General features: G+C 39.0%; 2 protein-coding genes across 2 annotated transcripts; one reads left to right on the forward strand and one right to left on the reverse strand.

The window, feature by feature from the left end:
• Positions 1 to 7,956: 7,956 nt before the first annotated feature.
• Positions 7,957 to 95,472, reverse strand: EIF3H (eukaryotic translation initiation factor 3 subunit H). The gene is made up of 8 exons (XM_049824858.1): positions 95,325 to 95,472; positions 74,367 to 74,523; positions 25,128 to 25,295; positions 23,514 to 23,613; positions 21,947 to 22,096; positions 13,376 to 13,496; positions 10,703 to 10,835; positions 7,957 to 8,217 (listed from the first exon to the last, which is right to left on the reverse strand). Exons 1-8 carry the CDS (start codon positions 95,442 to 95,444, stop codon positions 8,120 to 8,122), a joined length of 1,047 nt encoding a protein of 348 aa, XP_049680815.1. The 5' UTR covers positions 95,445 to 95,472; the 3' UTR covers positions 7,957 to 8,119.
• Positions 95,473 to 106,438: 10,966 nt separating this feature from the next.
• Positions 106,439 to 110,052, forward strand: UTP23 (UTP23 small subunit processome component). The gene is made up of 3 exons (XM_049824939.1): positions 106,439 to 106,656; positions 108,478 to 108,652; positions 109,549 to 110,052. Exons 1-3 carry the CDS (start codon positions 106,469 to 106,471, stop codon positions 109,915 to 109,917), a joined length of 732 nt encoding a protein of 243 aa, XP_049680896.1. The 5' UTR covers positions 106,439 to 106,468; the 3' UTR covers positions 109,918 to 110,052.
• The last annotated feature ends 19,886 nt before the right edge of the window (positions 110,053 to 129,938 follow it).

Here is a 129,938-nt window from a genome sequence, read left to right on the forward strand (position 1 = left end):
CTTTGAACAATTCAGGCTAAACATTCCTGATGTTAGCTGTCTGACTAATAGGATCTTTTTTGGGAAGCTTTTGCTCAAGGGATTTAGTTATTTCCAAGACTGAGGTTACAGAAAAGAAAAAAAAAAAAAAAAAAAAAAAGGAAAAAAAGGAGAAAAACTACAGTTTCACATGAAAAGCTCTGGTGCTTCCATAAAGTAAAACAAGAGCTTTGATCATCACCCTGCTGAGAATTCAATGACCAAGGATGAAGGCTGAAAAAAGAGCACAGAGTATGGCTGAAAATATATAACGTGATGAGCTAATTACAGAATTAAGAGACATAAGAAATTAAAAGCAGGTGCTAAGAGGAGGTTAAGCAGAAAAACATTGTCTGGCCGGTAGGGCTACAAGGCTAGGAGGGTTCATCACATCTACGCATTTTGGCCTCAACACCGCTTTGCTGTTTGGCAAGTAGCAAAGCAGCCCATTAACACCTCTCTGCTGTCAGGTACGTATAGCAGGCGATTGCATTGTGCTGCTGCTTTCCACTCTCTTAGCTCTGAGAGAGGATGACTGTGTTGCCAATACAGCCCCAAAATACTGTTGGCATGGCAATCTACACAGATTCACACAATAAAATATGCTTTACTAAACTTTGGAAATCTGAGCTCTCAACAGACAGGAAAAACCTGAATTGTCAGTGCAATCTTCATCCAGTTACTCGGCACACAACCTTTTAATGGCCTAATCATGTACTATTTTCTCCACAAGATGTAATAATCAGGCAATTATACTTAGATTCTCCAAATGATATCAATGACCTGCTGAGCATGGGCTGGATTGAGCACATGAAGCACTTCAAATGCATATGACAGACACGGCATCTGTCTTAAGGAGTTTACACTCTGAAAATACAAGAGAGACAGAATCACTGCTTCGCGCACCGGAGGAGTGAAGCGCTGGGATTCAAGGACCTGCTCAGGGCGTTTATCCAGACCTCCTGTGTCCAGGTTTAGCCACGGGATTCCCACTAGGCTCACCTCTACATTGCCAAGCAGTTGTGAATGACGAAGCAGCTCCTGCGTTTCATATCAGGAGCAGCTGCTCTTTACATAAGGAAATTATTCACCTGTCTACCAACATCACTACTTACACTCCAGTAACAGGAGTGGCGAGTTCACAGCTACTGCCTGGGTGGCAGGCAGAGGTGGTGGCAAGGAGAGCTTGTGGCTAGCGGGCCACAAGACAGGGACAAGCTTCTCTTCAGGCACGGTGGGTTCCTCCTTTGGGACTGCTCAGCCCATAGCCCAGGTCCCTTTTTGCCTCCTTCAGCGAGGAAAGCCCTCCTACAGTTTGTAGGAGAAAAGCAAAGCTTCGGTTGACCCAAGAGAAGTAGCAGCCGCCTGCAAAGGGGATGAGAAATTTCAGACAGACGCCTGATTTGTACCACTTTAGTCATTTATTTTAAGATAGCTGAAAAATACCATAAATATACAAAAGGAGTCTCTCCTAATGATGTGATCTGGTGACAATTCTTATGACTTAAGAAATATTCACACCAGCAAATGCTATAGGATTCGACTTTTATGCCAGTCTGTGTAATTTGCAGACAGCCACAATCCAGTCACTTTGTGACCTCGTAACTGGTTTAGTGCTTGATTCAGAGGCCTCTTTTCTTCTCGTAAATCACCTTATTTCCCTTCTACAGATATATAAAATTTAAATGTCTGGGTATCCTTCCCAAGTAGAAATTTTTCCTTTGAGAGTGGGGATTCATTAAATATTCATTGAAGCCTTATGAAAATCAATTAGTGAATGGGAGAGTTTTTCCTTTCCAAGTAGCTTGTTCAACTGCCATCTATGTTCTCCACCCCAGGACGGATGCTGGTGGTCCGCGTGAACCCAGGTCTGCACGGCTTCCTCTGCACACAACTCCCCCTCCCTGTACTATGCACAGCTGTTGGTATCAGCAGAAATGAAGGGTTACGTTGAGCTTTTCTAAAGAAACGGAGCTTATGCAGTTATGCAGTCTCTTAACTCCGCTCCCATAACTTCTAAACTCATTGGCCAAGTGCAACAAGACGACAGATCGGTGGGCTGAGCGGCCGAGGTCCCAGAGCAGACCCGCAGCCCGAGAGGGGCTGGGAGCGGGCAGCGACGGAGAGCCGCTCGGGTGGGCAGCCGGGCGGCCGAGGTAGAGCGCCGGACCAGCACGTGCTCTAAAGAGGGAGAGTAAGAAACTCCTGGAGGGAGCTGGAAATATAATGTGGCAGCTGTACGTAGGAGTCATTGTGAACAGCTATTTGTGGTTGAACTAAAAAGACCAAAAAGCCACAAGAAACCAAGTCCACGACTGCTTGTGCTCACATACTTAACTACAGAAAGTGCTCTTCTATAAACTGAAAGGGTTTTTTTCCCCCCTAACTGTACTAGAAACCTAGATAGCCTTAGAACATGGCTTCAGGAGTCACGTTAAAAACGATTAAATTGTTTACATGGACTATAAGGTCATATTCAAGTTGTTAACATCGTTGAAACTCGTAATTGCTAATCCTTTTGGAAACTGTTTTTTTCATAGCTAGTAACAACAGATTTGCCTGACTACTGTGTTATGTTAAATGTTATAGGAATGAATATGACCATGCATTTTGCCCCAAAAAAAAAAAAAAAAAAAAAAAAATCAAAAAAAAAATCTGTGTGGAAGTCACACATTGGTCCAAAGCAGAAACTGCTCAAGTGTTACAATCTGTGGTAAGACAGACTAGCCTTGATCATCATATTGCTTGCTTACTTCTCCTAAAATATATAAATTGGTCATTATTAGTTAGACTTCACTTTCAGGCATATTTATTACCACATCTTGAAACAGGCAGGTCTGTTGCAACTGGTGCATTCCAGTTATATAATATGTTTTTCTGCCTTAGATGCAATCTGGAAGCTAATAATTAAATTTGCTAATGTGAGAGAAGCCAAGTGAAAGATTTAGGAACAAAAAAATTTAACCAATTCTGTGGCAGACAAAACCTTTAAATCCCGCTTTAAATCCTTCGATTTGGTTTTCAAACATCAGGATACGCAAGCAAGCAAACACTGCACGTGGGGCGAGATCTCTGAATCTTTCAATCAGCTTTCAACTATCTAACCTGTTGGATATGACTCTATCAGTTTCACTGAGATATAAGAGATGAAATCACACGCTGAATGATGAAAACAGGACACATTTTTGCATATAAATTTGTACTCCTCAAATTCAGAAGAAAAAAGATCAAAAGCTTGATGCATTGTACAACATTTAAGGAACACCACCCTCAGTAATGGTGAGAGATTAATAAATCAATCATTTAAATCAGAATGGAAATCCTTATTGCACACATTCTTTTAATCTTATAAAGCTTTTGAAGTCTTTAGCTGTGTTTCTGCTGGATAAATACATTGCTACCCTTCCTTGTTTATTTTACTGACACTCTAATGCCTTTTAATATCGTTGTAAAATGGATCTGGCCATTTTTCCTCACATATAAATGTTTGCTTTAATTGAAATAAGACCTTAACTTTTCTCTCACTAAGGAGCCTTTTGCCAAAGCTGTTGTTTTTAAAGACATTCTCTACAGCTCTGTGCAATTCGCTACCGTGCAGTATATGATGAGTTGTGTCAACAGCAATCTGTTCTGTCAATTAAAAGATCAAAAAATAAAACACAGGCCCAACTTTGTATAAACCTCCTTCCAGTTGTAAAGTTGGTATGAAAAGCTTCTGAATCACTCCCTCTGGACCAGTCCCAAGGAGCAGCACCACCATCTCCTGAGCACTGCCAGTGCCTTCCGTCCCCTGCGGCTGAAGACCAGGGGCATGAGGAAGTTGAACTCGGGACCATACCCGACACCTGAGAAACTGAAACTTCCACCGTGAATTTGATGTTCAGCTCACAAAATGTAAAGCATCTTTCCAACTGCGGACAAAGCTTTCAAGAAGAATTCATGGAAAAGTAAAGCACATAATGACAGAAGGCATTGGATTCAGACCAGTATGCTCTTTTTGCTTAAAAATCAACAAGCTGTGGGCAAAATCTGAAGAAAATTAAAAGGAAGCATAAAATCCAGGGGAAGAAAACGCACAGGCACGGAAAATCATGAGGGACATATCTCTCACCCCAGGGCTGGCAAACCAGATGAGAAGCAGTTCTACAGAGAGCAATTCAATTCCTCTTACAGCACACACTGCACATATTTCGGCTGGTGATATTATTTGCATCACCAGCTCCTAACGACGACTTAACAGAGCACCAGAAGTCCTTTGACTAGCAAGTGAGAACCATTATATAGCACTTGCTTCTTAAAGATGTCTCAGATTGTCACCAGTAACTTGTCATACCAGATTTATCAGAAGGGAAAAAAACAGGCAATAGTGACCAACAAGATGATTAATGAACGAATCTGTGCTCAGGAATTTGCAAAGCATAAAGAACATAAACACAAGATGTTAGATGTTCTTTACAAGCATTATCGGTTGCCACTGCCAATCCCATCCAATGTCTTTGTTAGCACCAAAAAGGACATCTGCAACCTCACCCAGACCTCCTCCACTCTGTACTCTGTGCAGCTGTTTACATCTGCACAAAGGCTACCCATTCTTACCTGGCAGTACCTTACACTCATGCTGTTCAGCTCTACACAAAGTCCAATCTTTGACAGGATGCAGACAAGTAGAAATTCAGCCTCTAAGGTGTTTAAGTATTTGGGGGAATATCATGTGGAGCCGAGAAGAAAAAGGACATGATAACTTTATGCAGAATAACGGGAAAGCACCCCAGGTTTCCTCCACGTGGGCAGTCAGCGGCAGAATGCTTACAGTTCAGATGGAGCTTGGTCCAACTTCGAAAATGCCAAAAGGAGAAAGGAATATTGGTACGTATCTTGATGTCGAGATAAGGGCACGCCAAGTATGTTTGGATTACAGAAAAGCTCTCTCCCATTTGGTTTAATTTTCCTTAAATATTAATATAAAGGATTAGTCTCTGATAACAACTGTGGCAGTTAACCGTATCTGAGGAATTACACATATTTTCTCAGTTAACCAAGCAGATGGTCCAAAGCGTAGCATCCTTTCCTATTGCCTGTCCTGAAGACGACCTTGGGGCTGTCAGTATAAGAGGACACATTTCAGATTGTTAGAAAGGCTCAGAGATTAACCTGTTCCAGTTCGTGTTGTGGAACGAGCATGTGGAACCCATTACTGTCACTCCTCAGGGAGAGCATTACCTCCAACTATCGGAGCGCTGACTTTCTATTTATGCAACACCAAGTTGCATCCACCCCACCTTACACCAGCAAAGCCCTTATGTTTTGGCTATAGGTGACAAGGCAGTTGAAGCAGAGGAGCACACCCTCCCCTAAACAGGCATTCATGACAGTATGACCAAGCCGGTGCTAGGATTAAGGGAGATGGCACTTCACATCCCACATCGGCTCAAATTATCAGTATAACTAGAGCATTTTACAAGTAGCAGTGGAACAGAGGCAGTAAATGTCACAGCAAAACCGGAGCTATACTGGTGAAGATCCCAAGTATCGACCAACTAGAAATACTGTTTTTCTTCAGCCTCGAAAATAAAATAATAATCTTTTTTCTCCTTTCAAACATCACTTTTGAAAGACTTGCAGACCACCGAGCTTAGAAGACTTCCCTGTAAGACTTATGCTATGAGCTGGATTCCAAGTAACATTTACTCTTACAAGGACTATAGTTCTGCACAAATAAAAAACGATTACAAGTTATCTCAGCACAGACCACCCTTGTTAGAAGCATGACAGGAGAGACAATAGCTAGATGTGGACTACGTGTATAACTAAAGACTGCAGGGAAGGTTTTGCCTTAAGTGCGTATTTTGTCTCCTGTGTGCGTATGCGTTACCTGTGGACACATGATGGAGATGGAACCACGGGGCAGAGGTCTTGCTCGCCTCTGCAATGACAATAGGCTTGCTGACTGAAAAGAAGTTCTAACTTCTTTAGAGGTGATTTTTAAAGACTCTAACGTCACTACATTTTTATTAGTACACAGCAAAGCCTTTCATGGCTAAGGAAGGAGAAAAAATAGGTAGGCTATGATTAATTCAAAATGGAAAGGACGTATCTTATGGTGAACAAGCTGCCAGCTCACTCACATTAGGAAGAGAACGTGTAAAAGCAAAGTTCCAGGAATAAAGAGATAGTGGGAAAAGCTCACAACGAACCCAGCATGGAGACACAGACCATTCCCTTTTAATTCCTAATCTCCACAGCTGTTGATTCTCATTTATAGACCAACCACTTCAACTGACTCCACCTCCCTCGCTCAGAGAAGCTACCTCCAATTATTTCCACCATGACGGAAAACCAAAGTGTGATTCATAACAGAACAGTCAAATCATCTCCAAAGGCTACTTACACCTCACCTACTTTTGTATCTCATTCCCCTGCCTGACTCGGATCCATAGCTTTAGAAGCTGAAAATCTCTACTGTAGTCTTCCATATTTCTTCATGGACTTTAACTGACATTTAGCACACCTAATCTAGCTATATAAAATTCACCCATCTTGTTAAACTCCAGCACAGTAGAATATTACTGCCCTCTTTCTCATATTTACATCCTCAATCTTAAAGAACTAATTCAAAACACACAGCTTGTTTTTAACCTATTCCAGGTATTTATTTTGCTAACACCTCCTTTGCAGACCTTCTAGTATGTATAATGTTGCTGCTGCTTCCTTCTATACACAGCCACTACAGAGTCAGTCTTCTTTTCCCAGTTACCCAGGAGATGGTTTTTTTCCTATCTTAAATGTCTCATCTTAGTCTAATTATCTGCTCCTACTTCTGCTCCCTGGTGGTTATTTTGGTCCTTCAGAAAACTAGAAAATTAACACGGTTTGAGTATTATTTGTATAGGAAATGAAACTCAATCATGTGGCACTGTAGCAGGATACTTAACTAACCTTTGATTTCAGAGAAGTTCACTGTATGAAAGCTAATACAACGGTGCCCAGAGTTTCCAAGGCAAAAGATCAGACTGGCAATGTGCCAGATATGCGAGGGCTGAACAAAATTTGCATCCATATTTACATAAATACTGCAATCACTGTAGTTTAGACTGGAAAAAAGTTCTTAGTCTAACCCCCCAGTTTTTACACACTTCGGACTTTCCAAAACATTCACCTTAGAGGCTGAAATATTCCATGCTAGGTCCATATTTAGAGGATGTTATTTATTTTAAAAGACCAAACCACACTCCTTCAGCCATTTTAGACTCTCAGAACTCACCACACAATGACATGCAAGAAAGAACTTAAGAAAAAAAAATAAATCAATGACAGCAACATGTGTGAGTTGCCACATATTAAACCTTTAAATTAACAATCTTGTTAAAAAGATAAGTAGCCCGAGTTCAGGAATAAAGTCACATCCAGATGGCAAAGTTAATACATAGTAGGTATGGTGTCCATTTACACACCAGCTGCTCCAGGTTAGCTACTTCTACAGTTTCTGTCATGAAGATCTCAGTAGCATCACTGGATTTCAATCCAGTTGGTGGCAGCAACAGAAAATGGGAACACAGCTTTGCATGATATGGTGTGGATCAACCTCCATGTAACGCTAGTTTTCTACGTTCCGAATGAAAAGCCTATGAAATTTTTGTGATATGGAAGGTGCATTGCACCAGTCTGTCCAAACAGATTAAAATAAAAATGAGCAACTGCTCCAAGTGACTAGCACAATATGGTTGTAAGTTCTCAAACAAAACTGGGAAATAAGTGTCTTCTGTGAAGTCAGCTATACTGAACATTTGTAATAATTTGGTTTTATTTCAGATTCCAAGTTAAATAAAACCTGTATTATTTGCTATGACTAAACATGAATAACTGCCAAACATTTAGAAAACCTGAGTGACCACAGAAAATTCCAGCCCAACAGGGCCAACAAATAAGGAAATACTAAAATATCATTAAAATTTGCCTTTATTTTTCTTACAGGAGAATTCTACACAAACCAAGGTGACTGTTTTACAAGACTCTTTTCCCAATATACTAAATTTTCAAGAGGATCATGAACAGTATAAAACTGTAAATAACTTTTCCTGTTGAGGGCTACGGCAAAGTTTCTTCAGTTGTTGTAATCTTGGAGAGCCTGAGCCATGAAAAGCTTGCCCAAGTTCTGTGCATTAAACTCCTTAATATTCTGGCAGTAGGTATTAATTTGACCTGTCAATAGGAAAGAAGAGTAAACCCTTGTCAGTTTTGAAATTCAGGAAGACATCTTAGAACATAATTTTTAAAAAGCCAATGTGCATGAACCATTTAGGATTTAGACAGAAGCAACCAAAACAGCTCAACTACTCTACACTTAGGAATTTTACATTTTCACTATTCCCAAATAGATTTGGGAAAAAACTAAATTAGCATAATAGGTAAAGTAGTATGCTCAAAAACCCCCTTAATTTTCCTACAATTCTACTATGTACAACTTCTGAAAAGACATATGACAATAGAAAGAATAAACAATTCTTGCTGCTGTATTAGAAACTTCATCAAATTCATTGTTCCATTTAGTTGCTCTAAAAATACAAGACTGAATTTCAGTTCTGTTCTTACACATCTGCTGTCCCTATTAAGGTATCTGTAACAAATATTTTTCAGTAGCAGATTGAAAATTGTGGTACTCCTGTTTGACATTTTGCTAGCCTTTTTTTCCACCTAATATTTCACTCCATTAGCTATTTCAGAAATCATCAGGGTACGAAGACTTGTCAGTGCTTTACAAATCAAACATGCCCATCAAAACATTTTTATACACGTACTGCTACAAGTTATTTCCCTTGTTAGCTAGGAATAGCAAAACATGAAGCCAGTTTCATCAAAATTAAGACTGTTTAGAAGGCCTATAAACTCTCAATTTAATGCTCTATTTGAAAAGTTTTTAAATGCCTCAGAGACAAAAAAGCTAAGTTTTATTCTTTATCCACAAACTTCACTTCATCTCAGCTAAAGTGGATGCTTTCAATTCTTCCCCTGACTATGGTAAAAGAACAAAGAGTGCGCTTTGGCTGGAAACTGTTTTTTCCTTTAATAGTTTTCAGTTCCTCCTCTTGTAAGAGATGATTCATCCTAAGCTATCACTTTCAGAAAACACATGTGTACACACATACACACTTCTATTGCATTTTTAAGCTATGCTAAAGCTGAATGTTTAAATACTTTAATGCTGCTAAGATTCATTAAATGGTAAAAACTATCAAAACAATAGGGTTTTTTTTGAAAGGCTCTGGAAGGAATAATAAATCAAGAACGTTATTTCTTCTAAAAGCAGCACTTATTAACAGTCTGAAACAGTATTAATATTAAAATAACAATCTCTTGGTCACCCCAAAATGGGAGAGTGGTAGTTCAAATTCATTTTATTTTTTCTTTTAATGTCAAAGCACTCTTTTCTGTACACTAAATTACCAGGATTTTGGTTTAATTTTCTCTCAGTACAAAACAAGGTGATAGCTAACTGATCTAAAAATGCTGCTATAGTTAAACAATTTGCTTTCTCATGACATTTTCCAAATTTAGATTACTTAGCAGGGCATCTAAGCTTTCTGCTCTCCGTTGCCATTGTGAGGTCCCACGTACTCTTACCCTTCCAGAAGGCACAGGACAGGCGCTGACTTTTGTACCAAACTGTGGCTACATACTGCAGCATACCAGTAAACTGAAGAAAATGTAGGGGGGACACCCCTGTGCCTAAGCTTTGTTCCCATTTACATTTTCATTCACCTTGGGGTGCAGGAAGATGGGAATAGTTTCCCTAAAACTTTGGCCATAGAAATCAAAGAAATTATCCCAATTCTGTGCGAAATCAAAAGTAAAGTCTTCTCAGCTGCTGCAACAGACAGTTCAACACCTAGGGATGTTCTCAGTAACTCAGGGTTGCAGACAACTGCTCTGCGCTGAATCAGTAGTTCCAGCCCAAACACCTTATTCCTGTGTTGTCTGTATAGCCCCTTTACTTCTGAGTTGAGGGACGAACTGGGGTACGAGTGCAAGGAGCAGCTTGTCTGCAGTAGATGCTACACCCATTTCTGCAGAAAGCCTGCTCCATGGGGCGTTTCTCCAGCTCTCCTTTAAAATCCCATTTCGCCCTCTCAGAATGGAGCCAGGAAGAGGCTCTGGCTGCTGCTCCTGCCCTTTCCCATGAACCCAGGCGGCGGAGATGGTCAAGCCGGATGTAGGTACCATGGCAAAATAAGAAATAAAGGGAGAAAGTCTCCATAAATCAAGTTTAAAGCTTTATGCAGCCATTCTGGTTAAACACAGTGGCTTGCTTTCAAAAAATTCCATATGTTCGTATCTGCCTGGGTAACATGACTTTGCTACTTGCCTAGATGGTTTAAAAATTCTTTTATGTGCAGAAGCTTCCTTTCTATCAGAGGCATGGACAGCCTACTAGCAATAAGGTTGTTTTTCTTAGCTACCTTTTTTTTTTTTTAATACTTCAGACACTAGGACTGTAGATCACAGGTTGAAAACACTGCCTTTGACCAAACTAAGGACAGTATTTGGAATACTACCAATGCCAAAATATCACACCATAATGGCAAAGGTAATGAAAAATTAAGACGCTTTGTAAGGTAACAACTGTGCTTTTTCCCAAGCTAACTTTCATGTATGAAAATATGAGTTGAAGGGGCTGCTAGAACATTACCTGCAATAAGGAGCGACTCCATTCTTGGAGGTGGCTGCGGTGGTTTAAAAAGTTTATTGATGTCCTCCTCAGGAAGAGGGGCTTCTCCTCGGCTTTGACGCTGTATATTTTCTTGCTGACGTCTCTGCTGGTACTGAAAATAAACCAACAGAAACAGAATGCAACAAGACTTCCAAAGCAGAAAAAAAGTTTTTCTTTTCAGATGCTCTTTACCTAACCAGCAAGTATGTCTTAAAAATTATACTTATTCTGTGCAATTCAGTTTATTTCAAATAACACAAATGCAATTCACGGTTTATTTCAATTCACTGGTAACAAGTGGTTCACCCCTCCCAAGTTGGCACCTTAAATAGGTGAGGCACTGGAAAATTATGTGGTACTGAGGTGGTGGGGTTAATTTTTAAAATTTTTTCATTAAATACTGTATCTGACGGAAAGAATACAGCCTCCCTCTCCCCACGCAAAAAAGGAAAACAAGGTTGGAATATGTAGGTATAAGCTGCTGTTACCTCAAATAGTTATACAAACCAGAAATACTCAATTTTATGCGAGTTAAAGGTCAAAACAATATTAATGTGAAAGGGGAAGAGAACTTGATTAAACAAGGTATTTTAAGCCAAAAAATATTAACTCTAAACTGAGAACAAAGTGGTGGCTGAAACAAAGCATAATGGTTCATTTCTCCATTCCAGTTATTCAGATATTCTACCACTTTGATGTCATTTCTTTGTGCGTTACCAGAGGACATACTAGAGTAGCAGTTTGTAGAAATTATTCTGCCATTAAAAAAAAAAGTATCAGACTTCTTTTCAGTGCTTCCTTTTCCCATGTAGATTACTCGAACTTTGTAAAAATTAAGGCAGACCATTTCATCAGCTACTGGATAAACATTTGTTTTTGCAGAAGTACATACATTCAAAAACACGTATGTGAGATTTCATACTGTCTGTCACAACCAGGAATTAGTTGTAAGGTTTGTCCATGGAAGCCCTCACATTCAATGCAAAAAAATATTTAAAATAAACAGGCCAAAGAGTACAGGGTGTTTTCTCTCACTTACTTAAATGTATCTGTGCATCAGAGTCTGAAAACAGTTCATACTTGGTGGCATACTCAAATTAAGTAATTTTTTTTCCAGTAGTAGTGACAAATACATGTTTTTGGACAATGTTAAAAATAAAATCTTAAATGCCCATATTTGTATGTGAATTGCATGTAGTTTCTTCTTTCTTTGCATTACTCCATTCACTTCTCAGCAGTCTGCCTATTATTCTCTATTGAAATGGCTTGGTCTTAATCACAATTGCTCCATTTTAAAAATGAAGTTAAGACCACTAACTATGCTGCAATAAGCCACTACTAAAGCAGCTATAGTTAGTAAAGAAATGAAGTGAGACACCATGGAACCTACTTTGCTCTGCTTTTCAAAATAAATAGATCCCCTTGTTATTAACAAAAACCTTTGAAGTGGATGCCATCTTTCTATTCAAATTAGGCAGTAAAGGAAAATAAATGTTCTGAAGATAACACACATGAAGCTTCTACGTCCTCAGGAATTACAAAGCCAGGAGAGACCACTGATCATGTACTGCTTCCCTAAAGTACTTGCTATTAAAGCTACACTTCAGTGAAAAAAGCCAATTTTGATTTTAAAATAGTCAGTGATGAAGCATTTCACATGAACCACAGGTGCTCTTTTTAATAATTAGCTACTTTGTGTGGCAATACCTGCAATATTTTATCTTTAAAGTGGCCTGGCCCATTTTCAGTTGGCCGATATTGAATCTTGTCTGCTAGATTAAAGAGTTCAAATTTATTTTTCATGCAGGTACTTCTTGAGTAAGCAAGTCACTCGTTAACTTAATTTATCATGTGAAGTGAATTGCGTTCACTAAGATCTGCTTTCCAGGCTTTTAAATCACTCATAGTGCTTTTTTCCAATTTACCAGCATTCTTCTATAATTAGACACAGTATTGCTTTATCAAATGCAGCAACAGCAAATAAAGTAATACTGTCTCCAAATCACAGAATGGTTGAGGTTGGAATGGACCTCTGGAGGTCACCTTGTCCAAATCTTCTGCTCAAGCAGGGCCAGCTAGAGCTTGTCTCCATACTCAGTATTCTCTAATCAGACTGTTTTGGATTTTAAAGAGGCCCTTTGGCATCAGGAATTAAAAGTCAGCATCACCTAATCCGTATCATTATCTGCTGATACAAAACATGACTAAAATGTCATTTCCAATCAGATAACAGTCTGCTATCTTTTAAATATGGACTATGTTTCTTTATTTCTAGATGCATGGCTACATGTGATGGTATTAAAACACAGTTTTTTCTGGAAAAATCCACTTGTAGTTTCAGCTCTTTCATTTCGTTTACTAAACCTCTAATCCCTGTGTCCACAGCATATTTATCAATGATTTTGGTTTACCATAAATCACTAACAAACACATAAAATAGCAAAGAAAGACCAATCCACACTACATGTCAGCAGAAGTGAATCCATTTGATAATTCCCCACTGACCATCACATTTCATAAATCTACTTAATGGATATGTTTCTGTAAGAATTTTATCTTGCTTAGATCCAGATTCATCTGTCTTAGATAACACCACCCAAACCATATTTTGTAGAAAAAAATCCTCTCATTCAGGTTTCCCATGTTACCAACCTGGTGTTTCTGCTGCTGCTGTTTGCTTACATTCCTCAGGTAGGTATTGTATTTAACGATGTCCTGGCTCATCTCATCCACTCTGTCCATCAGCAGCTGCAGACTCTTCCCTAGGTGATTACTGAAATACAGGAAACATTCATGAAAGATTGAATTTATTAAAAAAAAAAAAAAAAAATCTATATTTAAGATTTTAAATTCATTTCAAGTCACTTGATCAGCATTTCTGCACTAATGGCACAGTTTTAAGTTCCTGGTTATCTTTGTTCATATTTTTATTTGATGATACTTTACATGGCATCTCCTCCTCTAGCATCTTTGCCACATTGCAAATACCATATTTAAGTGTTCTGGTCCTTGCAGTGAACCTCGTGGTTATGAAAAAACAATGCCTTGCATGAATTTACTGCTATTACAGATGCAGGTCAAACATTTAAAAGAAAAAAGTCTGATGCTTTTGTGACATGCAACCCTGAACAACGTTCCAGGAGATGTGTTGAAAGAGCTTGGTTTCAAGTTACTGCTAGCTTTTTCATGAACATTTAACTATCCCTCTGCAGGGATACTTCAGAACTCCATCTCATTAACCAGCCTATCAAACCATGCCTGGAAGTTCACCAGACATCACTTGATCTTCGCTGTTGAGAGAGAGTGTTGCGTCCAGTCCAGCCAGCCCCACATTCCATACCATAGGCAACATGGAAGCAGCTAGGCTGGGCGCGTCCAGTTCCAGTTATGCGATCTACTGCCTTGGCCAGACAAATGCAGTCTGTTAAACAACTCTTATTGTAACCATTTTTAGCAATGGATTCAGTATTTTGCAGGAATGTTCAACTTAAGGTATAGCTTCCAAGTTAAAGTTTTGGAAGTTTTTAGGTTGCTGCCCATGGAGACAGTATTCATCCTAAATTGTGTTTATAGGCTAGTGCAGTAAAAGAAGGATACTTACTGCTCGCTATTGATCCCTTTGATCAGAAGCTAGTTTGTTGGCTCTGATCTAAGCCTTACCCAGTCCTACTTGGCGGAAGACCAATGACTCAAAAAGCTAAACTCCATCCTTCTCCTCCTCAACTGAAACCCACTACTATGCATGAGAGTTTCCTTCAGATAAAAAGCTTGGTGCACTTCTATGTCGGAATCATATCCTTCAGTCACTGCTTCTCCGTGTTATCTGAGATTCTTTCTGCCTTTTACAATGCATTCCCACTATCCTACAGCCTATGGCCTGGGGAAACTAACTGGAACAGACAGGCATAAAGTGAAAAGGGTAATACTATGCACATCCCTTTTTAAGTGTAAATTATTCCCCAAATCCATAGAACTCACAGCTGGAGACAGAAGCTGGTAATATACTGAGGCACTAGAGGATACCTACTGAGAATGTAGCTAAAGACACCCTTATCTCTGAGTACTAGGAAAGCTATTTCACTAGCTGAGCTGCCTGCTCACTGAACAAAAGGCTGTATCAGTAACTTCAGACCACAATTTATTTACAAGCCAGAGTTTTAAATCTCCGTTGCATACAGGGGCAGATGGTGAGGAGGACTTCAGCTACACAGCAGCAAGAAAGGCGCCACTATAATAATTATTTTTAAACTTCTTGGGGTTTTTTTGGTTGAACATTTCAAGCACATGATTTTTAGAACTGTGGAATATTGCCATGGCTAGGGGTGTGCATATTTTCAGGTTTTTATAGAGTTTATATTATACAGAGTTAGTGTTAGAACTGGATATTATCAGAAATGCCTATGTAGGTACACACTAATAGCCTTGTAGCGTATGTGGACATCGGGAATACATAATTATTTTACAGATAGTGTCCATATGAAATATAGCTGGTTACAAAGAATGATTTTATGTGAATCTCTTTGGGACCAGCTTAGTAGAGCAGAATACAGAAACAGAGAGTTATTGTTAGAAGTTGCAGTAATATAGTGTTTTCTCTCATTGCCAGGGAAACAAAAAGCTAAAAACAGATAACTTAAACAGATGTGAACTGAGACATGAAGTGATAAGTATGCTGCAAATATAGGACCAGCTTTTCCCTCAGTTCTCATGTGGCTGATACCCTTTTTTGCTCCTTCTCTTACAAAAAAAAAAACCAGAAAGACCAATGGGAAGTAATTTGTAAAAATGTATATATACAATGTTTAAGCAAGTTTTATTCAGCTTGAAATTTATTCTGATGAGATTTAGGAAGTTAAACCACATTGCTCCAGCCCGTAAGACTCATCATAGTTACTTACCGCAAAGGCTCTTTTAGGCACCTCCTTACCTTGTGCACTCCCCTACAGCAGATCTCAAAGATCAAACTGCTAGGTACACCTAAATGTCCCCTATGTGACAATGCAACTAAAAAAATTAAAAATAAAAAAAATATTTAGAAAAAGGGAAGGGGGGAGGTGCCAGTAAATGCTGCTCACATCCCCATCAAGACTCACTTTCCTACAAGGCTCTATGATAGTCAAATGTAGACAACATGGAGCTCAACACTTGCACTTGGTCCGAGGGCATCAGTAATAAAGAAACTACATTTTCAATGTCAGCTGATTCAGTGAAAGAGTCAATTAAGAGTTTACATTTAGATTAGCGAGTAGTGTAGACCAACAAGGAAGAGATCTATAAAGCAAAAAACTGGTGCTGAGAAACTAATGTCCACACTACATGGGTTTCAGGGGGGTTTCTTGTCACTAGTTCTGACATGGTCCAGTGATCTGAAAGCCCATTAGTGGCTGAAGCACAGTAGGTATCCTCCTAAAGCCTATTTTCAGTTTAGTTTCATCTGAAACAAGTCAGGTCTGAGACCACCCGGTGGTAATGATCTGAGCACACTCTTGAACTGAACTAAAAGACATAGCTCCACCTTAAGATGGCACCAGGAGACCACCACACCTCAGGTATCAGTGAATCTAACGTGGGAGAAAAATATCAGCTGCAGAACTGCTATCATACTAAGCATCAGAAAGTCCACACATGGGGACTGTGCTCTTTTTTGGGGAGATATATAGATAATAAGAGGGGAAAAAACAGAATGGAGTTTCTCCTGCAGTTAAGACAGCCAAAAAACCATGTCATGTGGATTCTTACACATCTAATGAAGAAATAATCTAATGTGAGAGCACTCCACCAGAATTGTTTAGAATCACTCACCTGTAGTGAGTGACCTGTAAAACTTCCAGAAACGTATCATTTGAGACTTATCTGGGTAGCTTGGATGACAATCAAAAATGCCAAAAAAATGGACAAACACATGCAAACTGTCAAAGGGAAACTGTCAAAGTCTGTTTAGAAAAAAAACAAACTAGAAAGCATAGCCTGCAAAGCAGTTTCTCGTGCTGTGCATTTTTGCTGTAACAGCCTTATACTTGATGGGGTATGGGGTATAATCCTTCACCCAAAAGGGCAGATACTTCCAATTCCTTGTTTAACAGTTATCAGATACAAAGGTCAAATAATTCTGAGGGTGAGAAGTAGAAACCTGTGAACAGAGCAGTCTAATCTGCAGATAACAGTCATGGTCCTTTCTGTCTTGTTCTTGCCACTGGTGAGCCTTGCATTTGGCAGTGTCATGGTCTAGCATCCACAAAAGAAAGCAACAACTATACATTAACTAAACTCACGGATCACTCACTACATGAAGGCAACCTGTTAGGGTACAGATCTGGCTAAGAGACCTGAATGCAAGCCTCTCTCTTCCTGAGGGAATGCTCATACCACTAGAGCCTCCCTTTAAGGAGAGCAAAGGTGCAGCTTGCTGTTGCCAGCAAAGCCAGTTTAAGAGGTTCCAGCATCAGCACCTTCCTGCCACTCCCCCCCTTTGCCCTGGGATTACAGCACGCTCAGCTGTACCGTTTCAGCTGTTTGTGTGGGCACACTTCAAACTCTTTCAGTGAAATAGTCGACTATAAATGCAAAAACATCCTCAGATGGGTTTTTTGGGGGTTTTTTTTGGTGGGGTTTTTTTGGGGTGTTTTTTTTTTTAGGGAGACTGAGGGAAAGGCTGGAAGGGAAGAGTGAGAGCCTGACTTTTTCCACCAGACTATTCCACAAAGCTATTTGTACAGCCATATTCTGAAACAGATGAGGGAATAAAAATCTTTGAGGGTGGGAGGGGTGTAGAGATGAAATGGGGGTAGTGGGGAGGAATGATGCAAGCAGCTGGGGCTGGAACCTCAAACTGGCTCCACTTCTGTAGGATTCATAATGGGGAACTACACATGAAGCCCACATTTACTTCAGCATCTTTAATCAGGAAAGGACTCCAGACACACACTCACTAAAGGTCTGAAACACCCAAAATACAGCCTCGAGTCAGACACCAAAGCTTCAAAGACAGGCAGCAATTCACATCGTTCTTAGTTTCCTGTGTCCTGCTCAGTAGTTTTAACTGTCTCTACACACAGCTCACGGGCCTCAGCTTGCACTTTTGGAGAAGCCCACCTACCTGCGCTGGCCCAGGAGGGAGCAGAAATGCCCAGCCTCCAAGATCTAAATCACCGTGCTGTATCCAGGCACCTAATTTGGGGGTATAACAATTCTGAAGCTGGAGGTGTCCAAAAAAGATGGTCCCCTAAACTTGCCTACATTTGCCATGAATGGACACGCTCATTTATTTCATTTTATTTTTTATTTTGCTTGCACCCTGGCTTGATGAAGATGAGAACAGGGAGCAGCAGGAGAAGTATAAGAAAATGCTGTATCTGCTGCTTGGTTTTTCCACTTCCCATCAGCTCCACTGAGGCCCCTCTCAGAGTCAGTGTTTTTCAGGAAAGGTGCATTTCTCCTCCTGGTGGGAACAGCTTTGAGTGGATTAGAGATATACTGCTGGGCAAAGCACACCTTCTTGATTAAATATTTCTAAGGAACGTTCCCACTGCTTAGCAGAACTTGTTTACATCTCAGTATTTCAGCCCAAGTTTAACCTGTGCTCTTTTTAAGAGGATTTTGTTTGAATGAGATATGTAAGTCAGGAGTCTTCAGCTCCATTCCCTTTTCTACTCTGACTTTGATGTGTGCCTTTGGGCAACACATTTACCCTCTCTGTGTCAGCTTCCCCCAACTGCAAATTAGAGATTTTCATAATTATCTTAATAATCCGTTAAGCACATTGAGATTTCTGAATAAGCAGTACAGTGTATAAAGGTTAATATTGTTTTCAAAAGCCAAAGTAACCCTCCTTATGTCACTTCTGCAAAAATACTGCATCTGATGTTTGAAAAATATATCTGCCAAGTAGATGTTACTGCAGTAAATGTTCAGCACATGTTTGCTTGTACTGACGCACACTATTAGAAAAATTGCTTGAGACAAATTGAGATATTATAGAACAACCCTATTATGAAGCTAGACCACAAAAAAGCTTTTTTTAATTTAAACTAGATCATCAATAGAATAGGGAAGAGATGGATGAGAATGGGAAAGTTGGTTGTAATTATTTCTCTGAAGATCTGGAACATTATCTGACAGGATTTTACTTCTTGAGTCTCTATCAAAAGACTGGCAGTACTCCAAGGTCTTCAAGACATTTTGGTCCTTAAGGGTAGCAGGAGGATAACAGTTTGAGCAAAAGGCCTTTACTTGCTATTACTTGCTAGACTTGTGCTATTCTGCCTTCAACTTCTTTCCCTAGAATATTCCAGTCAATTCAGATTTCACAAGAGAAACACAAATATATGCCCCAAAAAGTAAACTACTCTATACAATTATCACAAATGTACTTCAAAAGGAGAAAGATATTAAGGTGCAAAGTACCTCGAATAGGTACAGCTTCAAACTCAGACAAGGTGGGTGGCTGAACATGTTGAGAATCTTGATGAAACAAACTCTCCAGAGGAGAGCAACTACGGGTAAATAATTTCATTGCCAAAACCATTGCTTCAGAAGATTAAAAAAGGTTCGGGGATGCTCCCAGAGGACCAAAAAAAACCCCCCCAAAAGCCCACCCCCACCCGCCCAAAAAAGTAGCCTTAAAGTTACTGCCAACTAGTTCTACAACAGTAAAGTTAAGTGAGGAGGATATGCACCAAAAATAAAAGTAGATACCTTAAATGTTTTAGCCACGACTATTCAAAGACAAAAATAAGGAAATGCAAAGTAAAAATAAAACTCCGGAACAGTGGGGGTTTGAACTCCCCTACTTCAGGCAATATATTCTTTTGACAGAGAAATCTTCATAGTTGAATTCAAGTAAAAACTAGTTAAATATTTCAGCAGGCAGTATAAGTCACCCTACCTTGAATAAGCAAGCATTAAAATGTTTTAATTTGCCAGCTGCTGAGTTATACCAATGTAAGATATCACTGAATGTAACCTTCCTGGTAACTAAAAGCAGCTACCAAATTTAAAAAAACCCACACCAAACAACAAAAAAAAAAAACCCAAAAACAAACCACATACAAAAACCTCCAAATAAACCCATTGGGGTAATTTCCAAAACTTTGTCTCCTTCAAACCAAACTAAGCACCTTAAGTTCTTCAAATAGACCAAGTGAGCCAGAAGAATGCTGCCAGGAAGGTCAGTTCAGGAGACATAGTTCAGAAATACCTCTGAAAACTGATGAATCTGTTGAATTAATTCCCCATTAGTGGGAAATTCTAGACTTCAATAAGCTCAAGAAATTGCTGCGAGTATATAGGATAGCAACCAGTTAAGTTTAAAGAAACACCCTTAGTTGAAAAGGTACATTTAACCAGGATTATCAAGAATCCAGTTCCACCTGTGTCATCATCAAGAACAGCAACGCACTGCTCCAAGAAAACACCCATTGAAAAGAAACTTTGATTCACTAAGAAAAAAGTTGCCCCTTTTTTTTTCCTGTTGTGAAGGACTCCCAAACACAAATGATAGTTTCCTTTTTCTTTTGGGCTCATGTCTTTCTTGTTCACTTCTCATCCCGTTTACTGATATGAGGACCAACACAAAAGCCTACCTTGAACCAGGCTAGTAACACCGTCATTCCAGAAAGGAAATTAATTTGTACAGTTCCTATCTTTTACCTTGAGTCAGGGCAGTGGTATGTAACTCTTACTACGCAAGACGTAAAGCTGATGAAAAACTCCAACTGTGGTTTGTGATCTGTTCAAATTAATTTCCATTTCGAGAACTGTATCGCATGACTAAGTGCTGGGCAATCCCAACCCTTTCTACAGGAGCAAACCCACAGAAACAATCAAGGACAATGCTGTCAGGTCACCTGGAAACCTGCTGTATCTTCAGCACAGTTCTCCTTTTCACAGTAAAGTGGTAGAGCTCATGAGGAATCACCGTCACCATCTACATCCAGTGCCCACCCTCTCCTCAGATGGTAAAAGCTTTGTGATCTTTGACCAAGGAAAGAGCCTGACAGAAAGCCTGCAAAGTCAAGCAGACTGAACATCTCGGCAAAAATTCTTCACTTCATTAATTCCAAGGTGCAAAGTCACAACTTTACAGGACAAAATTATTGACTAAGTATCTCTTGTGTCATCTGTAAATTCCCTGGCACAGTTCAACCCTATACCTGTTCTCTCTTGACCGATTTCTCTAACGGTTATCAGATCCTTCAATACTGCCACATAAGCTCAAGTAAAGAAAACAGAGTGGAAAATTTCTGCTAAGTCAGGCAACATATGGACCGTTAGCAATATGGAACCATTAACAATAGCCCTACACCATGGCGGGGCAGGGTGGGGGCAGGGGGAGGAAGCAGGAAAACGGGAAAAGAAACGAGGCCGCTAGTATTCAGCTAACTCAGTTGCCAGAGTCAGAGGGGATCAGAATCTTGGCAGACAATACCTTGACGTAAAAAGAATGTGTTACAGCCCAAAAGCCTATTAGTGAATACAACCCAGTTTCCACAAGCAACAAGATACTGCATCATTTTGTGTATCTGGTTATTTTGGTCAGCCCCGTAATAATCCAATTAACTCTACTGTGTTGTGTAAGATTTTAAGCACCACCAAATTTCTGATCGTACTGCTAGAGGTCATGCCTACTTTGTTAACATAAACGTATTTTCAGGCCAAAGTGCTACAAATCCAAAAAGTTATTCTTAAAGTTATGAGAAGATCATTCTAGAAACTCTTAAACAATTTCTGACATGAATGTTGGCTGTCGTGACAATCAGTCTGAGCATTTTTGCCAGTTTCTCAGATAGAGGCTTTATAATTTTATTTTCAAATGCATCCTGCTACCAAAGTAGAACAAATGCCATTTATTTTTTATTAAAATAATTTATAGAATTACTTAAGGAATATTTAACAAAACCATTTATTATTTCCAGATCTATTTGCCTGAATTTCTGAATGCCAGTATTTTCTTGAAGAAATATACACTGCTGAAAAGATTATACACTTCAAGCAGTACAGGTATATGCAGATTACGGACTGAATTTAGTCCTTGAATCTAATGCTGTAGTTTTACCATGCAGTTTTTCCTTCAGCAAAAGAACATGAAGGGTAAAGTCTTAACCCCATTAAAACTCAAGGCAAAGCTTCCATGGACTATAATGAGACTGGGATTTCACCCAAGGTGTTAAACTGTGGTTTGGGAAAGCGAATAAAAATACATCCATTACTGTAACAAGTACTTACCTGCTAGCCAGACTGAGCAATTCATGTCTATCGGCTACTGCGGATTTCTTTTCCAGTTCCCACAACATCACATTGATCAGGTATGAATTCTTAATTACAATAGGCACTTCTTCAAACATGTTTTCATAAGCAATATTTGCTTTTTTCAAGCTGTGAAAAAGTTTAAAAATACTTATTAATATAACCAGATAGTCTCTTGCTCTTTTTGTTGAATTGTTGCTCCAACAACAATTCGCAATTTTCTAAAAACTCTTGATTTTCATAGTTCCACAATCAAACAAGAGTCAAGTTTTGCTAAGAGAGAATTTGCATGGCAAAACCTCACATTTACAAAGACTAGGAAAAGCTGCTCTAGGAGAAACTCTCAGAAGTCAAGCAGCCGCTTTGCTTGCTAATACATACATTGAAAAAGCTTCCAGCAAAAGACTATACTGACAGGATTAACTCTGCCCCTTCCAAAATATTTTACCGATTTCCCTGCCATCAGGGTTTGTTAGATAGAAGTGAACACTTAGTTACCACATGACACTGAAATACCTTTAAAATCATAACTACTACAATGAAAACTATTCAGTTATTGGGGAAATTGTTTAAAATTTTTACTGACCAAAAATTGGATTGACAAAATAGCATGTGTTTTGAATAATTAAATTCTATGGTGGATATTAAAATATAAATTTCCAGCGTTTTGGGTTGTTTTTTTTTTTTATTTTACAATATACATATAGAAACTATTGTTATTGCTTTATAATAAAGTAGACAGTAATACCTTTCATAAAATCTGGAAATAAAGGCATGATCTATAAGTTTCTACGGAAATATGTCCTTAACGTCTTTGTATGCATATTGGATTTTGGAATAAAAACTTTTGCTTTTTGTCCTCCTCCCCCTACCGCCACCCCCACCCTGTTTTTTTGACTAAGCACAGATTTGTTTTTTCATCATGTATATGTTATGTTTAGAAGCAAGCAATGAAATGATTCAGGTTTTCCCCAACGAAGAAAGTTTAACAAGTGCTTGTGCTTTTGCCGTTGAACACCAAACTATTTGAGCAAAAAGGTGACAGCTAAGGCCTACATCTATTACAAGCAGCTATCTTTTGAAACAGAGTAATTATCCTACTTTACTCCAGAAGATTGTGTCCACATGGGGGAGTTAATTTGGAATAAATACAGAACAGCCACTCCAGAATACCTGTTCAACTTTCCTTCTGGAAAAAAAGAGTTTGAAGACAGACCAACAATTTCCCCTTCTCCATTTCTTTTTTTTATATTTTTGACTCAGCTCCCAGATACAGCTATCTTCACCATGGTCAGCCCACTGACCATCTCCAAAATCTGTTCAAGTTCCACCACTTCAGCCCTCATTTAGATGTCCAAAGACAGACTTCCATGCCTTCTCAGCCCGCTGTATCAGTGCATGTCTATCACTCCCCATATATCCTGTTTCCCCAGAACACACTATTACATGCGATTTTAAAATACAGCATTTCATCATCCTGTGTATCCTTCTGCCTCCCAAATAATCCAGCAAAACCTATGAGAAAACATTCTTTTAAGTTACTTACGCTTCTGGAGAGAAGTCTTTTTCTTTGCAAACTTCCATCAGTTTGGGAGTCAGCCTATATGCCTTCAGTGACAAAGACCCTTGGGCAGTCTTAATGGGATCTATAATTAAAAATGGAGGAAGTGTATTATTACTAACCCCAGATCGCCTTTTTTTAAAAAAAAATAAAAAAATCTGAATGACATAAACAGGCGGAAAATAACTAAGTAGTCCTATTAAAAAAAATTAAGAGAACCAACACAGAAAAGACACTACAGCAGAAGTAAACCTATTGTACTGAAATGTAAAATACATCCAACTATATACAGTGAAGCTAATTAATAAACTTAACTTGGAGAACATGGGGGGGGATCTAGACCTATTCTATTCACAACTTTATTTCCCCGTTAAAGGTCTAATTCACATTTTCTTTTCTTTCACATGAACTATCTACAGAACTTAGGTAAGAGCTATCTCATTTAAATAAAGATTTTTCCCTTCAGTCATTATGCAATAAATTAAAATATTCATTAAACTACATTTTATAAAAAAAAAAATCATAATTTTAGAGTAGCAATACGCTAATTCAGATCAAGTTGCCCTGCTGCTTCATGTATAACAATGTAACTGGTATATAAAAAGATTAGTTTTGCCTTGACATACTCCACTGAATTTAGGGGGAAATTTTCTAAACAAACTGTTACATTCCTAGGACAAAGAAGCTTAACACTTGCAGCATGATAACGGCTGAAGCATGCCAACATGGGAATAAAAGCTGTGTTAACATTCATGTTGTCTGAAACTTAACACAGTAAAACTTTTAGCAATCGGTGATAAAATGAAAACCAAAATAGACTGAAACAAGTGGAAAATTCATCAAGGTCTGATGATGCAATGTTTCCAGCCAATATAAGTATACTTTAACAACTTGTTCTTTACTGTAATCCAATTGTTAACATACTGAAACAATTTTGGGGCAGCTCATAAGATTGATCGTATTCATTAGTATTTTTTCTGACAGATACTCAGGACGTTACATTTACTTCTCAGCTGGAAACTATATGCAAGTCTGCCAGATATGGCAAACTGTGAGTGTTTGGGGAGGGGGAGGCTATAAAGCTGTTAAATTGCCTACGGTTCTGATACAGCACAGAACATCTGGTCTGGAGAGCTTGAGGAAACACCATTAAATAGGCAGAAAAGAAAAAAATCTTTGTGCTAAGAAACAGTCCAGGTTTTGTATGCTTCTGTCAGAGGTATAAAAAAAACTTGGCAATTCGTGCGATGATTGGTCAGTCACGTACAGAGCCAGACACGCTAGCAAGCGGGGTTTGTTAGACATCTGGTCGGGTTCCACCAGCCCCTTCGACGAGGGAGGGGAGATGAAGGAATAAAAATGAAGCAGCTACTCCAGCATTCCAAAACGTACACATCAGGGCTCTGATAGCAAGAAAAATAAACAGAAAGAAGGAAACCCTGTCTAGACTTAGCTGCTGCTGAGGCTGCCGTAGACACAGGGTTGGTATTTACTCGAAAAGGCCTGCCAGGCTACTCTTACAGGCAAAAGACAGAATACAAAAATAGTAGTAATAATATTAAGAGGGGAAAAGAATAATAAAGGAAACCTCATACTAACCGTAAATGAGAACTACAGACTCCTCAATTGCGTGCTGGTAACTGAACTGGGAGTCCAGGAGGGCACGAGTGACAAAAGAGCCATAGTATGTGGACTGGTACCAGCCAACGTGAAGATGATCAATGTTTACGTGGCGAAGGCTTCGCATCATTTCCATCTGGTATTGAACTACGTTTTAAAAAAAAGTACGTTTAAAAAGTAAACTTACACAATCTGTACTATTTCAAGAGAGAGCTTGGTTTTCAATGAGTAAAACTGTGTTTTATTTTATTTTCATTTTTGCAACTGCATAAAAGTTTGTTTATTCACTGCTGGACTGTCTTCATTAAAATCCAGAGCTTCCTCAGAGAATGAGAGTAAGACTAGCCTGAGTAAGCAGACTTTTTCCAGCTGCAATTAATTGCCAAAGTGATCAACAAACTGTTACATGTCATTTACAGTCTGTATTACCTTGCTCATTCATTAAAAAAGAATTCTGATACTGGGTTTCAATTAAGCAATAACATTTTACTATTTACTAACAAAGGAATATTGTGATTTAAGTGAAAATACTGTCAGGAATTAGATAACTTTTGGAATCAAAAGGAGAATTATTTAATGAGTATATGAAAGAGAAAATAACCTATTTATGCCTTTTTCACAACACAGAAATACATTTTCAGTATTAGCATTTGGGGGACCAACTATAGCTGTCAAATAGTTTTGACTGCATGTATCTTTAAATTTTCAACACTGTTTCTTCATTTTAGTTATATATAAATGCATATGTACGTATATATTATACATAATACACACACATTTATATACAGTAAGTTACCTTAGACAGTAGAGAGCGGTTTTTTTCAGGTTTGTTTTTTTTGTGGGTTTTTGTTGTTTGGGGTTTTTTTGTTTTGTTTTTTAACACCAACAGCTGTAATGTTTCATTGCACCAACAAATAAATTCTGTTTCTACTAAATGCCTCATTCAAGCAGATGGAACAGAATTGTATTCAGGAATGCTTAACATAGTCCCATCGAGCAGATCAACACACCTTATCATTTATCAGATCTATTAAACAGACAAGACACTGTGCCTGCTGGTTAAATTTAAGGAAACAGAGATTTCAGTGTGATTATCAGATGAACCAATACTCACAGCCAACTGATAGGAAAACAAATGCAATAATATAACACAATACTGAAGTTTTGTCTATAGCTGCAAAATTTACAAAGATAAAAAACAACCTCCTCCTATGTATTTATTTCTGTTAATTTTTTTCAAGGCTTCTCCTTGCACAGATGAAAATATGATACTTATAAAACAAAGCAACATAAATTAATTAGAGAACAGAATGTGCTATGTTTTCAGATCCCACTTCATATCCTTTCAAGAGAAAAAAAAAAATCTTTAAAGATATTCTTTAAAGATATGAGGAAACATTTTTCAAGATTGGACAAATATTTTTCCAACTTATCACCCTTAGAGCACAAACTTCATGCTGCAGTCTGCTGGCCCTTTTCATTAAACTAACATATCTTGCTAACTGTATTTTTAAAGTAATCTACGTACGCTTATATAAGCCCTTGCAGACTTTTTCCATCAGCATATGTTGGTGCTTGCATTCTATTTCATAATATCTTAGTATAATTTACTTGCAATTTGTGTTTCAGCCAGAAAACCATGATAATACAGCACCCCAAACTAATACAGAAAAACCACCCAGGCTACAGACTGAAATCCCATCATACAGAGCAAGCAAAGAAAAGGCCTGCACCACTTGGCTGCCTCTAAACCAAGACAAATCTAAAGATGCCACTACACGCTCCAGGACAGACAGCTAAGTAGAACTGATCAAATGACTATTTCAAAATAAGTTTGAAAATCTTCCCCCTTGCCAGATCAAAATAAATTTTAATCCCACTTTCATTGCACAATTCCAGAAATACTGGCCAATTTCAAGCATACTCCTTACACAGCAGCCCCAATGCTTTAACCGGTAGCATCTCCAGGTTTCTCACAAAAGCAAAGCCAAGATCTATCTTGTCAAAGAAGCTCAGTCCATAAACTTAAAGGTTTTGTTGTTTGGTTTTTTTTTGGGGGGGGAAAGACATTAACTTTTTAAATTTCATGATTAAAACATAAAGAACACAGATCTCCCCTGGAACCAACTAAAAGACTCCTGCTGTGACCACGATTTTGAATTGAAAAAGCATATGACCCATTTATTAAATGTAGCTAGAATAAACTGTTTTGGTTAAAAGAATCTTTTCAGAGATATATCTGTGTGGAAAGCAAGTACGACTTGCTTTTGACATGATGTGCTACAACATGCTAAGACGTGAAATTATGGTTAGAACCTTTCTAGCCAAATGAAGTCATGAAAAGGAATAACTAGAAAGGGATTTTCAAAAGCAGCTAAAAGAGATAAAACATTTTTTGAGAATGAAGTTAACTGTGGGTTTTTAGATAGCTGAGCTAAACTGCTCCTTGCAGTGGCAATTCTCTTGTAATTGAGGATGCTGTCAAAGTAGAGGTGGTCATGCAATGATGGGAAGATACCTGTATACAGATTCCTATGAAATCATGTGGTTGACCCACTCAGATAATTTCTCCCTTAAAAGGTGTAATGTTAAAGAGAGGGAATACCCTAAGAAAACATCCAGATCTTTTACGAACCTAAAGAAAGGTATATCATCCTCTTAAAAGCATTCATCTGAAAGGCAACTGGTAACCAAGTTCCAGGACAACTTCTTTTCTTAAAGACAGTATAACCAGCAATATGTAACTGAACAGAAGTGTAAGCGATATCGTCTAGAAGAAAAAGGACTCGCTGAAAACCATCCAGATTTCAAGTCAGCAATTCCTCCTCTCATGACTGTTAGCAGTTAGATGATAATGAAGGCAATAGCAGAAAAATCTCAAAGAACCAATAAAGCATCAATAGCTAACATCTCTGCCTTGGGAAAACAACTGCAGAAATTAAAACATGATGCAGTCCCCACCAGGGAGAAATGGAAACTCTTTTAACCAAACATATATATTTTATAACATGTATTAGTAGCTAGATAGCTTCAACAAGCTGCCAACTTGCACAAATGGATAACAGCCCCCAAGTTGCTTTTGTTGATACCGTTACCACTGTTTCTTTACATCTTTTGCCCAATCTACAAAGCATCATCTTTTTACCTAGAAGTTCAGCACAGACTAGGCAAGAGCCCTCTCCTACCCAGTCCTCGGTCTGCTAGGACCTGGGACAGTCATGGACTACTTCTAACAAGGAGTTCACTGTTTCTAGTCACAGTCCTTCCCAAGCCACACTACAAAGGTGCCACTAAAAAATGCCCCTAAGTCTGAGGGGGCCCAGAAGCGAGTTGAGCAAGGAAAAGAGCAGGGGAACAAGCCAGACCAGGGTGCTTGCCCCCACTCCTTGCATTTAAATGCTGTACCTATGTTTTTAAGGAAATTATTTGTTAAGGAGTGTCCTTATGATGCGGAAAGCTAACAGTCATGCTTGCATTTCTCAGTGTGCTGCTTTGCATTGAGAACGCACAGCCTCTGTCTCCTGGGCCATCATGAATCTGCTGAGCACCTCTCTGGGGCGGACTTCTTCAGAACAGAAGATTCTCTTTTTTGTTATTATTTAAAAAAAAACATCCTTCCTCTAAAAGGGCAATTTTTCTGTTAGTTTGCAAACAAATGGGTGGGGATTAATGCAGCTAGAAAGTGTTACTATAATTTGTCTAAAGCAGAAGTGCAAAACCGTACAGTATGGGTGTTTTGCTTGAATATGACTGACTTGTGTGGATTTGTATTAACAAAATCCCTTGACTGAAAACAGTAAACCCTACTAAAGTAGTTTGGTGGGTATTTTTTTCCCCTGAATTCAGCTAAGTTTTAACAAACTAGTTGTAAAAGATTAAAGAAAATACTAAAATAATTTAAACACTTTTTCCTTTTCTAAAAAGTACTAGCAACATTAGAAACTTTATCTGGACTTCAACATATAGGAGGTATATCCTGTACCCTACCAATAAGAAAATAACATACCCCAAATTATATAACAAATCAGAGACAAGGCCAAGAACTGAACACTAATGTGATGACCCATTCAACACTGGGACAACTCAGACATGTTCTCTAAATACCTTAAAATATCCCCAAGTCAATAACTTCACTGTTTGAAAATCTGATTTAAGAACAGGACGAATCAACTAGTGCACTGGAAAAAAAAAAGTCCATGTGAATAATTTTAAAATTCAAAAAATCTAACACACTACAGAGTTTACAAACAACTGGCAAATTCACATCCTTCCTGAAGTAACAGCTTATTTCTAAAACACTTCCAAAACAAGTGTTCTTGTAGCAACCTGATACATGACGCAAGTTTATTTATCACTAAAACTGTATTATTTTCATTTCTTCATAAACGATTCATTAAAATCCAGCTCTCAAGAGGTCACATATCGATGTACGCATTGCCAAAATGTAGTCCTTAAACAGCTATCACTACCATCAGATGAGATGCACTTCAGCCTGGCCATATTCAGACTGCTGGTAAATATTATGACATGTGAAACCTTGATCAAAGATGGCCTGGAGGCAATACATTTGATAACACCTCAGACGCTCGAGGCCTCAATTTCCAAAACACATCTTAAGTTGATATGGCTCAAGAAATATGGTTTTAAGAGCGGCAACCAACACGTCTCCTAAAAAGCCAAGCCCCTCCAAACCAGAAGAACTTCGTACCCAGTATCACATGCTGCAAACTGGTTTTATGTTGTTGGTCACCCAGCTCGCTGCAGTGTACGCTTGACACAGGCAGCACTACCAAGGGAGGTAACATCCAACTCTGTGCTATGAACCACTAACATCTGCATAGCCTTCAGTCTGGATTTCACGATTGTTTGTCTTGACTCACGTTTCACAAATTTGTCCTTAAACAAGGTAGACCTTTACTGCTCCGTCACCTACAACAGCCTCCTCAAAAAGATTCTCTGGAGTATCTGAGGATGTATATTGTTTCCTCGCAGAAATCCTGGGCATCCAGAAGACAGATGAACTAAAACTTAGCGTTGTCACTAACTAAAATTTACTCAAGACTGGGCATGCTTTCCAAGGGACACAAAAGTCCATCAGAAGAAACAGCATCCAGCCTCTGCACTAACACTTCTCTGAATTTAACTGGCAACGTGAACATGGCAAATTTCGGTTATTCTGGTCAAACTATATTGAAAAACAGCTAAAAAATATTCCTTTTATAGCACCACTACTAATGTGGATAGTATTTTTAAGGCAATAATTTGTCTCTTTTGAAGTGCTACCATGTGGTAGCATGCGTACTGAACAAGTGCTATACACTACATGGTACTTTTTAGCAGCACAAAAAAATTCCGGTTTTTTGTATACATATCAAGCTTTGCCAAACCACATGTATGCTTCAGACAGTATCTTCAATGACTAAAACAAGTTAGCAGATGCTAGTTCAAGGAACCAGCGTATGCATTTGAAAAGAAGGAAAATTGATTTATTTAATTTAATTAAGCACAGAGAATTACGGAGACAACAGATTAATTCGTTTCCCTCCACACACACAATCTCAATTATTTGTCTAAAAAACTATGAATCACAATGACTGCATCTATTGATAACAATTCCAGTTGAGAAGATACAAATATAATTAGTACCACAACCAACTTACTCTGGTTAAAAAACGCAAATAAAAATGATGAGCAGAGAGAAAAAGGAATTCACAGTTAATTCCAGCAAAGGCGATGTTTTATCTGAAAAAAGCCTTTAGATACTGCTGAAATATATTTCTTAAGCTTAAGTGTGCAACGCATATGCATGCACCACATATTTGCAGATTTTTATCTATATCCAACCCCCCCACACACTTCTCCCAAGACAAATGCACAAGCTCAGTAACTCAACAATTCTCCTATTCAGGGAGAAAAAAATTAAAAGTAAATATTGCCTTCCTCAATAATATTCATTTCCTCCTCTGAAATATCAAGTCAGGGTTACAAAACAGTACTCTATTTTATGCACTTTTGCTATACCAGGCTGAAAGCACCTGATCTCCTTTAAACTTGGAAGCTAAGCAGACCAGGGCCTGGAAGTAGCTGGATGGGGAAAAAAATCACCTGAAAATAGGCAAAAGTCCAAGAGTCGTAGTCAATCATAAGACCACAAAACCAAAAGTGAATCAAAAGACTTAATTCAACTCCATTTTAATTGCTAAATTCAAGGATCAAAAAAAGGCAGACCATATTTGTGCAAAGTGGATTAAATTTTTCATAAAGAATTGTTCTATTTTAATAAGTTAGCAAAACTGCACACCCTCCGAAAAGCACGCTTTACAAATCTGCATTTTCTTTATAGACTATAGGTTAAATGAAAGCAAATCTGTAGCAATCACCTCCATCTATGCCACGATGCTACTGCTCTAATAAGAGCAAGCCCAACCATCTTTTGCGAGTAGATGCTCATTACAGCAACAGAGGCTTTGCTAGTGTCTTAATGCTTTCTAAAGCAAAAAGTCCTCTCATTTTATGAGAAAGAAGGGGGAAAACTCTAAAGTGACTATTCATTGTGTATGCTCAGTGAACTCATTCATTTTTAACCTTGATCACAATTCAAGGTTAGTTTTACTACAGCACTGTGTGATATTAATTGTGCTCTACAGAAAAAGTATGGGACACCCAAAGGAGGTATCACAATCAGTAGGTGAACCGTGAAAAGTAACAGGAACATAATAAAAATAAAACAACATGTTTGGAGCGCTTCTGTCTGCAGGTGCTTACCCAAGATGTAAGCATGTATCTCCAGACTGTTATTACCAGTTTAGACAGCACTTGCCCAAGCATAGTCTCCACCAGAATTGATGACCAGAGGGTTGGCAGCGTGGGCAGAGGTAACCGTCCCGCAGCGTGGGACACGACGCCAATGCAGGCAGTAACTGCCCATCGCCACCTCGGTTGCTTTGCAGAGGCGGCTCCAAGACAGGGGCCAGCACAAGGACATACCTCCTACCAAAGCAGGGCAAGGTAGGGAAGGGCAGCTCTGTCACTGGCGGGAATAAAGGAGGACGAGGACAAGTCTTCCGAGAAAAGGAGTGAAACAGGGGAATGGGGAGCACGGGGATGTGCGTGACGGGACAACAGGAAAGCAGTAAATGGAAGCACGGCACTTCCTGCACATGTGCTGGCACTCACCCAGTGTTTTCTGACAGCAAGCTCGGGGCTCTGGTCTAAGCACATCACCGCTGAATTCAGAGGCAATCAAACCAATCAAGCTATCGTACCATTTTATTAACACACGAGCAAACACTCAGACAAACCTTTGGACAAACTAAATACATCTCACTGACCACAGAAATCGCTACACAACTCAAGGTAATGGAAACTTGTACTGTTTTTAAACAAACACACCCAAGCCTCAAGAATAGTCTAAAGATGGGCAGGATTATCAAGACGACTTGCAAAATTGTCTTCTAAGGTATGCAACGTTATTCCAAAGGATAAAAGCATTATAATACTATCTTCCAGAAATATTAAAACACTTGAGTCTTCTAAACGCATTTTTTAATTCAGAAATCCATTTTAAACTAGCATCTCGAAATTAAAGTTGAAATCAAGCAATATAATTTCACTATTTTGTTGACAATGATTTTTAAGAAGCAACTGTCAGAAGAAAAGGCAACATATTTTGAAGGCCTTCTCCATATATGTGGAGTAGTTTTCTTGGCATTTATGTAGAAAGCTCCACCTTCACAGTATCGTACAAACACTCACCACTTAATCCTCAATCTCCTCCTATACAGCAGGTAAACATCATCCATATCTAAGCATCCATTTGGCTTACTACACTACTATTTTTACATTGACTGAAGATGGATGTGATACAAGATTAAAATCTTTATCAAGAAAAAAGGTTCAGTCATCCTACATTGTCATGACAGCAGTAAATTATACTACTAAAAATGCCATATGGGCAACTTAATTCTTGCTTCCCTTGTAAAAGGATGAGATGCTATCTCGCTTCCTCATAAACATCAAATACCTAAAGAAAGCATCAAATGTTTTGTATTAGGAATGCATTACCATGAACTTCGGCACCTTGAAGCCTTTACTTATACAATTTTTGTCCTATGAGTATCATTCTAGCTGCTAAAATACAAAGTAGGATTAAAGGCATGAAAAGGAATCAGCATGGTCAAAAACCAACCGGATGTTAAAGTAACCTCATAACTGACTAGGCACGTCCTTTAAAAAAAAATCAAAATAAATTTTTAAAAGTTTAGTAAGATCTCCTCAAGTTTCTTTACTGGCCATTGATTTTTTCTTGTTTACTCTAGTGAGGCTACATTAACAGGTAAAAGCTGTTTCTTTACAAAATATTCTCAACGTATCTACCTTAGTGCTACAAGCTACAAAACAATTAAGTACACAATAACACAAAAATGTGTGGTGAAAATCTGATTCCTTTTCTACATAAATGTCAAACAGATTAATGTATTTTTATGAAATTTTATATTGCATAAATGCTCAGCGAGGTTATTAAATTATCTGGAAAAAAATTGGAAATGTTTAAAGATTAATGAATTACACGGTCATTCTTACTTTGCTAATTTAACACAGATTTTCATATTCAACAATTTGAAAGCAGAATGGGGACAGACATTGAAATGGAAACAACTTAGCAATCACTGCACTTTGAAAATCAGTAACGTCATACAGTATGCATCACAAGAAAGTCAGTCTCATCTTGTTAACTTGTCAGTAAGTGAAAAAAACAATAATAATTTCACATTAGGGGTCTGGGGGCTTTTAAATCTCCCACCTTGTCTTGAAAAGCAGAATAAGATTTTTCTTTTTTGTAAAGCTTCAAAGCTTGGGTATCTTGTACCACTCTTGGCATTTGCATTGCAAAAATTCAGAGGGCACAGGGAACAGGATCTTTAACAGCTTACTTAAAGCCAAAACACCCATCTTGTCTTACCAGATACAACGAAGCAGGTGTTTTTCTCTGATGCCTTGGCATTAAATATCCACACATTTGTTTTGAAGAATCTCTCACCCTGTTCTTAAGTTTCAAACTCACAAAAACTGGTCCGAACACTAAAGCAGACATAGCCCCCAATTTTCCTGAATTGTCATTATAGTAAATCAGGATTCATTAAAAGAAAAATCATTGCTACATGCTGTTTCTTCAGTTGATAGTTATACAAGCTATTTGTTTTTTGTGACCTCCATCAGCCCATTACGTAGGGATAACACTGTTAAACATTTGGGAGGGAGAATCAGTCAAGAAAAGTTCTAATTTGGGGCAAAACAGAAGACCAACATGGTAGCTACCTCCATAAACATATCTTTTGAGTCAAAATTACACAAGTATCTAGCTTTCAAATGTGTTAAGCACGCTTAGGGGAAAAAAAAAACACAAACAAGCATGTCTTCAGCTTCAGGCTTACTTACAGCTTCTTCCATCAGGGGCTTATCTGTGCAGAGCAAAGTCTCCCCACGTGCCAGGAAGGCTTGAAGCAGTTAACATCTACTGTTCCTTTAAGGAAGAAAGGAGGACCCCACACAAATCCCAAAATTCACATCAGTTTTACAAAGTCTACCAGTTTTATCTAGCCCAGGTGCTGTTACTCACTGATCAAACAGCAGTAAAATGCTGTATTAACTTCTTTCTTTTCAGTAAGAATAGCACGTAACTCTCACCCCTCATTTAAAGCAATAACTAGGAGCTTTGTGCAATACCTAGATGAATACAATGTCACAAGGACATTTCAGTACATCTCTTACAATGCTCTTAGAACACCACCTGACACCTCTCATAACACATCCCATTGAGCAGGTAGCCATTTAACTGTCCACGACACAAAGAAAGACCGAGACAGCCCATCTGACTAGCTTAGAGAGCAATGATTAAACCATATGAAAGCCCCAACCAAGGGTAGCTTCATTTGGATCTCTGCTGGATCTCATCTACGTGCACTCCTCATCGCCGTCAGCCAAGTCCTCAAGCCACAAGCAATGTAACTTTAATTCACGCAAGGTATGAGTAAGTCAGAATCCAGGCAAAGTCCTACCCAGTAGGTAGGTAAGAAAACATCTTTCCACTACAAGATCCAGGGTCACCCATTTGTTTTGCCAAGCATTGACTTTCAGATAAAATTAATCAAGTCCTCTTGCTTGCAACCCCTGCCACAATAAAAATCTTTACCCTTCTTTATTTTGCAGACAGAAACATCTGAGAGTAATGGATTCCCTACTTGTTAGTTCTTGAGCTACAGATCCAACTACTACACAGGAGACAAACATATTCAACATCACTTATTATCACTGGGCAGCTCCTTAAAAGAGAGGGGAAAAAAATCACCTTTTCTGTCCTAGTGCTAATGCAAAAAATTCTTAACATGCAGGTTTCTTGAAAGGATAACTAAACCCCTCTACCTAAACATTTCTACAGATGAAGGGAAACGCTCGTGTTGCACATGTGGAGGCTGTGGATCCATACTTAGCTGATGCCTAATGAGAGCCAGAACTGCATATCTAAAATAACTTTTTTTTTTTATGTATTAAAATATTCATAAGGGATGCATGTTACACTAGTATTTTATTGTAGCATGCTGGTTACCAAGAGCTGTTCTCAATTCTTTCTTGGTATAGTTTAGAGTTTGTAAAACAATATGAAGGAAACTGATTGTAGGTGGGCTCAAGAGTAGAAGGTGCTGATTAACATTTCCCAGGGAGCTTGAAGAAAAATATTCAATTTTGGAGGAAAGTAGGACCAGTGGTTCAAACCTTGTGAATGAATTTGCCAAAAAGACTCCTAAATTATTGTAAGTAGATGACAAGACATTTTCCCATCTCATGAAAACCTATTCCTTTTTATTAAGTCCTCCCTGCCAATGGCCTTGGCACAATCATTTTGGAAGCTGCTGGCTGCACCAAGGAACAGCAGGTTAAATCAAATCCTGATAGAGGCAGTCCCTTCCTGCATGTGAGAACCAGCCTCCTTTGACTCCTGAAGCCAAATAATATTACGTAAATGTCAACATGACAGGCAATAGCATTAGCAGGGTATTGGAGATGCAAAAGTTATTTAGTGGCCATGGATGCTAGCAGGCAGCAAGAGCTTACAGTGATGAGACACATGACACTGACCAGGAAATCATCATCCAGAACTGATGGCATCCAAATTTTCAAACACATCTCATCCCATACAGCTCAGGACATAGAGCACACAATCATAGAAGAAAACCAATGTGTTAAGAATTTTGGATCTAATCAATTGAGGAAGTACGTTATGCTTCATTAGGCAAAACCTTGGTTTTATGCCAATTCCAACACAGATGTTCAAGAACATCACTGCTACATCGTTGCACTGTTTCCTTACATGACTGCTGCCACAACAGCTATCAATTAAGCAGCATGTACAACATTTAATTAGTGAAACAGTATTAAGGTACTTAACGTTTTAAAAGCGTACCGTTTCAGGCATAACAGTATAGATTTCTAAATAACTCCAATATGATGTTTTAACACAGGGTCAGCTACTTACAATACAGGTGCCATGGACAGCCAGCAGGTAGAGTTTTGAAAAGCTAACTGGCAGCAACTATACCATTTTGACACAACAAACACGAAAGTAGGTTTTTTTCAGTTCCCACTACCTTTCTACCAGAACTCTCACTCCTTGATTTGGGGAAATAAAATACAATGTAGCGCGCCACATTTGGGGAGGGAGGAAGAATGCCAGTCCTTGTTTTAACACAGAAGAATCTACTGAAGTACTTAAACAAGCATTGTTTAGTCTTCAGAGGCTTTCCACACAGATGTGAAGAACATAAAACCCATGACAACAAAAGGACATTTCAGCTAGCCAAGACAGATCCAGCCCAACTGTGTCAATGCATTAACATTCTCCAAATCTCAAAACTGTTTCTACATCAGACCTCCAACGTTGTCTTGGACAACCTGGATAGTTAGCTATTACAGGTCCCATTTTCTTTCCAAGAAGATCAGATTTCTCATCATCACTTACTGCTTCCTTGTTTTCACTTATGCATGTATGTATACGTACATATACATACACATATACCGGGGGGGAGGGGAGGGGAGACAGAGCAAGAGCGAGACTATACACCATCCCACCCCACCCATATTGAAATATGCATTTAACCAAGAATGAAGGTGGGTACAATGGTAAATGTTAACGTACATGGCCATAATTTTATATACATGGAAAAAGGGTGTTGTAAAGGCAATTCAATGATAAGTAAAGGAAAGGCAACTTCTCAGCAGCAAACAAGACAGAAGCCTGACAGCATGTGTTTGATCGCAGTATTACAAGATTCATCTCTACCTCCACCCCCCTCCCCCCACCCCCCTCCAAAAAAATCCAGCTTATGATTTCACACCACTGCCCATATAATAACCTGACAGTTAGGGAATTCAGACCAAGATAACTCAAAACAGAAATCCCCTGTTTCACTGTGCATTAGCACTGCAGTTAGGAGCTATAACACTGCATGGTATCTACTGAACGGCATTACCATCGGTATTACTCAGTAGAGTTTCTAAAGCCCAGACCAACACTAGCAACGCCTGTTGTTAGTATAACTTCTTCAATGTGTCCTCAAAGAAACAATGAATTCAGGCCAGCTTCAAAAAGTCTTTTCCATAGCACAGCAAGAGGAACAATAAAAACAGGAGTGGTTAGATATTTGAGGTGAAAGACAGTCATGCCTTCTCACAAGCAGCCTCTGGCATCTAACAACTTGAGATCATGCATTATGTTCAAATGCAAAAGATAGCAAATAATTTAAACAAAACCAAAACTCTCAACAGTTTAACGATATTAAATTTCAAAAATAAAGCTCATGGCTTTTACATCAAGCTACAGAAGACAGAGTTAGGGTGAATTTCTCCCCTTTCTAGGGCTTGTAACATCATATGGCAGGATTCTGCAAGCCAAAGCTAATATTTCAGCAACACAGCACTTGCTACTTTTATATCTAAGTGTGGCTTGTTCTTTTAAAGTAGCCAAGAACTAAACTCGCACCCTGTTTAAACAGGCAGAAAAAGTGCTCTGTGGCAAGGAGGAAGCTATAAACTTCAAGTAGGTTTTGTGCATGGTAAACAACTTGGGAAGCAGGGGGACAGATCCACTGCAATCAATTCTCTAATGAGTAAGAAAAAAAGCACAGCGTAATGTGCGGTATATGGGAGATGGAGGCAGGAGGCTGCAGTTCTACTGCTCGCGCAGCTGAAGGACTCCCTGATGGGGGCTGGACAAGTCAATTCTTTCCATTCTTGCTTCTTTTCTGAAGATTATAAACCCTTGGGACAGCATTTACTATTTACTCTGAACACAGCCCCAAAGCAAAACAGCCCCATTTGAGGAAAAGATGAATCACTGAATCACTTGGTAGTACCTATATTTCACTGACTGCCAAAACACCTTCATAACTGAATTATATTTACAAACCTACATTATAGCTGAAGAAATAAAAATTCATCAAGATTAATACTACCCAAACAGACTTCAGATAAAAGACACAGTGATGATGAGGCTTGCAGGATCAGCAGCACAAAGTCCATCTGGAGGGCCAGTGACTAGTGGTGTGCCCCAGGGGTCAATACTGGGTCCAACACTCTTCTGTCATCTTCACTGATGACCTGGATGATGGGACAGAGTGCACCCTCAGGAAGTTTGTAGTGATACATAACTAAGAGGAGTGGTTGATACACTAAAGGTTTGTGCTGACATCCAGAGGGACTTCAAAAGGCTGGAGAAACGGGCTGACAGGAATCTCAAAGTTCAGCAAAGGCAAATGCAAAGTCCTGCCCCTGGGAGGAATAACCCCAGACACCAACACATGCTGGGGCTGACTGGCTGGAAAGAAACTCTGCAGGAAAGACCCTGGGGGTCCTGGTGGACACCAAGTTGACCATCAGCCAGCAATGCACCCCTGCAGCAAAGAAGGCCAACAGCCTCCTGGGCTGCATAAGGCAGAGCATTACCAGTAGGTTGAGGGGTACTGGTGGGACACATCTGAGGTGCTGTGTCCAGTCCTGGGCTCCCCAGTACAAGAGAGACGTGGACTTACTGGAGAGAGTTCAGGGACAGGCCATGAAGATGACTGGGGACTGAGAGCACCGGTCCTATGAGGAGGAGAGGCTGAGGGAGCTGGGGCTGTTCAGCCTGGAGAAGAGAAGCCACAGGGGGACCTCGTCCATGTGCATAAATCCCCAAGCAGGGAGGGGCAGGGACATCAAGAAAAAAGAACTAGACTCTTCTCAGTGGTGCCCAATGGCAGGAAAAGAGGTAATGGACACAGGAAGTTCAATTTAAAAATAAGACAAATACTTTTTTTTAAAAAAAAAAGCTGTGATGGACACACTCCAGATCAGGCTGCCCAGAGAAGCTGTGGAGCCTCCATCCTTGCAGATGGTCAAAACTCAACTGTATAAAGCCCTAAGCAACCTGTTCTAGTTGACCCTGCTTTGAGCAGGGGGATTGGACCAGAGACCTCTAGACATCCCTTCCAACCTCAGCCATTCAGTGATTCTATGACTGGAAAAGATGGCTTAATACGTTAGAACACAGTAAAGAAACAAATAAACAAAACCCCACCAAACCTTAACTCAAGTCACACAAAATATTATTGTTCAATTTTTAATTTTTTTTTTAAAGGGGCCAAGATCCCCAAAGTTCTGCTACACACTAAAGAAAAATAATGGCAATCTAAGTAATCCAAGTTTGGTTTGAGTAAAATACAGGCTTTTAGAAACAAACAACTACAGTGTGAAATTTCATCAAAGGAGACTTTTTGTGTTTCAAAAGCAGTTATTTTCATTCTGCATTCATCTTTTTGTTAGTTATTGAAAACGTTAAAAGCAATAATGCAGAGCACTATATAATTCTCAAAGGATTCAGCCTAAATACTTTTTCAAATGCAAACAAGACACTAGTCACAATAGGTACAAAATCTTCAGTTAACAGCCACAGACTATATTTATTTTAGCCACTCTCATTGAATGTCAAAAATGCAACAGAAATGGTTTCAAAAAATTAACATGGGTAAGCCAGTCTGAAAATATTTTGTTTCACAAACTGTGCTTAGATTTGTGACTGCAGTTCAATATGGTAAGCAAACATGAAAATACAGAACTGTCACAGGACAGAAAGGAAACAAAGCCAAGGACTGAATAACACTGAACTGCAATGTCAAGAGGACTTGAAAAGAGAGGCCTAGAGAATTCATTTTGTTCAACAGATGGGCAAACATGGCAGAAAGAAATACAAATTAAAAAGCATCTTAGTACATTGACCATGATCTCCTCTGTTCAAAACTGCATTTAAATCAAGAAAAATTGATAAATACTCTTGCAGCCCTCAACAGCAAAGTCATTATCTTGAATAATATAACCAGAATAAAATCTAGATGAAATGTTGAAGATCCTTTCTCTGCAAAATATTACAAAGAACGCTATTTTCTGAAGTATTTCACTGAAAAACAAAAATATACATGTGCCACGTATACATTCATATGAGAAAAGAGTTCATAATAATAAAATTTTAGTGAGCTGAACAGTGGCTTTGAGGTTATATGGAAAGGTGATAATTCAATAAGAATAAGCTCAATGTCTGTTTACTTAAAATAATTATTCTAAACTTCCCAATTTATTTTATTTTTATGTATCAAAATCATAGTATCAGGCGCCAGCAGGAAATACTGCAAACTCTGTCAAAAGTTTTCTCTGCTTTAGAAGATGTTTATACTATTCTCAGAGTCTCTAACAACTACTTAAAAACTGCAATTTGTGTTTCCAACACCTCCTTCATATTTTATCATAAGAATATACTCAAGGGGCCTGAAAAATTAAAAAAAAAAAAATAGACCTTTTTTCTGTAGGAAGACTAAGCCACAATGCTACTTATTAGAGACCATTAATGTATCCACACATACACACAGAGCTTGTGGTATGTGCGCACAGAGTCCTTAGCCATAAAAGACCAACTAGATTATGTTGATTGGTAGCATAATAAAAAAATTATTTTTTCTACATAGTAAATTATTTCAGTTACTGTTTATCTTACGAGTCTAACACACTTTTTCTACAAATAATCTTTCTTGAGTTTTTACACTTAGAGTTGAGGGGTCTTGGAAACCATGTCCCACTCCTTCAGTGGGTGGAAGAGAAGATTCCATGTGAAAAATGGCCTCACCAGAGCCCTGTGAGTTACTAACGCTCGACAAACTGACAACTGCACTACCAAAACCTCAGCGGGGAAGAGCTGAATCCACAATGATTTCACAAATCCAGACTTCCACTAGGGACTCCGCACAACCCAGTCCATGGTAAACTACACAATTCCTGCAATGGACAACCCTTCAGTGAGATTTTTAGGCAACTGGCTAAATTCACTACATGATCACTCCAACACCACTGAAATTTTGCCCATTCCACTGTTGCCTTTTAAAAGGAGAAGTGGAGCCCAGGCTGTTCTCCTCTGCTCCTCTATCCCCACAAGGCCATGTGGCAATGAAAGACTATCCTCAAGGCCTCCTTTCTTAGGCGTTACTTTGGAAGCATGAGAAGGAACAGAAATACTACGTTGGACTTAAAGATATGCCAATTAGCTTTTAAAATAGACTTCCAAATTCTGTTTTGGAGAACAATTGCTGATAACATCATGCTGGCTCTAGTAGCCAGCTGTTGTTTTAAACGATAGCTATAAATATATTAAATACTCTCCCGATATTAATTTTCTATGTAAGCAATTGTAGCTGTTACAGGGAGGCTATGTAATTAAGTCCCAAAGGGGAGAGACGTTTGCACAGCCACAAAGGAAAGATCCACAAACAGAAGAGTATGTACACAGAATAGTCTTTGTTACGACCTGGTCCATTTACACAAGAGTTCACAAATTCTTGATCCAAAGTGTTTTTAAAATTATCTCCTTTACTTCTCCTTTCAAGGACAAGAGCAGTAATGAACTTGTTTTCCAATGCTGCATGTCAAGTGCAAGAATTGCACGTGTTCTTTGCTTGATTTTGCAAAGTCTGACAATTTTTCTCCAGAACTCAAGTGTAATGTTTAGATTTACAGAAAAGAGTCAGCTTTAAGTGTTTACTTGTCTCCTACTTACCTTCTAGTTGAAGTTGACTAACAAGTCACTCTGGTTTTTTGGTAAGTTTGCAAACAGGGTATTTCTTTTTCATGGAACCAATACAGTGATAAAAGACAGAAGGCAGAAATGGTGCCTGATGAGCAACACCATTAAATATGCTTGATGAACAAAACAAAAAAAATTAAAAAAAATCACTAAACAGAATTTACAGTCATTTCACTTGCTGTCCCCTACAATTTTCACCAGTAAAACTTTCCAAATTGTGGTTTTGTTATACTCCTGAACAGCACGTCACAAGTACTAATATTTTCATTAACAGACACCAACAACACATCAGCTTTAGGACAATCTTGTAACTCAAACATGGCAAGGATAGCACATGGTTTTAAGCATGTAAGCAGGTGCAGGAACACATAAGCTGAATTTCTGACCTCCTATCCTGCACAGAGGTGATGGCTGCTGTGCAAAGACAAAGACAGTGAGAAACACAAGTATCCCAAAGTTCAATTTCCATCTGCAACTACCCACTGAATCATCCTCTCTAAGGGATCTCTTCTTGAGATTCAGAATTATTACTGAAAATGCTGAGGCTTCTTCAACCAAAAGATTACTTTAAGCTGTAAACAAATTTTAACAGCAAGTATGTTACGATATTAAATTGCATGAACTATAATAAAGAAATGTAAAAGTAGACAATGAGCTTACATAAACAAAACCTGCTCAGTTTAGGGTTACATTATCTTTACAAGCAAGTTTAGTGTAAATCAAATTGGATCAATACATGAAATTATAAAGTATCTTGTTGAATACAGTTTAAAAGAAAAATATATTTAATATGAGACATTACAATGCTTCTTCAGGTTATAAAAGGGTTCCTTTATCTCCAAATACCCATAACATGTTTAAAATACATTCTGAATTTTATTTCTCACAGTGTTTGATATAAAAAACAAACCAGAAGGTTGCCCTAAAGATAAATGAAACATCTGGTGAAACATGTAATAAGCTTCAGGCTCACATCTGCTACTGAAGTTAGTATTCCCGCACCATAGCTACAAGCTCTATGCAAAGCTCTATAAGAATAACTGAGAACAGGGAGGATTATAGGGAACACATTCCTCAATCTAAATTGATATTTCCTCTTCCATCTGAATCAACATTGTGCTTCCATATGTATGCATTAATGTCCAGCGCTAACCCTCAGTGGAAAACAATTTCTAAAAGTAAAGTTCTCTCATTTAAAACTTATCCTATTATTTTATATCATAGGGGGGTTTAGGCAGTTTTCTGCATATGCAACCATTTATCTAGGCATATTTATATGCACATATATATGTACATATATCTAGATAAAACTAGATATATATAGATATATGGTTTTCAATAGTCTTAGACCACATGCAAACTTAAAGCAATTAATTCATCCACACATCATCACATTTGACAAAACTTGTTTGTAAAAAACAAGAGTAGACAGTAAAAGGCATAGTTACTGTAATTATATAAAAGTGAAGCCCCAAGTATTTTCAAGTAGTAACTGATAAAACTGAATATAAGGTATTTCCTAAGGAATAAACTATGTGTAACTCACATTCCTGTTTCTAGAAGAAGGTTGCTCAATATTTATCTTTTTTTACCCATTCACTCCTAAACTTTCAATTTCTTTCATAAACAATGACAGCAAAGTGTTTACATTTAATGCCAACATAAATTGCTTTGTATTTGTGACATTTTAAAAAGACCCTTTTGTGCCACAGAGAGTTTAGAAAAAGGCAGATATCTGCACAGCAGGGAAAAAACCCACTTACATTTTGCAACAGCTGTGAAAGATCAGTCCTCCAGAGTAACTGAAATCAACGGCAAACTGAGAAGTGTTTAGGAAATAAAATGTTTCCATCACCTCATACTATCATTCACTTCCATTAGTACTGATGAAAGAGAGACTGGATTTTACACAGTGTTATAAATGGTAGGAACATTACTGACAGTGGAAACAGAGCTTGGTCACTAAACAATTCTAACATCAAACCTGGGACAAAAATCAGAAGAATAAATACCCTAGTGGGCATTTGGTTAGTCAAACTTAGAAGATGAAGAAGTGATATCCAGACCCAAACTTATTTTTCTTGGATAAAAGTTTCATAGTAGAACTCAAAGCGATTAAGATGTTTAATGCCATCACAGGAACACTGAAACTTTTCCACTGAATAGACCACACGTTAACACAAACAGTGTTGCAGAGAACTCTCTCGGTACAGGGCCCTTTTCTCCCACTTACCTTTGCATAATAGCCTTTATTATAATAATCAAAAGAGTTTTACATGTACTTTATGCAAGACATGAGACAAAAACAGGGAACAGATGAATAATGTGGTGAACTAGGGAAAACAGAGATTAAGAACTGGCCATGGAAAACATGGTTAAGCAAGTAGTGTTGTGATATAAATCATGCACAATACCAAGAATCTATCATGCAGAAATAGAATTGTGATACCAAGCATACCAAATTATTAGGTGTTGATATTAGGCTTGTGTCCTGCTCCTTGACACCTTGCAGAAAAGTGATGAAAGGTTCCAGGAAAAAAAAATGGATAAAGAATGGGACCACCTTTGACACAACGAAAACTGAGAAGCTGAGGGGGCACTTGTGTTTGTTCGGTTTTAAGAAAAAACAAGCAAGCTTCAACTTCTGTTCCAAATAGCTGTTGCAAATAGTCTACCTTGCAATGTAACTTCAAAATACTTTGAAGACAAGCGTGATGCAAATGCTTTTTCTAACTCGATTCAGCTGGAGAAGAAGGAAAGGGGAAACACCAAAAAAACAAACCAGTACAAATGACCAAAATGCTACTCTGACATGGATAGCCCTATGAAATTTGTATGCTAGGTTCTATAAATCACTCTGTTTACACTGCCTTGTCCATACACAGCAGTCTGGAGTAATCTCAAGCAAAGTATCATTTAAAGATAAATACTCAGCTAACCTGTCTTTGTGAGCCCAAATTTAGTTCTTCCCTTAATAAGACACACAACAGTTGCTCGCCTTTTCTACACAATTTGACAAGTAAGTCTACAGCTGTGATACAGATAATATTTTGCTCAGGCTTATTTCAGAATTACTGTATCTGACATGCTATCTAGATATTTAGCTAAGAGTAAAACAAGTCACCCCAATAACATTTACAGCTCTTGATCATTTTATGATAAAATAAACTCTCCGCTGTGTTAACAAAGTAAATAATACAGGAACAAAAATGGTACTGTTTCATGTTACACTCAATCTTTTAGCCCGAATTGCTGCTGAAATGGGTGGTCCCTACACAAAGCTCCTCTGCCTCCAGCTACGTGAGCTGCATCAACTTGTTGGATTCACTCTCCAGTGGATCAATAAACTAATCTGACTGACTTTGTGGCCATCGCTAGATCCCACGCAAGGGAGGAGGGAGGAACATGCAGCCAAGCGCATAGAGGAACAGTCGGGACCCCTCCCATCCCTTGGCTGTTAGATTAGATTACATGTATTATGAAAGTTCACCTGCAGACAACAAATCACTCCTTCTAGAATGAACAGCATCGTAACCAGAAACACCCAATCAATTTTTGTGTTATACATCATTCAAAAAACCTGTCCTACTACAATAACAAAGAAGGGGTAAATTACATGTTAAGGTTAATTTACCATTCTTGAAACCATCCAACTTAATCAATACACTGCTGCTTCCAGGCCACAATATAAATGCCTCTGTTACTTAAGATTTGCTTTGCCAGGGAGTGAGCTCTGAATGACAGATGCTTGAATTACAAAATTTAACAGCCAAGAGACTGCTGTAAGAGCATATTTAAATTAAACAGTACCTACAAAGGTCTCCCTGTAACAACGATCATTTGCTTCGCAAATGGCAGTGCAATGAAATGGTCTGCTCCTAGTAATGCGTTCCCTAACAAGGGCTAACTAATTAGGAGAATCACAAGACAGAAACTTAAACAGCATTAAAATGATTTAAAGTCACCCAGAACTTATAAAATTTATCAAATAATACCTATGTACAACCTTACTTTGTTTTTCACATGAGAAACTGAAAAAAGATTGTAAAACTCAAAGAAAGAGCCCTGTGACAATAACTAGAAACTTTAATTCACTAAAGTTTGGAATGTGAAGGAGGACAAATCCATACTCAGAGTGCCCTACTTACAGAATTTATGCAGCAAATGATTAAAAGGACTGTCAGAATTCCAAAAGAATAAATATTTCTTTAAAAAAAAAAGTCTTCTGTGTAAAAAGCTACGTAAAGGGCAATCATTTCCTTTGTCAACTAAAACAGGTATTTTGGGAGTAGTGTGTATCAATACAAAAAGTGCTCTAATGATAAAGGAAAGCTCCAAACCAGTTTGAAATAGAAATACATGTAATAGAAGACTGCGTTAATATTCAAGGTCTCCTGGATGCTTGGAATTAGAATTACTGATTTGAGTGAGTTTTTATAAAATTAAATTATTAGGAAATAGTCTCTGAAAAGTTATATCACCAAGTAGAGTTACGGGGATTGGAAACGTTGACATACCTTGCTTTAAGTCATTCTGCATTCTTCTCCTCATCCCACAGTGCATGCAAACCACTTCCCCCATACACATAGCTTTGTGGTGCTGTTGGCAGGTTGAGTAAGATCAAATTATGCAGAGGAAATAACGGTACATATCATATTTCACTCTATGACCAATTGACAACTACATGAAATAAGTCAAGACAGGAACCATCAAAGAAAATGTCTATATAGAGTTCTGTAGAGGGGAAGACAAGACGAATCACAAAGAATATTATTCAAACTCCAACTGTGAATTGCATTTCTTGTGAGAAAGAGAGAGAATAGAGATTTCTGTTCTTGGGAGCCTGGTAAAATAGCAGAACAATTAGAAGGACTGAAGCATATGTTTAATTTTCCAGCAAATGCAGCATCAAGTCCCCACATTGAGTTTGATCCTTCAGACTAGACCACAACAGCATGAGTTTACCCATAGCACCAGCTAACACCTCCACGCCCTTTCTAGAGAAGTGATGTTTTTGAGCATTTCCTGTTGCATGAATGCTACTTCACCAGGTCAGGCTTTATACCAACAGCCTGAATCACCTTTTCCCCATTTCTCAAAACCTCTCACTTTCGTCTCTAAATAGGACTGCTGATAAAAACTAGCCCGTATATTTTCTTCTTCTTCCCACTTGGCCTTCTTCCTTAGTTTGACATTCCCTAGTGCTCATTTGCTTGTCAATCCAAGCAAGCTTTACTTTACATGAAAAATCACACCTTGGAATACTTCTGCTTTTATTGATACATTAAAAACTCACTAAATACACTGCTTACAGTCCGCACATGGAGATCCTCTCAAGTTCTGTCCTAGACCCATCCTTAAGAAAAGTGAATCACAACTTAAAACACAGCCATTCCTATGTACAGCAACAACAAATGGACAATAAAATGATCCAGTCTCTTGATATTTTCTTGATTATAAATCTGATATTTTCTTTCCTTTGGCTTTGACCGGTATACTAATAATTTCTTCATATCAATTCACAAAGCTGATGCAGATAGTTCTCCTATACAACCGCTTTAATACACTCCAATACAGTATAAAGAAGACTGAAGCAGAAGGGAAGAGGTGTTATAGTTACAACAAACCTAAGTTGGTCTCCCCACTTTTAAGGCTTTTGTCTGCCTTTCTATTTTTTTCACGTAAATTCTCATTTACTGAGAGAAAGGCTCATTTCCTTTTTGCTGTTCCCACTCCCCCATACTCATCCCCATTTCCTAAGTTTAACTGAAATACTGTGAAAAGGTAGAAAAGCACAAACGCTGCCCTTTTTAGTTATGAAGGGCTGTCCAAAACCAGCTGCAAAACTTTGTCGTTATTCTTTGAGAAACCACTCTTCTGTCAGGATGTTTAAGAAAGCTTGATAGCAGTCTATTAATTTATCAGATCTATTTTAATACCAATGCTCAAATTGCTAACACCTCCAAGCAGGGACACGTGGCAGCTGATGCATCGCACAAATGCAACATGAACACATTTTGGTTTGACAAATATCTTAACGCAAATAAGCAAACGTATAGCAACCCCTTTGGGTTTTTAATATAGTTTTTAACTGCTACACCACCGAATGGATGTTGCAGGGAGGAGAACATTTTCCTATACATTTAGGAACTGAAGGACCCATTTACAACTTCTGAGTCACTTAAACGTAATTTACGGGAAAAAGACTGAATTCTGTGAAAAATTAGCAAGCAGTTTATGAATGACTCTAAAAATCCTCTGAGACACCTAGATTTTAGGCATGTAAGAAACAGCAGAGAGAACATGCTTGTGTTTGAACAGAGACAGTTCATTAAACTGGATACTAGGAAGGCTGAGGTACCATAAGGACACAAATAGTAAAGTATTTTTAAAAAACTGTTTCAGTATATAATTAAAACAACCCCACCACGCTCACAGATACAGTCCCCTCCATCTCACCAGAACATTAAGTGCAATTACAGTTTAAACCGTGCTTCAGCAAAGAACTCATGAGGGTTTTGCAAAAAATCAAAACGTATCAGCTAAAGCACAGGAAAAACTTGATTAAAAGCTAGTACCTTATTTTAAAATAAATGGTGTTACACTGACAGTTTGTTATACCTTGTATTTTACTGCAGTTAGGAATTACTTTTCAAGGTATCTCACCTTATCCTCTCTTTACTTCCATGTTTCTCTGAGGGTGTAACATAGTACTGCCTTGCGATCTTGGAACGTAAAATTGCCATCTTCAGTAAATACTTTCAACATTTAACAGGTTAGTTAGTTATGCAATGCTTTAAATATTATTTTTACTATTTGTTGCTTAATTCCGTTCAGTGATGTGCCTTTATTATTGGCCAGATACAGACATTCACCTTCTCATTCTGGGGCGAAATGTCAGTTGAGAGCTTGCTTCCCTGCCACCAGATTAGCTACTTTCTTTGAGCTTCTCCCTCTCATAAATGAAAAATGAGCCGAGGGAGATCTGTCTTGATAGAATAAATTTGGCCTCTGAGGTACCATCAAGGGACATTCACAAGATACTACCTCATCCTTCCTCCACCTCTGTAAACTGCTCCCTTGGTCAGCAATTGCTCACCACTTCCACAGCAGCTATAGCTACCAAGACACCCAAAAGACTAGAAGTACCAGAAAAACCTACATGTTACTTTCATGTGATTTAAGAAAGTCAAAAAAGGAGTCTGAAAAACTGTAGGATTCCTTCTGTCTACAGTCTTGAGTGTACTCGATTTGTCAGTGTCCCTTCCCTCAATTATCTGAGGCTAGTAAAGTTTTCAGAATTGGGTAGGCAGCTGTCTTATTCTAAAGAAGTGCTTAAAAAATCCTGCTTCAATCTGCCCACTGCAAGGAACAGTGCAGTTACCAGACTTCGTTCATCATCTTTGGTGGAATTTTATACAAAATAACTGAAAATCTGTTGGTTTGGAGGTTTTGTTTTGTTTTCCATTAGTCATAATTGACTTGTACAAATTACATGGAAAAAAACTTAGGAGTCATTAATTAATTATACTTAAAAAAACAACACGTTAAAATATTTCTAAAGATTTTACTTTTCCTCCCCTTCAGTATCACAGTAAGAACCACAAGATTTATTTATTTTGGAATGACTTACAACCCATTTTCCTCTAGCTGGTTATAATATTGTCCACTGTCTTCTAATAGCTGTGAAGTATCCTTTTTTTCAGTTACAAATTATACAATCTATTAGCAAGTCAGCTGTCTTTCTTTTTCAACTTCCATGAAGACCATCCAGCTATAGTAATTTACTGCAATTTATTTTCTTCTTACTGTAAAGAAAAAATATTCCTACAAAAAACAGCAGAGCAAACTTCAAATACTGTGACTCTCATATCTGTTCAGGTCTTGTTCTCCAGTTGGTTTTACAACGACATAGTTAAACATCTCAAACAAAATTTTTAAAAAGCATGTTTCTGTTGGTGAGGAGGGAGAGCACTATTTACATGACCAGTTTTCAGATAAATTATGTTTAAAATAAAAACTGGCCTGAAACATCAGAATACTAGTGAGCATGGTGTGCCAAAAACACATACCACCATCTGATGGCACCTCAAACAGATTCATCTAGTCATTAACTTCATATGTATCCTCAAGTGACAATATTTTGTATAAACAGCTCTCTTGCTTAAGAAAATAATCTGGTTTTGTTGAGTAGGAACAAACATCTTTCTTAGTAAGTAGACAGATCACCTTCCGTAACATCTATACAATACACTAACTTTTTGTAATCTGTACCTTATATTTGATTATCATGAAATACTGTCTACCATGATGGAGCACACAATGATAAAGTATTTTTAGTCATTTTTAAAAAGCATACAAAGCATGTTCCTCTGAAAAAAGGGAGGGGGCTGGTATGCTTTAGCTCTTCACATGAAGAACTACTTAAGGCTCAAGAAATTATACATTTCACAGCTATTTCCTTCATTTTTAGAAAAGGAAAGCCATGGTTTAATATGAAGGCAGAGGATTAGTCCATGAAAGCCTAAGGGAAAAAAAAATGTTAAAAAAAAAATCTTTAACAGAAGACACAAACTGAAAATAAAAATTACTATTAAAAAAGAAATCACCAAATGTTCTAGAACATATGCCCACATTTTGATTTTGTAGAGTTATGTAACTGAAGAATTGAAAATCAGATTAGGTGACACAAGGCAAAAGATTACTATCTTCTCCAAAGCATGGATTATTACCAATTTATGGTGAAATACATTCATTGTTGTCAGATGTTCAGCAATTGTGTTACTGGGAGCCACAGAAAAGCCTACATGAAACACCGTATCTGCATTTCTGGCATAACTAAGGGAACACATATATTATGTTTCCATACAAAAGTTCTCTCTTTACTTAGGTTAGCAGCAGGAGCTATTTTAAAGAACTACACATTTCCCTCAGTGTCAAAAACTTGCAGGTCCTCAGGGTCTCTCATGGAGGTAAAATAATCACTTAGCACACAGTTCATCAATTTCTCCAATACTGTTTTTATGCATTGAATCAAATCCTTAAATTTTTACAATGTAGGAAATAAACATACCCATTCTAGTCTTATCTTCAAGAAAAGAGAGACTATGCTCAAAAAGACCATACTTTGCCTTATAACTTCTACTTCCCATCACCATTTCAGTTCCACTAACACTAAATTACAACTCACACCACAGCAAAGACATTATTTCTTCATGCACAAATTCTCTCTCTCCACTTCTTATTGCTGTGATCTCTCTTAACCAGTTTAATGCCCATACTTCTTTCCCTTGTCCCTGCTGCTTAAGTTTTGCCTGTTTACTTATGCAACTCTCACTGAGCAAATACAAAAGTAGTAAATTACCATCTTGTAAACATAAAAGTAGTAAGCTATCATCTTCTGCATTTCTCTTAAGTATTACTCTCTGACATGCTTTGCCAATCCTTCTTTGCATTCTTCTTTCTATTTAATGCTGGGGACCAGGGCTAATCCATCTAAAATTTTCTCCAAAAGCCTACTAATGACATTCTTTTTCCCAGTATAAATTGTAGGTAAACATTACCTAGTGGCCCACTTACTACTTAAAATTAATAACCTACTTGGCCTGTTGAAGTCCCAGTATGTAACTGTTTGGCATGTCTCTATTCCTCAGCAGAATGGACTTGTAATACTATTTGACTGCTATGATATCAATTAATTACCACATAAAGGCTTTATGATATAGAATCATATAATTTCCATTACTATATGTAAAAATGATTTATTATCAATAAAAATAAGAACATCTACTTCTAACAGCAATGTTTCTTATGTATTTATTTTAAAGTATAAATTAATAAAATGTAACCTGCAAATCAATATTGAGCTGCAGTGAGACTACTACTGCCTTACTCTTCTTGGGAATAAAATCTAATTAACTTACACTAAAAGTAGCCAGTTCAGGTTTGTTTTTTTTTTAAAAAAAAAAAAAACACAAAAAAACCCACTCCTCCAGGGCTGAATCATTAAATACTAAAAACTTAATTTCCAGCCCACTGTGAAGGGAAACAGCAAATATGTGTTTCAAATAGGTCAGCTGGATTATTTTCTGTAAAGACAATAAAACTACCTGCAAAGAGGTACATTTTCTTGGGCATTATTATTTTGTGAACTCTTTTGTAGAAGAGGCAAAGCAAATACATCTGCCCTTCAAATGAGCCATCCAAGCTTTTAAAAGTCGTCTCTTCATATTTCTGGGGTTTTCTGCATCTTTTAAAAATAATTGTGTAAAGCATTTGGGAGGCCCTACTACTTAGCATGATACCAATTTAAGAGAAGGAAACAACATGTTCTTTCACCAGATTCCAAATCAACTTGATGTCCAGGCCAGGAACAAAGAACCACCATGCTCTCAGATAACAATTTAATAAAATTTGTGGCATCTGAAGTAGCAATCTTTACCTCAGCATGATACTCACAGGCATCAAATTTAATAAAATGACCCCAATAAAAGTTAATCAGAAGTGTTTAAATGTATTGGCAATAAAACAAATTTTATGGCCAGCAGAGTCAGTTATCTTCTGTGTGACAAATTAACTGAGCACTGAAAATGGGCAATGCATCAGTACCATTTCTACAATGAAAAACGTATGCAAGTCAGTCGGGAGAGAAACCCCATGCAGAAGCAGCACAGAAATGAATAAAACCTCCACAACACCACACATTTTGTACTACACAGAAGAGAAAAACAACCAAAGGTGTTTGTTTTTCTTCAAGATGACCATAACTTTACTGAGGCTACAGCAACAGCTACTCCAATAATGCCTGTTCTTTAATTACAGCCCAAACACAGAACAAGTACCATTAAACACTTGAAGAAACCAGCTATGGTCAGAAGGTTTGTAACTATCACGACAAGGGATTAATTCTGACCAGCTATCTATCACGCAAGTTTGAATGCTTACCGGTATGAACCTCTCAAATTTGTAACATACCTAATGTGACCCTAATTAACTTTCTTGGAGTTAAGATGATAAGCCAGAGTGAGCTGGTTAATGCTACATGTATGCAATACATTACAAGAGTAAAAGCATTGTTTTTTTAAATCAGCATCAGCAGATGCATCTAGCTCAAAACCACTCGACTTGTTTTTTTTGAACAAAGCTGCTAAATTTTCTCCCTGGAAACAATCCATTACCTTTCCCATGACAACAGTCATCCTTGCGCCATCTAAAAAGCTTCTAAAATTGTCTCCTGTAACAAAGACAAGCTTTGTACACCTCGATCTCTCTTTAAGAAATTAAATTATGTTCAGCTCTCGTTGCTCTTATTTTAAGGCAGAGGTACTGTATAGCTTAGCTAAATGTGATGTAGATCAGAAAAGTGGAACAACTAAACAGTAGGTTTGGGGTTAAAAAAAAGGTAAATAACAAAAAAATTTTGTTTATCTTGAATACTTGACCTTATGATTTTATCTTGCAGCATGAGATGCATTATTGCCTATTAAGGAACAGAAGAAAAAATATTTTATCTTATGAGACAACAGCAGCCGAAATGAAAGATTAAAACCAATCATCAGTCTTGTCAAGTCTGCAGTGTCTTAAGGGAAAGTCCTGTTTACTTTTTTCTTTTTCTTCTCCAAAGCCAAGGTCAAAAAATGTGTTTTGCTTATTGAGCATAAGGCTAATACCAGCTTTCTTTCACCACCTCTCACTGTCCAGCATCTTAAAAAAGAAGAAAGTCACTACTAGTTAGAACTGGTACATGTAATAAGGAAATCACATTTCATGAAGGTAGAGGGGGGTGTATGCAGTGTCCATTTTTATCCATGTGCACTTCAAATCAGAATGAAAACTGTCATCATTCCAAAAAATTTTGAAGTATCTTTCTATCTTAAGAATGACTGTTCTCAGTTGCTTTTGTACAGATAGCTTTTTATATGTACTATTACAAAGGACGTAGCCTGTAGCACTGTTTCCCTAGAAGATAAATTTAATTTTCATGTTCTGACACCTCTTCAACCAAATACCCAGTGTATCCTTTCCCAGCACATATTAACTTCTACTTACTCCTGTCTTTATAACCAGTATAGACAAGCAGGAATTTTATACAGACATGGTTAAAACAATTAAAAAGATGGCTCCAATTATTTTATTCCTAACGTGAAAAAAGGCCAATTGGGAATAAACTAACTGTGAAAGTTTTCTCTGGGCCACCGAGAGGTATGTTCATACGCTAAAAGAGAAATGCAATTTTATTTAATGTTTCTAAGTTCTAACACAGACAAAGCCATGCCTTAACATGAGCATTACTAGTTAGTAGTGTCTAGCTCACCTAGCATTGCTAGACCATCACCAGCAACACACACATTTAGCAAATGAGCATGGCAACTCAGACACTACAGGATTACTGGTTTATGATTTCTCTAAGTGACAAGAACAATAAGAAACATAGGGAGAAGCTTTAAGACAGCTGTATGCTGAGGAGAATGGGAAGAAAGTCAAAAGACTTAAATTCTTTTCACGGTAAAACTCTGCTCCGCAATACCCAGACAAGACGGACAAGTTGCAGTGCTTATAACTCACAGTTGAAAGAGCACCTCGTTTCCCTTTCCAGGAGTTCCCTACAGCTGCCACCTGTAAGACCACAGTTCAGAGGACCACAGGGAAAAAACACCGGAAAGGAACCCACACAACTGAAGAGCTGGAGGAGCAAGAACCACCAAGAATCAGTTACTGCCTTTTGTCTAGGGAAATTAAGTGTTGTGATGTTAGACATTACAAAATTAGCACGAGACAAACTTCACAGGTTTCTCCCACAACTACCCAGGCATCCCAAAGAAGTTACTTAAATCCTTCTATGCATCAGTTTCTTTAACTGTAAACTAGTGATAGTTTACCTCACAGAGAGGTTATGAGGCAATTAACTGATCATAAAGAGTGCCAAGATCCTCAAATGAAAGGTGCTATGCAAGTGCAGGGTATTAATCTCACACTCTAGGTACAAATCATTCTCTTATCCCACCTTCTACCTAGTGTTGGCAGCTTTACAACCATTTAAACTCTCTACTACATACGTTGGCTAGGTTCCCCACAGCAGACATCTTAGACACAGTGCACTTTTGTGGTTCAGCTACCTACACTTTCCTACATAAAACAGGGCATTTGGTTCAAGACATCTGCAGCTTCAGGTAGACTGCCCAAATACACAGCTTTCAAGCTGCATACAGACATTGAGTTTTTGGCTGCAGTATTAGAGATCCATGAAAGTTCTGTAAGCTGCATGTAACAGATATGTTACCAGATACCATCTAACTTGCATAAAAGCTGTAGCATAGAAGGAGCAAAAAGAACCACTGGTGATCTTTGTAAGTTTAACTTTTAATTGCATACTTTTCAAAATGTGCATTAGTTCTATAACCAGTTAGAATGCTTATACTTCGCTCATCATAACATTATTTAAATAATGGATTAGATGAAATTTCCTTCCAAATTAATAAAACAATCTTAAGTTTGGAGCAGGCAGTAACATAAACAGTGGAAAATTCACAGTCATGATTCACCAGTGATACGGATCCAGCAGAGGTAGCAAAAAGGACAGTGCAGCAAAGAGAAAGTGCATTTATCAGCGTGGTCTGCAGGTCAGAAGATCAAGTAGAGAAAAGGTTTCAAAGCAGGAAGCGCAGGGGAAAAGAGCAGCAGTGCAAGCTGCTCCAAGTTAACAGGACAAGCTGGGGGAAGGAAAAAGAAAGATCAAGAAGAGAGAAAAATAGTCATAAATCAAGTTACCCTAATGCCATCATCTGGATAGGAGATGGGAGAGACTTTAGAAAAGAGGTGACAGCAAAAGTTAATTTACCATAAAGCAATATTACTTATGTCTTTTTGTATGGAAAAGTAAAGCACTTTAGAAAGTTAAAGAAAAACCAGCATTTGTAAGGTTCCAGATAGGATAGACGAACAGCAGTTTCAGAGTCTGCACGTGTGGATGACATGATGACAACAAAGCCGGTTCAAAGACAGCCTGGTGGGACACTACGAAGGAAATGCAAAACAAACCATAATGATGATCAAAGTTACACAACACTGGCTAAATCCACTTTAGTTCTGCATTCGCTATAGCTTCTAGTTGTGATTTACTAGTATAAACAAAGCCTTTTTTTTTTTTCTTCCAGCAGCTCAGAAGTGCTTTGTAGTTCCCCAGGCCTGAAACCAAGGTCCTTTCCATTCTTTTCTTCCAAGTCTCTTTTGAGCATTTTTCCCTTTTCACAGAGCCAACAGCAATAGCGTTTTATAGATGTTCAGTGCGCTATACACCTTCTGCTATACAGAGACAAAAAGAAGCACACATATACATTTACAGAAGTCCTGACTGGAGAACAAAAGCATTCTGGGAGGAAAAATACCAACGGTGCTTCTAAATATTTAATACTTTTTAAATTAAGCAACTGCTGAAGTGTTTAATATCACCTGATCAATTATGTTGTTCACATCATGATATACCAATCCTATTCCTACATAATAAAAATGGGGGTTTTGTTAACTTCTAAGAGTTTGAATGGTTTTCTAGACAAAATACATTTAGTATTCATTAATAAATTTAGTGAAAGCTTTAGTTATTCAACCACATCTACAATTCTCTTAACACTTTTAGCCATTTCTCGATAAAACCAGAATGGTGATCTTGTTTTTTATCAAGATATGACAGTGGTCTTTCATGAGAGAGGAAGTCGTATTACTTTATTCCCATAAGTTTCCTGTAATTTAAAAAAAAAAAAAAAAAAAACAAAAAAAAACAGAAAAGAAAAGAAAAAAAAAAAGAGGGGGGGGGGGGGGGGGGGCACCCTTACCTGAGCCAAGGATCTGCAAGACCATACTAGGAAATGAAAACAAAAAAGTCTACCTAACCTGAAGGCCCAGAATTTAGCATCACATTTCCTAACATGGGCTTATACAAAAGTGTGCTGTTAAAAGTAACTACCACTATTTTTATCCAAGTTTACAATAAACAAATCATTTGATCAACTAGTTTCCATGCTTAAACACACACATTTGGCAGAAAAAGTATCATGGAAGTTGTGTCACTACTTTAGCTAACTTTAAAAAAGGGTTAATGGGAATTGGGTGTGTGCATTAATATTACGCTTTGACACTTGAATATAAAAATTGACTGCTACGATTTGCTTTATTTGGCCAATACCTTTTTAATATTAAGCGGAGTACCACAGTTGAGAACTGATCCAGAGAGAAACAGACTCATTGTGAAAGGTATTTGGGAGTTTCTTAAATACACGGGCTAGGTCCAGATAATCACAGGCAGTCACTGATCTATCCCCATTTATATGGCACTTCCCAGTTCACGCCTGTACAAGGGAGGGCTCAGCTACAGCTCTCACTAGAATAACTGCTCATGCAAACCGTACGAGCAGGACCCCTGCCCACTAAGGACCACTAACTACAAACCAGCCAGAGCCCTTGCTAATTGCATCAGCAAAACTAGGAGTTATAGGACTTAGGTTCATACAAGTCAGCCCAGCATCTCCTGTGGACACGTGTTTGAAGCAAGTTGAAGGACAGTGACACAATGATAAGAACTTCTGAAAAAAGGAGATGTGAAATAAGCAAGAAGGGTATATACACTGCATGCATATAACCTGAAAATACAGACCTACTGCTATTTTAACTAAGATTATAGCATTTCTTTGAATGCAAAAAATGTCAACAGTAAAACTAATAATTAAATAGCATAATAATTAAACTTTATTTGTTCTGAAAGAGAAAAAATGGATTAATGAAACAGTTGCTTGCATATATTTAATAAACATCAAATTTTACAGTCAAACTGCTAAAAAATATCAAGAAAAAATCAGATTTTACAGGAAAATACAAATGAGGAAGCTTTAACTTTTGTATGTAATCTGGAAACAGAAAAAAAACCCAAAATCAAACATTTAAAAGTGAGAAGGATTTGCCCTATTTCCACCACCACCCCAATAATCCTCCCCAAATGACCTGTTCTCATTTTATAACGTAGTGTCAAAAGGGTAAAAAACTGCAACACATACAGTTGACTAAAATGCCAAATAATGAAAAGTCAAACATTACTTCTTCTTTATACTACTCTGAGATACTTGAACCACAGCATTTGAGATGTTTTTATACAAACTCCGGTCTTCCATTTCATAACCCTAAATACTTTCAATGAAATCAAACCACCTTCACATCAACCCCTGCACAAATGAAGACTTCCATGTATAGGGGGGTATATGGAAAACATTACCAAACAAGTTGATCAAATTACAGATGTTGAAATGCAAAGATTTTTAGTAATTTAAAAGTCTCTTTCAAATTCAGGATAAATAGGATATCAAAATCATCGTGACAGAGCCAAAAGTCATTTGATAGCTGTTTCCTCCCATTATATACTGTTTGCAGCAAGCATTTGGCTAACATGTCCTTTAAGACCTCCCCAGACTTCTCTTCAACCTGCAATAGCATACCACTACCCTTATGGTGTTTCTCCTCATGACTCACGCTTGATAAAAGTTAAACCCACTGCTTCTTCTTGCAGCCATCTTGGACACAGGAAGAAAATATTTTCTTCTTCTTCTTCTGCAGAAACCTTTTTCTTAATGGAGACTTAATCAAATGTCCCTTCACACTGTCTACTCTGAAGAACCCAAAACCACACAAGAGAAAGAAAAATCGCAATTAAGAACCATTGACAACCTTACTATTAAACACTAGCTGTTATTCTGTTACATAAAAAGTAGCAGATGAACTCAGCAAGAAAAGTAGTATTGTTAGAGGCTGGACAATATGCTTAACCATCCACAACCAAACCAAGTACACAGATGCTATCAAAGAAGCAGTTCTCCTAGCTCTGCCAATCAGCAAAGGCTCGAAAAGTTGCAACCCAGGCATTTTGTATATTGTGATGATTTTATTTCATGTCTACAAAACTGCATCAAAATTTTATTAAGAGAAAGAATAAAGACAGATATTTCCCATATTCAAGTTATTAAGATGGATCTGATTTTATTAATTTATTAGCAAGAATGAGCAGGATCAGAGGACAGACTTAAGTGTTCCTTCTTTCATGTTAAGTGCTGCTTAAACGCATGAAGGGAAAACAAAGGAAAATCATAAGGAGCATGTTTGCATCATACAGAGGGCAGTGCTGGGAACCCAAAGCTGGACCAGAACCCAGCTGTTTCACAGTGCAACGCAGAGCTGGGCACACCGCCTAGAGTCGTGCTTTCTTGTGACACTAGCTCCTGAGGGACACGGCTGCAGAATGCTAACATATACACGTCCTTATTTGTGTCCACCCTGATCCCTCCACCCGAGGTGGCAGCACCCCACTCCACGTCAATTCCTCTGTCTGCTCCCAGCGAGCGTGAGTTATTACCATTGCTCTCCATGGCACAATGCAGATGTGCCCCACATCCGCTGAAAATCATCTACTGCTCTACTTTCAGATTACAGGCCTTGTTTAACAGGTGCTTTTGTTCCAAGGTTGACAAGTTGAACTAGCATCTCTCCCACACCAATTTCTGATTTGAGTACTGTCTTGGTTTTTGCAACCCCTCTTTGTATTGTGTCAGATTAAAATCTAAATCACAGCAACGACAAGGAATATTGACACTATAAACAGACAACTCTTTATTTAAAGTTGTGATCAAAGCATCAAGTAGCCTAATAAAACCCAGGTGGCTCTAGCTTATCCGTATGCCATACTCATTATTTCAAGTGGCCCATTTAATAGATTTCCAGGTGACAACAAAAGAAGGTTTGTTGCCAGTTCTTTCATTTCTGGCTCTGCTTATGTATCTGGTGCCTTTTGATAAGAAGGTCTAATTAAAAAAAGTTTAAAAGTACTTATTTTGAGAGTCAGGCTTTTTGTCACAGTTGGCAAAACCACAGAAACCAGTGTGGCTTGGTATTATTCACTATCTACATAAAGCTTAGCTAATTACAAAGGAGACACCAAATGACTCATGTTTGCCATAGTTTTCTGTGGGCCAATGTGTTTGTCCTGGAAAGTCCAAAAAATTTAATGGCAGCTTTAAGAGACTTAACCTGCAAGTTTCAATTAAAAACACAGTCAATATTTTTAGCTACTTTGAAGAGTCTTTACCTTTAAAAGCAGTATAAGCTCTGACAGCAAGCAGACAAAAAAAGATTATTGGGCATTTATACTTCATTTTAACTTTTGCTTTATGCATCCAAATACATCAAATTTTTGCTTGAAACTTCATTATAAGAAAAGTGGCTTGGAAGATTCAGTCAAACATCACAGAATGGAGCACTGTGAATAACAGGAACCCATTTTCAAATGTAATTTTAAAAAGTAAAACCAAGAGCTCAAATTTCTACATTTGAGGATGGAGGGACTTTCTGTTTTTAAATCTACACCACTGCATCAAAGTAGAATTTTACAAGGAACTCTGTCATCCCTCACCCTGCCATTCATTATTTCAAGTAGTTTCTTGCTTCCCCCCACCCCCTCCAACACATTTGATTTCTGACCCACAATTTCAATTCCTTTTCAAACAAAAGAGTGGATAAAGTTTTTGCACGGAAATCAGGTCTAGAAGTCTAACATCTTTAAAATGCTACGGTATTTAGCCTTCCAAACCCCATTTGCCTTTCAGTTATAACTGAAATTTTAGTTTCCAAATTAGCCAGGTAGAGATGCCAATATTCCACTGAAAGCCATTAAGACCTGGACACCTACACTCCTGTGCCGTTTCTAAAATGTCTGAGCAAGTATGTGTTTGTACAATGTTTAGGACACCCAGAGCCAGCTAACGCCTCCAGGCATGAGCACAGTAAAGCATAAATCACGTTGCGCTTCCTAGTTTGAGAGCTACACAGTTTTCAGGACGGGAGCACTAACCTTGTTCCAATTTACATCTAAACACGTCTTACTCCCACTCATCACTCCATCTCCTCAGCATACCTCTTATCTTCAGCACTTGGTGCCTATTGGAAACTATCACTCTATGCCTCTAGTTGTAGTTTCTGTAAGTTGATCAATCCCAAACCAATTCTCAACTGTCTTTTCATTTAGTCTTCCATCAGTAACACACCACTCAATGATTTTTGACACTGTACTACTCAAACACACACATGACCAAAACACAAAAGAAAAAACAAAAAGCCAAACCCCACACCCAAACCAAACTTCCAAGGAGACATTTCATTCCTTTTTTTGTTTGTTTGTTTTGAAATTACTCTTCCTATTCCTGAGAAGAACTGCCATGTTTGGTCTAGTTCCCAAATACTTGGTGCTGTGACCTTGTCTTATATATGATGAGCTACATATCTAGAGAGAAACTTATCAAGTCTAGAGAATCATCCTCAGTAGAATTAAAATAATAATAAAAAAATCCTGCCCTTGTAGCTTTAGTTATTCCTTGTAGGACTCAGGAATATGTTTCTCAACTACAAGAACCAGAAGGCTCAGGGGACGAAGACCTTCAGAATTCCCTGAGTAACAAAGACCTCCATTTTTAAGAGTGCTTGTTGCTCCACTGCGTGAGAAAGGCTTTCCAGCCCCAGTGTGTACCAGGAGTGGCACCCAGTGTCCAAACTGCATCCTTACAACAGCGTCTTCAATTCCCTTCTCAAATGTTATTCTTCCCTCATTCCTTTCTCCCAGGCTGCAGCCACAGAAAATCAGCAGCTCTATGCTTAAACCATACATTTCATAAAGCATACTTTAAGTAAAGCAGCTTATATAAAGCTTTTGCCACTGTTTTAATCAACAGTGCATAAATGAATCAAATTTTCAACTATTTAATGTGAACAAATATCAAGTCTGATAAAATACTTCAATTAAGCCATACAGCTACAGTTTTAAACTCTGAATGAAATCGTTTCCACGGACTATGGTCTTTCAACTGTACTCAACAACTGACTTAACAGCCACATGCTGATTTATTCCCAATCATTGGTATTGCTTTAACAACCCAAACCTGTTTTCCTAAACACGCTTTGTTAGAGCAGAACTAAAAATCACTTAAAAAAATTAGAAAAAAACAAACCAAACCTATTTTCATGTTTTGCAGCTACACAATATTTCAAAGATGAGCTATTGTGCTTGGTTAAGACAACTGAGTAAAAATGAGAATAACAAATCCAGCAAATAAAGTCCTTTTGTTTCCTCCCAAAATTGATCAGAGGGATAAAATTTAGGTTTAAACAAGATTCAACACCTAAAGTAAGCTAAAAAGAAAGCTTCCCCCAACCTGCTGCAAAAGCTACAATTTCTACTTTTTTTTTCTTTCACTATCACAAACAGTTCAGAGTTGCACAAACTGAATTAAGATAAAACAATGATTACAACGACTATCCAAAAGCATTAAACAGCTATTACTCTATCGGTGGGTAAGAACACAGTATGGAGCAATATAAACTGCTAAAAAGAAAAAAAAAAGAGAAAAAAAAAAACAAACAGAAAAGAACATGCTGTGGGGAAAAGAAAGAAAGGAAAAAAATCTATTTCCATCTACTTTCCATGTGAAAGTCAAATTACAAATACCCCTTTCAGTAATTCTGCCAAACTTCAGCTGATCAGTTTTCCTGTTTCACTAATATCAAACCTAAACCCCACCACAACCGCTCTCCCCTCAAACAATGAAGACTAGTGTTGACCACCTTACTATCTGCCTTGCATGTGCTAGTTTGAGGAACATTACATGCACCTCTTCAGGAGTCAAATGCCTTACAGCTAAGTGAAATTCTGAGCTCATGAGAATATAAAAGATTAGATCTCGGTTATACTTCAAGTATCTCCGAACCAGCTTTTCTTTCTCAACCAAAGGCACAAAACTGGCACAATTTAAGAGTTTATCGAGAACTCTAAAATACTGGTGTTCAATGTCTATAGTGCCTCCCTAACTTACCCCTCTAAATTCTCGCTTCATAAATGCACGCTATAAAAGCTCCAAGATATATTGCATGGATTAGGTTTTTAAATATATATAAAAATATATATACACACATATAAATATATATTTTTAATATATATACATTCACACACATACTGAATAGCACAGTCAAATCTTGTCAAATTACTTCCCCATTAAGATTTATTTTATTTTGTTTCAATGAGACTTCCACTTGCAAAAACATGCATACATTGCACAGCAAATATATCTCTGTTAGGTGCCTAATATGGCCAGGGAAGCCATTTTGATTATTCTGTGCCCGCTTATGCATTGTCCTACAAAACAATAAGATAGAACAGCAAGAAACTAGCAATTAAGAGAGTCTGAATGCACATCGGGAATCACTAAAATCCACACTAGCCAAGTCAGGAACAATATGACTGATGAATAGGCCATATTATATTAGGGTTGTTAGCAAGTGTTAAAAAATTATCCTTAGCAGATGTCCCTTATGACCTAAATATATCGCACAAAGAACATGCCTGTCTTGTTTTCTAAAAAAGTTTTAAGAAATCTTTCCATTTCTATTATTGACTAAAACTCCACAATGCTGCATGTTGCTTATAAATATGTGCATTGAGGATTTATCACACTAAACCTACAAAAACGTGCGGGTATGTTCCTGAAGAGTAAACAATCTATTTTAATGTGTATTTTTCTACTGCATGAATTTACGCTGAACTGAAGCATGTAATCCAATAAAAGAAATCAAACTGTGTATTCAGCAAACACTGAAACAAAAGACAAGCTGCATATTACAGCAACTTCGACCAACGCACCACAAACCAAAATATAGTAAATGTCTTGAAGTTAGATGGGTGAGAACAACCTTATCTGCGATAAATACATTTTGTAGATACAACTGATAAGGAGTTACATAAATTTAAGCTACTAAACACTATTACATATGCAGCTATGCACGCCCTGCTCATCTTCAGTAGAGCTTTAACGAAGTTTTTATTGCCTTAAATTTTGCTGTTAAGATTCTATACACTGGCTTACCAGTCTACAGTTAAATGCAAGATTTGCTCATTTTGAGCTTTCTCAGTTTCTCCACATATATTTTTGACTGCACCACTGGATTTAACATACATTAATCATAAACAAATAATGCTAAAATATAGATCTAAATTTAAACTCTACTAAGGATTTTTCTCTTTTCAATCACAGACTAGTATTTCTCTAGAAAATCTTTTAAGTTTAGTAACCTTTGTGAATCAATTTCTTAGCCCTTCAACTCCACTGCTACAGTAGGTGTCCTGTTAGCAAAATGGATTTCAAGTCCCTTCCTCAAATATTCAATTCGATATTCAGTAGTGAACCTTGGGCCAGTAACACATCTCTGTCTATCCATCAATAAAACAAATATGAACGCTATGAACAAAAAAAGGCGCAACTTTGATAATGTGTTCTATACCTTGAATATGTATAATTTTCTTCTAGAAGAGAATAATGCTACATAATTTTTCCAGATTATGCATTTGAGAAATCCATAAAACATTATGGAGCAAGAAACAAGAACCAAAAATATTTTTCTTAATTTACTACTTATTTCAATCAGTTTCTATTACTTTTCACCCAGATGTATCGATTTGAATTGTTGTTCAATAGAACTATAGGCATTTCCTTCATTTTGGCTCTCAGAAAAAATATTAGCACATGGGCTTTGTTCATTTTGCCGTGCTTTTCTTCAGCTCCCTCAAGTTTATTGCAGCATTCTTCAGGGAAGGAAATGGCTAAATACTTGCATTAGCAAAAAAAGGAAAGGAGGGGGAATGGAAAGAGGTAATAAGAAGGTGTTAAAAGAGCACTCTCTTCCTCTTGGTCCAGTCACACTAGAAGTGTTACCAAAAGAACAAACGAGCATAGAGTCAAAATATTTGTCCAAAGCTACAGGGGAAACACAGGGACCACAAGCAATCAGTCTCTAAAGAAAGGACATGCTACAGACCAAAAGAACACACACAAAAAGCACAGAGTGATTGATCCAGGCAGCCCAATGGAAACGTCCACTCCTGTAGTATGTTGTCTAAGACTGAAGACTCATTATCAAGGATAAAGAAGTAGAAAGTTTTTTTACCAGAAATGACAACACTCTCTTTACACAGTCTGGGCTTCCTTCTGGATGAAGCTCTACTTCTTCCAAACACAGAGGTGGCCTAAAGCTTCTACTTTTCTAACCTGTAGGCACCCAAGAAGACACCTACCTCAGCTGGGTAAGATGAATACAGGATCTACCAGGATGCCTACTGTATGTTCTAGCCATTGCCTGAAAAAACTCTTTCCTTAAAATAGTAATTAATGCTTACATCCATACTTTACTCCTGAATTGTGGTAGAGCAAAATTCAAATGCTCAGTAAATGATAGAGTACATCGGGGGCGGGGGTGGGGGTGGTGGACAATAACAAACAGCATATTTCATCTTTGCCATATGTTCACAGCAATATCGTTTCAGAAACTAATCTGTAGTAGAGCAGCTAAAAGAATTACTTGGGAGACTCTGCTTTTAATAGGAACTAGCACATTAGATATTGTTTACCATAATATTTCCAGAAGTTAATGATAAAATATAAACACGAGGTCATTTGCATCTGTGTGATTTCAAGTGTGGGACAATATAAAATATTTTCATATTTCAGAGTTCTTGCACGTTCCCAAAACTGAACAAATAATATATTAAATGAATCTGTAAAAATCAAATAAGCTTCAGATTTTTTGTAACTCATCAAAATTGTTTTAAAAAACTTTTGAGTACTCAGGGTAAATAACCTGTGCATTTTCTCTCCCCTAATAAACAGTAAGCATAAGGCTTAATGTTTTCACATCACTATCACAAACTATATTACAGGCATCAAATTCACAGATTGATGCCTGAAATCAAAGAACAGATATTAAACACCTGAATATTCTTTTATTATATAATTGGTTATCCTCTTCTGTGCACTTTACTGTCTTTAGTCAGAGTTGAGCTGATTACATTAGAAAGAAAAATCAAATTCAGAATAGCTCACTTGTAATATTTTACCTAAATTGCAGAAAATATAAAAAAAAAGAAATTGGGCTTTCATATTGCTGATTACATAAAAATGAATGAGTTTCTGCAAGTGTTACAGAACTTCATGAAATATCCATATATCAAACTAAATGATTGTATATCATGATTATATAGAAAGAATACAGTTAAGGTGGAACACAAACCATGAAGTAAAAATCTCCTGGCTACAAGTTCAAAACTTGCATATAGTAAAATGGTTGAACGCAAAACTGAGCTCGATACAGTCTTCCAGCTCATTCTAACGCTGCTAAAAGATAGTTACATACAGCAAACTACCTATCACTTAAAATAGACGCTTCTCTGACTTCATTTTTTGGATTGCTAAATGATTATTCTTAAGCATAACTTTCAGTTAAGTTCAGCATGAAAGTTTATTAGATATGTTAATATCCATTGCAATTGTGGATCGTTAAAAAAAAAAACAAACTATGACTGAATTTTTCAGAATCTACACAGACACAATTTTTTTATGTTTAAAATTACTCAAGTAAAAATGCCATTAAATATGTTTTCTTAAAAAAAAAGATACAAGATAGTACAGTGTTTCTGCATTTAAAAGCAAATTACAGTACATTCTTTTGCAGTAAAATCTTAATGGAACTGGATTTAAATAAAACTTGAATATGCCTTGTGCTTTAAAGAGCAAAATTATTTCTCTTTTTTGATTCAAAATTAGATGTTGAACAAAAGGATTTACCTACCACTTTAAAGCATTGCCTCTACAGTAATTGAAAAAAAAAAAGGCAATAAACAAAGCATTTCAGGCAATACTATCAGAAAAGGAAAAGTTTATGTGCAGCTTTTAAGTCTACACAGTCCAGCAGTATAAACCTACTTAAATAAGCTAAGAAGATCCATCACAAGTGCTGTCTCCTCTTTCTTAGTTACACGTGGTAGAATTAGGAAGTGAAGAAGAGAACCTGCAAAACAAGAAGGCTCCCGTTCCGCTCTTAGGACACATGCACGCACACAAAAGCCTCTGAATCAAATTCTACCAACCTATACAGCTCCTTAGAACTCGCAGCACATTTTAGGCTGGATTAAGAAACGAAAACACATTGAGTCAGTGGAGCTGCAACTAATGCGATGCACTTCGCAACGCATTTTCGGAATTCATTTGCATAAGAGATGACATGACCCTTATCAGAGGAAAGTGACTTTGATCCCTCTCCCGCCTGCAAGCCCCAGGTCTGGCTGGGAGAGCAGCCCAGCCCGGCGGCGGTGCGCTGGGCAGGAGTGCCCTCTAACGGGGGCTCCGCCGGGACCGCCGGCTCCCACGCTGCTCTCAGCCCACAGCCCCGTCGAAGGGAGCTCCAAAACCCAGACGAGGACACGGGCGCGTACGCGTCACGTTCCTCCGCTGTACTTACGGTAATTAAAAGCGCTTTTTCCCTAGGACTCGTTACGAAAACACACTCTGGGGTACGTTGCTTTAGCCGATGCAGACGAGTCCACGTATCCACACGCGCCGGGCAGGGCACTTTAGACCGTGCCCTGAGAAGTAGCCTCTTAGCTGAACAACTTCTTCTTTGCCCAATAAAGACAAAAGCCTCCAGCAGAGATAAGTCGGCACGGTATAAAAGCTTACGCAAAACGTTTAACATGCTGCACGCCTGCTACTCCACTGAACCATTACAATTACGCGAACAGCGTCAATATTAGTTTCCTAAAAGGAAACAAATCAAGAACTCGCACTCAGTGACAGGTAAAGTATAAAATAACTCAGGTGTGATTAGCAGCTTTATTAAAGAACCTTGATTACATGATACATCTTATTACATGGCAATTAAGCACACCTAATAACCAACCTCTCTGTCAATCAGTATAATCCAGTATCGGTTCTGGCAACCCACAAAAAAAAAATCCACAATATGGGAGACTAGATGACACTGTTTTGCATGTTTAACAACCGACCATCCACCCTCTGTCATAATCATCTGAATTCCTTATATAAATTAATCCTTACCAAGCCTACAGACTATTTCAGGAGTTCTTTACACCCAAATGATAAAGAAAAAAATCCAACTTAAAATTCAATAACCTTTTTACATAGAGCACAAAGTGAAACTTCATAAATGCATGCACAAACCTGATGGGCTTTTGCCAGCACTTAGTAATTGAAAAGTCAACATTTACATAGTATAGCTTTCCTCCTAAATTACTATAGGAACTTACGAAAAACACGGTTGAGGAATTCAGATAAATGCTCTACAACTGGAGCCAGAACCAAGGCTGTAATTTAGGAGCTTTTGGGTCATCTGTTCCTGTCCTTAGTGAAATAAAAACTTAAATTTCATATAACCGTATGTCATCATTTCATAAACATTCAATTTTCTTACAGTAAAAGACAAGACAAGAACTTCTCTTTTTGCCAACTGTTATACCTAAAGAGAATAAACCTAAACAAAAAAACCAGGAAAACAATTGTCAGCTAAAATTGCATCTGCCTGTTCAGAGCACAGTTACAGCATGCTCAAGTTCTGTCCTGCAATAATGTAAGAGAAATAAGAGATACGACTACAATGACAAACCTTTGAGTTACAATGCTAGCAGATTTAAAATGGGAATAACTGGAAGTTGTTTTCACAAGAAAAACTGACAAGATTTAGCCTTGACAGAAGCCTTTACAGAAAGCAGATGGATCAACACAGCTAGAGGGCTGTGATTTAATGACATCAGGACTTCTACAGCAATACTAGCAAAAGAAATCAACCTTCACAGAGTCTGTTTGGTCCCTATAGGTATATACATACTGTCTGGGAGAGTCTGGTTTGACCATACAGGAGTTTCAAGCACCTTATGGGTTCATACTACCTCTCCGGTTGTACTCACAAGGCTGTTTGTGGAGCTACGCTATTAACTTCGTAACAGAAAAAAACAAAACTCCAGAAGACAGTAGCCTTTTTTATTAAGATGTTTTTTAAAAGGCAAAACAGTCCACCAAACACCATCACACCTATGTACTGAGACACAGTATGCTGGAAAGCGTAAGAGCTCATATGACTTCAGTCTTGAAGCCCCTATAATGTCAAACCGGTGTAGCGAACCACAGGCTTCACTGCAAGAAATGCAACCTCAAGAACAAGTCCTCCAATAAAACAGGAGGGGCCTTAACACAGCCAACACTCACTGCATTCTCACTGCAGTAGGCAACAGTTCAACAGCACGCATTCAGTTCATTGCTTTATCTTAAATTAACTTTTCTAAGCATGTTCCTTTTAGCTACCTGAAGCCCTCTGCTTCTGCAAGGATCACGTATCGCAGGTCACTGTACCGGCAACACTGGAGGTAAGGCTCAGTGGTATGAACTGCTGCTATCCCTAGCCAATTAAACCCCTGAAAAAGTACTACATAAGATCTATGACACATTTTTCCATATGCAACTGCATTCATTTGACATTAAATAGAAGCCACAAACAAAGAAAATGATAAGTGTTTTTGTGGAAATGTTGCATTATGTTATTTCTAGTTGTTACTAACTGATGATACAATAATATACAACCTGCAGCACAGAAAAATACAGGTACTAGCATCCTTAATCATCTAGATACTTCTAACCTGAAAACCGAAAAGCAAAATTAACCTTCTCAGGTAACAAAGTAAAAATCACGTTGGGGGTGGAGGAGGGGAGAAGGCAGCATCACCTTTTCATCCATAGCATTTCAGAGGGAATCTAATGAAAACTCTGCATAGTTATAAAAGAAGAAAAAGTTACAACCTTCTAGAACTTATTTTTATGTATAATCATATAACTGTCTTGAAGCTTCTATTGGCATAATTACCACAGCACTTAATTTATTATCTCAGCTTTGTAGTAAGGTACTAAAATCTATCAAGTTGAAATAAAATCTGTTTCAAAATACCTTATCAAAATAATGTCTCACAAGATCTATAATGAATTACAAGATGTATACTACATTTCTAACTGTTGCTTTCCATGAAAGGAATATAAATTTCCTTTAAACAGGGAGAAGAGCTACTCAGCTACTAGCACTGAAGATAAAAACAATGAAGTGCAAAGGATTGAACTGAACATGTCGCTTGGAGACACAATTTATTGTCAAGAATAATACATTTATTTCTTAGGAAGAAAATACACCTCATGCATTACACCTTTTTTGTAAACCTTAGCTGAAAGCAAGCAAAACTACACTCAGACAAAAGTTTAGAAGTGCCCTGAAGTGAAAGTAATTCTCAGAAAACTACCCTCACAAAGACAAGCTGAGGTACTGACTACATCATTTCACAGAAGTGCCCAAACCAAAAATCCTCAGAGCAGAAATCTGATTTTCCCTAAATAATAATTGAATCGGGGGGGGGGAGGAAACACAGGATTAGGGGTTGTACATGTACATAACTGAAAAGTATCTCCTTAAAATTAAAGATCTGTGTTTTGAGAAATAAATTCAATACCTACCAGGATTTAAGTGCACTAGTAGTAAGGAAACAGTTATCTGAGAAGTAAATGCCTGACCAAAACTACAGAGTGCAGCCCCAAAATATCAAACATTCGGATTGAAGCATCTTTTGCTGAAGACACAACAACATACCCCATCCTGCAATTTGCCTCCATTAGCTCACATATCATCAACTAAACTTCACCTACAGATTTCTAACACAGAGAGCTGTGTTGAACCCTCCCACCTCCTCCAAAACTCTTGTGCTGCAGCAGGCCAACGTAAGTGTTTTAGACTTCCCTGATAGGAAAATCTTAAAAAAAAATAAATTACACTTTGTAAAAAGAATGATAGGAAGATGAAACTGCAGGAGAAACTTTCTAAGATGAAAAACACCTGTGGATTCATAAATGGTAGACAGTCCTCCCAGATTTGTAACAACAATTACTGAAAGCTAAAAAAACCTCTCCTGTTTTCTCTAAGTTCTAGAAATAGTCCAATTCAAACTGCACTAAAAAAATGTTCTTGCCCTAGAAGAACAAGTTTGGGTATTATTTTTTTTAAATCAAAAGTTTTATTTTTGAAGGAATTCTGTTGCATCAAATAGTCAAAACTTAGTATTATCTCAGGCATTAGCAGGAAGAGACAAAATGGCACCATAACAAAAGCATATATAAGCATATCTGAAGAAATGGTTGCTGTTGCTAAAAAGTTAGAAATGTATCTTTATCAAACTGATTCTTAAAATGTCATGCATACCTATTTCAAGTTCAAATTAAGGATATTTTCTTAGCACCCCAAAAAATGTGTTTTATATTAGATTTGCTCAGTTTAAAAGAGGAAAACATTAGCTTTAATGTGTCTTGCCAATTATTCAACAGTTTGTTTGCTCAAATATCACCCTCCTGTACATAAGCTCAGTTCTTTTAACAACAATCACCTCAAGACCACAAGGCAAATGAGAATTTTTTAGGTGACCTGTTCCTAGAGCTGCCGCAAAATGATACAGAAAAAATGATTTTTTGGGTGCATTCATTCAGTTCTCAGCATAGCACATTAGGAGTTTGCAAACAGATAACCACATCATGATTGCTCCCTGTTTCCTCCCCTCAGGAGAAGGGCAGCTGGGGTAGTGTGGTCCCTCAGCCAGTGCAACAGTCCCTGCATTAACATCAGATCAAGTATGACCAAAGTCCACTAAGAAATGCTTTCTGCAAGCCCAGAAACTTGGAACCTCAGTAGGATTGTTCCTATTCCCCAATCTTGGGGGGGGGAACAAAACAACAAAAAAAAAAAAACAAACCTGCACCAAACACTAAGGAAGAAAAAAAAGACATTTGTGACCAAAGAGAACAACACTGACTATCATTCTGGGTGATGAAGGCACTGAAGTTTCTAAGACCCTTATACTTTCCTTCCGTATCTCTGGGCCTGAATTTGTGCAAATAAATAAAGCCAGTTATGATACTGATGTAACATATAAGTCTTGGGCAGAGGGAGGTGCCCTGTTTGGTTTGGGTTTTAGCATCTTGGATTTTAAGGTTCTAGCATATTACAAGAGGCTTCTCTGCTGGAGTATCTGTATCTAGAAGAAAAAAGAATCTTTTGAAAATCTGGCAGGATGCTTGCTTAAGGAAACACAGCTCCAGGGAAAACAAACAAGGAGTATTTATAAAACATGATTGTTTTTCACATTGGCAAGACAGAAGATAACTCTATATAGAGCCTGAAAAGGTACCTAACATTCAAACTGGCAACCTCAACAGCTGTTTTGTTTGGGTTTTCATCTTTCCTAGCCTCTATCACATAGGTCAAGGGGCTGAACAGGCCCTAAGTAAAGGGAATACAGAATGAACATGAGTGCTGTGCGCTTCCTGAATGGTTCAGCCTATTTAACTGTATTTCACCGAGAAGAATACAGAGAGAACCTCTCTGTGACCCATACGGTAGAGGCTAGGGAAGATGAAAAAACAATACAAAATGGCTCTTGAGGTTGGCTTATAGGGTTCAGCACAGGTAAGCTCCCTGACCTGGCTACAAATTCCCTACCACTGCTAGAGGCATGCATCAGCGTCACTGCGATAGGTTCACTTTCCACTCTGGCTAGAGTTTGCTCTTCTTTCTGTGCCTGCAGCATGAGAACAGGAGGTTGACAAGCTAAGGCATCCAGGTGAGGGAAGCTCCACAAGCATTGCCTTTTGCACCTTGCTTAATGCCAGGTTTATTGCCTACTTGCTAAAAAGCGAAAAAGAAAGACTGGTAACAAGAGTCACTTGCTTGGAATGAAGTCTCTCCCAAGCAGGAACAGTTTAACCTTGCATACCAGATCACAGGCTTACAGCTTCACCATGGTAGTCATCATATGGTGAGATGAATTCATCTCTGAAACGAAGAAGTTTATTTCACTCCTTGCTTGCCTATCAGCTACATGGAAATAATTCAGCCATTCTCTACAGAAAAAAAACTGAAGCATGGGCTCCAATTAAAAATTTACATTACTCTAATCCTTTGAAGAACTCCAGAAGAGAAGGGATCTTTAAAACATCTTTTAGGCTTTAATAAAATACAGTTTTGAGTCAAGCACCATATTAATGTAGGGCAATTAAGATCCCCTTGTGTTTTGCTGCCTTTTTTTTTTTTTTTTTTAATATAGCAAATAGTATAATCCCACAACAGAAGCAACAAACAGCTAAGAAACCTTACCAAGTTGCAAAGGACTCTTAAAACCATCTCTGTTTTAAAGGCAGGGTCTGACATTCTTTTGTAATAAGATAAAAGATTAATTTAATAATATCTAATCTCATTATAAGCAAGAAAAAGCAGTTTATACTTAAAGATTAAGTAATCTTGCTGAAACTGAATTATCAAAATTAGATAGAATCAAGCTTCCAACCTCAACTACTCTATATTGTCTCTTCACTTACTCTTGAAGTTAAACTGTCTCTCTTCAAGCCCTAACAAAGAAGTGTTTCTACTAGTATCATTAAATACACACACACAGAAATATATAACCAAGATTGGAATTGTAAGCCTTTTGAGTTTACTTTATAAATTTTATACCATTCTGTGTTGAGCCAATTAATTATACTGATTTACAACAGCAATAACAAAACATTACTAGGACCAGCAAGGAAACACCGAGACACGTAGAAACCACTGATGCTACCTCTAGCTCACTTGGAAAAGCTAAAGCATCACCCAGATTTCAAGTTAACCAGTGCCTCTTAAACTTAAAAAGCTCTGCTCTCCAGGCTTTCAAAGAGTATTTAACACATACAAATAAATCCACAGAGAGGCAATCTATATGCCTGACTACATAAATGTGCATGTATATATACATACACATATATGCACACAGCCATTTTCATAAAATACTTTAAAGTATATACAAACTACAGACTGGCAACTTATGTAACTTCCTGTGTGGACAGTCTTATTCCAAAATAAAAGTGTCCATATAATACAGTATTTATCCCTATAATTTTCCTTACATAGACAAGATTTCAGCTGGATATGCAGGATGGCATTGCAAGTAACCCATTGATACCTCAAGTCAAATAAAAACACTCTCTGATCACATACAAGCTTCTGGTCACTCGGGGGGGGAATCCTTTTTTGCACATATAGATTATTTTTTTTTACTTAAAATTTTGCAAAACTGTAACCATTACCTTCATCAAAGTCTGCATCATCTTCTGTATGCTGAGGGAAAGGGAAGCAATTTGTAATTTCAAGTCTGTCATCCACCACAAGACCCAGCAGCACTCCCTGGACCACTTCATTGCCCTGTCCTTCTTCTTGGTAATGTTTAATGATCTTCAACACAACCTACAACACAAAGACAAGAAAGCCATGTTATACAATGGGTTTTTTTAATCCTCAAACTATATATTTGGGATTTTTAAATTGTTGAATTGTTGCATAAATTAGAGCTGCAAACCAAGTGAGCTACTGGCTTAAACGCCAGCAATTTTAATAGAGGTTGAAGAACTGGAGGCCATCCTAATATTACAGGAGAATAAAAAAAGACCATTAAATGAATGGTCAAAATGCAGTTTTAAACCAATTTTCTGAAACATCCTTCTAAAATGAAATATTGATCTTTTTTACTTTACCTTGCTACTGTAACTGTTAAAAGCTATCTTGCAGGGGCAATAAGCTCCCTCCTGAGGGAAACACTGCACAAGAAACTATCAAAACACCTTGAAAGTAACTGCAGAAACTGGTAGGAATTTTTTAAAAGGCACAAAATGCATCAAAAGGCACAAAATGCAACTGAAATTGCAGGGGTGTAACCTTCAAAATTACACCCCATTGCAGTTTTACTTCAGATGATAATGTAATTTATATTTTTGTAAACTATGTGCCATAGGATATTCAAGAATAAGGAATGATAAAAGAAAGGAAAAAAAAGGAGCACAAATTACTCATCGTATTTTTAATACAATTCTCACTTCCTTCCCTAAATCTGAACTCTACAATGAATAGTTCTCAAGAGATGATACTGTAAATTGGAACAGTATGAACAAAACCACTCAAAAATAGTCAATCATTTGCTAGAAAAGCTTTCACTTAAGTAAAATTTTATGCTTAACAACAAGAACAAGAACATGATAAGACGCTAACCACAAACACAGAATTGAAAGAACTTACGCTTTGTCCAGCATAAGTGGGTTTTATTTCACTAAACCCTAATGCATCCAAGCAAAATACAACAGAAAATGCCTGATGACTATGTTGTCATTAAAGCAATACTACTTTAATGTCTGTTGGCAAACAGGCTAATCTAATGGATTTCAGCTCAGCCACGCCAAGAACAGATTTTGTACAAATACTGGTATTTAGTGAACATTCGGGGGGGGGGGGGGGGGGGCAAGGCAGTTAAGCTTACATTTATACTTCAGGAACATATATTTTTCCCTAGCTTTCTCCTTGGTTTAGCAGAACTTTATGTCACAATTTTTAAAACACCATTAATGAATTAAAGCACCACAAATAGCTTAAATGGAAGAAAAAGGTGACTAGAAAAGAAATTCTTTACAAATACATTGCCCTCTTGGGGTAAAATGGGAAAACAAGAGCTTCATATACAGCCTGCTTTGGGGAGGTGGGGGGAGAATGGAAAAGAAATACCTTTTTCCAACTAAGTTGGATATAAGTGTCAAGCAGGACTAACACCCCCTGACTCCTTGTTTATTCACAATATCACTCACTCATGCTTTCTCTTGCATCTAGACAGACTTGAATTGAAGCTTCTCAATCACAGGTAACACTGTTTCACCCCGATACACATTTGTATCTGTCCCTCAAGTCCTTTGAATCCATACCTTTTTATCAAATTTGTTAAAACAAGTCTGTTAAAACAGCACAAAGAGATACTTCGGTTATATAAATCTCATTTCATGGGAAAATGGGAAGGAAATTAAGATCAGCAGGCAGTGAAGTAGAACTTAACAGTGCTGAAAGCAGTACAGCAAACACCTGTTCAAGATCACCTGGATGTAGAAGATGAGTGTCTCCTACCAAAGAGCCAGCATATAAATAATATTGAGCTTGCATTTAGAGTAAAGTTAAGATTTGTCATATATTTGCCATAAGCCCTGTTTTCCACAGTCAAGGAATCCATACCTAACCGGACAGATTACAGCACAGCAGGCTCTCTGCCAGCTATAAAATATAACTACTCTCACCATCTTGACAATCTTGTAAGCTTCACCTTTTCTGGTATTTTTCTGCTCATTTACTCTTGAGTTTTCTATGCATACTGACTATCCCTGTTACTGTGAATCCTGTTTGCCTGTCTGATTCCATTCCAGGAGCATTTGTGATACGGTGCCAATTATATCACAGCATTTCTGATGATAATTGCTCACAGAAAGCAGCAGCAAATGAAAAGAGCGTGGGCTGTCACAGAGTATCACTGATTTTTCAGGGGGATAGAACTAGGAGTTCAAAACTCTTAAATGCTAACCAGATAACTTCATTGTGTATTGGGGTATTACATGAGTCTGCAGTTTTCAATCTCCAGCCTGAAGACCACAGCAGATATTATCCAGGGAGATAGAGACCCCAATTTAGGCCTACCTGCAAGCTTGTTTTCTAACGGAGTCTGAGAAAGGTAGCAGAGAGCGTCACGAACTCACTAATTTAAATTTCGCACCCACTAGCAAGCTGCAGAAGTTCAGGTTTATGACTGCACTGGAAAACACATTAGCTACTGAAATAATTTATAAAAAGATAAACAAACAAGTCGAGAAATGCATCCAGTGACACATGATTCTTGTTTTCATTTTGTTCTTTGTTCTGGAGAGTTTTATTTAGCACATAAGACACAAATCTTTAGTACAGCAGGCTCTTAAACTTGGATTGAAAAACCTGCCATCAAAATACTACCATATGACCAAGAGTCAAACATTGCACTGGAACTTGTGTTTCAGTACTAAAACCAGATCATCAAGTGTAAAGTAGAACTATTTGTTTAGTGATAACAAAACCAGTTTCAAACATTAAAAATGTTGTTTCCATTTGCCAGTCTAGGTACAGCAGGATGAGCTGATCACTATACAAACAACAATGCCATGAGATGTTATGTTTATGCAGCATCAGAACAGAATCAGTATAGTTTTATTGGTCTGAAAATAGATGTAAGAAGCGTTAATATAAATAATGCAAGTAACACAACACACTGAGAAATATAAATCAATTTTTCCAAATGACACAGAAAAAAAAAGCAACCTAAATGAACACAAGTATAACCCATCTTTCGTCCAATGCTGATTCACTGTCCAAACACTACTTGCAATTCCCATCCACCTATTCATCTACTAAGAGATACTGCCTCTTTGTACAAACTATAATTATTTTTAAATACCCTTAGACCCTTCACTGCTATACCACTGCTATGTGAAATTAACAGTAACTAAACCATATTTCAACTGTTACTGTTATTTAAGCAATGCAGCTGGTCAACCAGGAAATGCTGTGTACTCAAGTAGAAAATGTATCAAGTAATTTGACTTACTGTTTAAAAAAAAAACAAACAAACAGATTTCTAAATTCTGATACCTCTGAACACACAAGTCAATAATCGTATGCAGCTTCGTTTAGTAAATACAATTAGTACCTAAGAAACATACAGGTACACAAAGACTCTTTAGAAAATGATATACGAATAACCCCTAAATAAAACTCAAGAGTCCCCCAGCCTTGTAAATTTAGTGTTCAAAATAACAAAGCAATTTAATCACTTGGAGTAGCCACTTGTCAGATTTTAATGGCCATTAATCCTCAATTAACAAAAAAAAAAATAAAAGCTTGCCATTCAGCAGTGCTTCTAATCTTCAGATCTTCAAAGCACTGCTCAAACATTATGAATGAAGTCATACTACAAAAAAGAACCATTCTGAAACTATTAAAAACTTCAAACATACATATATTAACTGTAGGAGTATATGCCAAATTTTAACTTTGGCTACATCCTGACATCACAATTGCTAATTTCATAAGTTTGTATCTCATTACAGAAATACCTATAACATGAACTGCCAGCTGAAGCCTTTGTAAGCCTTTGGGGGGTCCTGGGAAGATTCCACTGTAAGGACATGAATATGACCAAGATGCACACTTCTGTATTTCTCTAAAGAGAGACAACAGCAAATCAAAGCACTGAAGATTCATTTATGATTGTGTTCCAGAGAGCTGACAGTAACCACATTGAAACCAGATTTCCAGTACCTGTGCTGTGTCTTACAAATGCACTATCAAACAAGAGAGAGCTTCTGTTAGCCCGCTGGATACATGATGTAACAAGCTGATCTACAGCCTTATATCAAGTATTTAAATCTTTTTGAATGCTTAACATTTTTTCCCACCCAAGAAAGCTTTGTCGGCACCACCCGTAGCACCAACTGCCAGCATCTGGGGAGAGGATGGGACGGAGTGTAAATAGCACTGTGTTATGGAGCTGTTTTCAAGCCAACCATAACCAACATGGGCATCTGATGGGGAACGTGCCACAACACCCACATCCTCTCAATATTTAACACTAGTGAAACTCTGATCAATATTTGGCTGTGCAAAAGAGTCTTGAAAACTATTACCACTAATAGCGTCTGATATACTTTGAACACATCCGCATCACATATGGAGCCTCCTCCATATGACTTCTTAAAACTCAAACTATGAACTTTTACATTTAAGCATTACAGTATGAGCATTTTTGTTTAAAATCCTAGCACAGACAAAGTTGGAGAGAATCGTTAACGTATTTTTGTAAATGGATAGATGTCAACTATCACGACTAACAACTCATGTAATTGAGTTTGAATTGTGCTAAAATCAGAGATGCCTAAAATTCAGACGTCTACCTGACATACATAAAATGCATATATGGTACCACTAGAAAAAGACAGTTAGTTCACCTACCTGTTTAATAATATCCAGATGAAGACATACCAAGTTTTACACTAATTTAGTGGCCCTGCCTGTTTCCCCAGCACACACTACAACAAAAGCAAATCTACAACCTGCATCGTACTGAACCTTAACCAATTAGCTACACAGAAATTAAATTTAATTAAACAGTTCTGAAATCCTCAGGTAAGCACGGAATGGCTTTATTTTTAAACAAAGATTTTAAAAAAAAAAAAAACTAGAGCAAGATACAGTGAAACACAGGCAATGTTAACATTTTTTAGTAGTTCCAGATGAGGTTTTGGGGTTGTGGGGTTTTGGGGATTTTTTTTGTTTTGGTTTTTGGGTTGTTTGTTGTTTTTTTTTTGGGGGGGGGGGGGGGGGGGGTTTTTTTTGTTTTTTTTTTTTTTTGTTTTTTTTTTTTACACACTACAGATAAGTGCTTATGCTACAGGTACAAAAGACAAGTTCTGGAAGCTGACCAAGGGAAAACTTGCCTCGGGCTGATTTGTCTCCCAGCTATAGCACCACTTGATAAGATGGTAACAAAGTCTCTCAACTTTCCTGCCAGGAGAAGAGGAAATCTGAAGTAAATTAAAGATACCACTGCAACAGTTAAGAGTAAGAAAACATATGTCTAATACACCTAACGCTCTCCTCTGGATGACTAAGGAGACAGATGTTTACATGCAGACATAAAAAATTCCAACCTAATCAGTGCAGTCCACAAAAACATGTTCTAGAAAGCACTGTCTGACAGATACTGCATCAAAAGCAGAAAATCAACAGGTTGATACCCTAAGTCTTTTAGGTGTTGGATATGAAGATTCATGACGCAAGACTGTCACCACATAAAATCGTGCCATGAGGCGAACTGAAGATTAGAGGTGAAACTGAATTTTCCATGTTACACTAATCTTGAGAAACATGACAATCTCTACTGAAAATCAAACCCTGAATTTACTTAAATGCATGTTCTAGATCATCTTCAGAGATTTTTGAATTTTTCTAGATTCTCTTATTCAACAGTGCTGATATTTTGACCATTCCTGACATGATTGATGTCTAAACATGTATTCTTTTTTTTCTCATGCTTAACCTTGGAATAAAAGCTTTTACAACTGTTAGACTAATTTTATCTGAGGAGAAGTAAAAAAAAAAAAAAAAAAAAAAAAAAAAACACATCAAAACCAACACACAAAAAAAAACACCACAAAAAAACAAAAACAAACAAACAAAAAAACCCCACCACATTATTGTTTTCCATTAAGACCTTCAACATCCTGAAGTAATTGTTTTGACAGGTATCTTCAATCCTAACTATGACTGGTGGCCAAAAAAACCCCATATTTTAATTCCCTGACAAGTAATCAGAAAGATACTTAATTTGAACATACTGTACAAAAAAAATCTAAGGCCAAAAGGACAAGACTGAGCAGACCTGAAAACCAAAGTAACTTTAAAAAAAACCATTTCTGAACAGCAAGTTCAGAAATAACGAGTCTTAGCCCTCACTGTTCTGTCTCACAAGTATAACAGTTATCCTTTAGACAGGCAGCCTCGAACATCCCCCAATGTTTTACCTTTATCTTGACTGGCTAGAGCCCTAACACCAACATTTACAAAGCCTTTGAAAAATACAGTCCTTGGAAGAGTAAGCTTACATTTTATGTCACTCAACAGCTAATAAGCACCAGATGTTAAAATCTTATTTCTGAACTTGACAGAAATTTGGGGCTTAAAAACATAATTATATAGGAGGCATAACAGAATGATGCATACCATTTCATACCATCTTGATCAGGTGCAAATATCAAAATCTCTTTTTGACATGAGAGTGGAAGTTTGCTGGAGCTGAGCCTGAATTCAACTATTATGAACAATGAAACGGATCTGAAATGGTCCTCAAGCAGTGGTACTACATATATTTTCACAGAGAAATTATAAATCATAGGATTCTGTGGGGTTTGTCTCATGTAGGTCCGCAGCACCAAATCATTTTGGAAATCCATGTTAAATGGAAAATATTCCATCTTGAACAGTAGGGCTTTTGGGGGGAGGCAGGGGGGAACATTACATGCTTCTGTACTATTTGAATACTTTTGTGTATTAGGAAGCATATGAAAAGTACCCAAAGCTTTTTGTTCCCTGGGTGACTTATTACATCAGTTGGTACCATATCACCTGCTTAGTCTGTAAACCTCCAGATTTCAGATAATTTAAGTACAAAAGGGAACATCCGTAACCTTCAAATAGGAGTGCAGCTCCACAATATGTATGTTAGGCTGAAGAAAACCACCCAAATCATAACAGATTATTGATTTAACATCAGTATTTTCAGTTACTTCTACCTGGTTTAGGAACTCTACTACCCTGTTAATTATAGGGATCTCGATGGTTTTCTGTATTACTTCCTGCCTCATAAAGTGCTTATAGCAATCTAACTCAATGCTTTCCTGTGTTTTGTTTTTTCCAACACCCCAAAGAAGGTGACAATATCCATACATAGCATTAAGCTAGATAGAATATACCCTGCCACTTTATCTCAGTAAGTGGCTAACTCAAAGCACAACTCAAACGTAGTGACAGGCCAAGAAGCATTTTATCACTCCTTCCTGAACATTAACTGGTTATGTACACTCTTTGGGGCATGGCTGGAAAAGCTGTACCTTGCTTACCCTGAAACTCAGTCTAGAAAAAGTAGACATTCAGTTCCTTTTTCACTTACACATAATCTGTGTAACAGAGTTAGAGAATCTCTGCAACATACTCAATGCAAACTGAATACAAAGCTTAAGCTACCACCAGGTAATGCCCCATACAAAATACTTCATAAGTATCAGCTCTTTCAGTTGTTCTGTTATGTCTCTCTTTAAGAACTACTTCCAAACTGCTGCAATTCAAGAGCTCTAGAACTTCCCTTCAAGCAAGAGGGAAACCCAGTCTAACAAGAACAGGGCCTTCCTCTACAGCAATACATCCTGCCTGCAACTTCCAGCAGTTCCAGTTTTCCAGCAAAGCTGGTCGTTCACAGAGTGCAAGTCCAGGCTCACTACATATACTGCCAAGTGATTTACATTGCACTTACTGGAAGCACACCCAGCTGCTGTACACATGGGTTAGCTTCTCAACTCATTCTATTACTGGAACATTTCAAAAGCTGTAGGGATAAAAAAAAAAAAAAACTTTAAAAAAAGCTACTCCGAATTATAAAAAAAAAAAATCACTGATTTTATATAAAACCAGACACAGAACATGAAATAAATCATTAGTTTAATACCTAGAACTAAAACTGGTAAGTATCTAAAATATAAAATGAAAAAGTTTTTGCTACTGACATAAATATGTAGGTGGAATTCAGCCTGAAGAAGTGAAATAGTACAGACACTAAGCCTGTTTCTGCACAAATACAACATTAGAAGGGGAGATTACTGGGCTTTGGTTAGAGGCCCATTGGTTTTTCATAGGCTGTGGTTTTCCTTGACTCTGTCAGGAACTTGACGTTAATCAGCTAATGTCTTATAGGTACCATGAAACATCTGTTTAAGTCATTTATTTACTCATGTTCAAGCGAGCTGCTTGCCCTTGCAAAGGGAAGAAGTTAAACACAAACTGCAGTGCACCAAACGAAGTCATTCAACAGTGGAGAAAAGCAAAGTTTATTAAAACAGAGAAATATTGAATGATGATCAAGGTGTGTTTTACCAAACAGACCAATCTCTTCCCGATTTTTGTCCCGCTACTCTTCCACTGGTTTTTTTAGACTGCACAACAGTTCAGGTTAACAGCCATGTCCATGATTGTTCACAAGCCATTAGTACACTTCAAATATTGCCTCAATGTAAGTAAAAAATGCACCATTACATTTGTGTATTTAAATTCTCCATTACCCTGTTCACACACTGGTATAATGTATTTCTCCGCAATACAAAGTTTCATAACACATTTCACAGTACATGGATTCATGCTCATTCCCATGGAAACCATCAGGGCCACAGACACTGCAGAATCACTTCCTTGTAGAAACATTTCTGCAAGGCAACCCCAGGATTTCAATCGTGCGAGCAGCAGGGCATTAGATGTTATTAGCACACTGTTAGGAGGCAGTGATAGGGCTGTAATAAGATTAACGTCCAAAATTCTGCTAGTTACAAGTGGGACAGAGCATTTCCCCAGAACTACTTAGTGTGTTTTTCTTCCTATTTCACAAACCTCACCGAACTCAAATCTTTTGAAAACATTCAGTACTTTAGGCAATTTTTGTAAATTACCAATACAATTTATATTTAGTATTTTTAATGAATTCAATACCTAACCATAATTTCAAGAATGAAAGCTGATGAATATACTCCTCTGGAGCACACATATGGAAATTATATAGAAGCAGTACAGGCAGGCACAGTTTCAACATTTTCCGCTCGATACACCAGAGCCTTACACTTAGGCTTCAACATACAGTCAATAAGTATGTTCTGTGTATTAGTGAATCACCATCATTCAAATATCCAGTGCTCATTGAGCTAGTAGTATATTTGCAAGTAAAAGGTTTTCTCTTCAGCACCAACTTCTAGCAGATTCCTATAAAAAGATTTTAAGATGACTGCCAAAAGCACCAGTAGCACATTTTATTTAACAGCCTTTTTTTTTTAATCAGATTGTGCCAAACTGTTATCATTTTGAAGCTGAAGAAAAACTGCAAGACACTTCCCGTTATCTATTTGACCTTCAAAAATTAGTAAAATAGGACATAAATAGTTGGGGATGAGGGAGTTGGGGCTGATCTGAGACTACTGATCTTTTTCAAAGACCATACCCTGCACAACAGAACTGGAATACATGTACTATTTAAGGGTGTGTCTAAAAATCATGACTTCCATATGCATTCAACAGATGCTTCCAAGTAACCAGTAAAATCCCTACTGGACACGATTTCCATGTCATTTAAATAACTTATAACCTTTTGTGCAACAATTTTTTCCACATTCAAGCACTTATCCTTTTTGGCAAATGCTTGGTTATGTGCTAAGGGGCTGCAACAGAGACAGATCCTCCTAGTAACAGGTAGTGCAATCCAGAGAATGAGCCTGGACTGAGTATCGGTTTTCCTGCTGACTTAAAGTATAAAATTGAGGAAAAAAACATGGAAGTCAGCTATTGCTGGTAAGCTTCAGCTTCCCCATCTTTCAAATAGAGGTAAGACTTGCCTTTGTATAACTATCTGAACACGGCCACTTCCGTAAGAGCTCCATTTCTAATAACAGCTACTGTTAACAGTGAGATTAAAAACAACCATTCTAATTTTATCACTGAGAGCACCAATAGATAAGGCAGTCTGGCTTTCAGATTGTTCCCCAAAAGTGATATGATAGCTGCAGTAGTACCCTATATGTCATCTAAAGTTTAAAAAGCTTTAAAATGGTTAATTTTTTGCACTGATAATGTAATAGTAAAAAAATAACTGAGTCTGAAGTGCTCAAAACTCAGCCCTATGTTAATGAAGAATTTTGTCAATGAGATTGCTTATTTTCCTCAGATACTCCTTTAAAAAAAAAAAAAAACAAACAACAAAAAAAAACATTGACAAGAAGCGACCTACACCTCCAAGACCCTAAACACCAAATGGGCACTACACTTACTTAACAAAAACAGGTATGTATATTGCATATTGCACAGATATGGGTCTCCATGGAATGACAAGGATGCGCAGCAAATGAACTGCAAAGCAGGATACAATGTTTACACAGGACAAAGGCAGAGACTGACAAACCTTATATGCTCAAAGCAACATCCTAACACTCCTTTTCCAGTAAAAGACCAAATATTTGTAAAAGAGAATTAACCTGTTATTTCACACATACAGCAAAATACAGGTGCATCTTCAAACTCCAGTGAGTAAATAAGCCTCTCTATTAACTTTAAAATCAGATCAAGCCAAAAGAAATTAATAAAATGCTTATCTGAAATAAGTATCCACATACAAGTCATTCAAGAATATTTCCATGCTTATTCCTAAATAACCTTGTGTATGCATGTTACAAAAGACATTATCAAAGTCAAATAAGTTATATCATCTGTTTTGCACTCTTGATTTTAGATTATTGTTTGATTATCTTGATTTAGATTATTATTTAGATTATTGAATTTGAAATTACAAAATGCTAACAAGAATACTTACTATACAAGCCTAAAATTTTCCACTATATTACATTAACAATTTATTTACTTTCCATTAAGATGATACCATTATGTTATGTGGTAATATAATCGAACTGCTGAACATTGTTGTTAAAGCAGGTATCACATCTCTGCAATCTTAACACTGCCTGAAAATTTAAAAAAAAAAAAAAAGAAAAAAGAACAGCATGTTCAAAACTGTACCATCATTGAGAATGTATTTTGAGCACATGTGTAAATATGGAAAAGTAACACACAAAGTAATCGTATCCAAAAAATGACTCTGGCAAAGAAAAATTAGTTAAAAAGACTATAGCAACAAGAAGTTGAAAATACATTATCTTTTTTCAAAGACTAGAAAAAAACAAAAGACTCGTTCATCTTCTTACAAGGCCTCTCATAAGGTCTGTAGGATTTATTTAAAAGATGGAAGAAAAAGTCCTAAGACATAATAGGGCATAAAAGATGTTCATTTTATACACACCACAAAGGGCCTTTCGGTATCTGTACCTGCTTGTTTTCTACCCATGGCCTGCTGTATCTTGTATGCTTCCCTCAACTACCCCATGCTGCATGTCAGCTGCAAAGGTCTAAATTTCTTACAATAAACTGAAAACCAAAGGAGAATACTTAACAATGTTTCAGTGTGCAAGAGGACATAATGCATTGTTTCAGCAACAAAACCAGCAATTGTCACCTCCCCACTCATAGATACCAAGTCAAATTTAACACCTAAATAAGACACAAAGGTAATGCTTATTATCTCGTTTGTTTCCGACGTAACATTTTAATAATTAAAATGCAGTAAGTTATTTGAAAGATATTTGGTGGAAATACTATTTTCCTTGGCATTAACACAGCCAAATAAGTATCACAAGAGCACAATTTACTGTTTCCAACAGCTATGCATACATAATTGCAAGGCAAGAGACCAGTTTCTTATACACATAACAGGAACAAAAAATAATGAGAACTTTAACTGTTAATGACAGCAGTGTAGAGGGCAACACATTATTTCTCCTTGCACACAGCAAAAAAAGGGCTGTTTTGAAATAATATTTTCCCCTTCAAGTCTTGAAGTGTAACACTGCTCAACACATTTAAGCTACCTCCACATTTAGATTAACTCCTTTTGTCAGCACACTAGTTTCACAGTATGAAGTGATACCAGATGTTCTAGTTTTAAATGCCTCACTAGAGTATACTTACCATGACACTTAGTAGATGCTGAGTGCACCAATGCACTCTTGCAAATCATTTAGTTTGTGCTCTGTTAGCAAGTATACCTGCTATCCATTGACAAAACACACTGAAATTTTAATCTTCAGACCGCCATGATGTGGGTACTTTACCCATTTCAGGTTAAGAAATCTTCACTAAGCCTGAAAAGTGTTATATTCCAAGGAGGTTCTTGCCCTTTCAACTTGCTAGTACACATCAATGCTTTCTCTTCTGAATGTAAGCATGGATTATAAATCAGAAGTACCCCTCCAAGTTAGATTCATGGAACTTATTATACCTGAAGAGTAACAGAAAGTATATACGTATCACCCAACTAACACGACACACTTCTGTCTTCTCCGTGGTTCAAGGTATCCACGATCACATCAAGCTAGTTTTCAATTCACACACTAACTCTCAGTGCCAGCATAATCTGATCTAAATTTGTAGGGAAACAGGTCAAGGAAAAGTCAGAGAGATTAAACTTCAGCTGAAAATTCCATTTGAACTCCTTTGGAGGACACACAAAACACAATACAGCCTGGAGGACACTGTAACCTAAAATCCCATTCTACAGCTCTGCAATGTCAAGAAACTGTATAGAGAACAGCAGGCAGAACACACAGTCTGGGCATTCTTGCAAAGTCTTCAAAAAGGGTTAAAGGAGAAGGGCAGAAGCCACAAGAAAAGCACAATCTTCATAACTTAAGAAATGTCAAAGATTTTTATTTAGCCAGTTCAATACAGTCTTCACTGTTATTACCAGTTACTCAAATACTACGGAAATTGATTGTTTTTTTTTTCCAAGAGTGTCAAAAGTTGTCATTTTAAAAAGCGTTTAAAATAACATTTGCAAGATGAGTCTCAAAAATTGATTTTCAGTAAACACGGTACCTTATTTCATTTACTATAATCAAACATAACATCCTAAAGTGCTCCTCACCCAGGAAGCTAACCAGGCTTTCTCTATTAACAGCTAGGGATGTAATACAACCCTATCTATCATACACCTTTAGGACAAAAATGGCTGGTAGTAAGAAAACAAGGCACAAGCAACTTAATTACCACAACTATGAGTAACTACTGAAACAATTCAATAAAGTTAGGGTGTTTTTAAGAAGGTTGACTCACATGGTTCTTATCAGTTAAAAAAATAAAATACAAAAACCCTCTACAAACCATAGATGAGAATACAAACCATTAGGTACACTACACCATCACCAAATCAGGGATGATGTAATGAAGCTCAAAGTAACAATCTTTGATTAAATCAGTCATATCTGATACAAAAGAAATATCTACACTATAGCCACACTGGTGCAAATACAAATGCAGACAAGGCCTACAACTTCTAACCATCTTGACATATTTATGTTTTAGCCAATGTATGTTTGTATTTAACAGAAATAAACTGACAAGGATATCTTAAGGTTCTATACAAAGAAGTACACCTAGATATATATTCAGACTCTTAGAATTAAGTAGCTGGAACAAATATTACCTGACATTAGAAGATCATCTTGAGTATTAACATGGCCTCTAACCCTCATCTCAGAGCTTGATGGCCTAAAGATTCAAGTATCCCTCACCCATTGCTATCCAAGAAGGTTTCTGTTGAAAGCTCTAGCAATATTCATTAACTATAGAATGGCAATTTGTTATTGCCTAGTTAAAGCCTAGTATTAAGGATTTCCACATTAGCAGCTATGAAGATAAAGGAATAGAAACCTATAGCCGTTTTGAGAAGCCTACGTTATTTTTGCTACTTTCTACAATATGTAAAATTTGCGTAAGTGTAAAAAAGAATTCATACAGAGTTGGCTAACAAAACAAGAAACATCAATCCCACTAATAAAATAATTATTAATATAATAATAATATTAACACTTTAGCATGTTGTTAAGGCTCCAGTTATATTGTTATGCAAGAGCAATGTATAAGAAAATCTTATTCAGTCAGTCAACAGTGTGTTCTCCAAATGCATTACTGGATATAATTTTCTGAATGCATACATGAATTCAAGAGGCTAGGATTTTAAAAAGAAAAAGAAAAGTCATATATTGGTGCTTAAGAATTTAGTTAGATGAGGAATTATTTTCTTTTACTTTTACTCTCCTTCACAGAGTATCCTCATGCAGAGGATTTGCATAGAATGAAACAGCTTCCCAGGAACAACATACTTCCTTGTGACTACTGTGAAAGCAAACTTGATTAATAAAACACACTTACTTTGCCTAGCAGCCAGCACACTTGCCTTGCTAAAAGATCCCCATCTCCCAACCCACAGCTGTTATTTTCCCAGAAGAAAGTTTCCATTTATCCACCACATGGAGTAACTCTGTTTTTGAATATTAGTTCAACTTCTATATTACATAAGCTTTCATGCTCATCTAGTAAAAATGTTACTTATCCTGCCTGATCTTATGTCTCCAAGCGATACACCAGTTCATCTCTGCTTTCACAGTTTTGTATGTTGCCTGATATCACTACTAAAATTCTGAGAACTGCAGAAATATGCCGAGGAGGCCCTTGGTAAGTACAATTTTAAAGAGTTGAGTAGGGATAGAAGTTTCACTAAAAAAGCGTTCTAGGAAAGTCTCCAAGCTTTGATGGAAATTCATAATCTCTTATTAGGACTATACCGTTGCCCAGTACTTCCAACAGAAGACAATCTAAAAACTGGAAAATCCGCATGCTGCTTCCTTATACAAAACTAAATTTTCAGATATCCCAGGAATAAGCTCACACAAGAGTACAAATTTGTAAGATTAGGCTACATAGCAACAGGAAACCAGCCAGTAAATGAAGAAAAACAACCAAAGTCTCACAACACCCTACAGCCATCAACCTGCTCCTTCCAGTAAACCAATGTAATCCTGAGCCTAGATAATGTTATCATACATACGATTACTGTGTTGAAAAGAACACTAATATTGCAAAAGCAAATGCTGAAGAGTTACTACAAACATGAAACAAGGTTACCATGCAAACTTCCATTGTAATAATGCAGTAAACTGGGAGATGAGAATTTTTAATGACAAACTAACTCTCTCCATCTGCTCTCATGGTCACAGCACAGTTACTTTAGCACCAGAATTTCTCTGTCCTCTTTGCCTCATTTACTCACTTTGCTGTGTGACAGAAAGGATGCAAAGGTACTACGCAGCAAAGAGCTGGCACTCATACAGTTAAAGGCTATAATCCAGTGCATACATAAAAGAGGTCAAATAAAAATTGCAACAGCTGAATAGTAATTTTGAAAAAAAAACCCTTACAATTTAAGACATGATAAATAACTAACAGGAAATGCAGCTGATCAGAACTGTTCATTTTACTCTCTTCTATGATTATAATGGCTCCTACTTAAAACTGCAGATGCAAGAAATCCAAGTATCTTTATCAGTAATTCAATAAGCACAAATTTAGCACAGTACTTCCTTTTCACCCTCTTTCATTTCAAATTTTCTGCTGGAAAACAAGCAAACAACAGCATTCTGAAGAAAACAGCAATATTCCACAAGTAGGTTTATATCTGCAACCCTGTACAACAGAGCAGTGTTTCACGACACAGCTGTAACACCAAACAAAAACAGAAAATTTTTTGTTACATTATCTCCATGTTAGAATGCAGATCCCAAATGAGTATAGGACAAAAGAATGAAAAAGAGGAAAGATTATGTTTGTTAGCTTTAAGGAAACAAACACCAAGATATGAAAAAACGAGAAGCAGTTGTTCATATGATTCCATGAGAAGGTTATTGTCAATATAGCTATCTGTACAATTCAACAATACAGCCCCACTAACCACAGTCCCAGAAAATACATGATTTTTAGAGACAACTGCAAAAGTTCTAGGTATGCAATTGAAGTTTGAACTTCAGACTTAAGATCAATTTTGTAGAAATAAGGAAGATTGTTATTTATACCCAAATTTAGAAATTTAGACCACTCAGACTAATAATTGTAGGTACAAGAGTCTTGTAAAAGTTCCAGCAAATTTATGGACTTTACTCTGCATTTTGATGTCACTAAATGCAATCATTTGGTAACCTAACTTTCTCCCTCGCTTTCTGGCAAGAAACAGGAACACACAAGTATCTTGCCTTTTCATATATTAACACAGAATGTCACTTCATTGCACAGGTAGGTACTCAAAAGAAAACTGCCATGTCTATTCAGCTAACCTGAAATTCTTTTTCATTCAAAGGAATAACTACTGCTTATGTTCTAAAATCCACCAGCTTACAGTTTGAAATTTATTGCACCTTACTGAAGGAAAAGAATGTAAGGTCAGTGAACCAAATCTGATTAGTTTCAACAGCTGAATTCCAAAAGATTCAGCCCTCACTAAAGAATTTCCAGAAATACAACAAACAGTGTCCTTCAACACCTCTTGCAAAAAAAGAAAAAGGTAAATGTAAAGCGCTGCCATAATTTGCTTATTTCAGACAGCAGGTGATAATCATTACCCCTTCAGGGAAGACCCCGAGTAGCCTTTGAGTCCCTTGCTATGAAGGGTCATACAACTGTGAAACTGAAAATCTAGCATGCTTACAACCACTGAAGAAACAGCTCACAAAGTCATGCACAACCTAGTCTAAACTACACCTATGAATTTTGTCAGAAATAAGTGTTCAATCTATAATACGGTTCTCTTGTATACCTGGACCCCGCTAGCTACACAAAAAAATCAGAAGGGCCTCCAGCAAATGTAGGAAAAGCTACAAATCACATTTGTTGTATCTCTTGCTACTTCCCCATTCAACAGGAAAAAGGGATCGGACAATCTGCTGCACACAAGCAACTGGGAAGAAAGCCTGTGTACTTTCCTTCCGTGCATTCCTTGCACACACACCAGAGCAGTGCTACCCTTTCCCCTCCATATGTGAAGCTTAGAAAAAGCATACGTTATATATCCTTTCTTTCAATGAAAAAGTGAACAGAGATAAAATTCAATTATCTACAAGGGACTCCTAGATGTCTGGTCACAACCACAACTTTTTCCGATCTCTGAGTGGCATACCTGCAATTAAATACAGTTGCAAGCAACTGTGAATGCAGCTGGTACATCTGGAACTAGCTGCCCTCCTGATCTACCACCACGCAGGCAAAAGTATGCGGAAGCCCCAGAACTAATAATAAACCAAAGTAATTTTTAGTCTTCATATGTCTGAATTCTGTTTAAATTCACATTCTCAAATGGCAAAAGATGATCATAAGGTGATGTTAGTCCTCTACTTTTTTTAAAATACAACTACAAAACATCTGAAGTGGCCACATCAGATACACGTTCCAATAATATAAGACACTGAGCCAGTAGAACGTTCCCAGTCTAGTTCCCTATAGAAGGAAAACTTACATGATGTCTGTGCTCATGTATGTTCTTTCACCTGTACTTCCAAAGTTGCCGGTGATTTTACTAAACTTAAGAAACTAAACTTACTTCAAGAGAGCTCCCTTTCTTATGGACTTCATGCATGTAAAAACTTAAACACATGGGATATTTTTGTTTGCTGAACCCATGCAAGCTGAATCAGCCCAAGAACTTCATGATGGCATAAACCAGTGACATATTAGGACTTCCATAATATGCAACTAAACCCATGTTATCCCTTAGTTGTACAATTTCTTACATAGACTATACATCTCTAATCACTACGGATGAGTTAAACACATTGATCTGTAGAACAAGCACAGGCTGCCACTACTAATCTTTACTACTAAATAAACCCAAAGCAGATCACAACACTGTCTTAAAAGGAATAACAGAAATCTTGTATTTCTATTCATCACAGCCTATGATGCAATACGATTCAATTTAATAATTTAGAAGATGACCAGTTCCAAAAAGAGCATTTCAATGATGGCTTAGTTAACAAACCTCCTCAACATCAGTGGCTCCGAATCCAAATGACCACTTTTTCTGTGTTGTAAAAACAACTGGATAGAGTCAATTTTGCTTGATATTGCAGTCGTTCCTTGTATTCCTGAGCTGGATGAAGAATACCAACCACTTTTGCTTACCACATCTTGCAAAAGACATTCCTAATTAAAAAATGCCAATATAACAGTATGCATAGATAATTTGTCTGCTACAAATCCCTCAAAAATTAATCAGAAAACAAAACCACATTCAAGCTATCAAAAATAGAATAAAAAAAACTTAGAAACCCATTATCATGCTGATACAGTAGCTAGCCATATATTTTTCCTCCCCTTTTTGTTAAACTATGAAGATTGGAAATCTATGTTCACATTTAATTTCAGAAGCATTTTATAAACAAGCATTCAGATACTTCAATCAAGTTATCAAGCGTCTACAACATTACACAGTTCTCCCTCAGTCTTCCCAAATTTTGGTGCTATTATTTTTGCAGAATACTCTGACAGTATGAACATTTTTTAAAGTTATGCAAATTTAGCCTATCTTATCAGTTAGGGTTTCATTGTTAGCTTTTAATGCTGTCATGGCAGTGCTTTTTAATTTTCTAGTGTGTAACGTGAAACAAAATTGCACTTGATCTAAATCCAAATTACACCATTATATAATAAAATAAGGAATTAATCAGATTAAAATAGAACTATAAGATGCTCTACTTGTACCAAATTTAAAAAGGAGGCCAGAAAAGTAGGTATTACTGCACTATTATGTATGTTTTAAAGTAACATACCGACATTTAGAACTTCTCTTCATTACTAATATTGCTTTCTTTTACTTCACTGTTCCTCTGAAATAATGAGCTTTCTGAAAATACCTTCACATTCTCACATACAGAGAAGATGGATACATCTTCTATTTTGCATACACAGACCCAAAAGCAACCTACATAGCATGCTTTTGCTTTCAAAGCAGTCCCATTTGAAAGGATTCCTTATGCCACTGCCAAGAGATGAGGCATGTGTGGAGAGAAAGAGATCACTAACTTCCCTGACACCCACCAAAATTCATCCCCAGTTCTGGCACATAACAACCCTGGACATCATCAAGATGACTGACAAAGTCTTATTACTTTGTGAGACCACAGACTAGCCATTTAAATCAGTAAGATAATAGAAGAGTTTTAGCAGAATTTCAGTAAGACATTCTAAGGACTTGCAATAGGAGCCACTTTGTTTGCAAAGCAAGCAAATTTATGCCAACACTTCTCTTCAGCACAGGTGTCACGGAAATTTGCAAACCACACCGTTAGTGTCCAGAGAACACTTTGTGTAACATCCATTGGGAGACATCTTCAGCAGGTAGAAAGGTGAAAACTTTCCACTGTTTTCAGTAAATCACTTTTCTCAGTACAGACTCCATGCAAGCGGCACCACTGTGCTGTACCAGAAGAATACACAAGGACAAGGAAAAAAAAAAAGCGTAAAGCAAAAAATAATCACAGGCATTTGTTGGACTGTCAGAAGCAGACCATCAGGGCCGCTCGTAGTTGATTTGAATGAACAGTAGTTCACAAAGCAGATTATACATCTGATAGAAAACAGTTTTGAAGCATCTGTTCTCTTTATTTCATGAAAGCAGAAACAAAAGAAATCAAATTTAACAGTTGTTACTAAGTCCAAAACTGATAAAACAGCTTTTACACTTACAGAAATGGAATTAAAGGTGCCAACCTATATCCTGCTCTGAACTATTCCGTTTTTCATCGTTCCCTCAAACTGGCTAACAAAAAGACACACACACACACACACACCACTGTCCATCTGACACTGGTCTGCTTGCAACAGCAACAGTCTGCTGTTAGCTGCTATATTTTTAGGCCTACATTCTACAACCGGCCAGTTTTTACCACTCCTTGAAAATGCTATGTGTACCGAAGCCACAGATACACAGACAATTGAAGAGAATACTGCAAAAACACTCTAATTCAAATCTTCCCTTTCATAAGAGCCACTATACAGAAATAAGTTACTCTTCCTCTTCCCAAATATTTACTGTGCTATATAACTCCAGGGTAATGACCAGGGACTATCATTAGTAAATACCAAGTAGGCTTCAAAGCCTGCCCCGAAATTATGATCTCCCTGCTCGTTACCAGTATACTGATTCTCCTTCACACTTCAACTGTACAGTGTTCTGGTGACACTCGGGAAAGATAATTAAGAAGTAACAAACAATGCTTCTATTCTTAAGAAGTTTGAGTAACTATTTTTTCCACACTTTGTGTCATTGTAATATCAATTGTGCGAGACACAAACTGACACAAAAACACCCAGCAGCAAAGCCAAGAACCAACTTCAGTAGACACTCTTCCACTTATGGTCTGCAAGGATTGCTTCTATTAGGATGGCTTCATTCTCTGCTAAACCTCTTCAATCCATCGTTTTGTTTTATTTCTTAATAACTAAGCACAGCGAGTGTTAGTTGTCCTAACAGAGAAGGCAAAAAGCACGACAGATAAGGGAAAAACCCACGTTGCTCACCATCTCTTACACCTGCGTAGTTTTCAACAGTCTGAGCTATGAAACTGGGAAACAGAAAACCCGAGCACCAGGGCAGCGGAGCTGAAGGATGAAAGGTAATGTTTAAAAGCAATTAACTCCCACCCTGTCCCGGCCTTCGCTTACACACGGGAGGGAGTCGCTCTCCTCCCCAGGGAGGACCACAGGAGAGCCTGGCCGCGGGTTGGGAAGCTCGGGAGGAGGATGAAACCGCTCCTGCTCCTCGGGGCGCCACGACGACCCCGGCCCCGGGACGAACACTGTCCCCCCGGCCGCGGCACGGCCCCACGGACGGCACCAGCCCCGCCGGCGGCTCCACGCGGCCGCGGCCGCCCGGCCCGGCCCGCCCCTCCGCCAGCGGCGGCCCCGGCCCCTCCGCTCACCAGCCCGTCGATCTGCACTTGCTTGACGGCGGAGTCGCCCGTGGCGGCGGCCTTGCCTTTGCCTTTCGAGGCGCCGAAGCCGCTGCCGGCAGCCCCGGAGCCTTCCTTGCGCGACGCCATCTTTCCCCTCGCACCGGCCGGAAAGAGAAAAACGAAACACCGGAAGCGACGGCGCAGCCGCGGCGGCGCGCAGGGAAAGGGCTCCGGGCGGAAACGCGACGGGAGGGAGGCAGGCGCATGCGCAGTGCCTCCGCGGGGGTGCTGTGGCGGCGGGGAGATGGCGGCCTTCCCTCACGGCCCCGAGCGCTCTCCGGGCGGGACGGAGCGGCCCTCGCTCGGCCTCGGCGGCAGGCACAGCGGTCCCTGGCGTACCTGGAGCAGGAGAAACCCTGTGCCTTGTGTCAGGCGCCTGTGGCCATGCCAACTCACCCGACCCGGGACGGAACAGGGGCCGAGGCGCCCTTCCTCTCACCTTCCTCTCCACAGGCCGGCTGGCGCCTGGCACACCGTTTCCGACAGCCTGGGAACCTCGGGCTGTGCATTTCCATAGCTTCCTTGGGCGATTCTGATGCTACCAGTCACGTAAAGTCACAGCTATGGCACTGGGCCGGCTTTGGCCAGTGGGCTGCAGTGAGGGAGGCTATGCTGGTGGGGAGCATTTACACCTAATAAACCAGCTTGACACTGAGAGAAGCACTTCCAAGAGATAATAGATTTGAAAGCTTTAAAAAAGCAGGGTGCTGTGGAGTTAGCGTATCTGTCTTGAGGGTGAATAACGAGTCATCAGTGCACTGAGAGGGGATACAAATTCTTAACATTAGATACAAACAAAACACCCTGAACTATCAACCACTCGTGTTGTTCCCAGAAAAGGGTTAAGTGTTGTATTAAAAGTCAACTGTTGGTTTTGTTTTGCTGCTTTTTTTTGGTTGGTTGGTTGGTTGTGGGGTTTTTAAAGCATTTAAAACCCTACACATTCTTCTGAAAAACGGTAGACATAACCAAACACTCCAAAGCTCTCCAGACACTATGTTAAATATGTGACCTCATAAAAATGCACCATTAACCTTTCCAACAATGTAGCTGCACTAATGTCTAACTGGGGAAGGGGAACATGTTTACCAACACCAATACAAAGATGTATCTGTATTTTCCAGCAGACACAGACCCAGCATTGCCTGTTCCTATAAAATGGCTTAACATCACAAGAATATTCCCTACCAGCTGCCTGCATCAGGGTTGGAACAAATTCAAACAAAGAATCTAGTATAACAATCATCCCCACCAGGCAAAACTAAATGCCACTGATACCACTGACCAGCTCTGCATTGACTAACAGAGACCTAGATACCCAGCCTAGCTAAGAACACCTCAAAATAGCTGTCTGAAGTTAGGTGTGATGAATCCCACTTTAGATTTCCCTTTAAGAAAAATCTGTTAAATTGAGATCAAGAGTGAAGTTTAGAATTGCAGCATCACTGAGGTCAAATGTGCCTTGTGCCCCAAAGAGACCAAAGTGTGCATGTGCAACGGGATTAGGGCATTGTTCTAAAAATAGTTTGGGAGAGAGGCTGATGCAATAACAACCCAGAGTTTCAAGGCAGTATGCTGTGGCCAATGAGCTCAACCATCACGTAGGTGTTGCAAATTTGAGTCCTACCCTGTACAGGTTTCCATGACTGAATGTTGCACTTCCACTGGCATTGCCTTTTGAAGTTTTTTTAGAGAACAAAGTTGGTTGATTCAATATTAATATTTCACTTTGCTGTTCTATACACATGCATATCCCGTTTTAATTTACAAATATGATCAAATAGCTTTAATTAAAGAAGACTAAGATTAGGAAACAGTATTATGGTAATACAGTGGTTTTCAACTCCAGTCCATGGACTGCTGGAGATATGTGGGCTACTTCAAAGATGCTGGTGAAAGGTATTTAAATAGAAAAAATATGCCTTCTGTCAGTAAATGAACAGTGCATTACCACTGGCAAATTCTCAGGGATCTGAAAAGGAAAGAAAACTCCTGGGATAAGATAAATGTGATACATTATTCCTGCCTATCAGTTTTTGAACAGAAACTCAACGTAATTTAAAAAGAAAGGAAGAAACAAACAAACAAACAAACCAAAACTCAAACCAACAAGTAGCTACAGCACAGAACATCAGCGTGTTCAGAGAGGTTGCTGTGGGCACCCAAAATAGCCCTATTCAAGGGACTGGCATAGGGCTCACATCACTTAATGCATTGCCAGAATAATTCAGTCAATTTGGTTAATTACGTTTAACACAAAAAAACGAAACACAAATATCAACTTTCTACTTTATAGAACTTAGCAGATCACTGGAGGCAAGAGGCCGTAGAAAATTTCACCATTGAAAATAGTGAATTCTTGAAAAGGAGGCCATAAAAAGAATGTCAGACTGAAAAATTTTAGTAACATTGCCCAAGCTACTCAGGAAAACCACAAAATAGGCGACTTCCATCACAAAATATTTTAGAAAATTCAAGTAGTGCACAAACTCCATTAATCATTTGTAAATGTTACTCTAAATCAAAAGACAGCTGGAACCAGACCAATCCCTTTTATTCCCCAGTCCTGCTTAAGTAAAAACCTTGGTAGAATTCAGATGTGTCATTTATCTCTACAGCACCGCTGCACCATATCAGTGCTATGGGCAGAATTAGTGCTGCTAAAAGGAAATTATCTGATTAAGGGTTCAAAGATGTAATCCCTTCCAAATTGTCAGACTGACTTTACCTTAAGGGCTAAACCAACTTGAATTACATTTGTGTATGCTGCAGGCTAAGACCATGCACATGAATAGTTACCAGAGATGGGCTAACCTGCAATGACTTGTTACCACTTGGTAAATGGGTCATGTCTGAATTCTGTGTTTTTCCTCCCTACCCTCTCAGCAATTCCAAATATTTCTAAGCATAATGAACACCTTAATTTCATTATCACAAAGTATACAGGAATAGGGAAGAATCACTTAGGATACACATATAGCAGTCTGTACTTGCACTGAGACACAACACCACCCCAAATACAAAGTTGCATTAATAACTACAATTGCCTAAACCAACATTAATTATCTACAAAAAGAAATTGTTTCCAGTAAAATAATCTCCAAAACTTGTTGGCAACAGATTCTCCTAACACAGACTTAAAATTGCCTTGTAATATCTTGTACCCTTACAGAAGTTGGAAATTCAGAAAAGCTCAGTGTTCTCGAGGAGATGAGGTAGTCAGGCTTAAACTTTCAAGCATCAAGAAACGGGCACATGGCACATCTCCACATGAATATATTGCTGGCCTTTTTCAATGTACCATTATATGTAATGTACCTACTGTGCCTTAGCAGGCAGGTGCATTGCTTAAAAATGAAGTCAGTGTCTAATATCTTTTCTGTGTAAACTAAGGCTCTTTATTGGGAGAAATGTAGTGAATATCAGGCCGTACTTAATCCCTACATTCAAGTAAAAAGCTTATTCTACATAATTTTACATGGCATGGTCTCTTTGCCCCTTTTGTTATTCACAGGATGCCTTTTGATAGTAGCCTCTCACATGTCACTCAGAGTGAAAATCCTTATGACGAGAAGGCTCCGCCATGTCAGTGGTATCTGTGGTGGGTTGACCCCAGCCAACAGCCAAACACCCACCCAGCCTCTCGCTCACTCCCCTCTCCCACGGGATGGGGAGAAAACAGGAAGAAGGCAAGAAGACTTGTGAATCGAGTTTCAGAAGCCATGGGACAGGCAAGATCTCTTAAATGCTCATTCTTTTCTTTCCTTTGTTTACCAAAAAAAGCAGTTGGGAGATCTATCAGGGACCCTCAGGTCTCTCCAGTAGAACACAGTTTTGCCAAGTGCATGCATTACTCTTCCATTAAGTACAGTTATGTTCAGTAGCACTGCGTGCCATGTGCAGGCAATTCCAAATACCGACGACAGCTTCAGGAAGCAGCATTGTGTATAAATCCTGTGTAATTCAGGGGTTTCAGCCATTTGTGTTCTGCTGACTGCAGCATTTTAACTCTAAAGGAAATGAAATGTCCCCTGGTGTATCAACCCGTGTTAACAAAAGCTCTCCCTGATAAATAAGGTAGCACTCTATACCCACTTTGTTCAGATGTCACCGAATCACTTCACCAAATGCGAGTCACTGAAGTCAGGCCCTTTGCATACTTGTTTCTGCAGCATCTACAACATTCTGTTTCACTGGTAAATAATAACCTTCTGAAGTGTCAGATATTCATCCAATGCTTACTACTTTCCACAGAGGAGCAAAAGGTGAAAATTTAAGATCAGGCTACATAACTGCATGGGCATTTTGTGCCAAAGAATTTTTAAGTACTAGTATTTCTCATGAGGCTAATTGTGATTTTAGAAGTTATGGTACCAATACTGAAGTCCATTCCACAAGTGAAGAAATTGGCTTTATTGGATTTTTTATTTGAAATAGAAATGGAAAGTAATAAGGTGCAGGAGTGATAAAAAAATGGGAAAGGTGGGAGCTGCAACAGCATAGAAACCCCCAGGGACAAACATCAAATGCAATAAAGGAACTACAGGACCAGAATGTGAGCTATGAAAATTCAATTCTCTTCTGTAGGAATGGAGGTTTCAGAGGCCATGCGTGGTTTCAGCCATGCTCTTAGACAGTCAACCTTTTAGCATTTGCTTGACTAAATGTAAAAGCATTATATTTAAAAAAATGGAGCAGCTATCCTCGACAGTAGCATAATAAGGTATTTCTGCACAAGAAGGAAATATTTTAAAATATAATGTCTTCTCTTGGGAAAGTTTTTTTTTTCACTGCTCAACTTTTTCTCTGCTTTTTTCAATAAGTGTTTTCCAGGAAATGTTTTCTGCTACCTTCTATTCTTATCCACTCTTTTTACGTTCCAGGTGTTTACAGCTATTTTTTATTATCCATGGAACATTTAGTATAGCACCTCAAAACTTAAGCATACAACTAACAGGAAGAAAAAAATGACATAGGAATTAACAATAAAATCACCTAAATGAAAAAGTAGTTGATTAAAAAGACTGAGACATTTTAAGTGTTAACTTTGGCCTGTAAAACAAATAAAAGTTATTTGCACAAAGTTATTATATGTTTCTAAGCAGAGCCAGACTCTTGCTATAGTATCAAGTTAGAAAATTAGATAAGTATAGAGAGTATATATCATTTATCACCACAATGTAAAGACTCCACTTCTCTGTTCCAAGTTACCTAATTTCTCCTTGAAATCAATGAAAGGGTGAAAAGACACATAGTGTCTCAGGCAACTGAACTGAATGCTTTTGCACAAATCAGAATTTTGGCCATGAAGTTAATTTCTCTTTTGATGTCAATTTGTTCTGCCTTATCTTCATACTCAACTAATGCACCTTCTGATTCTTGATGACACGCAAGCTATCACATGCCGAAGGTAACAACCTTCTCTGAGGAGAACAAGAAATGAGGAAACAAATGGAAGTAAGCATACCAAAAATCCAGAATGTTTTGTGTCTTCCAGCTTCCTGTCATCACCAAAGTAAAACCATGTAGTTGTTTAAAAGAACTAAAATGGACCTGATATATTTACATTCTATCAGAAATACTAAAAGGATGTTCTGCTCAAAATGAAGCAATGGATACTTTCATAGGCCCAATAGGAGACAACATGTAAAGCATCACTCCATTCTTCCCCTCTATCTACCTAGCACATCAGCTATCACATAATCAGCATTTGGCCGACTATTATCTTCCTGTCTTCTGCGTTCTTCCCGCTCCCCAAATTGAAGTTACAATCCCAGTCCTGGGTACTCCATGAAGACTTCCTCTTTTTCGAGATTATGGCACTTTTACGTGACTCTTCTACAAGCTCTGTGAGTATAGAGGGAGCAGAATGGCAACTAACTAGTGCAGATCTCAACAAACAGTGTAGGGAGGAAAGGCTGCTCTGAAAGGATGCCTTTGTGTTTCCTTACAGCAGCATGAAACCAGTTGTTTAACATGTACATCTTAAAGAGCTGCATCAACCAAAAATGCTGCATACACGAAATAGTGTGTATCTGTGATGTGTATCTATGCAGAAAGACAAAAGAGTTAGTTAAATTAGATAAGATCTGATTTCGTTCATCATTGATGTGAATTTCATTCAAGGTCAAAAAAAAAAAAAAAAGAGAAAAAAAGCTGGTATAACATTTGAGAAGCTGTCAAGAATCCCACTGATTATTTTCAGGCCTATAATTTCTTCCAGCTCTACTAAGCAAGCTGAAGTTGCCTGCAAAACCTTTGTCCGCCAGAATATTCTCAAAGTGTTTGCTACTATAAGTAGTCACTTAAAAGCCTGTATAGATATCTGCTGTATAGATATTCTTTTTCTTACCCATGGAAGTTACCAGTATGTAGTGAAACTAAATATCCTAAACACTACATTAATTGTGTACTTCTCATGATACACAATTTACAAGATAGTTAACATGGGGCATACTGTGATGGGCAGTTATGGTATTTAAGCCAGAAGTAATTCTTGAACTAAGAATTATGGTAACAGTAGAGCCAGAAAGGTGCAGAAAGCTTTACCATATACAAAATTCTCATCTGCTGAGTTCGTACCAATCCATAAAGAAAAACTAAGGCTTGTCACAACCATGTTTATTATAAATCCAGATGCTGCATTCCCATGAGATAATAGAAAAATAGATACTGTAAAAGATGAATGGACATGATGAAGGCTAAAATTCAAAACTCAAAACCAGCCCCAAGGCGATGAAAGGAAGAGCCAGCCATGAATAATAAACATTCTGACACATATAATTTAGCTTATTAAATGCTGCTGAATCTTATTCTGTGGCCTATACATACCTCAGAAAAATTCAAAAATACACCTAGGAAAATGTTTTCAGACACACTCCAACAATGTTTTACTGTCCTGTGTTTATTTATTATAGTTTTGTTTCCAAATGGTCTAATTGAAAACCCTACCCATTTCTTTTTTTTTTTGAATCAGTTAATTTTTCATATTTAAGCATGTCTGGTGCTAAGACTTATTGGAGATAGCCACAGGGCATGACATTTGCACAAAAGCAACACATTCAGATTCAAAAGGTCTGACACGGGACAAGTTTGGGAGAATCAGGAGCTGAGATCTTTTTCTGGCCAAGCTACAAGCATTTGCCAAGTGCCAGCTATTAAGGGAAATCTTTGTTACTAAGCCTACATCAAAGCTCTTTTGATAAAGAACAGCCTTCACCCCAAGTAATCCACGTCACAGCAATTTTATGTTTTTTAATTCTACTACTGCATTACCTAGTATCTCAAAATCAGAGCTGAACTCATATATGCCAAGAGATGGTCTTCTCTGCAAAGAGCGAATACTCTACTGGAGCAGGTTTTGTGTGCAGTGCAACGGGTTAAGCTGGGTTTCCTATGACACCTATCACTGCTCAGATTTGGTAAGTTCAGTATGAACTTACTTTGGATATATAGGAGGTCTCCTTCAGTGTGACACCTTATTTTCATAAATATTGTCTATCTAACCACAAGTTATTACTGTTATTGATAAAGTCACAGTGACTGTTTCGTTAGATCAGAACTGTACCCTAGACCAGTAAGTAACCTGCCTGGCAGCAGTCAGGGGCTTGGGTTTCCAAGAATGAAGTTCCCCACTTCAAATTCTGTTTTCTGCCTTTGAAAAAAACAAGTCAGTTAACAAAGGTAGTACTTCAACACCTTCCACTCTCCACTTCAGACTCACTTCCACAATGATACTGCTGGTACACAGTCTACTGATAATGCAAGTGGTTTGTTAGTTCTTCAGTAAAATGCTCACTTAAAAAACAAAAAAAAAAAAAAAAAAGAAAAAGAAACTCAAAGTCTTAGTGGTGCAGCCAGATAATTGATGAAACTTCTCAATTAAAAATATAATAGCAAATAATTTCAAAAAGGTATCTTCCTCTGAGCTTTATGACAAGCTTTGCTGTGCTACAGAGTTTCTGTAAGGATATGTGGAACGTGAGAGCATTTGATTAAGTTATCTGGTTAAGTCCCACTCAGTATAAAATAACAAGTAAGAAGGAAAGTGATATATTAAATGCACACAGACGCACAAAAATTGCCGAATGAGCAGGTGGTAACAAAGCCAACAGTGAAGAGCAGAACTCTTCAGGCCATTAAAGGAGCTGCCCAGGAAGTCACCCTGAAGAGCGTCAGCCTGAGCTTTGCCTCTCATAAGAAGGGAGAAACACAATTATCGTATTACAAGATATTTGAGGAGGCGTATGGGACTGTGCAAAACTTTTAAAGGGATATCAGCAGGGTCTTCTGGGATTATGTAGAATTTCCTTCACAAAACTGGCCAAAGGCAGGGAAAGGATCAGTGTGGATCTAGGAGGACATGTGGGAAAATGGGGTGGAGAGGGGCTCACATATGAACCAGCAGTGGTCAGTGCACTTGTCTGACTGAGCTCTTTGCCTGATCATGGCAGCCTATCCTATCTTCTTAAGCCCCTTTCTTGACTAGCTATCTTTCTTAACTAGTTATCTTTCCCCAGTGAATTTAATCCTGTGGATGTGTAATCTGCTAGCAGACTTAAGCTGGAGTAGCCAGTGAGTAGAAGGAGACACACATACATGCACAGACGGGTTGGGGAACCCAAGGTCCAGGCATGGATATTAGATGGACTGAGGGTCCATGCAGATATTTGAGGGAGCTGTGAATCTGGGTATGCTGGTGAGTACAGGGAGTGAGGGTGTGTGAGTGGTCACTTGGGAATTTCAGCCCTGATCAGCTGGAGAGGGGGAGCGGGACTTCACTATCTGTACTTACATAATATATGATTTCTGGTAGAGTTGTATGTGTATGTTAGTGTCCTCTGTGTGTGCGTGCATACGCGTGTCCAGAACACATGCGAGCCTAAGAACGCTCCTGGGTCCAAAGAGTGTACATGGATGGACTTCAGCAGCCAGGAGGAGCAGTCCCCAGGTCCTGGAGACCACCGGATTCAGCAGCTCCCATGAGATCCTTAGGCTTATTTTTTAAAAATCCACTCTACAGATGGCTTATGGGAATAGTAAAAGAACTGAACTTGAAAAGAAAAGAATATGGTGAATTTTACTATATGCAAAATACTGTCCAAATATCAAAGAAAATGCTGAAAAAACTATACTTGTCTGCACTGCTATAGTATTCTTACAGTCATTACTTCTAACATTTAAAATTTATTAAAAAGAAACTTTAAAAGAATTGCATAAAAGTGAAATACAATTTACAGAATGGTATGGCAAGTAGTTTTTCATATAATTAATGCTATCTTCTGCACAATGAAGAAAGATAAATCTGTGCTGTTGTTTTGCCTGCTAGCCAGCGTTCTGAACGTATTTTACAATACCAATCACATTACAACTTGTCTGTGATGATACTGTTTACCAACTGACCAGCGAAAGAGTATCTCATCACAATGGTATTTAACGCTCTACTATGGATTATATCTTACTTTGACTTTAGTTCAAAATGATGACTAGTTCAAGCTCTCATTTACTTGTTTCTCCTTTTTATCTCCATTCTGCAGTAACAGCTGTTACCATTGCAGGTTCCGCATTCTAGCTGAGATGTGGAAAGTGTTCTTAATAAGGAATCACTGCCTGTCTTTGGGCAGTTAATTAGTCATCACCACCACCACCCCCCCAAAAAAAAAAGAAAAAACTACTTGAAGAAAATATAATCATCTAATTAGACTTTACTTTGGAGTCTTGCCTAGTGTTTTTGTCTAATTTTTTAAATAATGAAACTATGCATTTAGATAGAACTGGGACACCACGCCAGTATGGGAATACATCAGCCACAGGACTGCAGTTTAATAAAGACCAATGAATTCAACATATCACTTAGCTCACAGAGTAAGACATGTATCCATGTATGTCCATGATACTCATGAGCACGCTCAACTGTCCCTGGAAGACAGCTGGAAAGAAGGATTTAATGACAGAAAAATGCTGTCAACAGCACAATCAGATCCCACGAAAAATACTCTCAATCGCCTGTTCTTCACACTTTCCATCTTGTAAGTACATTTAAACATGTGAATTTCTAGAATAGTAATCAAATGCATTATTTTTCAGTTTCTCTTAACAGTAACTAACCTGCTTGGAAGCAGGTGTTTTCCATGTCTATTTGCTAGCAAAAAGACCAAGATGACAGGTGGGTATTTGCTTAAATGACCTTAAACGGCCTGACCGATTACAGCTAACTAGCAGGTACCTGCAATTTTTTGCTTGCAATATAGCTGTCCCTGGCAGAAAGATGTCTCCCATTGTACCTGGATAGCAAGACAGAGGTATCCAATTATCATTTCGGTGGTGTTAAGATATCACATCCCTCTGCCAGCCTAAAATGCAGGCAGTTTGGTTTCTTAAGTGCCGGATGTCTGGCGTGAGGAGTTTGTGCAGTCTAGCTTTGTGAATGATAGCCGCTTCCCCAGACTACAGTGAAACTAAATCTTCTATTTGTCATGGAAAAAAAAAAGGCAGTAGTAACATGTAGACTATGTGCTTTTCAACTTGAGTTTTGTGCACAGAGCTTATGTTGATGTAGCCAATACAGGCAAACAATCCAAGCAGGCACCGAATAAGCCTTCCTACGAAAAGCATGCCAACGCGTTATTGAATACGCATTGTTCCTGGGACAGCAGTTGTAACTTAACCACCACAGTGAATCAGAAAAAAGTGAGGTCGTGCGCGCTTCTCATCTTGGCGAGCGGCAGGAGCTCGCACGGCACCGCAAGACAGAGGGTGACGAACTGGCCTTCACGCAGCCGGCGTGAAGCGCCAGACGGGCGAGCCAGGCCCCTGGCAGGCCTCACGCAGAGCGGGCAGGCAGCAGAGCCGGCTCCCGCCGTCACCCACCGCGGGCACCGCACGCCGCCAGCCGCGGCGGCCGCCAACAACCCGGCCCATGAGGCGCAGGGGACCCGCACAGGGGCTGTGCCTGGCAGCCCCCGCAGCGACGGCGAGCCGGGCCGGGCCGGCGGCTGCAGCCCCCTCAGGCCTCGGGCGGGGGCGGCGGAAGGCCCCGCCCCGCTCCGCGGCGGCGGCCGGGCCCGGCGCAGCTTCCGGGGGAGCCGGCGGCCGTTGCGGGCGGCGGCGCCATGAAGCTGACGCGGCAGAAGCACGCCAAGAAGAACATGGGCTTCTACAGGCACAACTTCCACTTCCGCGAGCCCTTCCAGGTGCTGCTGGACGGCACCTTCTGCCAGGCCGCGCTCCGCAACAAGATCCAGATCCGGGAGCAGCTGCCCGGGTACCTGGACGGCCCCACGGAGCTCTGCACCACCCGGTAGGGCCCGGGCCGCGGGGGGGGGGGGGCGGGCAGGCCGCCGGGCAACCCCAGTGCGCATGCTCGGGGCGGGCGGGGGGCTGCAGACCACGGCGGGTGGGAGCCCCAATGCGCATGCCTGGGGGGGGGGGGGGGGTGCGCGCTCTGGCGATGCGCATGCGCGGGAGGGCGTGTGGTGGCTGGGCGCGGCCCCTTCGCCTCTCCTCAGGCGCCACCGCCGGGTGGGGCTCTTATGGGGTCGAGGGGGTAACTGTGGTGAGGAGGTAGCGCTGTAGTTGACTTGCAGAAGGCCAGGAGGTTCTTTCAGTACCAGCTGCCTTTCCGAAAGTGGCAGAAACTGGTGAGGGATGAGGTGGGGCGAGGGGTAACCCCGGTGCGTGAGGGACGTCTGGGTGGGCCTCTTCCCTCTCCCAGCGGCGTTGTGGCAAAGTGAGAAGGGCAGGGGCAAGCTCAGATCTCTTGGGCGGGGAGGGGATTGCTGCTCGTATGGAGTTTCAGCCTGCTTGCAATGGATTGTTTCCAAGCAAGAACAAGGATGTGCTAGAAGTAAAGCATGTGCACTAAATATCTAAGTTGCCTTGAAGTTGCCTTCGGTTTTACTTGACTTTGTATATTGCGTGTGATAAAATCTCCTTCAGTTGGATTTCTGCAATGACAGAATAGCCAACTGCCCATCATGGAGGCAAATACTGAAAATACAAGGAAGATATATACCGTAGGCTACAAAATTAAACACTGAGCCTTCTTGCAAAGCATACAGAACTGGCCTGTACTTCTAAGCAGTATAAAGTATCAAATCATGACCATAGCTGTGAAAGGTTTGGAATCACTGTGATCCAAACTGTATTCCTCTCGTGTCTAAATGTCACTTCTTGCTTCTTTCTTTCAGCAATATCTATTGGTCTTTTTGACCTGTTTTTGCTTAGGCAGCTGAATGAACTCATTTTCTCTGCTCTCAGAATGCTAAGTTGGTGAGGCAGCACCTCAATGACATGACCAGAGCTTCCCTGAGGAGATGAGCTCACTTGCTGTGAGAGTCTTTGCAAAAAGAACAGGCTTAAGTCTCCACAAAGACTGTCCTCAAAGGCTAAACTTTCTTGTCTGGAGAGAAAAATAGTTGCTACCATATCCTTGAAGCTGTATTTCAAGGCCATACGTTCCTACCACTGTCCACATTTAATAGTAAGACTCGGTGACCACAGTAAGTTAGGTTTCATCTCCTGTTTATTTCTATGTATCCAAGGTAACGTCCTCATATAAGACTGATATGCTGTCCTGTGTGAATGTCTGCTCTGAGTGCTGCTAAGAGGAGGATTTTAGGTTTGCATTTTATTCTCCAATTGCAGTGCTGTGGAGTCATAAACTTCCAGCTTTTTAATCATAAGGACAGTTTTTTTCTTCTGCTGCTTGAGTTGGTTGGATTCTGATAGCAAGTTTGAAGCATGGTGATGGACGCTAATAGAGAGTTTAACTTGCATGCAGCGATTAATCAGTTCGTGCTAATTCAAGTAATTTTGTTAAGTAGTAGTTCACATGCTAGGTGATATCTGAACATAAATGTAAGGACTTGTCACTGATATGAAATATTTTTAAATAATTTGATATAACTTAATGTTGTGACTGGTTAATCCTGTTTGTAACTGAGGAAATCTTGCTGACGTCTTCAGATGGGCTTTCAGATTACTGGGTGCCATTTACAACTCACAGAGCCTGAACAACTGGGCATTGCTCATTCCTAATTAACTCAGGTCAATCTTTTGCTGGTGTAAAAAAAGTGTAGCTATTTCCTCATTTAGAAATCATTATTGCTTTGGTTTTCAGATGTGTTCTAAAAGAATTGGAATCATTGGGGAAAGCACTGTATGGAGCAAAATTAATTGCCCAAAGATTTCAAGTTCGAAACTGTTCTCACCACAAGGATCCTGTGAGTGGTTCGGCCTGTTTACTTTCCATGATTGAAGAAGGTAACCCTCATCACTTCTTCATCGCTACACAGGTAAATGCTCATGAGAAATGTAACTCCATTTCATTTGAAGTGATCCTTTGATACCTAAGGATAAGGAAACCTACAGAAACCTCGGTTATGAGATTTTTAAATACCTTGTGGGAATTAATCTTGTAAAGCCTTACTCGCTCTTAAATGTGTTTGCTAATTATGAAGTAGGGAATCTTTTGTCTTACTTGAACAACTAGATTTTTTTACCCTAGAAGGATATTGCTTAGTTTAGCAGAAAGTGTAGAAAACATACTGATTACCTCTTGACATGTAAGAAAACAACTGATGAATGTTTATTTGCATTTTGCTTGTGCATCCCCTGCCCCAAACTGTTTTGCACAGTAGTCTTAAAAGTGAAATTAAGTGTTAAACGACCATAACTTCAATTTTAAGAAACCGAAGAGGTTTTAACTAAAGAATAAAGACAGAACTTGTGTACAAATAAGAAAGGCAGGTTTTTTTCTTATTTCTGTTATTGGGACTGTATGTATAAATTACATACAATATATAAAAAATGGTTTACAGTAGAATTCTTTATCTAAGATACAAGGAGTTTAAAATGACTTGTTATAGAAGAAATTATGTTACTTCTTGTGAACTGGTGGACTGCATACCAATGAACTGGGACTTTTTCCTCAAAAAATGCAAATATGCTTATACTTGCGTGAAAAAAAGGAAACATTAATAAATTTTCTATCAGAAGTACAGCTAATCAGAAGGAGAGAAATAGAAATTTAAATTGCTCTGAAAGCACTGCCATGTATATCTGCTAGATTAAGTTTCTTATCTTTTTCATAATGCAATTTATCTTCATAGTTTTGTATTAGAAGTAGGTGCATTTGAATTGCAAATACCGTTTAATCCCAAAATATTGACTAAAATACTTAATTTTACAGGACCAGGATTTAGCAAACAAAGTGAAAAAGAAGGCTGGTGTTCCTCTCCTCTTTATTATTCAGAACACTATGGTGCTAGACAAACCTTCTCCTAAATCTTTAGCATTTGTTCAAAAGTTGCAGACAAATCAGCTTGTTCCAGAGCACCAAAAACAAAGTATTGTGCAGCTTAAAGAAAAAGAAGGACTGGCAAAGCAAGAAAGTGAAAAGAGAAGAAAACGTAAAAGGGCAGGTGGCCCCAATCCTCTCAGCTGTCTGAAGAAGAAAAAGAAGAAAACACAGGAGGGTCAGGAGCCTTCTGCTGAAAAGAAGAAAAGAAGAAAAAGAAAGCGAAATAGGGTTAAAGCAGAAGCCCTCCAGTCAGTCTAGAAGAATGAAGAAGAGTAAACCCATCTTTGTAAATAATGCAGGACTTGAAAATTGTTTGAACTTTACAAAAAGAAAGGTTAATATGCAGTCATGTGGAATCAAGTTGTTAATATTAAAACTTATTTTTATGAGGTGGTACTGCTTATTACTGCATCTCAATATTTGCAGGTTATTGTCCTAGTAATTTATTCTGTTGTTTAGTAATTGGGTTTATGACAAAATATTTAGGAACCCTTGTGTTTCATTATTCTCTCCAGCATCTTGATTCCTGCCAGAGAGTTCACATGATTGGTCACAATTTTTTAGAAATGCTTCTTGGGTTTCATAATGGTTTTGGCGGGATGCTAGACTTCTTTCTTACTGTAGGTTGCTATTCTTACTGAAACTAGTTTTGACAGCAGTTGTTCTGTTACAGAATGTGGAGTTGACCTGGAAGAGCATAGTATCTTACTTATCTGTATTGTTTGAATACAAAAGTTAACGCTTTTACAAAGTGACCAGATGCCCTTAAGAAGGCCCTTCCAGCCTAAATTACTCCATAAATTCCATGTGAGTCTGTTGTTCATGATCTTTATTTATTAAGAAGATCCTGGAGGGCGTGTGGTTGTGTTGATATTCCTGACATCATAATGGCATCTCTAGTGTGTCTAGTTTATCTCTAGTTTATTCTTCCTTTGTAAAGAGGAAGAACGCAGCTTGAAAGTGCTGAATCAAAGCACTGGCTAAGACCTAATCCCATCACATTATATATAGCACAGCTGTGGAGGAGTCCTGAAATACAGCCAGCTGATGGTGATGGGACTTGGACTCTGTTGCAGTTGTTTCACTGTTCTGTGAGGTTATGAACAGAATAGGACTGGGTTGGAGGAGGGAGCTGCCAAAAATGTTTCAACTACCTGATTATTTTTTTTTTAGTAACTGTTGCCTGTACCTTGCATGTTTGGTGGCATTAGGAGGCAGAAGTGAGTGACTGGGATAACATGATAAAGGGGTATGCAAGTTGAGTCCTGAGGAGAAGTTTAGTAACTCCTAGAAATTCCTTAATGTAGCATATTTGTTTAATGTGTGTCACCTTTCTCAAGCTGTCATATTCCCTGTTCTTCACTTATTTGGGCACAGTGACATGTTAACGTAGTTTTGCTTCTCATTCCCCCTTAAATATTCTATTTCTTCCTCCTCCCCAAACCCACCTGCAGAAAGCACTGCTGTAAGTAAAGCTTGGAGAAAGCAGAGATGGTTCATCTTCAAAATCTCATTCTGAGTGAAGAGTATATTAAAACCAAGTAACTTTACTAAAAATACTGTTTTTAAAAATTGAGCAGAAAACACACCCTGATTATTTACAATAGTCTCTTTCAGTGCCGTTGAAACACAAAGCTTAAATATACCTTTCTTTGAAGACCATAGACAAAAGCATAATTACTGCAAAAAAGAATATTTTGACAGTCCTCTGATGACTCCCACCTTAAGGAATTTAAAACAATATTTATTTGTGTTTCCTTAGCATTTTTCTGACACGAACTGAGTCATGGTGTTGCCATTGGGAAGAACTGGAATGAAAAGGGAGTGAACTCTTAAGAGAAAAGCTGTAAAATTGGTCTGCAGCGTAGCTGCAGCTCTCCTCCAGCAAGGTAAATAATTTGCCTTGCAGTTTTGGAAGAGAGCTCCTGCCCAGGCAACAAGCAGAGGCAATCAGACCATGTGTTGTTACCATTTTGAAATTTGAAAAAAAACCACCCCACCCTAGTTTCCAAGGAAAACATGCCTGCCAGGCCAAAGCTGACAGGCTGTATTTATGTCCTTACATCAGTAAGGTTAAGAGCAGCCTGTAACACCGAGCCTAGCGGTGGTGACCTGGCTCTGTCCAGGCTGGGCTCTCGTAGCGCACACCGGCGTGGCTGCGGGCGGACGGCCCCGTGCCGGTGCTCTCTGGCTGTTCTGCCTCTGCCTGGCAGGATTTGGTGGAGGTTTAGCTGGCCCAGGCTAGACACCACACCAGAGTCCCTCTAATAATTCAGCAACGTGAGTCATGGGGAGCATCCCTTGGCGTTGTGTAAAACACTGCTGTGGAAGTACCTATAGTGCTAACTTCGCTGTTGTAGTTGTTCAGCTCCACGTTCTGCCCAAAGCCATGGTGGCCGGTCCCACTCCCTTATTTGTCAATAAGTGGTATGGAGATCTGGCCACATCTCTAGTATAGACAGGGTTCCCAATGTGACTTTTCTAATAAACTTTAGGATGGTTTTGCTGTAGTGTGTCAGAGGGACTGGTTTTGTTTTTGAAACTACAGATAGCCAGAGGTAAATTAAAAGGAGCTTGAGTGAAAACTTCTTTGGGGCTATTGATTTCCTGGTTTCTCAGACAGGATAAATACATAGCCCAAATCCTAGGCAGTACCTCACTAAATCTTTTTTTTTTTTAGAAAGAGGGAAGTAAGCAGTGTTGTACAGTACAATGTATGCTACATGTGCAGAGTAATAGAAGAAGAGAACAATAATGCTTCAGCCACAGTCTGCAGGGCATTAATGCTGAATTTAGGACAGAGTCTCATCTACCAGCAGCAGAACGTATTTACTCAGACTGCCTGCCAATTCAATTGGCTGGATTTATACGTTGGTGTGATCCGGTATTGTACAATAAATCACTCCCTGAGCATCTGTTAACGACGCTAAATAGATGAGTTAATTAGAAGCTTCTGGAACCTGGGATGTTTATGAATCATTAAAGTAAATATGAATATGGTATGACTTGAAGAATAAATACATTCTGGTGGTGAAAGGAAAATAGGATGTCCAGAGCAGTCCTGCTCATTTGTTTTCAGCTACACTGATACGGTGTGAATGACTTCTCCATCAGCTTTAGAGTGTTCCTGGAGTTTCTTGAACACGTTCTGTCAGATACAAGATGAAGAACATCGGAACAATGCCGTTATTTATACTCATTGCATCTTTCATGTAGAAGTTTCACCAGCAGCTACTGTATATTTCATACCTCTGTGTGGGCGTAATATCTCACACAGGGAGCAGCCGGAGATGCGGGGAATGAACAAATAAGAGCCCCAGCAGGTGTTATCATTTACAATTTCAGGGAGAAAGATTGCAGTGTACTGAGAGAGAATGACAGAAAGCAAAAGTTTTCATACCCAGAGAGTCAGGAGTGAGAGAGGGACTGTGCCTTGTGATTTAGGAATGGCCTAACTAATGCTGGGAGAGGGGCTTGCAGTGTATTTCTGGTAATTATTATGTCTGTGCACTCTGAGCCCCAGATTTGTCTTGGAGAGCTCAGCTGTCTGGCCACGGAGGCAGTCATCTTGCAAAAGTTGCTAGGGCTTCTTACAGAAGATGCAGGCTGGGCTCTCTTCGGGGGGGGGGGGGGGGGGGGTGACTTTATTTTCTGATTTCTTCTCTTGTGGTTGAGTGGGACACCATGCAGCTGCGCTCTGTGTGTGGATACAGGGAAACAACAACTCTGTTAACAAGGATCCAATTAAAAACAACCCAGAGCCGAGAGCTGGAAGGAAGAAAAGAGGCAGCAGATTAGTCACTGGGATTTAAAAGAAATGAAGGAAGACAGAAAAATATATATGAGGGTTTCTGGGTGTTAAATGGAGGAAAGAATTGGTCAGTAGCGAAAGGTGAACCCGAAATGGCTTAGTGGTCAAGAAGAGTAGGGAACAGAATAATAAACCATAAACAAACAAACAAACAAATCTTCCTAATTCCCTTAAGAAAACTTCATTGCCCCTTCTGACTCAGTTTCTGCCTTTTCAAAACAGGGAGCTGGACTGAATAACCTGCTCACAGATTGTGTGTTGGTAGCCCGAGAGTTCCCACAGAATGTAGGTCTCATGATGCCAAACACGCCTTGTCTTTATGGTTTTTCAGTATTACACACTTCACAGCACTGGCAGGTTTGCAGCCAAATCCTTCTGTAGAGCTCGCCTAACATTGCACGTGGCTCACTGCCCAGCATGCAGATATTACATCCAGGAGCAACCTTACCCATACCGTTATTGATAGGGTGAATCCGTGTAGTTAATTGCTCCTGAGGGTACTTGCAGAAATAGCCTGAGGTAGTCTGAGGCTCTTCTGGCTGTGGAAATCACAACCAAAGCATGGTACGGGTTTTAAGTCTAATCTTCTTCCAGGAACCAGTAGGGGACTTCAGAAGTTTCTTATTGCAGTCTTGACTTCTGGTTGATCCAGAATCATCTTTTTGCCATGTTCATTCCTCTGGGGCCAAAGATGCTACTGATTTGACTCTTCCCGGCAGTTATTCTTTCAGACTGTCTTGGAGAAACACTGAGGAAATTTTTCACTTTGTGAATTGGCACCCATTTCAACAGGCAGGTTTTCAGAAAAAATTGAGAGAGTGGTTTTCTAGAATTCCTGGCTCCCTCTTTCCACCCCTGACCTCTCTGTCAGCTCCCAAGAATACAAGCAGGGCTGTTCTGGGATGGTCCAAAAATCTGTCTAGCCCAGCGTCATGCCTCCAATAGTGGCCAAAAGCTGTTCCTCAGGAATAGGATGAAAATAGACAAAACATTTTTTTGGTACTTCCCCAGATGACTTTCCAACTTTCTGACAATTTGTTAGGGAGTTCCTGACCCAGGAAAAATATTTTGTTTTTAACAGCGCAGAATGGATTTCTGTTTCACTAATTTGTCCAGTCTGTCCTTGAGACCACGTAAACTTTAAGCCTCTAATTTTCTGTGGTAAGGAGTTGCACAAATTGAACACATCTTACAAAAAATACTTTCACGTGTCTGTTCTGAATATGCTACCTACCAGCTAGCCCTTGTAATGGATGAAACATTAAGCAGTCATTCCTTAGTCACCCTTCCCATGTCACTCATGACTGCTTAGACCTCTGTGATATATCCCTGTCCTGGTTTCAGCTGTGATAGAGTTAATTGTCTTCCTAGTAGCTGGTACAGTGCTATGTTTTTGAGTTAGGTATGAGAAGAATGTTGATAACACACTGATGTTTTCAGTTGTTGCTAAGTAATGTTTTGTCTAAAGTCAGGGATTTTTCAGCTTCTCATGCCCAGCCAGCAAGAAGGCTGGAGGGACACAAGAAGTTGGGAGGGGACACAGCCAGGACAGCTGACCCAAACTGGCCAAATGGGTATTCCATACCGTGTGACGTCATGCCTAGTATATAAACTGAAGGCGGGGGGGGGGGGGGGATCGCTGCTTGGGGACTGACTGGGCATCGGTCAGCACGTGGCGAGCAACTGCATTGTGCATCACTTGTATATTCCAATCCTTTTATTATTACTATTGTCATTTTATTTGTGTTATCACTGTTAGTTTCTTCTTTTCTGTTCTATTAAACCATTCTTATCTCAACCCACGAGTTTTTCTTTTTTTCCTGATTCTCTCCCCCATCCCACTGGGTGTGGGGGGGAGTGAGTGAGTGGCTGCGTGGTGCTTAGTTGCTGGCTGGGGTTAAACCACAACAATTCCTTTATTCATCCCTATTCCAAGTATCTTCTGCATCACTAAAAGCGGCACTTAATAGGAAAGTAGATTTCAACTTACTCAGGCCCACTTGAGAAGACCAGAGTGTCTCTGCTTTCTGCTGGATGTTCTTCAAGGAAGAGCATGGACAAGAAGAGTCTTGTGAGAAAAGGTGCAGGACAGGAACGCTGCATTCAGCTCTTGCTTTGCCACTGACTCCCTGGGTGCCTGAGCGGAATGCTGTTGCCGTTGGATGTGTCTTGGCTTCTTGCCTGTGGAATGATGGTGTAAATATTTCCCTGACCTCCCAAGCTCTTCAGAGGTCAGGATCACTAGCATGCACAAGTTAACCGGCTACTGTGCTGACGCTATTGTAAAAGCACAGTCTTCACCAAATACACAATAAATCCTAAATAAAACTCAGCCATACTCTAGCCTGTACCCTAAAATTAAGATGTAAATGATAATTTGAATAAAACAGAATCATAGAACAGCCCAGGTTGGAAGGACCTTGAATGATCATCTGTTCCAACCTTTCATGGAAAAGGGAGCCTAGATGAGACTATCTAGCACCCTGTTCAATCACATCCTGAAAACCTCCAGTGATGGGAACTCCACCACATCCCTGGGGAGGTTGTTCCACTGAATGATTGTTCTTACTGTAAAAAATTTCTTTCTTATGTTGATAGGAAACCTCTGCCAGCGCAACTTGGTACTGTTGCCCCTTGTCTTCTCCATATGGCTCCTTGTGAAGAGAGACTCTCTGTCGTCTTTGTAGCCACCCTTTAAATACTGGAATACAGTGGTAATGTCCCCTAAGCCTTCTGTTCTCCAGGCAGAAAAGCCCTAAGTCCTTCAGTCTTTCCTTATAGGGCAGGTTCTCCAGCCCTTTGATCGTTTTTGTAGCCTTCCTTTGGACCCTTCCCAGTCTGTCCGCATCTTTCTTGAATTGTGGAGGCCGGAACTAGACACAGTACTCCAGGTGCCCAGGTGCAGCTTGACAAGCGCTGAGTAGAGCGGGATGATCACATCTCTATCTCTGCCCCTGCGGATGCAGCCCAGGATCCGATGTGCCTTTGTTGCTGCAGGAGGGCACTGCTGACTCATGGTCACCTTGTTGTCCACCAGGACCCCCAGGTCCCTTTCAGCAATGCTGATCCCCAGCCACACAGGTCCTAGCCTGTAATGGGCTCTTTGGTTATGTTGGCCCAGGTGCAGGACTGTACACTTGTCCTTGTTAAACTTCATACAGTTCTTGCTTGCCCACTCTTCCAGCCAGTCCTGGTCTCTCTGTAAGATGGCTCTCCTTTCTGATGTGTCCACTGCACCACCCACTCTGGCGTCATCAGCAAACTTGGTGAGGGTGCTTCCATTCCCATAATCCAGATCATTTTGAAGATGTTGAACAGCATGGGGGTCGGTATCAATCCCTGGGGAATCCCACTTGTGACAGGCTGCCAGCCTGACTGAAAACCATTGATCACCACCCTCTGAGTGCGGCCTGTTAGCCAATTCCCTACCCATCTCACTGACCACCCACCCAATCTGAATCTTGCCAGTTTGTCCAGGAGAAGGCTGTGGGAAATGGTGTTGACCATTTTGCTGAAGTCCAGGTGAACAACATCTACTTCTTTCCCATGTCGAGAGAAGATGTTATTTTGTTGTAGAAAGCAATCAGGCTAGTCTGGCATCATTGCCATTGGTAAATCTGTGCTGGCTTTTCCCAATCACCTGCTTCATTTGATTAGTGATACTTTCTAGGAGGACTCGTTCCATTACTTTCCCAGGGATTGCAATAAGACTAACGAGCCTGTAGTTTCCTGGATCCTCTTTTGGGTCTGTCTTGTAGATGGGTGTGACATTTGCCCTCTTCTAGTCATCAGGGACATCCCCTGATCTCCATGACTTTTCAAATATTATAGACAGTGGCCTTGCACTGAGAAGTAACTAGTTTCCCCATCCTGTTTAGCAATGGTCCTATGTCTTCCCTGTGCTTCTGCTTACTGATCATGTATCTGAAGCACCATTTCTTGTTGTTCTTGACATCTTTGGCGAATTTCAGTTCTAGCCGAGCCTTAGCCTTCCTGACTGCCTCTCTGTATGCCCTAACAAGGTTCTTGTAGTCCTCAATGGCTATACGGCCGCATTTCCATAGCCAGAATCTTCCCCCAAGTCCAGTGACTGTATTTCTATCCCACTTTTAGACCTCACCTCTCAGTATCCACAATGAGTTTTCAGAATGAGAGTTGTTTGTATTAGATTTTTTTTTATTAATTAACCTGGATATTTTAAAATTATATAAGGTTTCTGCATCATCATTAGAATGCGTACAGAATTGCAGTATTTCCTTTTGCATTGTGTAAAAAAGAAGTCAGATTTATTGTTGCCTGAAACAAGAAAAATACCATTGGTGTCAAGCTTATGTCAGAGAGAAATTTGCATAAAAAATCCAAGATTGGTGCTATCAGAACCTAGGCAGGCCTGCCAAGCTTCTGAGCTGATGATAGTAAAAATAAAATGGGGATATGGCATTCATACAAATCACTGCTCTGTGCCAATCAGTGGACTTTTTTTCCATCTATGTGGCTTTTTGTTATGTCTGGGGGACTTGATTTCAAGTATGTATTTATTTCTTAATGCTAGTGAGAACTAGAACATTGTTATTACATATGCTTGACCATATCAAAATGGCAGACAATTAGCTTCAGTTATGTAGAATATCTGAGGGATGTTTAATTTATTAGGTTTTTAATTGGTCTCTGTGTGTAACGGACTGGGAAAAGGTAAGGAATAAGTCTGTATAATTCATCTGAAAAAAACCTTGTTTCCTCCCCTCATTCCTTCCTTTACAACTATTGAGATTTTAATTTTTTGTTGTTGTTGTTATCTATAACTTATTTAATTATCTGCTCTGCAATAATTTTTGGTGGATACTTGCCAGTTTACTAATATTCACTGCCCACTACCTGATGGTGTCACAAACACACCATCTGTTCACTTGTGCCTTCCAAAAGTCTCTGAAGTAGCTAGCTGACTCAAGCTGCAGGTGGTTTATATTCAAAATATATAATCGCCAAACTTCTAAATAACAAAACTTTTCTTTCATGTATGCTTTTTTAAAACTACATTTGATTAAGGCTTTCTCAGCTATCTGCCTGTTGTAGACAAGCTTCACTCCACCACAAACAAATCTGGTACCATTATGTTGAAGATGTCTAATGCCCTGCTTTCACATTTATATTTTTTTTCGGAAGGATTTCTCAATTTTTTTTCCATGATTGGACCAAAACTGTGTGTCCCAGTTCCTGGACACATTTCTCTTGATATTCTACTTACCTGCCTAGTGGTAAGCACCACTTGTTTGGTATATTTGAGAGTGACGTGAAGACCACTTACCTTTGGCTGTACCCCTGCACCAGCATCTCCGCATCAAAGCCAGATCCCACTGGCCTTTGCATCTCCTTCCCCCTCTTCTCCTCTCACTCCTCCATCTCTTTTCAGGTTCTCTCCCCTCTGAAAGCCGCAGAAGAACCTGTGGCGTTTTGGTGCATCAGTCTTCTGCATAGGCATATGAGGTAGATGGACAGTGAACTGAACAGAGCTGCCACTTACCAGAGGGAGAACAAGAGTTTGGGGAAGGCACTGGATGCATTTACATGTATAGGTACATTGGGCCCAGGAAAGAAAATCTAACCTAAAAAAAGGAATCGATAGCACTAATAGTTACTAAGCTTAAGTAAGTTTATCTAAATTACTGAGTTTACTTTAAGTAAAAGTTTAAGGCTGGAAATTCTGCTCTTCAGTTGAGAGCAGAAGGAACAGCTAAAAAATGTATAGTATAGTCCTGAAAACACTTTACTCTTCACTAATGCCCTTTATGAGTGTCCTTATCTGATTGTCTTGCTGGTAAACTTTTCCAGGAATGGGCTTATGATCAGCATCTCCTTGTAGAATTGCATGAGAGTTTCCCAGTTGCCCCTGGGAAACGACTGGTTATGTTATCTAGAACGAGCTCCCCGACGGTGTTAGGCGACTAACTCACACCGGAGTACTTAGGCTCATTAAATGACTTTGTAAAACCCAATCTTGGTTCATCCTTCTACTGGATTACGGCTGGGAGAGCGGATCTGAAAGCCAGCAACACCGGCTCAGCCTCCTGCTCGTGCAGGACAGTGCTTGCGGCTCAGTGGTTTTGTGGCTGCTGTGCCCTTTCCTTCAGTTACTAATGAATTAATCCACGTTAAAACATTTTTAAATAAGAAATCTCAGTAGGCTACAAGAATAATAATAATGCAATTCTTTTAAAAGGGAAAATAAAGCGATATTTTTGGTGGGATAGTGGGTATCTCTACAGGCTTTTACTTAAACTCTGTGAAACAGCCAGTGCTATTTCTGCGACTGAAGATTAATTTCTGTGGCGTTATCAAATGTAACCCTTGAGGAATTAATTGCGTTTGTATCTCATATCGAAGTCCTATTTATATAATCAAGCAATCTGGAACAGATAAGCCCTTTCTTGGGAAACCTCTGCTGCTCGACGATACTTGACTTTGCCTCAGACAGGTTATGGCCCACTGGGAACCGAGGAGCTCACTAAAACACCATTTGTAATGCAACGTGACAAATCCTGGAGCCGGGGCGATAATCTCCGCAAACTCCATACAAACAGTCCCTCTGTCTCAGCAGAAGTGATTAATGGGCTCTGCAGAATCAGCATACGGCCCTCTGTATTAATTACTTCAGAGGGCCGCTAAATGGGAGCCCCAAGGCCTGCAAGGGCTCCGGGGGAAGGCTGGGGGAGTTGCGAGGCCAGGCTGGATGCGGGGCCCCGCGCTCTGGCTGTGAAACGGAGGGGGTGCGAGGCAGGCTGAGCCCCCCGCAACCCCGAGGACGGCGGCAGAGGCGGCCTGAGGTCTCCACGGCGCAGCTCCGCAGGGAGCCTTCGCTTTGCCGGGGCCCAGCGCCGCAGGAGCGATCACGCCGGCTTCTCCAGCGCTGGGACACGGCCACAGCTCCGCTCCTTCTTGTTCCCAGGTCAGAACCGGGGTGCTGGTGGGTGAGACAACCTCCACCCAGCCTGGCTTTAAAGTGGGGTCAGGGAGAGCGGTCAGGTGGGGACCAGGAGCTGGAGGAGATGGGGACCGTGGTCTGCAATATGCCCTCTGTCTCTGCCATAACTGACATGATTTAAAACGCATAGGCCCTTCGTAAATTACCGCGGCTCTACTGCAACGAGCGAAACCGTGCCAGTTTATCTCCAGGGAAGATCTAAGCCTGAATGTTTTACAGAGAAAGAAAGAAGATGAGGGGAGAAGTATGCACTTATCTTTCCAGTACGTTCTCTGGTCCTCATCCAAGGGGAAAACCCCTACATCTTGTCTCAGGACCCTTAAATCCCAGCTGTGGGACTCTGGTTAGAGACCCCCATGGAAAAGTCTTAATGAATTTACCATGGATTTTTTTCTAATTCATTAAAAATATGTCAAATCCAGTAAAGCATGCTAGCCTGCCTGTACATTTTTCACTTGTCCCATAGAAGTGGGGAGGGTTATCATATGGCAGGGTTATCATTGCCTGCCCAGCCCTCTAGAGTTACCCAGTGATGCCACAACCCCAGCGTTTCTGCCAGATGTGGTGTATTTATGCCCAGCAGGCTGAACTCCCAGTCGTTGCACCATAAAAGTGATTTCAACTCGAAGAAATAATTTGGTTATTCTGACTGTTCAGTGTCATCTGGTGACCACACAGGACTTCGCTGCGCTCAGACAGGAATTATATTGATTAATTATTGATGGTACTATATCAGGTGTGGAGCCACCCTAAGAAAGCCTTGACCCACTCTTTCTCTCGTGTAATAGCCTGTGCCTGTGACAACAGACCTCAGCAAAGGATGGGCACAGTTCCCTACCCTATGTTATACACAAGGAAACAAAGGCAGAAATAACTTTTCCAGTTTACGTGTGACCAGTAAAAAATGACAGCATTTTGGCTTCCTTGTTTTGTGCTTATAATATCCCAATCAATTCTTAAAGAGTGTGTTCATCTGATGGTCACTCTCTTAACTGAAGCAATACACCAAAATGGTTAAACATAGGAAAAGACACCTACCGGGACACTTTGCACAGTAAAGGTGCTTAGTACCAGAGCAGGGCGGGGTGTTTAAGAATAGGGAAATGAATAGGACAATTTTTCACTTGCTGAAGGCACCCACTCATTAGGCATTACGCCTGATTTCTAAAGATACTGATTTGAGTGAGAGTTAGAAACTCAGAAGTTTACAAGTCAGCTGTAAAGACAGTACTAAAAATCCTACAAGTGGCCTGTCAGGCTCTTCAAGGGTCTTTAAAAATGAGGCTCTCGAAATTTCACCAGTGATGCCTGAACTAAATCTCCACAGGTAAAAGCTCACTGCTTTCCTTGCACTACTCTGTCTTGAGAAGAAAATGCATGAAATGTTTGGAAAATAGCATAGAATTCGGCTTTACAGAGTATGTTCCCCTGAAATTGCCTGGATAAAGGCAGGGCATCAAGAAAGCCACAGCCAGGATGCTGGGGTCTCTCTTCTGAGAAATAAGTCAGCTTGAATTTTAAAGGGACTTTAAATAAAACAAGCAATAAAATCAAATAATGATTCCAACCTGTTCTGAAGTCTTGCTGCTTATTTGGCTGATTAGTGGGCAGGGAGGGTGGTCCATGTAGGGGCACTTAGTCCAGAAGGTCTGGAGGGAGGATGCACCGTGACATCCACATGAGGGGCTTTCTGTGTGCCACAAACAATTTGATGGACATTTTTTACTGGAATAACAAATTCAGAGTTGTGGATATGTTAAAAAGAAAAGTGTCTTCTGGGGTAGTGGAATAGCCTCTCCCCAAGTCAGACAGGTCAGAAAAGCACTGCTTGGCAGTTTGCTGATGGGAACAAGTGCTTGGGGAGTGGAAAGAGCAGTTGGTCTGGGGGCAGCAGGCTCCTCCTTGTATCACTTCTTTTGTACCTCATGGAAGGCATCTTTGTTCTTCTCTGGGAAGTTTCTAGATTCTGTGGTATTTGGAGAGAACAGTTAACCCGTAACTGCTGGCAGCAGCTGAGCATGAAGAGGTCATGTTAAAGAGGAACTGCTGAGAACTCTCTAAATTGCATTTGCTTAAAATGAAACACGGTGGGATTACAATGTCTCCTTGGCGTGGGCCTAAAACCAAGGAAGGCGGTTTAAATTCTGTCCCTTGCTTTCATGAGAGCATGAAACAGGACTAACACAAAGTAATTCCTTCCATTGCCAATCTCAGACTCCAGTTTGATTACTCGATGCATTAATTTAGTGATTCTGTGATTTGAATCCATTGATTTATTGTTTCAGTCTTAATAGGAACCCTGATGCAATCATGGAATTGTTCCATTTTTAATTAATTTAGCAAAACTGTAGCAGATTAACCCTTGCTGTCATAAGAGTAAACTCCCTTGCTTACTCTTTTCAATAAAAGTCCACCACACCAGTTTATTCTGTCAGACTGCTCTGTGGGTCAGAAGCCCAAGTGCACATGTGATTTAGAATAAGGTATTTCCAGGTTACTTGATTCTTCCTTCAGATTACTATGAATCCCTCATATAACACATGGAGAATGAGAGTGGCACAGAAGGGAACATGGAGAACAAAGCTGAACCGGGGAAAAAAGACCTATTTTCTCATACTACTTTTTTTTCCAGAAACATGCTATTGAATCACATAATTATTTCTAACTTAACTACTGACAGGTAGAAAAGGTTCAGAAGTATGATTTAGGCATGGACAAAATACCTGTTCTTACTGGTAGATGGATTTCCAGGTGTCAGACTATTCGGTAGGGTAGCTTTAAGTAATGGTCATAGTTCATATTTGTACAGTACCTTAGAGTCCGCTCTGCCTTCTGTCATGTTTGATAAGGAAATAGTCCACTTACTGTATTGCAATTTCAACTGCAAGCCTCTGTAGAGAGTAATAATACATTTTTAGGGCATTTTCCATTCCAGCTATCTGGTGCTATTATTGAACTTTTCCACTCGTTGCCCATGCTTTTTGCAGCACGATCATACTTTTGATTTCTTTCTCAGCACTCTTTCTGTTAGCTGTTGCTCACAGAAATCCAGGTACAAAGTAAGGCTGCACAGTCCAGGTCTGTGGACCTTGTATCTTAAACAGGAAGCTCCTACACTTAGTGTGTATCCTTGTGGCACTCTCAGAAAGATGCTGGTTTTCTCCTTCAGTTTTCCTGGCCCTACAAGTATCATATTTACATCTGGTACTCTTGTTTATCTGAACCAGAGCCAAAACAACTCACCATAGGCTGAATACTTGTGTTAGTAGATGAAAAGCTCTGTGGATTGGATCTCAGTTTTGATTTTCTGAATCAAACAATGCGTAGAAAGAAGGACAATAATGGATGTATTGTTTGCCTAGAAAAAATAGGATGTCTATAAATGAAAAGATGGATAAGAAACGACCATAAATTACCAGAAAGTTGATGCAGCTCAATTTCAATCTTCAAAACTACAAGCAAGAAAATGAACTGCATCTCAATGACTTGTAAAAGAAACTGGGGCATTGACTACAGTGAGCTTGAAGCTGCTCTAAGGAAATCATTTTATCAGATGTGTGCAAACAGCTGGAAGAGGAAAACAGCTGGTATAAAGACCCTAGGATAAATTGCTCACCAAAGTAACAGAAAATGCAGAAATATGTCAAATTTGTTCAAGTTTCAAGGAGAAAAGACAGATGCTGACAACACTGGTGCAAAGGAAAAGGTGGCTGCCAAAAAAAAAATCAAAGGTTGTGAGCCATGAAACATCCACAGCATCAACAAAACAGATCGTCTCTTCTCAGCAGCTCTTGCCGGGACTTTGCCACTTCTGGGAGCCCGCAGAATGGAGGAAAACCAGTGGCTGGAGGTTTCACCAAACTGGTCCTGCACGATCAGGCAGAAGGGAACCTCCACTGATGCCAAGGCTGCTCCAAGCAAGGCCCTGCTAGTCCTGTTGTTGCAGCTGGGATGCATTGGGGACTCCCAAGACCTGCCCTGGGACTGCTGGGACAGCGAATGATGGAGAGGGAAGGTGGCTTTGGTCAGCCCATGGCACAGTTTGCCAGAAGCCAGCACGGCAGCCCCAAGGCTTTTGTTTTCCTGTATCTGATGTGTTATTGTAATGCTGTCAATATTTGAGCTAATTTTTGATGCAGAACGAATCCATCTGCTCCCAGCTAATGGAAATATTTCATTTATTGTCATGCTTTTTCCAGTTTTCAAATTAATGCTGCTGAGAGAGCTCAAAGGTAATCCCGTGCATCTTGTGAGTGGGATAGAGCAAACAGAGAGGCCACAGCACTGCTAGCTCACCTACTCATCCCTTCACAAATCCACGTTTTCCCGATAGAGCATTTTACAAACTAGTATTATACACCAAAAAGATTAAGCTTTTGAAATGAAGGAAGCAGCTTGGCACAGCTTGGTGTGCAGGGGGTGAACAGTAACCGGAAAAAAGCCTGCTTAATATCAAATACAATGGGAACTTTACAGCATAGTGTAGGAGACACTTGGTTATTTTAAATCTTGTACAATGGAACATCCCCACTCTATTCACACACATGCAAGTAAATTAGATGATACTTAATTTTCTGTATCTCCCATGGAAGAGTAAGAGACTGGGTCAACTCAGCCAGAAGAAATGTGATTCCCGAGAGTCCCCACAGTTTCAGCTCAAAGCTCAGATCAATAAGGTAGTCCTGTGCCTTAGAATAAAGACTTGTAAATATGTACTTGCCACCTCATTCTCTTTGTAACATAACCAGGGGGTATGTCTCAACAAGTGATAATTGGAAAACAACCACATGTAAGAAATCGCCTTCCTTCACAAAGGAGACAGCCAAAAATAGAACTGAGCAGATCACAGCCCAGGGCGCTCCAGGATCTTTCCACATGAATGAGAGCGAGTGGAAATGAAATGGTAAAATCAGAGCTGATGACAGGCTGCCTGCCTGCTAGATGTGACCTGCAAATGGATTTTAAAACATTTCCAACTACTATCGCAATTCAGGCTGCATATCCTTGTTACCTGCACACAGAAGGACATTTTAGAGGGAAACAGGTGGCTTTTTTTCTGGCTGTACCTCTTAGTAGGTATGAGGTATCCCCAAACTCCTTGGCTTGGTCTGTGGTATCTGCTATGCATCTTTCAGTGCCAAGCACTCCTATTTCAAGTTCAGCAAATCAGTTTAGGAATAATGAATCTGCCATTTCCATCAGATGTGAATGCTGTGCCAGCCCTGGCTTGGTGCTAGGAAGCAGGATCCGTTGTGCAGGTTGGAGCTTGGCAGGAGGAGGTGGGCAGGATGGTTTTCAGGAAGATAGTGGGGTTTTAAGATGAGGAGATGAAACCCAGGGTCTATTTGGTCTTGTATCCTTGCTTTCCACAACAGCCAGGGCTGGGTGCCTGCAGGGTTCAGTAGGACAAGATATCCCAGGTATGTGGGAGTCCTTTTCAGGAATGTGTCTGGTCACCACACTGACCACTACACAGGTCAGATGCCTGTATATCAGGGTAGCTTAGTCAACATCAAGAGCATTTTCTTTTTGCTTCTGACAAAGTGGGGGGAGAATGAGATGCACTCAGAAGGCATCTGAGAGCCCCGCTATACCTAGGTTGCTGCCATATCTGGATGGAAGTGTTGTCCAAGGAAGATGCAATTTTGTCTGTTATTTTAAGGAGGGATGGAACATTCCATCTGAATTCTTGCTCTTTGATAGCAGCCACATCCATTTCCTACATTTGTCCTGTAGTTTGAATTTAATAAAGGAAAATAAAAAGAAAGAGGAAGATAGAGCCAAAGCTGAGGAGTCTAGGACACCTGAAATGAGAAAGCCCCGAGGAGATGGAGTATTAGAAAGACAGTAGGTCAAAACTGCACATTGAATTTATCACCAGGCTCTGTTATTTTTTTATATAGTTGTGTCATCCATCACAGGGACGATTCCTCTAAATGAGTGAAATGTATGGCAAGCTGCCCTTACAGTTATGTGCACATACAGGAGTAAAACACCTTGTCCTAATTTTTGCCAGAAGTTTCTGAGTATGCTAAGAACACAAGGAGATTTTTTTTTTCTGATTCCACTTATGTGGGAACATTCTTTTTCCCCTGTTTTGTAATAACCCTGCTCTGAAGGTGGAACATCAGTTGGATTCATTGTGCTGCATTTGTCAAATTTGCAAAGATACACAGAAGACATCCCTTGAGGGATGGGAAGTTCTGATACTCAGAGAAATAAAATTTAATACCTACTTTGCTGGTGTAATGGAAAATTTTATTACTTTCAGAAATATATTTCAAGTTGTGAGACAAAGGTTTTAGGCAGATCTTTCAGAGAAAATTGTGGTTTATTGAAAATGGATATAAAAGTAGATTAAGTCTGTTCCCATACATTAATGCAACATACTTTGGTCTGCTTCAAGAAGTCTGCCCAGCTTATGAAAAATCTGAGCTTGTATAACTGATAGTCAAGTTTATCAGGGGACATCCTACAGATAAGCCCAGTGTTTACATTAAAGCATCCTGAACACTGGGAAGTGTCTGTAAAACCAGGCAAAAGAAAACAAAACTAGAGAATTAGAAAATCCACAGTAACTGAAAAAATACATATGACAAACACCTGGGCAAAAAATCTCAAATGCTGTAAAATAATGTAGCAGCAGTAACTTCAGCAGACAAACTGGAACTGGTGTCTTGGACACATAAGCACAGTTTTGCCTTCTGGTCTTCTGGCAGTGCCTAGATAATCAGCTAAGATTTTATACCATTGCCTGAAAGTTAGTTAATGTCTAGGAGTAAAATGCCATCCTCTGGTTTTAATGCTCTTCTTACTTGCCAGAAGACTTGCAAAGCAGAAAGGGCAGGACATCAGCAGTGAACTTCAGCTGTGGTGAGTCTCTTAGATTCTCATAGAATGGTTTGGGTTGGAAGGGAACTTAAAGATCATCTAGTTCCAACCCCCTGCCATGGGCAGGGACACCTTCCACTAGACCAGGTCACTCAAAGCCCCATCCAACCTGGCCTTGAACACTGCCAGGGATGGGGCATCCACAGCCTCTCTGGGCAACCTGTTCCAGTGCCTCACCACTCTCACAGTAAAGAACTTCATCACCAGGAGGGGAGATATCCATCTCAGTACCACGAAGGGATGCAAAGGTAGGTCCAGCACAAGCCTGTGATGGACTGTAATTGACACCACTGCTAAAGAGATTGGCTGTCCTGGATACTGTTCTGGGATGGTGACAAAGTGCATCAGACCTGCCTGAGCCTCCAGTAGCAAACAGGCTGAGAAATTATAGCCTCCAGAAAAAGAAAGGGTATCTTTCTGAAGGGTATCAGGGAGTGATGCTGTTGTTAATCTGGTACCATTAAAAAAAAAAAATAGTCCTTCACTGTAGGAAACAGTTGTTCCTCCCCCAAATTCTTCTGAATAAATCTGTTCTGCCACATGTTCCCAGAGCTCACCAATATGAACAACTCTGCCTGATTCCCCCCAGCCCCAGTGTACGTCAACACCACTGTCCTTGTCTCCATCCTTCAGGTCAGTCAACATCTTCCCATACTCCACGCATGGACAGTGCATGAATGGCTCCCTGCCCAGAAGGTTTCCTGACACAGCTGTATTGGAGTGAGCTGTCTTCCTTCCTGCTGCTCTTAGGACCAAAAGCACCAGTTTCTTCCTTACGTCCCTATGTTCCAGCCAACAGACAGCGTCATGTACCAGGGAACAGGCCATGCATGGACCTAGATGAGCAAACACCACTCATGGACACTTTCAACTTGATGGACAATCTGAAAAACTGGAATGTCACTTGAATGCTGCTTCCATTCCATCTACAAGAGAAAGCTAGAAACAAAGTGATTCATATGGGGAAAACGAAGGAGGGAACTCTTAAGTTACTGGAGCTGGATTTGCGACGCTTCACTAAACTAAGCCTTGCTGTTGATAGCAGATCTGTGCCAGAAGTGCCCTGGGATGGGAATTTATGGGAGTGGAGAGAGAGCAGTTGCCAGACAGGGTAGGATTTACAGTCCTCCAAGGACTTTCTTGTAAAGAACATTCCCTGCTGGGCTGTTTCCTACCTGGATAATTTTAAATGAGATTTTATAATCTCTGTCTGGGATATTTAGCTCTTACAGGTTGTTTTTATCAGTTGAGTATTTTGGGTGATTCCCTTTGCTAGCTGTGATTACCTCCAGGGCAGCTGGCTTGGCCTTTCCTGGGAGGTTTGTGCTCTGATGCTGATCTTCTAGCTTCCTCGAGCCTCCTAGAACCTTCTGAAACCTCCCCTTGCTCAGGGGCAGTTCTTCCCTGTCCCGCCTGCCTGTAAACACCACCCTGAGAAGCACAGCTCCTTCAATAGGAAGCTGGTGTCTTGTCACCCGGAGTTGCCACCCCCTTTTTAGCGTGTGGATGACCTTGCAAGAAAGACTCCGGAAAAGCTAGTTAACCTAAATCCAAATCAAGAAGGAACTGGACAGTTACTTTCAAAGTTTTGCTGCATATCTAAATTACATGGGAGCATTGTTAAGATGTGGTCTGATTCTAACTAGCAGGGTGAAGGGACCCAAGAAGCCTCTTCTGCCTAGAAGACCTTTCAGATTTGCGGATAGAAGAGGAAGGGAATAGAAAGAGTCTCAAAATCTGTTTTCTCTACAGCTGAACTTCTCCATGGCAAAGAAAGCATATGGTATGAATGCAGAAACTCATTAGCGCAGACCTTTGGGAGACACCATGATTAAGCAAAACAGAGCCAGATGAACATTTGAGAGAAACAAAAAATTGCCAACACTGGAGAAAAATAACCGAGAGCCAAGTGACTACAGTTGCAGACTCATGAAAAGAATATTCAGGAATGTGATTTATGAGAAAGACTTTTTCCGAGAAAGTTTTCTGGCTCTGTGAGACCAATCAAAGCATGGAGGGAGTAGGTTAGCTCAGTCCTCAGTGGCAGTGCAGACAGATATTTAGGTTGGTAGCAGAAAGCTGATGACATTTTTCTGTGGACTGTTTCCACCTCATAGTACTTTAAATATTTCAAGAATTTAAGATCCTTCCCTGGACTGCTCAGGTTCTTGGTCCTTCTTTTACAGCGAGGTCCTCTAAAATTAAAATAGCAGCACAGAAATGCCATGAAGACAAGTTTCCTTCCCCTTCCAGAAGAAAATATGGAGTCATGATGGAAGATAAATACATGTGACCTCACACACATCCTTCAGTCAGCAGGAAATTAACTCCTTTAAATCTTCTTTTCTTGGCTTTTTGCCCACCATTACATGGCTTTCATCAAGAATTCATACCTACCAGACTTTATTGTGCTTCTAAACCACAAGTCTGAAAAAGAAGATCTAATTTATCTGATTGGAGGAAAAAAATATGGAGAAGCTACAGTTTGTAAGGGATTATTTTAAATGCTAGCTACTTCTACTACATTTAACTGGGATGTAGAAGCTGGTTATAGGAGGATGTGTTTTAAACACATGCAGACTATGTATTGCGGTGATG

This window comes from Accipiter gentilis, chromosome 2, assembly GCF_929443795.1.
Source record: "Accipiter gentilis chromosome 2, bAccGen1.1, whole genome shotgun sequence".
NCBI lineage: Eukaryota > Metazoa > Chordata > Aves > Accipitriformes > Accipitridae > Astur > Astur gentilis.

What these genes read in the sequence shown, in the direction of transcription:
- EIF3H (XM_049824858.1), bottom strand. Translation starts at nt 95,444, where the DNA reads ATGGCGTCGCGCAAGGAAGGCTCCGGGGCTGCCGGCAGCGGCTTCGGC. An exon ending in TGATGCAGACTTTGATGAAG is followed by an intron (nt 25,296 to 74,366) that starts GTAATGGTTACA and finishes TTTAAAACGTAG; the next exon opens with TTCAATACCAGATGGAAATG. An exon ending in AAAGACTTCTCTCCAGAAGC is followed by an intron (nt 22,097 to 23,513) that starts GTAAGTAACTTA and finishes ACTTTTTCACAG; the next exon opens with CTTGAAAAAAGCAAATATTG.
- UTP23 (XM_049824939.1), top strand. Translation starts at nt 106,469, where the DNA reads ATGAAGCTGACGCGGCAGAAGCACGCCAAGAAGAACATGGGCTTCTAC. An exon ending in ACGGAGCTCTGCACCACCCG is followed by an intron (nt 106,657 to 108,477) that starts GTAGGGCCCGGG and finishes TTTGGTTTTCAG; the next exon opens with ATGTGTTCTAAAAGAATTGG. An exon ending in ACTTCTTCATCGCTACACAG is followed by an intron (nt 108,653 to 109,548) that starts GTAAATGCTCAT and finishes TTAATTTTACAG; the next exon opens with GACCAGGATTTAGCAAACAA.